The sequence below is a fragment of the Megalopta genalis genome, chromosome 5, assembly GCF_051020955.1.
Source record: "Megalopta genalis isolate 19385.01 chromosome 5, iyMegGena1_principal, whole genome shotgun sequence".
Lineage (NCBI taxonomy): Eukaryota > Metazoa > Arthropoda > Insecta > Hymenoptera > Halictidae > Megalopta > Megalopta genalis.
The window spans coordinates 764,246-908,424 of record NC_135017.1 but is presented as its reverse complement, the minus strand read 5'-3'; the positions used below and the strand labels follow the sequence as shown (position 1 = coordinate 908,424).

Genomic DNA, 144,179 nt, shown 5'->3' with positions numbered 1-144,179 from the left:
TTTAATCATAACTTTGTCTGTTATTATTCGATGCTGTCATAAAAATACAGTATTCCTTCCGAGAGTGAACAAAAGATGTGCTCCGGAAGTGAATGAATGTTATTGACACAGCTCCGTCTTGAATTCGCTTTTGCAACAATGTAACACGATCCAAGGAAGATATCGGCGAGGCAACTCTAATGTAAAGACAAAACTCTATTATTAATACACCAACGTATTTATGAGATCCTTTTAATGAAAATGAGATCAAACACGATATAATTTCGATTTAATTTATTTATTTAATGAATCAGAAAAATTTGGAACGCAAAGAAGAACAGCGTTCGGAATGAAAGCCGCGGAGAATCGAGACCGCTGATTGGTTAATTATTATAAGTTATGACAGCTCGAGCGGACAAATTAGTCTCAAAATAAGGAAAGTCGTAAATAAATCTTTAAAAATCAGCGGCGATTGATGTTTGAAATATTCGTCCTGCAATTTGATTCATTTAGTATTCATTCATGATAGTACGATGTTGAAAAGTTGGTTGCTATTTGGGCTAGTAAACCTGTATGTCAGTATCAAATGCTTTCTGAATGAGATGATGTTATTGATTATTCTATGTATTTATGCCTATATATTTCACGTTTGTTGCAAAATTCAAATTGATGGTCGGGCATAAGATTTTTTCCCACGATTTATTTCATTCTATTGAATAGTATTCTTTGCAAGATTTTTAACATAATTGAAATATTGAACTAAAGAGGTCGGTATGTACGTGGTAGGCGAGTGTTCTTTACCGGGTTTTTGTAACATTATTAACTGAGCAGATTTCTACATTTCTATTAGATTGGCAACTTATTACCTCTTCTTCTTAAAACCTTCTTCTAAAAAAAAGATTACGGTTAATTACGATTTATGATTGTCACACTTTTGGTGAAAAATAGTTCTAATATAATGTGATAATGTGTTCTGCACGTAACAAGTAGTTTGCGTGTGTGTGACCTTTGAAAGTCGAATGTATGTATTTTTTCTGGTCTTGCGTGTATGAAGTGTTTGAAGTTAATGAATTCGTGCCTTCCTATTGGCTGAAGTATGTTGATGGTTTGGTAAAGGCGCGAGGCTTAAGGCTTGAATAATCGTATCCCCTTTTTCCAAGTTATCCATTCTTGTTTACAAGCTGAGGGACAATTGGGGAAAATTGACTGTATCTCTATGAGATTTTCCTCGCACTCAAATGGTGGTAATGATAATTTTACTTCACGGCCGTCACGTGAAGAAGTAAATAAACAATGGTCCTATGTTGACGCACCCGCCGCCACAGTCTAAATTAGAGCTACATAAAGAAAGCAATTATTTAGAATCACGCTCCTGATAAGATATTTAAAAATCACCAAAATCGATGAAGTGTGTACTAATCTATACAATAATTACTAAAAACAATATAGATTATATAGAAAAATATATCAAAAACTTTCTTTCCTCAGAGTTTACTAATTGTAACGTGTTTTAATTGTTTTGCTTAGAACGGAGACTGAAAAGTCTGTATTTTCTATTTTAAACTTTAGTAATTTACTGTTTTGAAATATGTGATAAATGACGATGTTTTGAACCACTTCGAGATGTGAAAACTACGTGACACATCCTGTAGATTAAATTTACATATTACCAATTTAATTTTGGAGTCTTATGATGGAATATTATAATCATCGTTCTACTCTTGCATAATTTTAGAAATCATATTTTTTAACAAATTTATGAATAATGTACAGAATATTAAGTATATAGTGAAGTAGATAAACAACTAACTCTTTTATTTTAACTAATAGTAAATATATTTAATTATAAATAGGACAAATCTTTGGTTTAACTCTCAACCTGGCTCACGACTCTTTTTCCTGCTAGCTCAGTCTTCTAGTACCGCTCTCTCTCTCTCTCTCACACACACACACACACACACACACACACACACACACACACACACACACACACACACACACACACACAGAGAGAGAGAGAGAGAGAGAGAGAGAGAGAGAGAGAGAGGGGGGGGGGAGAGAGAGAGAGAGAGAGAGAGAGAGAGAGAGAGTCTCTCACTATCGCCAACCTTCTTTCCCCTCTAACACCATACTGCCAACCTATTCTATTATACCAAATAAAACCAATCGACACATATAGAAAATTTAATGGTCATCGCTGCTCATTTCATCATCTTCGTCAAAATATTTTTTAAATCGTACGTATCGTTACTGAATAATTTACAATGCTACTCCACAATTTTTGTTTCGTAACAAGGTACATACATATAGGGTGTTACGCCTAATTGAGGACAGTGAAATATTTCGAAATAGATCAAAGCTACGAAAACAATGTTTATACAAAAAGTGTTCAGTATAAAGAGATGTTTTAGGTAGTATCAATAATTTTTTTATGGACATAATGGTGAATATTTCAAGATCAAGTTGATTTTTTAAATAGGACCATATTACGATAGCTGGTTTCAATACGAATACAATGTTGTATTATTTCTTTCAGATAATCATAAATTAGAAACAATTAAATTAGCAACAACGGATGGCGGACGGTATTATGAAAGGTGTAAGGAAATACACAAAGGTTCGATTTCTGTTTCAATTCAATGCAATGAATTGACATTGTTGCTGTTACCCAATACAGATGCAACAAGGCGCAAATAATACACTGACGATGAGCATAAACAAAAGACGAACTTTTCTGCGTTTCCTTATGCCTTTTGTATTTCCAATAATCAGCCTAAATAGTATCTTTAGTAAATCAAGACGAAAATAAAAAGATTCTAAAGTGTTGGGTGTGTGAAAATGTTTACTCTACTGGAAAAAGTCGAAGTAAGTTTGACTAAGAGGTGATGATTTTAATTCATACCGACAAGTGAGGGACGAATTTCATAGGCGACATCCGAACAAACTAAAACCTGCAATTTCAGTAATACGTAAAATCGTAGATGTATTTCACCAAACCAGAACCCTTCTACGGTAACCAAGAAAGCGACTGAAACTAAGCCTGAGAACAACGATTTGGCTGGAGATGATATCAGAATAACACGTCAATCGAGATGTGGGCAACCGACATGACGCGACTTGTAATATCGTCCGCCATCCGCTATTGCAAATTTAATTAGTTCTAATTTATGATTACCTGAAAGAAATAATACAACATTGTATTCGTATTGAAACCAGCTATCGTAATATGACTAAAAAAATGTATTGTCCTATTTAAAAAAAATCAACTTGACCTTGAAATATCATTCACCATTATGTCAATAAAAAAGTTATTGATGCTACTTATAACATCTCTTTATACTGAACACTTTTTGTATAAATATTATTTTCGTAGCTTCGATCTATTCCGAGATATTTCACTGCTCTCAGTTAGGCGTACATCCTGTATGTCCATTGCAAATCTTGTATAGAGTAATACTGAAAAAGATTTGTATTTACTTTGTTTCTTCTACTTGTTTTCATTGAATTAATTGTTGAAAAGTTTTTGCATAAAAGTAGTATTATTGGGATTGTTTAAATCATTTCCTGTATCCATTTTTAAGTCGGAAATATCTATTCCGCAAGATCTCTAACTGCTCGTTTTAATAATAAAGAACATAAACTGTGACTGATACCCATGATTCCGAAGAAATTCTAAACCGGAAGAAGAAGATACATTTCATTACATTTTATTCTTTAATACAACCCAATTTGCAAACCTTTAATTTGCAATTGCACTTTATTCTTTAACAAAACCCAATCTTTTTTTGGTAAACCAATCGATCCCATTTATTATCATACGTATAAAAATACTAACCCAAATGTCAATACTTCACGATATATCTAACATTGTATGTCCGAATCGTATTTTATTGCAAAAAATATCTATATTATCAATATGAATTGGAGGAACTGATGCTATTTTTATTTACACTTGTAATCTCCTTCTCAGTTCTCATTGGTTACATTCCCCATAACATTTTCATGTACAGTCGATCACAAATATATTGGGACATTAGTATAACTTTGATTTGTACACCATATATTTAAATAAATATACATTAGTAGTGTATATAAATGTTAAAATACAACAAATTTTCAATTGAGTATGAAACGTCACCTCATAATTGAAAAAATATAAAAAATCATCGAGTTTTCACGCCACATAAGTATTCGGATGCCTTATAAAATAAGGTTCAAAAGATATACAAATAAATTTTAACAAATTTTTTATTACTGATTCTATACCCCCATTGTTTAACAATATGTTTCAAGAATTTTGACATTTTTTAAATTATTATTTATTCAAGATCGATGTCATTTTATATCTCTACTTTACACGATTTTATAATTTGTTTATAGTATGTATAGTCCTGTGTAAGACACGTGTAAATATAATTTGTTATCTTAATTTGTTAATGTACCTGAAGAAAGTAAAATTGGAATGCATTTTTAGTTGATTTTTCCCACATTACAAGTAAATGGGGCAAAAATGCATTCTAATTTTATAAATTTCTTTAAGAATGAAAATATATCATTCCATTTAGAAAACCTTCTATGACATTGAAATCTCAAGGGATACAACTTTGCACAAATGTTTTTGCCTACTATAATATTTGTCCCTCTGAACCAACCAATGTTTTCCTCTGACGCTTTTTGTTATCATAAAACATAAGCGATATTTTAGATGCTCGAGTTAGGTGAGACACCCTGTATTATAGACCTTTTTTTATTTAATATTTTCGAAGTTTCTGTCTCCAAGGTTTTACACGAGTAATTATAATCGTAATTATAGATATATCGTGTTTTTGGTGTTATCTTAATTAGAATAAACAAGACTGATATGATGGTAATACAAATTTTATTGACGAAAACGAAAAATAAGGAATTTTCACTTTGGAACTTAAAATATTTTTAAGATATTTGTAGAGAAATATCAGTAGTGACACGTAAAATACAAAAACCCACGAGACCGGTGGTGGTAATGATGGTTGGGGAGCATTACAAGTTGGCTGGGGAAGGGGATTGCTTAGCAATGCAACCAATAGGACCGACGCGACGCCGAGAGCGACGCGAAATTTCACAAATTCAAAGCGTTGTGCGCGCGTCGATCTCCCCTTCCGTTGATTGCGTTGCTAAGCAAACCCCTTCCCAAGCCAACTCGCAATGCTCCCCCACCTTTTTGTATACTACCCATCAACACTACTGGGCACATTGGTTTAAAATAGCGTTGATGGGGAATATGCATGTGGGCTGTCAAATAGATGATAATCCTATAGTGTTTCTTCCCAGTTACAAGTCGTTTGAGAAATAATCTATTGCAATCAATGCAATATTGTGAAAGCGATCAGTAACTACACTTTTCGATATTTTTAGCAAATCTGTGATCTTCCTTATGGTTTTATGTGGACCAAATACCTACCTACGTTTGGAAGTCATCAAATACGGAAGATCTACCAGTACGAACAGCACAAATTGTTTTATGGGTTTGGAAAGTATTTTTCATGTAAGATAATAAAATAATATCAAAAGTCGAAAATGTATTTTATCGTCTTCTATTTACCAATGGTTTCCCAGTATTGAAAACTCGTTTAACAATAAGATATTTCGATCGATTAGGGGTTAGGAAATTTCTCCGATACACAACTTTACAAACACAAATTTAGAACGCTGCGAATTTTCCAAACAGCCCAATATAGCAGATAATTTCGTTAAATATCACTTTACATAAAGATCTGCCATTTAATGATGATAGTATAATAAATAGATAAAGAAGGTATATTATCCGATTGATCTTTAATTAGGCGGCAGATATTGGTTGTCTTCGGTCAGAGTACTCTCCCTAAAGTCGTTGGAGATTACCAACTGATCGTGTCTCCCACTCGTTTTCGTCTGTTCTGAAATTGTTGACAGAGCCTGCTCGTACGTCTGACTAAACATTGTTTCTCTCATCCACTTGTCGTCCAACGGAGCAAAAATTCCAACCTGAAACGAGAAGTTTATGTCATTTCTATTAGATGATCATGTAAGTGTATGCTGAGGACATGTTTTTTGGGTCAACTGTCCAAATTTCGTCTCCTGTTCAATCTTTGTTGTCAATCTTTGTTGTAGATGGACACGTAGAGGACATGCGAAGGTCAACTCAGTTTTCTTAATTGGAATGATCTATTTTTCTGGAGGGTATCCTAAAATTATATTACTTCCGAGAAATGTGGGTCATTTGAAATAACTTTTTTCTTAGCGAAAATTCAATCCGCGGCTTTGTTTTGCGAGTTATTAACGAAAAACACTAAGCGGCGGGCTCAGGTGGCTCAAGACGACCGAGCCAACAAGCGGTTGAAGCCCAGTTCCGCTCCTTGGTTCGGCCACCTTGCGCCAGCAGAGCTCGTTTCTCATTGGTCAGTGTTTTTCGTTAATAACTCGTAAACGAAGTTGCGGTTTGCATTTGCGCTAAGGGAAAAGTTACTTCAAATGACCTCAGGAATCCTTCGTTTCCCGAAAGTAACATAATGTTCCATTTTAGACCACGAAGATATGACCTTCGTATGTCTTTTACTCATCTACTTAAAAGAAACTAACTACACTAAACGATGTCTCTTCCGAAATTCCTACGTACTCAGACATCAAAGTGATTTACAGTAATGCACAATTAAATTTACAGGATGTAACATACCATAAAGAAAATTTCATTTCCAGTAATTGTCTTATCTTTACTATTGAGGCATCAATGGGTGGCTATTTTATATATATATATTAGTAAGCAATCTATAGGGTGGGTCCCGTAATTCACATCTCAAATAACTTTTAAAAAATGGTTATTATAAAAAAATTCTTAAATACATGGTTTCAGAAGTGAGCAGAGGTTCTTGTATATAGATAGGTTTCCATGTTTTCAAAATCATGTAACTTAACGTTATTTGAGATATGTAAGTTATGTGATTCATCCTGCATAATAATACGCTTATTGGCAAACGTAGTCCGATTTACGTCATATTTGGATTCATTTTAATCAGTAGGATCTGAGCTTTTCATTGTTGCTACAACTATAAAAGTAAGACGAAAATGATTGAAAATAACATCTTCTTAATTGCATGTTTAATTTGACTGGCGATGGGAAAAGAGTGGGGCTAAGTCGAGTAAATTTAACCGTGCAGATTTTATGTAAAGGGTATAGCCGTTTAAGATGGTCGAAAATGCTCTTGTGCCGATTTACCGCTTCGTGTAAATTTTGAACCCTCTATCATGACCAGGTGCGTAGTTATAGGATAGTCTTGCTTTAACGGATTTCGATCGATTTTCACTGTTTAAATACTTGCAAATATTTTGATAAAAATGTAACATGTCACGGCTGTCGTATGCATTTTTGATCATTTTCTCAGGCATTTATGTTGATGACTCTAGTTGTAAAAAAATGAAATAAACAATTTTATTTCCCAAAAATGCAGATTTCTTATAAAAGTAGATTGGATTCACCAACCAAACATTTTGAGTGACAATATATTATCAAAGTATTGAGATGACAATTTTTTCAGATTTTTTAATTTGTTGCATCGTAAATAAAAAAAAATGTTTCTTGCTCGAAACAGCAACTTGTGCTGAAATTATTTTTTTTATTTTTCATTCTATGAATAATATAGATGTCAAAAGAGCAAAAGATTGGCTGAGCGGCTAGAGTGGCTCCTCGCGTATGTCAGCTTATTTTTAAAGATCTTACACGTTCCTTTAATTCTGTAATCGATTACACCCGTTAAGTCAGGCCTGAGGAACATCTTTCCCGCTATCGTTTCTACTCGGCAGTCGGTTGCCCTACCATTAGGCTATTCTCCGCTATACTATTGCATTAAGTACAGACTATGTGGCCCGTGGGCCATCAGTTCCCCGGGCCTGCTGTACGTAAAATGTTTACCTGATTCGATGATTGGCATCCTGTATCTTGACTATAAATTCCAGTTAGCTCGTAATACCCTTCCCCGTTTTGACAAGCAAGAGGTCCACCAACGTCGGCTTCGCAAACATTATTGATATCTTCTTTAGGAACGGTGCAGATGATTCCGTCTATAGCACTCTGGTATACATCTTCAGTTGCCAATTGCTCCTTGCACAAGTTCGTTGGAAGTATATTCATATCCACTGCATGCATAATTGCTCCAGTGTAATGCGCTAAATTCAAATAATTTTTACTGAATTAATAAACATGACTTTACAAAACGCTAACTATTGTAAAAGTAATAACTATCTGTTCTATGGTTAACTTGTCTCAAAAAATGTAACAACTATTCTCGATATTACAAATTTTCAACAAGTTTTAGCAAATTGTCATTCAATGTGTTGCCTTAAAACTGGGGATTTTTATTTATTTTTTTTTTTATAATTCGTTTAGGTAAACCACTTAATAATATCTACGACGTATTGTGTATAGAGTTTTGCGACCTAAATGCTTGAAGCACCTCAGGTGTTCCTGAGGAAAAATAATTTTTGATTTAATTGACAAAATTTCATTAAGGTATGGGAAAACAAAATCATCGCCCACAATGTTTAGACGTGCTTGGTAAGTCAGTGTATACTTTTCAATGGTATACTTTAATATATAATACTTTTCATCATAAAAATACAAAATTTGTTACCTTCCATTTTAATTATGAGTTGTTCATATCCAAACTTTATACAATTTATTTGCATTTAGACATATATGTACACACTCCTAATTATATATTAGGATAGATGTCCCAGTTTCTGCGCCTGTCCCAGTTTTGTATATAAATTTATACCTCCGTCTGAATCTTACATGCTGATAGGTAAATATAATACAAAAATATAGATCATCAATTTATATATAAAACGTTTCTTTTTCTATGCGTTTTTAACTCGCATGATCCAAGGAAAGAAAAGATTTTGTTATGCGAAGTTATTCTTTTCTGCATTTTCATATAATTTAATGTCGTAACAGGATTTTTTCAAACAGCTAGAGGCCCAAATTAGCGGATTAATTATAATTGGCTATTATCCGTTGAAAAAACAGTACGTAAAATCGAAAATGACGAATGTAATATTTAAAAAACCAGACATCTCGAAGCTTGACAGATACTGTAATTATTATGCTGTGGATTTTTATGCAAAGTAAAAGTTTTTAGTTCTCTGTCTTCGAACAGTATAAAAACTCGAAATCAATTCACTTCATATCAGTCTGCTTCAATCTATCTCTGAATCGTAGTCAGTCTTAGTCTGCTCTAATCGACTCCAGCTCACGCTAGTCTTCTAATCAACCGTCTACCGCAGTCTTATCGAGTATCGAGTATCGAGTTGAGTGTCTTTTAGAGTGCCCCAAATTCAATTTTCAAGGTTAAGATTCGCCAAAACAGCTATTTCTCTTTAATTAGACGAACAATTCCATCGCTTTAGCATCATCGGCCTTACAACCTGAGGGATTTTTAGAATCGCGGTGTTTTGATATCGAGTGCACACGCGAGTCGCCCACAGGTGTTGTAATTATTTGTAATTATTTTATTTTGTTCCAAACCAAATCTGAACCTAGCCCAGACATATCCCAGACTTAGCCCAGACCTAATTCAGATGTAACCTATATCTATTCCAGACCTAATAATCCTAACCCTAGTCTAAACGTAGCTTAATTAAATAATAATAATAATAATATAACAATAATATTTTATTTTTTCCTTATAACAATAATATAATAGTGTTTTCTTTATAGCAATAATATGATAGTGTGCTATTTGGGACTTGTGCAACAAAACTCTGAGACGTTATAGCTTGGTTAGATCCAGGTTAGGATTGGATTAGGTTTGGATTAGGTCTCGAACTTTAACTTTATTACGAATATCTCAAGAATTGAAAAAGATCAACCATTATATCTACAGTGTGTCCCAAAATTATATTACTTCCGGAAAATGAGGGGTTCCTGAGGTCGTTTGGAGTAACAATTTCCTTAGTGATAATGCAATCCGTGGTTTTGTTTATGAGTTATTAATGAAAAACACTGAGGAATGAGAGGCGAGCTCGGCTGGAACAAGGTAGCCGAACCAATCAACGAAACTAAGCTTTAACCGCTCATTGGCTTGGCCACCACGTGCCAGCCCAGAGCTCGCCCCTCATTGGTCAGTGTTTCAAATCCAATAACCGTGGATTGCGTTTTGAAAGAAAAAGTTATTTCAAATCGGGGATCCTTCACTTTTCGAAAGTAATACAATTTTGGAACACCCTGTATACATATATATAGGAATATATCGTTCAAAATGTTGACTTTGAGAGCATATTTCAAGGATATTGAAATTAGAGGTGACTCCCTTAAACTGAATATTTGTCAAAATATATAAAAAATACATCATGCTAGAAAAAGTTCATGAACAGAACACTGTTTTTGTCGAGTAGTGAAATGCTTAACCAACTATTATTTACCTTGAAGTATTGATTTTCCCCAACCGGTGGCAATGCACGACTTATTCGCTTGCAGTTGATTCGTTTGTGGCAAGCAAAGCGGATTCACGTGATGATCGAGGATAGCTGGGGTTTCAAGATGCAGAATTGCGAGGTCATGCTTTCCGTGTCCTCTCGTGTAACCGGGGTGCATACTGATGGATGATACGTTCAGGATTTCGAAAGGAAGCGGTTCCTCGTGCTGGAGTTCGTATCCCAGCTTCCATTCGCCCAATTTTATCGCTACATCGTTCGGTACCATACTGGACAAAAATACCATAAAAATATATTGTAAATATTTTAGCACTTATTATAACGTACTTCACAGTACGTTTTATTACCCAACCGAAGCAAAATTTTTGTAATAACAGTGTTATAAGTTAATACTGTCGGTATGCTTATACAATAGACTCCCTCCCGTGAGACTGCATCCCTAGCCGAATAAACGATTGGCCAATTAATCCGATTGATATACATACGTATATGGAAGTTTAAAATAAAATACGAAATATAAAGGATGGAACATTTAAATGGGAACACTTAAGTATTAAAATTATTATTAGTTGTATAAAAATATTCCGGAGGAAAAATTCATGAGAAATTCCGGATTTCTTCTCAATCAACGCAACGTATATGTGTACAGGGTGTCCCAAAAGTTAATCAAAATCGGGAAATGAGGGATTCCTGAGGTCATTTGAAGTAACTTTTTCCTTAGCACAAATGCAATCCGCAGCTTTGTTTACGAGTTATTAACGAAAAACAGTGACCAATGAGAGGCGAGCTCAGTCGGCACATAGTGGCCGAGCCAACGAGCGTTTGAGGCCCAGTTCCGCTCGTTGGTTACTGTTTTTCGTTAATAACTTGTAAACAAAACCGCAAATTGCATTTGCGCCAAGGACAAAGTTACTTCAAATGATCTCAGGAACCCCTCATTTACCGATTTTGGGTAACTTTTGGGAGCAGTGGCCGCTGGCTCACGCATGCACACTACCGCGACATGCACAGAATATTGAGTTTTATAACGTATCCAACGTCCATCAAAATCGAAGAGGAAGTAATCGTTCTATAATTTAACCTTTTTTTATACTCTTGAGGTAAAATTAAAAATTCAACCATTTAAAAAATGTACTGTTTCACTGATCTGACCTCAATTTTCGATACAACTGACGATGAATTGGCTGTATAGCGGTTGTTAATAATTTGATATCATGATCCATTATTGCTGTATGCGAAAAATTCTATCTCGAATACTCATAACAGTTATAAATAAGAGAAATCGTAATTCGATATCGTATTAAATTAGTTATCGATAACGAAAAAGATAGTTTTGATTTCATTTGACCTACTAAAATTTCGGCATTATAGCTGCAATTTATGTTTTAGCAGTGCGATTAGTAGAACTGTTAGTTCAAATTAATATCAATTAAAATCAAATTTGAATAAAAACTATACAGTTCATTCATGACGATAGACCTATAGCCTACACGCGACAAGAAGTCTCCTTTATGTTTACATTCCCCCTCTTACTAGTTGTAACAGTGGGGCAGCTAATAAGAGGGCGAATGTAAACACAAAGGTGCTTTCTTGTCGCGCTATACAATAAATACAATCTTTTTTCGTATTGCATAAGCTTTTGCTTCCGACGGTTTATTTAGGGAGATACAGAAAAGAAATATATTTTATATACATAACGAAAATAATGTGCTAATGTGGCAATTACAGAAACCCTATTTTGGACACCTGTATAAATCCGTGGTCTACACTGTGCCAAATCATATTAATTAATATAATTATATAATTGTATATTCACATCTAATTATACAATTGGTTATCATTTAATAAAACACAATTTCTTTTATCGATTACTTTTAGAGACAAATAAATTAAATTTTGCTGTGTCTAACTGTTCTGGCCGATTGAAACCACTTTATGTATTTATGACAAAATGGATGTGTGAGATAATCAAAAGCGTAGAAAGACTTAAAGGTACTATGTATTATGTTATTTGCAACTTGTGATTAATGTAGACAATTTTCATTTTACATAAAGATCCGCAGTCTATTGATGACTACTGTAAATTGGAATTGCCATTCAAATCGCTATTGGGAACCGAAAATAAAAATCTTTAAATTATATGACCTTTCTTTAAGAATTTCAAATACATTTCACGTTTAATAGCTCCAACTTCGATAATGAACAAGTTTTTGTTACAGAATCTGTCTAAATTTTTTTAATAATTCTCTATATATCTGATTCCTCGAAAAGGCATAATCTTTTTGCACAGTATCTTTGTTTCATGTTATTAAAGAGTTCATAGAAAACCCAAATCTTTTGATCGAAGCTGTTGTAAACAATTCTCTGAAGAAAACCAATTTACACTATGCTAAATATTCAGGATTCACTTTTGGATCGTAGAAACTGACGATATTTGATCTGTCATAACTTTGTGTACAAAAAATCATACAAAAGTCTAACTGGACTCATTTCGTAGAGTAAAGCCTCTACTGAACAGCCTTTTAATCTAATTTTTTTCGAAACTCCTTTTTCGTTGCAAAGCAGAGTGGAAAGCTACTTTTTTTCTTTTCTACAAATTCAAAAGAGTTTAACACATTTTTGAGAGATTTGTACCAAATATTTGGAAATTGACACATTTTTTCTCGTCTTTGTAGCACAATATTACACATATTATGTACAGTATTATTATGTAACAGTGCTGTGCATAATTACCGACTGAAAATAACTTTTACGTTGTTAATGACATTTAAACAAAAACTTAACAAAATATCGTATTTGTATATTTCTATTTGCTATTATTTCTAATATAGAAATATACAAATATAATGTCTTTTTAAGTTTTTTTTAAATATATAGGTTGGTACAGTTAAAAGAAACTATTTATAGTGTTTTTAGTCAAAAACAAAAAGAAAGCTTTTATTAATTGTAATATAGAAGTATACAAATATGGTGCTTTGTTAAGTTTTCGTTTAAATATTACGAACAAATGTGAAAGTTACTTTGAGTCTGTAATTATTCACATCACTGTATTATGTAAAATTTCTATAATGAAAATTACGCAAAATATCTCAATGGAAATGAAAGTTACTCGAATAAAAAAGGCTACATATCCGCCACCTGTTATTACACTATGAAAAAAAGTTAAAATACGTAAAACTTTATATCCAAAACATTTCGAACAGTGATCTTTAACCCCTTAATGCACAATTTAAAAAAAAAAATCGACCAAAAAAATCAATTTTTTTTATCTAAGAAAATACATATTTGGACCTTAATTTCAATAAATATGTAAAAAAAATGCAAAAATTACTAAAAATTCAATAAAAATAGTGGATAAATAATTATAGTGAATATTGAATCGCATTGCAGATCGAATTTTGTACCCATCGTACTGTTTTTCAATTACCAGTTACTATTTTGAAGGGGAAGGAGGAGACGAAAAAAAAACTGAAAAATATTTAATTTTACCTAAATTTGTAATAATATAATAATAATATTTATTAGCTGAAAAATATATAATAAACTAAAACTATTCAAATTTTTCTTTTGTATGGTAAATTTCAAAACAAGGTGCAGCACATAGCCCAACATTCCTTATTTCAACATTAGAAAACATACCTTTTATACATTAAAAATCCAATTTACTCTCTATAAAAATACACCATAAAACAAAAACGTTTTTATATGTTGACACTAATAATATTTGTAAAAAATAAAAAACAATTGTCTTTGAAGAAATTCATTTTGATAACGTCTACTTTACTTCACGACTTGCTCACGAATAATACACTAAATGTTCATAAGTGCCATCCTAAAAGTGCATATTTTATTCCTGAATAAGCAAAAAATAGAAAGAGATCGGAGATAACTGGAGAGTAATAAATAAATTAGTCATAACAAAACTCACAAAAGTGCCAACGCTAATTAGATACGCAATAATGGATATAGATAGATAGAAACAATTACCAGGTCAGAGATGCTTATAAGTGTCACCCTAAAAGGCCATATTTTATAATCCCAAATAAACAAACTTTACAGCTTACAATACAGAATTACACGATGAATATCAATAAATTGAATGTTTTCCTTGGTTTTTATTAAGTTATTTTTGCTGCCCGGATATATTCGAATCTGAACATTTTAGCGACATAAGTTGCGACGCCGACCGTATATATACGGGTCTGCACATTTTGGCCGGTTTTGCACGCCCGTGTTAATACGTTTCTGCGCGTTAAGGGGTTAATGGTTGAAATGCGATACGGTGCGCAGTATCGGCTTTATCATCCTCCGATAGCCCCCCTTCGGTGACACATATCAATTATTAATGTAACGCATTCCTTTCTTGCAACGAACGTGATCGAGCACTTGAATTGTGTGCACAGATGTTCAATGCACATTGTAGAACATCTTCCGTAGACAGTTCAACGATGAGTTTTTGCATATTGTTGCAAATTTAAAGGAAAACTTGATGATTCATAAATCGATCTCTATAGTGAGTTGTCCTGATATGGGATACACTGTTCTTTTTCGAAACAAGCTACTCGGATTCCGTGTTCCAAAAATACCAAAGAAAATTCGTATTGTATATACAGACAAAGATAACTTGATACGATACTTCACTAAATAAATCCTCGCACGAAGAACAGCATTCGACATCGTCGATTTATCTTTTCATCGGAAATAATCTTATCATTTGTTACACCGGGTGTCTCATTCGAACTAAACCACGTACTTTTCTATCGTATTTACTCCTTACTCGGAGAAATGTTTCACATCGAATCAATTCTGTTTCAAGAGAGACGTCTTATGAAGGACGTCAGTTTAGAATTTAGGTGAAAATGTTGCCAAGATCTCAAGGTGAAGAAGTTATATATTTTCGTTCAGCAATGTTTGCAGCCCTTTCCCATTTGTTGCCGTTTGAGTAATATATTTGTTAAACGGCCTTGAAGTTGTTCCGTATCTACTTTATCCAAAACGACAGCCTTGGACATCGATACAATCATTTATTCTATTCGAAAATTATAGTTTCACCTTGTAGAGTAAAAGTTGAATTTCCTTTGATTTTATTATTTTTACACGGTTCTAATAGGATTTTATGAAAGAAGCTTATCAGCTGTCGGATAATTGTGTGCAGTCCTTCCGAATACAATTTCAAGAACGTTTAACGCAAATCAGTTTTAAACGAACATTAGGTTAGTTTGAACACAAAGGTATCTTTGAGATGGTAATGCAAAGATTACGTTTAAAATCTTGCGGGTAAAATTACTTACACAGTAAATTCTCCCCAATTGTCCTTCAGCTTGTAAATAAAAATGGACAATTTGGGAAGAGGAGATACGATTATTCGAGTCTTGTGCCTCGTTTTAATAATTATTGACAATCGGTAACTATAAAAATGAGCCGCAAGGCTCGAATAATCGCATCTTCTCTTCCGAAATTGTCCATTTTTGTTTACAAGCTGAAGGAAAATTAGGGAGAATTTACTGTACAAGATTCATGACTATCTCGAAGCAGGGCGAATTCCATTTGAAACATTTTTGTCAGTGAGCGAATGCTTTGAGAATTCTTTGCGAGATTAAAATAAGACACCCTGTGTATGTTGTTTTTTACGATAATTTCTCCATGTACAGTCGGTTGAAAAAGTCACTGTGCAGCCTTCGAAAGGTAATAACGTTTTTAAAATTGGATCGAACGTTTTGAGTTTTTTAAAGATACAGTTTTTTTAAAGATTTCCGAAAAAGTTGGTCAAAATGTAATTTTCAAAGTATACAGCGTGATTCAGTAAAGCTGTTACAAAGGAATATCTCCGTTACCGTTAACGATAGCCAAAAATGCCAGAGGAACAGATTGCATGGTTTGAAGATTTTATTTTTCGGGATTCCAATGTCATTGATGTTTTTTTTTAAATGGTCTATGATAACATGACCTTCACGTGACTCTGAGTACGAATAAATTAAACTTAAAACATTTAGAAATGATCACGGATGCTGAAATAGCTACAACAGAGAGATCAACAATGAAAAATTTATCTGAATAAATGTTCAAAATTATTTCCATTGACTTCTGCATATTTTTTTAATTCTGCGTATTTTTAATTCAAGTCGCAGCTGACTTTGGCGCGACAATTTAAATCGCGAGGGGGCAATGCGATGCTTGACCGGCTTAAGGTCACGCGAAGGTCGTGTTACTATAGGTCATTGGATTCGTCTTGATTTTAGCTATCATGGTATAATGATATAAATATGTAATCTTATTTAAAATATCATCGATGACCTTGAAATCTCGAAAAATATGACCTTTAAAAAGAAATTATTACCACTGCAACATGTGTCTGTGTGAACCATACAATCTATTTATCTAGCATTTTTGAATATCGCCAAGAATAACGGAGATATAGGTTTGTAACAGCTTTAATGATTTACCCTGTATAGTAGCAAAAAGCTGCAACAGTATATGTGATGTATACAATTCAGAGCACTAACGTTTGAAATGTTCAAATATCGTGTTTGATTACTGACATACAGAACGTCAAAGTTGACGAATTTTCGTGCTTCGTAATAGCATAAAGATGGTAACATCTTTAATGTGTCAAGCTAAAATCTATCCTTAAAGAAGCCATTTGTATAACATGTTACCATTATAAACATATATTACATGCTTTGCTAATATGTGTCTCATACACATGACCTATAATTATCTTAATTCCCTGAAAGGAGTGATTGCTCAGGTAATTTGAAGTAACTTTTTCTTTAGAGCAAATGCAATCCGTGGCTTTGTTTACAAGTTATTAACGAAAAACGGTAACCAATGAGAGGCGAGCTCGGCTAGCGCGAGGTGGCCGAGCCAACGAGCGAACGAAAAGCACAGTCCCGCTCATTGGCTCAGACGCCTTGCGTCAACCGAGTTTGTCTCTCATTGTACAGTGTTTTTTGTTAATAACTCGTAAACAAAGCTGCGGATTACATTTGCGCTAAGAAAGAAGTTACTTCAAATGACCTCAGGAACTCCTCATTTCCCGGAAGTAATATAATTTTGAGACACCCTGTATAAAATTGTGTTCGTGAACCAGTTCCCCACAAATTAAACTTCAGTGCACGAGGTATCAGAAGTACTTAATACCAAACTTAGTCTGTATATCCCATGAGAAATAATACAAGAAACCGCAAAAGAAAATCGTGCACTTAGTAAATTGATTGAAGTTCAAACTGTACACAACTAATTTTTCAGAAATTTCATTATACAATTAAATATCTTATTAAAAATCGCAATTTTCGTTGTTGAACTGTGTTTCCCGTGTGTTTCATTAAGATCAGTCCATAAAACCTATATATATATATATATATATATATATATATATATATATATATATATTATCTTGTGAGTGTTTAACATGTTTTCCACCACACTAGCGCCCATAATAATTATATTAAATTAGGCGAACTTATTTAAGAACACAAGAATATGAAAGACGCGATGTATTAAGGTGGGATTCTTGTGTAGCGGGTCAAAAAATTGATTTCTTTTTTGCATAAATCAAGATAGTACAATATATCAAAAATGTGCTCTGTCAATTTTTTAGTCGTAAGTTTTTACTTTACGGCCCTGAAATAGCGGACTAAGTTTTGACATCGAATTTTAAACTATAAATATCTTGAAACCTTACTGAAAACTTTAAACGCGCTTTTCTCGATACCGTGTTTTTTAAATTGGCAGGCGAGATATCTCAAAAACTAATCGACTAATTGACTTGAAACGAAGTTTTATCATTTACGATACTTTTATCCTTTTAGGCACGACGCGCTACTATAGTGGCTTCCGTGGATATCATCTTTTAGAACGACACGCCACTATAGTGGTTTTCGCGGATGTCATCTTTCAGAACGACACGCCACTATAGTGGCTTTCGCGGATGTCATCTCTCTGGACGACGCGCCACTATAGTGGCTTGCTCTAGTAGCTCACTCGCTCATCGTTTGAATCAAATAATCGTCTTCACATCGATTTACAACAGTCTACAGGGTGTTCCAAAAATGTCTCGCCATCCAAAAATGGCGGGTTCCTCGGATCATTTGAAGCAACTTCTTTCTTTACAAAAATTTTCTCCGAGGCACCATTAACGATTTATTAACGAAAAACAGTGAGCAATAAGAATCGAGTACGGCTGACGCGAGGCGGCCCAGCCAACCAGCGCACGAAGCCCAGTTCTGCTCATTGGCTCGATCGCCTCGCGCCAGCTGAGCTCGCTTCTCATTGGTCACTGTTTTTCGTTAATAACTCGTTAACGGTGCCTCAGAGAACATTTTTGTAAAGGAAAAAGTTGCTTCAAATGGCCTGAGGAACCCGCCACTTTCAGATTGCGAGACATTTTTGGGACACCCTGTATATGCAGGCAGAATATACAGTATCAGACTCTGTACAGTACATATCAGACTCTGCCGTCCAGAGAAATAGCCTCGCGCAGAATTCAGCCGTACCTAAAAGGTTAAAGAACGCTTTTAAACTGAAATTGTATACCAGAAAAAAAGTAAAATTTGCTTATAAACGATAGAATTTGTTTAGTTTGTCAAATTTTTTATTTAAAATAGGTTCGATCCCAGCTAAAATTATTTAAGTTCAAGAAAATTTTTAATTTGTTGCTTTCTGGTGTCTGTCATAGATGCTACACCATGGCTACACCATTGAAGACGAGTATAAGACTGGATCACTATTTAACAAGTAAAAAATTCGACTAAAAAAATTGTTTCGCGCAGTTTAAAGGTTTCTCTTTACAGCCACCAAAATTATAGAACGATATAACTTTTAATTCTGTATAAATTATTTTTGTAATTTTTTTTATATTTTGATTCTAACAAAGAGTTAGTTGCAGAGATTATAAAGAAATTGAAATGAAATTCTGTGAAAACTATAATCGTATTGATTAGATATACGAACGTGTCCTTACGTGTCAATGCAGTTGGCCGCAGTTAGCACGTCGTGAGTGCTGACCAGTGCACCGGAACAAAGAATTTTCCTATCTTTCGACTGCAGTACCATGGCTTGCCACGGGATTTCGCCGAAAACTGTTCGAGAATCGCTCGTCTCTGGATTCTGTAATAAAAAATTAACGAAGCAATTGTAATATTTCAGATTATTACTATTATTCGATTTTCATACTTGATTTGATGGACAATTTTTGAAGTAAAAAGTTTTACCAAAATTGAAGGATCATGTGTAAAATACCCACGCAATTATCCACGACCGATTGTCCTCTGATTGTGCACATAATAGGCTTCATGGGTTCAACAAAGACAATACCGTTTCCTTTACTCTAACAATTAGACTGTTGATTTTATGCATTTGCAGCAAAATTGTGTAGTTGCAATTTAAAATAGCAGAAACATTAAAAGAATTTAAAAATGACAATGAGTTACTTTTTATTCATAAAAATTATTAAGGAAATAAAGAACTTCCTATTCAGTTTATATTCCTTGGAACCGAAGCAAACAATTTTAATTCTGCATAAACATCTGTAGTCCACTAATAATATACACAGGGTATAAGGGTGATTGGAAAATTACTTATCGAATCAAACAAATTTTCAGACGGAAGTTGTGTGATATCAAGTGGGACACGCCGTGTAATAATTAAATTTTGAATAATCCGCTTTTTTATCTACGTGTTAAGATCACCTTGAATTTTTATATCGTGATGTGTAATATTTGATCTTGTGGTTCAAGGAAGTATGTACCGAGTAATAAGTATATATTACTATAAATATATTACTATTACGATAATGTATCGTTGTAGCAGACCTCAAGACGAATTCAACAAACTATAACATCGTAACCTTTGAATAACCTTGAATATTCTTTCTTTTTACTTCTGTACAGTAGTGTATACTTTTTATTTTTCCTTAATGATTTCCTAGCATTCCTTCCATTATATTAAAAAATGTTTTGATATTTCTATTAGAAACGATGCTGCTTCCATGGAAATATTGTTCACTGTACATGGGTACGTGACGAGTTGGAAGAAAGTACATATGTACGTCCAAATATACAGGGTGAGTCATTTAACTCTTCCACTTTAATTTTTCTTCTAAAGTACATGTTGTAGAAAAAAGATGTTTCCAACGAAAGTTGTTTGATATAGAGAGGAGCATACACGGCAACAATTAGTTTTTTTCTATTTTCCTTTTTCCCCAAAATATGAGGTTAACTTGGCAAAATTTGAAACATTTACACATGCATCACTCGCATTGCTTAATCGGCTATACGCTTACATTAATCGTCATGGACAACATTTTGAACATTTTTTCTATTAAAAGTCAACCTTAATAATTTTGTATTCTGTATTTAATAGACTATTTAATAGACTGCTATGTTTTCGTATAAACATATCCCCATGAAACTACTTAAAATAAGAACAGTTAACAAATTTATTACCGCTTTATGACTTAAATAATTGTACAATGCCCGAATTGTTCCAAACAACACAGTAATTTCTTGATATCCTTAATTTCGTTGTAAATTGCGGATTAAAATTTCTACTAGACGTTTTGGAATTGTTTCATATAGCTTTTTAAATCTTTTTCGCCCGTAAATTTGTCCAATTTTCAATCATTCTTAACACTAGTTTTCTAAATTTCTGAGTTTGAGAATGTTTTTGTAGATAATTACTAAATTAAATATGTAATCTTTCTAAGAGAATATGAATGCAAGATTCAGCTTTATTTTCCAAATTTTTAAAAGTAAAAATCGTATAAAATTACGAAAATCCTTTTCGTAGAGTAGAGCATTGATTGCTGGCCGTTCCAGTTGAAAAGTGCTGGGATGGCTGAATTAACAAAATTTTCTAGATTCATATATTAAAAAGTATTATCTAAAATGTAGCTTCCGGGTTTTCGAAAATTTTAATAACTGTAGAAATGGTCGCCGTTTCAAGACATTAGCAAATACGCTGGACTGTGTGGTCAAGAATCCTACGGAGCAAAAATAACAGGTCGAATATCGCGCCGCGTGTTTCAATTGGCGTAACAAGGATACGGATGCGCGAAAAGAGTGAGACCGCAAGCACGGTAAAGTTCTGGTTTCGCTGGTTTCGTTCTGTCTCTCTCGATCATCTCCCGTTCTCATTCTAAATCAACTGCGTGAAGCTGGATGCGCATTAAAATGGTGGGGATAAACGCGCTCAGAATGAAGAGATAAAAATCGCTCGTTATGAGGACACTATTGTACATAGATTAAGATATATTAAATAAGTAATTTAGGCTCATTTTAAATTTGTGTTCCCTAGTAGATAAGTATTTTATGCTTATTACAGATTTGTTTACTATGAAATAAGTATTCTGAGTTTATTATTGAAGTAGATTATATGTAACTCGCGTTTCAAGTAGGTGTGGAGCCTATCGTAGAGCGGCGCTGCTGTTATGTGCCCTTCTAACCTAACGTGTTGATCGTAGCCACGTTGTGCCATGCTACGTATCGTTTTTGTGCGTTATTGTTTGTTCTGTAGCTTTGTTATAAACTGTATTCATGTGTTGTTGTATTTTCTATGTATATATTCATTTGTAGTTTCTTTGTATTATATTAAATATATTTACTATAACCTTACACTGCGCCATCAATTATAAAGCTACATTTGCCATTAAATGCATACATATTTTTAGTTGATTATAAGGATGTGTTTACCATTAAATATGTATTTTAATTTCATTCTTTTTGGAACATATAATAAATTCAGAAATTTCAGGAGAAATTAATATTGGATTTTGATTTTATTACAATAGTATAAGAAAACAAAGTTAAAGAACTTGATTTGTACAAGGGTGAATTGGATTGTGACAGGGTGAAGAATGGTAAATTTGATTTTTAAAAATGTGAATATAATTTGCAAAAGGATTAATTTGGAGTGAAAAAAGATGAATATGATCTACAAATGGATTAATTTTAGGTATAAAACGTATAATGGTTCTCTTACTGTCGTAAATTTACACATTTATATAATAAGTATGAAAACCTGTGATAACAATAGTTGCAACGGTATGATTAATAACATCCACCAAAATAATATTTCTGATACAGAATTTAATTTTTTAATAAACTTGAATTGGATTCATCACTGAAGAATACGGTAGTAAAAAATATGTCTTGTATGACCAGCAATGGTATCACAGTTCCTAGCTATTGTGGATGCTTACATTGTCCAAGCAGATTCCATGCAATATGTGACAAAAATGTACAAAGGAAACACAAAATAGTATAAGCATTAAAAGAATTTAAAAATGTTGTCAACTTATTTTCATCCATATAAAACTACTAAGAAAGCTTACAATCTTACTACATTTTGCTGCAAGTGTAAAAGGAAATATTTGAATTTGAAGTAATATTTGTGTAATTTGTTTCTTGAAACGACCTCAAGGAGAGTTTGATTTGCAGATGGAAGAATTTAATTTACAAAAAGGATAAAATTTTATTTGCAAAGAAGATGAATTATATCTTTCAGTGACATGAATTTAATTTATAAAAAGATGAATTTTATTTGCAAAAGGATGAATGTAATCTGCAAAAGAATAAATTAACATATAATATGAAATCTACAGCTTCGTTGAAGCAGTTTTGCTCATCAAATCCTTGAAAAATTTTTAAACATTCTTGTTGCCAGATCATCGAAACACTTTACTCTTTTCACTTTCAATTATTGGCGGCTGATTTGAATAAGTTGTTCAATTACCTTGTGTCTAATGCCGCATTTTTCTTTCGTTTCGACAACATTCGAACTGTCGACGATGTTTCCAGTTTCTGGAGGGGTCTCGGGTGGCGGAATTAGAAATTCCGAGGAAATGTCAGAGTGGTCCGGTTGTATCGATTGCTCCTCCACAGGTGTGGGTCTGTGCGTTTGGACAACGGGTCTCGGGGTTGTCTGAATCGACGGCACTTTTGTAATCGGGGGTCTCACTTTGGCAATGTTCAAAAACGTTGGGAAACCTTGCTCGTCGAAGCCGCCGGTATAATTTGCCGGAAGATTTCCTGCTGGCCACGGATCCACGTAATTTGGGTCCCGACAACACTTGCCGATTATTCCGCTCTCAGGATTTTTACATGGCTGTAAAATACACAGAAATTTAAATATCCGTTTGATGATATGACCGCGTCGACGACATTTTTAATGGAAATTTCGCATCGAGTCCTCGTTAAATTAAATGTCAAATGTTAATCATGCATTTTATATTCCAGTTAAAATCACGATAATTAAATTCTAAACTGAAACTGTAATTAAAGAAGATGCTTAATCTTTTTTTTGTCCCTTGTAGGAGATATGTTTCGATTATTAGGTTGATTTCGAAATAGTTTTCGTTCTTGTTTTTCGAATTTATACATAGTGACGAGCAAAAGTGTCCAGACACCATTTAAAACGGTATAACTTTTCTAAAATTGGTCTAAATAACTTAAATCTTTTTGTCAATGTTAGAAGAATTAGTTCACTGTACAATGACTAAAATACATTTTTTTTAAATTTTGCTATTATTTGGAATTATAAACATGTGAAATAAACTTTCGTCTTTTCATCTTTTTTATCTGAGTTTGAAAATTGCATTGAAATCGGCTGACACATAGTCAAACTATAGCCACTGAAAAATGTAGAAATTACCTGTTTTTGATGGAAATTTGTAAAAAATTGCGATTTTCGTAATCTTTAATTGCTTGTAGTTTCTGTCAAGATCAACCGATTTCGGTGAAATTTTCATAATTTATATAGTTACCGAGATCTACAAAATGCATTTTTTAAATTTTCCTTATAGGCTCAGATAAAAAAGTTGAAAACATGAGTTTCTTATTTAAATATATGACGTAGAATACTTTCGTGTATGAGTGTATAACTGAGAGACGTACAGTGCCTCACAAAAGTGTTCGTACACCTTTTAAAACGCAATAACTTTTTCAAAATTGAACTAAATGACTTGAATTTTTTTAGATGACAGGGAACTAGTCTACTAGACGATGACTAAAAGCTTTTTTTTAAATTCTGCTATTACTTGGAATGAAAAGAAAAAAATTAAAAACCCTCGTTTTTTTAACTTTTTTATTCATTTGCATTTGCAAAATACTGTCGAAGTCAGTATTGTGGACAATATTCGATATATATATGTACAATATTCAAAAACTAATAAAATGTAAAATATGCATCGCAATCAGATTTTAATACAAGACTTGAGAAAATATCTTATTTTCCCAGAATGTAGCTAGTAATAACATTTGTCCCAAAGGTGTTACTACCATGGCTTATGAGCGAATGTAATTCAAGGTCACTGAAGGACCTTGAAGGTCAACACAGAATAATTTACCTCGAGAGAGAGAGAGAGAGAGAGAGAGAGAGAGAGGGAGAGAGCTATCCTACACGACAGGGTGATCCACTGTACTTGTATTCCTCGCTGTTAAAATAAGCGTTCAAGTTCAAGCGTCTCGATTTCTTTTGGCACACAAACACGCTGGTTCTCCCATAGTTTGGTGACATTCACCGTGAATGGAAACCATATCGACTTTCTCCGCTTTCTTGTAACGCATTCTGGCTGTGCCGAACGTACTTTAATTGGCAGTATGCCGTAAACCAATAATTAGTCTGCGGGTGTTTACGCGAACAGGAATTTTGGACTTTTGCGTACAGTTATTCGTTAAAATATTCAGACATTGTTTAAAAAGGAATAACAGTTTTAAAATTCCACCAAATGACCTGAATTTTTTTCTTTTTTTTAGATATTGGAGGGACCAGTTTACTACAAAATATCGAAACGAATTTTTTGCAAAAGTTGCAATTGATTGTAACGGAAACAAAATAACTGTTTTATGCGAACCTATAAAGAAAATTTAAACTCCAGTTTTGTTACAGTCATGTTTTGATCAATTGTTGCGAGAAACTGCGATTTTCGCTGTTTTTAATTGCTTGTAGCTCACAGGATAGCCTGCATATGTGTAATTTGCCAAAATTTCTATTTTCTATTTACAAGATTTCTAGTTACAACATTTCTACAAAATGTATCATTAATGAACATAAGCGCAACCTAAAACATCATTATCTTTACAGATTCCAAAACTTCAACTTGTAGCTATTAAATAATACTGTCCGACATAAATTTTGTCTTTCAATAGCCATTGTTGATCCTTGTAGAGCTTCACTTCCCGAACAAGAATCTGGAAACCGAATTGTTATATCATTTCCGGTTTTCGAAAAACACGAGCTTTTGTAAAAACCCAGAATTTTCGACAAACATGAGGCATTCCATGAAAAGTAAAAACGTTAGAAAGTTCCGATCGTTCTTGACAGACAGAGGATAGTTTCACGAACGTAGTGGCATACAATTTATTAATTGTTTTCGGTCCTAAATAACTATAAATTAATGTCAAAGTTTAAAAAGGTGTCGACGTGCGTAGTTTCTCCGTAATACTTTTGTATTTTTATGAAAAGTTCTATGTCCAGTATGAAAACTCTACCTATGATCGGATTCTGTAGACATTTCTGAAGAAGAAACTGCCCGGTAGAAGTATCGAAACGATTTACATTTCGAGCAGGCTGAGAAAATATTCGCCGGCAACGCGTCCACGACATTTTGCCGCCATGTGCTCCGCTGTTCACTTCTCTCGATTCGTCAGGGTCGATGTGCTATGCGTAATCAACACCGATAGAGGGATTCAATGGGGCATCCACTTTGTGTAAGTTGTATTTGAGTTTTTTTTAGTACTTCAGTGTTCCGTCTTTTTTCATATATTCCTCTGGATACTAATCACCAAACTGTGAAGTACCTTATAATTGGTATCAATTAACGAAAATTCCATTGAAAATTATAATTATAGTTGAAGGTTTAGTATCAACAACAAAAAATCCAGGGTTGACCTTGAAGTAATGGCATACGTCAAATTAACTCGTAACCAGTGCAGTCAGGAAAAATTACTACGCGAGGCGACGCATGCGCAGAGAGTCCCGCACAGCGGCGTGGAGCGTCTACCGGCTGAATATTGTAATTCTGAACTACGATGGCAACGTAACAATGTTCAGCCGATAGACGTCCCACACCGCTGTGCGGGACTCTGCGCATGCGTCGCCTGCCCCCACTCCTTGCGTAATGATTTTTCGTAACTGCACTGTGGTGACGTACGTCAAATTGACTCGCGTATTAAGGCGACGCTCACGTCAATAGATTCTCACATCAGCCATGAGGTACTAGTGTTAATGCGTTTTGTTTTGTTAGTGACGTGAAAATCTATTGATACGAGCGTCGCCCTAATGCGCAACGGATTTACTACGATACGCGCCTGAGTTACTGTGAGCCGGCGAAAGCAATACGGGGAACGAGATGCAACGACGCGGTGGCCAGGGGGCGTAGTCCTCGCGGTATTAAGATGGAGGAAAGATTCTTGAATATGTCAGTATCGATATTTATAATATTTTGTGTTTCTAAATAGTGTCAAATGACCGTCAAAGTTTTAAAAAAATGCCGAAGTACGGCATTTTCTACGGAATATTTTTGCATATTTACGAGAAATTGTTTATCCGACTCGAAAATTGACCACGACATCTGATTCTGTAAACATTTCTGAAGAAGTAACTATAAAGAAAAAGTGTCGAAGCGGTTTTGAATTCGTACAACTCGAGGAAATATCTGCCGGCGAAGCATACACGGCGTTGTTGCCGCCGCAAGGTGTGCTGCTCGCTTCTCTCGACTCGGCAGTGCCGCAGCTGCGCGTGATCAGTGCCAATAGAGGCGTCCAATAGGACACCCATCCCATGTGTGTAACGTTTGAATTCTTTTCTAACATTTAACTGTTCTATCCTTAGTTGTTTTTATATTCCTGTGCACATTCCTGATGACAAATGTTGAATAAAAAAATTATTAAATAAAAAATTCTTTAAGAAAATTCTTTAAGATAGCTTATGTGTAACTTAAAAACTTTAAATATAAAATTTGACAGAGTTTCACAATATTCTTCGGTAATATTACTATTTTCTAAATTGTTTCAAATCTTGCAAAATTACAGTAATTATATTTATATTGAACTACGTAGGTATAACAGTACCAATTATCAATAATTCTTTAAAGCGATGAGCGAATCAGTCGGAATTTACTTAATTAAAAATTAAATTTCGAACCGTATCCAACGATACAATAATGGAGAGCATACTAAGATCACTTGGAATAACTTTTTCCTTAGCGAAAATGCAATCTATGGCTTCGTTTACAAGTTATTAACGAAAAACATTGTCCAGTGAGAAGCGAACTCGCCTAGCGCCAGGCGACCAAGTCAGTCATCGGAACTGGGCTTCGTCCACTCGTTGGCTCGGCAGCCTAGCTCTAGACGAGCTCGCCTCTCATTGGTCAGTGTTTTTCGTTAATAACTCGTAAACGAAGCAGCGGATTGCATTTTCGCTAAAGAAAAAGTTATTTTAAATGACCTTAGGAACCCCACATTTCCGAAAATTATGGAGATCAAGAAGATATATGTGTAACTGTCAAGTAAAATATTAAAATTTTCTCGTGCATCGAATATTGTAGAGGTAATATTAAATTCTACATATTTATTATTTTTTGTTTCAATGCTAAACTTAAAAAGTTTAGAAACAAAAACTTTCAATAACACGTTTTTTCGTTAAAATTAATTTAGAAATACTTGATAGATCGGTGATTAGTATTCACAGGAATATAAATAAAAACTGAAGCTAGAACAGTTAAATGTTAAAAAAGAAATCAAACGTTACTCACACAAAATGGGTGCCCCATTGGGCGTCTCTACCGGCGCTGATCACGCACAGCTGCAGCACTGCCGAGTCGAGGCAAGCGAGCAGCAAACCTTGCAGATATTTTCTCGAGTTATACGAATTTAAAAACGCTTCGACATTTTTTCTCCACAGTCACTTCTTTAGAAATGTCTATATAATCAGATATTGTGGTTAGTTTTCGTGTGAGATAAACAATTTCTCGTAAATATGCAAAAATATTCCGTAGAAAATATGTACTTCGGCATTTTTTTTAAATTATTAGAAGGCAGAAAAAAAATGTTGATTTGTTGAACAGTGTTATTATACTACAGATTATTGTGCTACAGATTATTATATATTTATTATAAAATAAAAATGGTTTGCATTAACTGCAAGATAAAGAAGCTACATAGATATTTCTTTCTTTCTTGAATTATTTTGTGAGTTAAAGATAATGTAATAGTATTATATATATATAATACACTGTTACATAATATATAATAATATATATTATTAAACTGCGAAATTTATGCATTTTTGACAAATATGAGTAGATCAAATACAAAATAGTCAAAACATATATATATAATTATAACTCGAGAAAAAGCATATATTATATATATATATATATATATATATATATAATATATATATATATGTTTTGACTATTTTGTATTTGATCTACTCTTATTTGTCAAAAATGCATAAAATTCGCAGTTTAATAATTATTTGAAATTGGCTGACTACTACGAGAAATGTAGAGATTTTGATATCATCCAATGCCTTAGATAAAAGAAATGCAAGAACGTAAGTTTTTTATTTATTTTTTGTTGTGTTTCCAAGTAACAGCAAGATTAAAAAGAAAGTATTTTGTCATTGTACAGTAAACTAGTTCCCCTGACATCTCCAAAAACTTGAAGTTATTTAGTCAAATTTTAAAAATGTTATACCGTCTAATACTTTTTTTACCTACTGTAGGTAGTAATATAGATTTTCTACTGTTTATTAATGTATTAATTTTCCATTATTTACTTACACTTAATGGTACCCGCTGCAGAAACTGTCTACTGGTCAAATGAACTGGTTCAGTGGCAACTGTACCATCCACGGTACAAAACTGTTCTTCGACGCACAGCAGAGCTGCCGCACAACCGAGTTGCACGTGCGTTGGTACACCAACGCGAACATCTGCAATGTCCGACATTATTTTTGTAAAAATGCGACACATATCAAATTTATGGTATTAAACCTGTCAAAATAAAAAATGCTGATATTTGTAAAAGGAAAAGGGAAGAAGAGAAAGGCATTATGGATGCGCAATGAACAGGAGATTGAAACGGTGAAGGAGTTTACATATTTGGGAGTAAAATTAAAAAGGACTGGGCATATGGACAGTGCAGGATATGACAGGCAACACATGCGCTGAAGTCCTGCATGAGTGACATGACCTATCTACCGCGTGAACATTATAAATCTAAATTGCCATCACGACGCAACGTAGAGCCCCTTTCTGATCGTAGTTCAAAATTGTAATGTTGCCACCCCATTTTTTGCGTAGCCTCTTTTCCTGAATTCGCTGCTCACATCGTACTCGCTGTTGCGCTGAAACACGCTGACCGTACTCGCTCTCTGATTGGCCCGTGTATTTCGTTAATATCTCATTAACGAGGCCACGGAGACCATTTTCGTTAAGGAATAAGTTACCTCAAATTACCTCAAATTTGGGTGTGACCGGACACTCTGTATTGGTTGAAACAAATCAACTCTTGTAAACTACAACAACCAGAATTTTTACCGTCGTGGTCAAAACTATACTACAGATTAACACTATTTTTATCAAAAGAGTGAAAGGACATCTTCCACAATTTTAATTCAAAATTATTTTAATCAAATAATTATTTTCTTATAATCACTAGATTGTAGATTTTATGAAAAAATAAATAGATTACAAGTATTAGAGAATATCACAATATGTTAATTTCGTTCTAATAAAATTGTTAAATAACGGAAAATGTTTCTAATTGGCTCGTGTGCTTTACAACAGTTGCAGAATATTTTCATTTTGCATAAAAATTCGCGCTCTATTAATCATGCTTCATCGATAGAAAAGATCGGTAAAAATAGTGTTAAGAGATCGGATCCAGAAAATAAACCATCTTACTTGCAGAAATCTGTTGAGTGGGAGGACCACCGAATGATTGTTGAGGTATCACAGGTCTTTGCTTCACGAATCCTGCGTTTTGACTAGTGCCGGCCGAATTTTGACCAGACGGTTCAATTTCTGAAGGTCCGACTTGAAATTTAGCGACAGCTTGGCAACAGACTTCGTCTTGAACTCTGCATGCTCGCCCCTGTTTAAAAAAAAATAGGAATTAAATATTAGTGACTGTCCTCTCGTATGTATTCTCCGCCTCAAAGGTTCTATACCGAGTGAACAAAATAACTTGATTTCTACCCAGTCAGCCAAGTCTGCTTCGACCAAATACATGTAAAACACTTGGTGGCGTATTTTGTGAAGGAAATGTGAATTTAGTGCTAAGGCTCTACTGAAAGGAGATTCTTCTCGGTATTTGGTACCAGAGGCTTGGCGTTACCAAATCAATGGCAAATCTTTGCGGAACCATTTGTAGCGAAACGTATCGTTTGAAGAGGGAACGTATCGCACTCACGTGGCACGTGGCGCTATAGGGTTTGGCCTGGATTTGGCATGGTGCCAAATTCGGTGTGAAATGCAGGAAGGGATGGCTTGGTATTTGACACAACAGCGTACGGTTAGATTGATGTCAAATTCAGGACAAATTGCTTACTGGGTAACTGACATTATTTTCCATGTTTTTGATAACGTACGAAAATAATGATAAACCTGACAAAGTCTATGATTAAAAATGGAAAATATTATGATAAATATTTTTCTCAGAAACACATTTTTCGGAATTTTCAAGTCAGTAATTTCTAAATTATTTTGTATTCAAAGTCGCGTAAAGATCACGATATTAATCTGGTTAAAAAGAATCCGATTAAATCCCATTTTAAAAAATACATCCATGACATTAAAATCACTGAAAATATTGTATGTGCTTGCTTTTACTGAATGTCTTGTGGGTGAGGATATAAATGTTTATATGGATGGATGAGAGAATGATAGAGAGAATCATAGAGGTTGGTAGCGTTGTCTGCGATATGTGAAGGTGAGAGAGGGGTATAACTAAAAGTGAAGCGTTGTATGACAGAGTTTTCCTGAGTGTAAGCACGTGTGTTTGAGCGAAGTGTGGAATTTGTATGGTATATTTATATTATGATAAATTAGTTTATTGCAAAAGAGTGTCCTTATATATCTTATGTCCATTTTCTGCATTCACAAGTATTTATTTTAGAACAATTTGCGATGATTATTTGCAAAAGAGTGCCTCTCCACGATTTTGATGGAATCTAAATATAATACACAGCTTGACATTTCGAATAACATTTGTCTACGTAAATAATGTCGTTCTGGATTAGTTTCCGATATTCACGTAGAACCTGAACCTAACCCAGACCTAACATATATTAATAACTAGCCTGCGCGGAACCTTAATATAGCAGCTCTTTAAGTTAACTGCAAGAAGCTAAAAATAAATAAAAACGAATCCATTTTTTCACAATTGTAATGGGTACAAAATAATGTAACAATATTCTTAAATTTTTCTAATATCTTCATAACATTGTAACATATCTCATTCATTCGTTTTTCTAATAAATGTCTAAAATGCGCAGTCCACTTATAACCTTCAAAGGCGTTTTAAAAACGTTCTCGAAAACTATTTTGCGAACGTTATATGTATGTATAGGTTGGGTAAGTGATTGGTTTTCATTATTTGCTTAGAAAGCTCGCGCATTATTATAAATAGATTGTATATTGATTGTCGTTACGTGTTTCTAGAAACAGTAAACAAACAGAAATTAATGTAACGCGACATTTTTTATAAAGGAAAAAGATACATGTTTCGAACAATACGACATATTTATCAAAATCGGACAATAGAGAACCCTTTTGTAAATAATTACCAAATTCTCTATTTATCGCAACATATGTCCCTTAGAATCAAACAACGTTTATCTTCGATCTGTCTTCGTGTTATCAATAACAAGTGAAATATTCAAATTAATGAAGTTATTTTGTTGTGTAGAAAATTGTTGTGCCCATCATTGGTATTGAGAAAGGCGAACAATCTAGGAGTATCACATTATTTTGTTTCATAATCTATTACGATTGTAACTTCCTCCATTTATTGCAACAATAATAAGAATAATAAAATGTAATAAATATAATATAATAATTATTTATAAAATATATAATATATATAAATATATATAATAATTTGTAATAAGTATAATAAAAAATTTCGCATGTACTATGAAAGAGCTTGATACGATTCAATTTTTGTGGAATTTGTGATACTAAAGATTATAAAAATCAGTAACATTATCCCTAATCTACAAGTATAATTACCAAAGTTTATTTATAATAGAGTAAACATTGTAGAAAAATCTATAAAATAAACATCAAGGGCAGAAATTGTGGTCAAAATTATATCATTGAATTTTGTGCATTTGTGATTCAAATGGATAAACGTTAAATCTTAAAATAGTATCAAAATTGAGATAATTAAAAATAAAAGGATGTTACGACTTGTATTCTGTTGAGTACTTTTATTTTGTATTATAGGTTTGTAGTGCAGTCACAGAGAAATGGTAACTATTTGTGTTACAATTACCATTTGCTATGTCTGTTAAAATGTTTGTGAGAACGTAATCACGTAATCATTCGTGACTTTTCAACGTTCTCAATTATTTTTAGCGAAGGTCGAAACACAAAATGAAACCAAAGATTGGAAAAATTCGCATGAAGAAGACTGCACACAGTCCGATTGATAAAATATTTAGAAAGCATCGTAGCGTGGGTACACACTTTCAAAATCGGTCGACGCGACCGAGAGGTTAGCACGGTACGAACAAAGGTTTGTGTAAATTCTACGAGGCAGGTCTGATTGTGCAAACAAGTTTTTTCCTATGCCACCTTTAAGACGATTGGAAGGTCTTCTTCGAGTAGCACTTCAAACCATTTACTTATCGCTTCATGATATCATAACTGACGTCAAACCGAGTTCAATGATCTTCGTGTGATTAATGATTAAACTATGATTCAATTGATTAATGATTAAACTATGGCATAACCGCGCGCGCGCGGGCGTTGATCGAAAGTGTTAATCAGAATCACTGTGTTGAAATTCACAAATCAAATTATTCCTCAAGCATCCTTCAGGTTTTATAGGTCGTGTACGTAACGGGATCTCATCGATTTCATTAAACTCAAGGAAAAAAGACAAATTGTGATAACCGGATCGAAATTTTATACGGACTTCGACGAGATAAAAAACTGAATACGTGAATACCGATGAGTTTATCAAGGTGATCTGTTTAGTAGCTTTCTTGTACTTTTGAATTAATAGTACTTATTAAACTTCAAATAGTACATGATTCCTAACCGCTGGAGAAACCAAAGAGAAAAAAATATGAATTAACACTAGATTTACTTTAATTGAGGCTTTTGCAAAAAAAATAGTTCCAAATCAATTTACACGAAAAACTTCATTGAAAACATTTTTTACATGTAAAATCTTTTAAAATACATTTTCCGCAAACATTTTTATTATATTTAGCACAAAGGCTCGTAACCGATTTCTATTTCTAACCCTGACATATAACCAAGCTAACTAATAAATTGACAAGATCGAACATGAATGTTTACGCATACGATGTTTTTAGAATACTGATAAGAGCTTCCTACATGTAAGCCAAAAATTTCATGCGTTTAAAGCAATTAACTGTTAAACCATTTTATTTGTCAAATTGACTCATAACCGTAAAAATAGGTTATACCACATTCGACAATGCGAAATGAAGGGGTCGGCGGAGGGGAGGAATTTATATTTACCTATATTTCATTATGTAACTAAAAACTAACATATGTATTTAAAAAATAATATTTAAGTTTTATATGCAGAGTGTTCTACGTAACTATCGCCACGAATTTTCAAGCACTTCCGACAGTCTAACGGAAAATGTTCCGAACAAAAGTGAATCAGTTTTTGGTCAGCTATAGATTGCTATATAAAAAACTTAGGAAAAAATGTTTTATTCCAAAAAATCAAGGCCGTATTCATCAAATTGCATGATATATTTTTTACTTCATATTATTGTAGCTCGTTGTCAAAACGAATTCGGATGCCCTTGATGTAAAAAAAAGTGAAATCAATGAAGTGATGCTGCTTTAGATGTTCCACACTTCGAACTGGTACAATGTAAACTAAAACAATTTTCATCGAAAATATATCACTTCATTGTTTTCATTTTCTTTTTATGTTGAGATCATCCGAAGGTCATGGTATAACAGGTTGTTAAATTCGACTTAACACGAACTACAATAATATGAAGTGAGTAAAAAATATATCATGTAATTTAGAAAAATGAAGGTGACCTTGACTTTTTAGAATGAAACATTTTTTCAAAAATTTGTTAAATTGAGATCTGTAGCTGATTTAAAACTGATTAACTTTTGCTGGGAATATCTTTTTGTCACACTGTTGGAAGTGCTCAAAAAATCGTGGCGACTGTTACATGGAATATCATTTGTATATGTATGTATATAGCAATAAAATTTTAAACAAGTTAAATTTTCTCAGTCCGTAAATCTAGTATTACATAAGTTCAGAAAAGGAGATAAGTAAGATTAGTGTCCAAACAACATATTACATATAGTACAGTAATATAGCGTAGTATGACGTAATATAATACAGTACATATAATATAATAGGATATAATACACTTAATACATGTAATAATAAATAATAGGCTTTAAAGAGAGAATTAAAGAAACGAACGTTAAATGAAATAGATATGCATAAGAGAATTGTAAACCAAATCCAAAGGTTGCGATATTGAAATAAAGGTATTAATCATAATACTAATGTACTACAAGATTCCTAACAAGGAATCTGCCAAGTCTGCTTCGATTTCACATTTAGGCTGTTTCATGACTATAGTAAACAGATTAAATAAGAACATTCTAAACTATAGTATACTAGTTTACTAATGTAAACTGTAGTAAACATTGTGAACAAAGGAACTGTAACATTACTGTAATGTTAATAGTATTTTTTCTAAAGGGTTCGGACGACACATTTTTTAATATTCACGACAAAAATAAGTCTGTAAATTACAAAAGGGTTAAAGACATGAACAGAATTCATGAATTTCAAATAAATTTTGTAATAAATCTTATTGATTATATTGTTTGTCATATCTCGTTTAAAAGCGTATTTATTACTTAAGGGTATTTAATCTATCTAATTGAAAGTAATCCTTGAATGTTTAATCAAATTAAGTTTGGACCGAGTTTATAACATTTCGAAGTTGCCGTTTACTTGGATCCTGTCTTTTGCAATTGATACATTCGTAACAAAAATGAAAGGACAAGGGACAGTACTGTATGTATTAATCACAAAATGATTGCATTTATTCGAACAAATATCCGAATCTTATTTTTTATACTGTTATCGAACACCATTTTTAAACCATTGTAAGTTACCTGATTTTATGAATACATAATATGTTATTCTTTTTTAATCAATTAAAAATTGATATAAATATATTTTTTGAATTTATATCCAGTTGTATTTCAATTGAATGTTTGTCAAAATGTCTAATTTTTACTTGGAGCAAATGTACTTTCCACCGAATCCATTAGTCAAAATGTCGAATTTCAATTTCAAAATAAGTGGATCCTTTCTTCGCACCTTTCACAAAATCAGAAGAGGATGATCACGGGCGCATGGCGCAATAGTTTGAAATCATGGGAAGATTATAATGAGTCGCTCGATAAGTCATCATCATTATCCTCCTCCTCGCTTCGAAAGCGGGCCTCCAAATAAGAGATCCAGAATCACGAATCCCTTACCCCTCTAAACAAGATTCGGCCGACTACGTAATTCGTTCTGACTTCATAATATGACCTTGACTATTGCGTCAGATATCGTTAAATACATCTTCTTTTGATTGGAAAAAATGTCGACTACGAATGTGTAGTATTTCGTGAAAAAAGCCATGTTCTTCTTGCGTGATCGACTTGCGTGATGAAAAAAATATCGCTTTTTTATTTACTCCGAGAGAACGCTCTTTCTACTATATTACGATTTCGTAAGAAGCTACAGCGATTCGTAACGGTAGCTGTCTAGTCATTACTAAACTGTGAATTTTATGGATTAGTGATGAAATTTGGTAGTTGTCATTTAAATTAGTTTAAAAATCGAAGGAATTTAGAAATCTATTATTTTTAATCCATTAAAACGATTAAAGGAAGAATGGACTTCCTAATCAGTCTCTATTTCCTGTAATCGATGCAGACAATTCCTATTTTGCGAGGAAATCAACGAAATGTTTCGTTGCATCCAACTAAAGCTGAACAATTTGTTTAGGGTTTTGTATTTTACTTCCTATACAGGGTGAGTCTTGTAAATGACAACATCAAATAACTCAAGTATTTGTACGAATACATACATATAAATTTTTCTTATACATTACATCAACAGCAAGAAATAATAGGTAATTATGTAACAGGTTAAAATTCACTTTTAAATAATTTGATCAGATTGAAGTTAATCTCAATAGTATTTCTATTAATTTTTACAATGAGTGGGTCGATTGCAGAAAATAAGTGCTGTTTTTCGAACGTTATAACTTTTTTAAAACTAAACTAAGTGAGTTGAGTTTCTTTTTTTAATGTTAGAGGGTCTATTTTACTGTACAGTTACTAAAATACAGTTTTTTAAATTTTGCTATTACTTGAAATGACAAAAAAATAACAAACTCACTTTTCTTCAATGTTTTATCCGATTTTGTAATGAAAATTTAAAAAATGCATTTGGTAGTCCTCAGTCTATTTTCTTGTAAGCACAATTTCAATAGTGCTTACAGCTATAATACAATAGTGTGACAGCTATAATACTGTCACATATTATAATGCTACTCGACTACACTTCGAACACTCATTGTAAATTGATTGAAATAAAATAGCTTTCGATATTAACACTTGTTGTTCAACCCTATATTGTTCAAATCAAGATCATTTGAAGGTCATAGTATAGTAGGTCATTCATTTTTTCATCATAACACTGCAAAGTCAAAAATACAGGGTGTCATTTAAAAAAGTCAAGATAACCTTTACTTTTAGTCGAAAAACAATAGTTTTTCAAATTTGTTGTATTTCAATATATAGCCAACTAAATACTGATTAACTTTTATTCGAAACATTTTTCTGTCAGACTGTCGAAAGTGCTTGAAAAATCGTAGCGACACGTTACATGCCACACCCTGTATAACATGCTGGAGCTTTCGTTGAAATCGGTTGATGTTGTTCGGAACTGTTACTGTGCGTCAACTGATTTCAATGAAATTTTCAGCATGTATATGTTACCGAGATCTAAAAAATATATTTTTTAACGTATTTTTAACGTTTTTTTACATTTTTTTATTCCAAGTAACAGCAAAATTTAAAAAAGATCTCTCAATGATTGTATAGTGAACTAACCCCTCCAAAATTTACAAAAACATTCCAGTCATTTAGACCAGTTTTAAAAAAAGTGATAACGATTTTAAAAGGTGTAATTAAATTCTATTGTAAGAAATGTATCGGTAGATTGTACCGAAAAACAAATATTTTCTAGCGAATTATGTTTAATGAAAATTTCTTGTAGATATAATTTCTAAACGCTCAGTCCAAAAATATAAAAAATAAACTGTATTTTCCAAATTGTAATATTGTAGGAGCGACACAATTAATCAGTTAAATACAATTAATAAATATAATTGAAGTACCACAATTAACATATGTGATATTAAATACAATTATATCCTTTTGCTGTAAATTAATTTCATACTTATTGTACAGTTGCTAATACCAAGTAGAAATATAATTAACACATTTATCGTCCACTTAGCGACCATAAATACTGGATAAAATGAAAATTTAAAAATTATTTAATACAACGAAGATCGAAAAGTTAAGAATTATGATATTAATCATTCTATCGAATGATTATACTCAATCCATCAGCGTAAAAATTAACTTTTACGTTTGATTGCAACATGTCACATGGTTTTACTTTCGAGACATTTTCGCTTGAACTTCTGATCTTTAATACTCAGTATCAGTAGCGTTTTAAATTCCATTATTTTATCGAGCCTACCGAATTTATTGGCATAATTTTCTTCTAATAAATATGTAAATAGTACAGAATGTCTTAAAAAGATTGCGTAACGTTCAACCAGTTGAATCCTGAGGTCTTTTGAAATCATTTTGCCCTAGCGAATATGTTCTGTGCGGTGTCGTTAACGAATTATTAACAAAAAACACAGACCAATCAGATAGCAAGCTCAACGCAGCATTGGCTGCGCTGGAACGCACCAGCCGTTCCCGCTTTCTGATTGGTCCGTCTTTTTCGTTAATAACTCGTTAACAAAGCCGCGGATTGCATTTGCGCTAAGGAAAATGTTGTTTCGAATCGCCTCAGGAATCACCCCTTTCTGAGTGTAACGTATCTCGTGAAAACACCTCGTAGTCTACAGTTCACTTAACGCATAAACTTAAATAAGAAATAAGAAAAGATTGAGAAATTTTACCTTATTCGCTAGAAGGTTATTGTTGGCAACGTGAACGTAGCCATTAAGGCAGTCAGCTTTCTTGACGCAGATCCTGTTTTGCCCAAAACAGCTAATGGTAAAATCTGCCGTTTGCTCCAAGAATGACGACGATTTTGAGTTATCGACATCAAAGTAATCCGTATTAGCCGTTTGTTGAACAAACTGTTGCTCGGGAACTTCGAATGCTGTTTAGGTGAGAGACATATATACAATCAGTGATTAAATTCAAATTTTGCAACAATGTTATTAGGTTGTTGCATATGAGATGTCTGATCTTCATCAATAACTTCGTTGGTAACTCTACCAGTAACTTCATCGATAATTTTAAACAAATATGATTTTCTTCTCGATAAAGATTATACTATACAATTTTTAGCATTTTTTATTTTTGATAACGTCACTTCGATAACGCCTTACTAAGAAATTTTAACATTTTTTTCCTCTGCATAATAATAATCTACATAGATTTTTATGCGCTAAACGCGAATTCGAAATTCATTTTTTCCATCACCTTCAGTTTTTTTTAATTTGTATAAAAAAGTATAATTATCAATTCATATAATTATTTCTTCCCTCAGCGTATTAATATGAGCACGACTTTTGACAAAGTAAGAGAATAGATATAGCGAGCGCAAGCAATAAAGAAAATTAAATTTTCAATAATTTTCGACTTGTCTCTCTCTCTCTTTATAATTGTAGCATCAATAGATAGCTGAGATTATACTGGTTATAATGAGTTCACACACGACGTAAATCGGATTAATTAATAAGTAATCTACAGGGTGAGTCGCGTAACAGGCACACCATAAATAACTTTTAAATTATGCTTCTTATGAAAAATGATTAAATACTTAGTTTCAAAGGTGAATAGGTTGTATGTAGATAGGTTTCCAAGTTCTCAATATCAACTAATTCAACGTTATTTGAGGTGTGCAAGTTACGTGACTCATCCTTTATAATAACAAGCTTTCCGATAAAGGTGTAATCCGATTTGCATCATGTTTGATAAAAGAATGTTGGAGATGATGGAGAAGATGTTAGAGGAGAGTGGGGTTGAGTCGTGTAAATTTAACCGTACGTATTTCAATCACTGTTGAAATTATATTATATTAAATAATGTAACTATATTTATTATATTAAATTATGTTGTACTATGTATATTATATTGTATCTCAAATTCGTGTTTTCATCCATATTCTACTAATATTATTTTTTTTATCAAAATGCACGGCTATACAGTAACCTGCTGCTCGCGATAATTTGTACCAGCGTTCTTTTTTCGTAAATAGTAAACATTAAAAAAGGACGGAAGGGGAGGAAGTTATACTGTATTTTATCGGCAATATGGTAGTGTATTTCAATTTTTTTAATATTTGTCGAAAAACAAAGGCGATTTATATATAATGTAATTAATATTTATATATTTATGTAATATTCTGTGGTCTTCACGCAAATAACTTTTTTTGCGGAGAAAACGAAAAACACTGACTAATGAGAGGCGAGATCAGCTGACGCAAGGCGGCCGAGCCAATGAGAGGTTGGAGCTCGGTACATCTCAATGGCTCGGCTGCCTTGTGCCAGTTGATCTCACCTCTCATTGGTCAATGTTTTTCTTTAATAACTCGTAATCAAAGCCATGAATTGCATTTGCGCTAAGGAAAAAGATACTTTAAATGATCTATAATCCGAACTTAATCTAGTCATTGAATAAAGTGCGCTTGTACTCAGAATAAAGTGTACTTGTAATCCAACAATAAATTTAATTTTCTGCGATTATCTCGGAAATTAAAGCCGAGATGCGGTAACATGTGTAGGGAGAAGTTGTTCTGAATGATGACCTGAACAACAACATATTTCAAAAGGAGGCGTGTAAACTTCTAAATAATTGCCTTAACGATTAGCTGTAACAACGTTAGATTCACTAATGTGTTTCAGAATGTGTTTATAAAACGTAGAATGGTAGTATACAGACCTATCTGTTGCTCATAGTCTCCTGGCGATGGAAACGCATTCGTTGAAAGAACTGTGACAGCTAATATTAGAAGGTTGACCAGCATTTTCTTCATACTTCCCGTGGGAACATCTGTAACAAGTAAGAAATTTTTTCTGAAATGAATGTTATTTAGTGCGGCCAAAGAAAATATCGAAACAACGGATTTTGTGCATTAATGATTTATAAGTTTGTGTCATTGGTCATGAGACGCGGCAACGTCTCACGCCAAGTAATTGAGTGAAGCACAACGCTAACTCCGTATCTTTTCTTTGACCAAAACGGCCAAAAATTTTAATAACGATTTATTCGTTTAAACCATTCTGTAATTAATTTTAACGATCGCACAATTGTCTAGTGTCACCATGCGTGGACAAAAAGTCCTCAAACATGTCAACTAGGATAAAAATTGTTGAGATATTGAGATATCAATTTCACGTATAATTATTATATATAATTTTCCATTTTCAGCTTTCGATACTACACACACTGTACACTTTTGTGACTCACATTTTTGCCGATAGGTGGCTTCGACACTTTATTCTGATTAAATTTTGAACGATAAATTTTGAACTAAAAGGTAGAAAATATAATAAAAGCTAATACAATCTAGGTTGAAGAATTTTGTAATAACATGCCTTAACACGGGAGAAATTGTTACACGATAAAAAATGAATTAAGAATCAAGAGACGCGGTAGCATTTCGCGCCATGTAGTTGTTTCATTTTTAATATCATTACATGTTATATTTAACTCTCTATACTATTGTATACATAACGTGTGTTATTGTTGATCGTGTCAACATAACGTTCAAATCTTGAAATTTCAAATTGTTTTAAAATCCCTTTAAGTGCTCTGTAGACCGCTTCTATTTCTAACTACTCTGTGTTAAATTATTATGTTTTTCTTACTAAGAGATGAGGCGACATCTTTTATCAAGATACACAAGAAAAGGTTAAAAAATATAATAAAAGCTTTGGACTCCTTATCCGAACATTTATTTTTACAATAGTCTGGTAGTCATACATTCTATTTTATAATCATTGTATTATTTAGATACATTATCACCTAGAAGAGAACTTGAATGAAATTTTTCAGTAATAGAATGTTTCGGTATCAGGATATTACAAAAATAAATCTTCGGATAAGAGAATCCTACTGTATATAGATTGACGTAGATTGACTGTATCCTATTGTATGTGATTATATTATATTGGCTGGCGCGAGGCAGCCCAGCCAACGAACGCGCACGAAGTCCAGTTCCGCTGATTGGTTCAGCCGTCTCACGTCAGTTTATCTCGCCTCTCATTGGTCACTGTTTTTCGTTAATAACTCGTAAACAAAGCTGCGAATTGCATTTGTGCTAAGGAAAAAGTTACTTCAAATGACCTCAGGAATCCTTCATTTCCCGATTTTGATTAACTTTTGGGACACCCTGTACACATATACGTTGCGTTAACTGAGAAGAAAAATCCGCAATTTCTCATGAAGTTTTCCTCCGGAATATTTTTATACAACTATTAATAATTTTAATACTTAGGTGTTCCCATTTAAATGTTCCATCCTTTATATTTCGTATTTTATTTTAAACTTCCATATACGTATGTATATCAATCGGATTAATTGGCCAATCGTTTATTCGGCTAGGGATGCAGTCTCACGGGAGGGAGTCTATTGTATAAGCATACCGACAGTATTAACTTATAACACTGTTACTACAAAAGTTTTACTTCGGTTGGGTATTCACGGTTGTGAAGTACGTTATAATAAGTGCTAAAATATTTACAATATATTTTTATGGTATTTTTGTCCACTATAGTACCGAACGATGGTATTCTAATCAGTTTTATGTTATTTTGTTCTTTTATCAAGATATGAAGGTCAATTTCAATTATTTAAATGTAATAGTTAATATTTCTTCCCGAATTCGGATAAAGCGTTGAATTCTACATTAAAAAGTATTATACCAAATAGGTACACTAAAATACATGGTAACTGATATATTAGCAAAATAAATTTTCTTTCAACTGATGTTCGAACTGTTTCCCGTAAAAATCAATACAATTACGTAATCTTATTATTAGAGAGCGAGAAACATTTTCAAGAGTTTCTGCTGTCATTGCAGAGCATGCACGACTAATACGTTGTTGCTTATATTGTTACCTATGTTGCATTAAATGCAGCATAGTGTTTAACGATAAACTGTGTTTACCGATCGGCTACTCGTAAACAAAATCGTCTGACTACGTTATGTTAACAGCGACGTTGATACAGCGTAAATGCTGTATCCACTAAATAATTTACTTTTGCTAATATCTCAGTAACTATGTATTTTAGACTCCATCTAGTGTAATACTAATAATTGAAAGTCACCTTCACATTTTGATAAAAAAGCAAAAAGACATAGAACTGATTAGAATACTATGTGTCACCCTAGAAGCCATGCAGCTTCTATCTCAAACATTTCTTCGTAAATATTTTATGGGTTACTTCATTTCGTCATATTACGACACTCGCCCTGTACACAGGATGACCCATTTAAATCTATCCAGTCAAATACATATCTTCGAAACCGTTGATGATAGTAAAAAATGTTTCAAAAATGTTTCTTTCGTAAAAAAGATCTTTCGTAAAAAAATTTTTCGTAAAAAATCTTTGCATTCAGATTGAAAGTCGTATTTTTGCACTATGCATTACTATAATTCAAATATCTTCTAAACCAATGATTTTTCGCGATAAATGCCTTAGTATTTTTATCAAGAGAACGGCGAAGTGAATCGACTGGTATGAAAAAAAAATATGATTCCATTTAAAAGATTAAAGTTGAAAAATCTTTTTAATATCAGATTACGCGCCCTTGAAAACCATTTAAATTTCGTTTGAAACATTTTTTAGTATAATCGTCGGTATCGAAGATATTTGACTCGATCGATTTGAATGGGTTTCACTGTATATAGTATATCAGAATACTAGCATTTTGTAAAATGACAACAAGAATTTCAAGTAACTACATACATATATAGATTTCCATTTAAGAATTCATTGATCCAGTCTCAACTACGAAATTAATCTCAAAATTACTATTCAATTGAGCACTCACTGTACGCGGGAATTCAATATTTAGTCGCAAAAATTCGCCTACGATAGCATTATTGCGGCGGACGGAACAAGCACGTAAAGCATGTTCCCGAATGTTCGAGTATTGCGGCCTCCTTAACGAGGAGAAAAGGAACGAATATCCCAGAAATACGTTTCGGATCGTAAAAATGTTGATTTTCTCCGCGCGGAATGTGCAATAACATTAAGCTGAATATCTTGCACGGGGGAAACTCATCTCTGGAACAGGAATAAGATGTTCCATCGGCGAGCAATCATTTATTTCCATGGAAGCGAAAACGTTCGCTTCCCCGTGGCTGTTCGATCTACAGTTATCCAACAACAACAGTAGAGAAAGTCAAAAATGTGATTCTCATTTTGCTCGGTGACAGGATTTTATTGGAAGATTAGCGGCGCACTTAAGTGCTTACGAAACATCAAATACTACTGACGGCTCTGTTCTTCTTTTTATACTCTTATTACGTAAATCCGCCTCCTCGCAGTTCCGGATTCTCGAAATTATTTAAATATTTCGCACGCCTTCTTTCGATTCGTTCGCCGCAGAATTTAGCACTCGCTATTGACAATTTCCGCTTTACAGGTTTAAGCTGGTGCTCCACCTTCTCGCGACCTATTTATTTCTGAAACTGGTTCGTTCTTCGAGTTCTTTTGGAATTTTCAACACGCCTTTCTATTTTGTTGTATAATAGATCTGAAATGAATTTATATTATGAATTTAACTTAATAATTGAGAGATCGTTCACCTTAACCATTGGAGTGTGGAATGTACAGGCAACTTATCAGTAGACTCCGGATTTTAATGCGGAAACTAGAAACTAAATAGTAAGTTCATTCCTTCCTTCAACACTTTAACCACTTAGCTGCGTCGATCTATTTTTAAGATCAAATAGTTTGTCTCGGCAAGTTGTTCTATTATTTTTAAATGTGCGAAATTTGTGAGCATCTTAAAATGTAAAATTGCCATTTACTTATGACGCGTATACACGTCGTCCACAGCTGAGAAGTTAATAAATAAAAGATAAAACATTGATATTTTTAAATTCTTTTAATCTTTCTTCTATTTTAAATTACAACCGCCCAATTCCGGCGTAAATGCACAAAATCTTATCAGATTTCTCAGTTCCGTGCAACATATTGATGTTAATAACAAGGTCTTCGTGTCATTTTCGAATCATTTGGAATTTCATAAAATGTTCATTCAATTTGTTTGTTCAACGAGAAAATTTGAAATTTTCAATTAAGGCTATTTGCACAATTATTTCATCGAAGAGAATAGTAACATGATTGAGCATAGTTAAATTTAAATCAAATTCATTTGATGTAACGAATTATTTCACGAATGAGTTCTTCCAAATACATACTTTGTCACAATGTCACAGTATACCTGAGTAACTTTAATATTCGAATATTATAAAATTTGTACTTTGTGACAGAAAAAAACATCGTCAGATAGAATATGAAGACACTGTATCTAATTAACAATAGTATACATTTTATTCACATAACTGACGATATTTATTAAATGGTAAATTTTAGATGGGAACAATGTCTGATTTTAGCGTTACTTTAATATTCGGACACTTCAAGATACATATACAGGATGTGGCACGTTACTGCCGCCACAATTTTTCAAGCACTTCGATAGTCTGACATTAAAATATTTTCAATGAAAGTTAATCAGTAGGCTATATATTATAATACAACAAATTTCAAAAACTACTGTCTTTCGACTACAAGTCAAGGTCACCTTGACTTTTTTAAACGACACCCTGTATTTTTCATTTCGCAGAGATACTGCTGATGAAAAAATAAATACAATGACCTACTATACTATGACCTTCAGTTAACCTTGACTTCAGCAATTTACTGTAAATTGATTGAAATTAAATAGCTTTCAATATCAATGCTTTTGTTGTTCAACTTTAAATAGCTGAAGTCAAGGTCATCTGAAGGTCATAATATAATAGGTCATTAAATTCATTTTTTTATCAGCAATAACATTACGTAAGCAAAAATAAAGTGTGCTATTTAAAAAAGTCAACGTGACTTTGATTTTTAGTCGAACAACAATGTTTTTGAAATTTCTTGTATTTTAATATGTAGCCGACTAAATACTGACTAACTTTCATTGGAAACATTTTTTTGTCACACTGTCTAAAGTTCCTGAAAAATCGTGGTGACAGTTTCGTGCCACATCCTGTAGATGAATATTTTGTTACCTTTCCTAATTAAGAAGTGATTTAATATTTCATAGAGTAACCTGCTTAGCTAATACCTTTTTCCACCCGTTGTAGCATATTGCAGATTATCTTTTTTAAATTTTCTGTATTAATATTAACCCTCCTTTTTTTAAATGTTGTTTCAACATTTCTTTCGACGTTATTGGAATTTTTCTAATTCGTCTCATAAGTTCTCAATAGGATTGAGATCCAATGACGCTGAAGTGACATTAAGGCTAATTTTTCGTTTATCTATGTATTTCTAGCTGAAATTTATGTAAAAATTAACTTTTTCTTGCGTTTCATATTGTTTAGTTCTTTAGTTATACAACTAAATATTTTTAGAACGTTGAAGGCTTAAATTTGATATGAAATCAATGGAAAATAAAAATAATGCAAATGTCCCAATTACCGATGCTTCAAACAGTTACTTGTACCAGTTATCGTAACGTGACCGAAATACCGATAAGACCTAAATATGCAATGAAGGGAAAAAATCCTTCATGGTATATTAAAGTAAAGTATATAAATGTCAAAATACAAAAAACATCGATTTAGTGTAAAAACTTATTTAGATCAGTATTAATGAGTAAATAGGTCAAAAATGCATTCTAATTTTACAAAATAATTCGTATGCATTAACAAATAACAGATAACAAGATATATTTACATGTGTCTTGTACATGACTGTCCAACCACATAATGTTGATTCGGTCATACAAGTTGTAACAAAAAAAATACATACTATGAACAAATCACGACAGAAACGACATCGATTATAAATAAATAATAAGTTTTAAAATGTCAAACTTCTTAAAACATATTATTAAACAATAGAGGTATAAAACTAGTAATACAAATTTGAAACAAAATTTTTATAACTTTTTAACTTGATTTTATGAGGCGTTCGAATACTTATGTGACGTGAAAATTCGATGTTTTTTAATATTTTTTAAATTATGTAGACAACGTTTTCTACTAAATCGAAAGTTTTAGTATTTCGACATTTATTATACTCTACTTTAATATACCGTAAAGGATTTTTTCACTTCTGATAGAAGTCGTATTTTGTTAATAAAGACTTGTACATATTTATGTTCATTAACTATGCCCAAAAGCTAACATCTTCAATGTATACTTATTTAAATATATGTCGTAGAAATGTGTTTGCATACTTTCATGTATGAGTATAATACTTGAGTGTATGTACATAAAAGAAAATATCATTTGAATTTTTTATCTCTGTTTACCCGGACGATTAACATCACATCATGGAAGATATTATCCTGAAAGAGATATACAAAGATGAAATTTTTGATCTGTGTGGCCACGTGAATAGCGACGATCATGTTGAATCAATAACAGGATAATTAAAGAAAAACGTAATTCTTATCGTAGATGGAACTTATATTTTTCAACACAATAATGCTACACTAAAAAAAACTAAATCTGCGCAGCAATTTTTTATTAAATATTCGAAAAAATTTTAGAATGACCCACTGTATCACTTGATCTAAATACCAAAGAGTACAACTAACAATAAGACTTTCGACCAAAATTACATATATATCGTTCTCAAAAAATGTGGAGCGTTTCTAAATCGAATATGATGTACATTTTATAATTTTAATGAAACAAGACACACACACACAAGTGATAAAATTTTATTTTATTCAGAAACTGTACATTTCCATACAAGTTCCATGGGAATAAAATTCTTTTTGAATCTTCATTAAAAACAATCTCTATGCAATAAATAAGATAAAACAGCTAGATTTATTTAACAACATTTTTTATTAAATTAAATTGATTTAAAATTAAAGAAACGATATGACAATCAAAACGTAAGTGTTATAGTTTTATTAGAGATATTGACATTTATTATTGAGATATTTATCAACATTTCAATGTCGAGCATAACGGAATAAGACAGTCAAATGTCACTTAATTATTGACTTTCGTTTAGATCTTTCCGTAGGTCACTGATTGAAAACCGTCTCAGGCAATTTTCAAGTTCCTACCCTCACTACAAGGATAGTTACAGGGTGAAATCGAATTAACAGATTATACGCTATTTCTTCCGTTCTACTTAACGAAAAATTATGAAAACATTCATGAATCTTCATTCTTGAATTTTTCAGAATATTTGTTACAAAATCGATTTCTAAAAAAGTCCGGAAACTTTAAAATGCTAATATCGAAATGAAACGGTCGATAGACCACATTCACATTTTTACCCTAATAATGCCTTGTTATGGTTAATAATGTGTATTTTTCTCAGATTTTTCGGCCGCCAGAAATTCGAAAAATTATAATTAATAATAATAAAATAAAATTAATATTAATGCTGTAATGAAAGATTCGTCGTAAGGATTATTATTAATTTTTTTTAGATTTTCTTGAGGTATTAAACATCCCAACATTCAGAGAAGCAATGTAAAAACTTAAAAATTCGATCAAAAATGAGTAGATGGCAAACATTTCTAACTTAATTTGTACTTTCGACAATACAAAATGCTATAAAACTTAATACTAATCATAAAACATTGCCCCTAAATTGAATGAAAAATTACAATTTATACTAAATCAGCAGATGTTCGAATACTTTTAGAGGGGGGTGTACGTGTGAACATCATCCAATGATACGGTTGCCATTCGCACATTTGCAGCAATACCTTTTAACACTACATTTACGGAATCCGTCACAATGACGGGTCACTAATTTTTTAATTTACGATTATTCGTATCGTAAAGATACATTTATGAGTTATTTATTCAATTCATACGTTACTTAAGTGTTACAATAACACTTGTTAAAAATCAGACTAAATGTCTTATTGTTACTTTTATAAACTAATATAAAACAGCTGTTTTTTGTACTCCGTAAATCCAGTGTTAACAACGAAATAACCAGAATTAGTCCAGCCGCGGATTGCATTTTCGCTAAGCAAAAAGTTACTTCAAATGTACTCAGGAACCTCTCATTTCCCGGAAGTAACATAATTTTGGGACATCCTGTATACATATATTTTTCATGCTAGATATACATTTTCATTAATGATACTCAAAAATACTAGAGGAACAGATTGTATGGTTCGAAGAAATACATACTGCAGTGGTAATAGTCTTTTCTTAAAGGTCACATTTTTTGGGATTTCAAGATCATTGATATTTTTTAAATGGGATCACATATTTCTATCATTACGTCATGGTAGCTAAGATCGAAAAAAATGTAATGACGAGTAATAACATTACCTTCGCATGACTTTGAGTACGAATAAATTAAACTTAAAACATTTAGAAATGAACATGAATGTTGAAATAATTGCAACAGGGAGATCAACAATGAAAAATTTATTCGAATAAATGTTCAAAATTATTCCCATTGACTTCTGCACATTTTTTAATTTGGTTTTTTTATTCAAGTCGCAGCCGATTTCAACGCGACAATTCGAATCGCGACGATCAGTGCCGATGCTCGATCGGTTTAGGTCACGCAAAGGTCATATTACTATAAGTCATTGGATTCGCCTTGATCTAAGCTATAATGATATAATGATAGAAATATGTAACCTCACTTGAAAAACCATCGATGACCTTGAAATGTCGAAAACTATGACTTAAAAAAAAAAATTATTTCCACTGCAACATGTGTTTCTCTAGCACTTTTGAGTATCGTTAACGATTACGGAAATACACACATATTGTTTCATAACAGCTTTAACGAATCACTCTGTATAGCTCAAATTCTACAATCGACACCGGTATTGTCAAAGACTTAAAATAACTCATAAAATATTTGTTATATGAAAAAGATGTTTCATATAGAAATTGCATAACTTTTAAGGGGACTGTAATGTACGGAGAATTCCCCCGACGTATGTTTTGTACTCCTTCCTGGGAGAGGCATCTTTTAACTTTTTATTATGGCCTCAGATAAAAAAGTTAAAAAAACCAGAGTCTTTTTATTTTTTTGTCATTCCAAGTAATAACAAAATTTAAAAAAAAATCATTTTGGTCATCGTCTAGTAGACTAGTTCCTCTATCATGTAAAAAAGTTATTACGTTTTAAAAGGTGTACGAACACTTTTATGGACCGCTGTACTTACAATGGAAGGAGCTACAAAACGGTAAAAAGACCTAAAAACAATTTAAAACATTCAAAATTCACTTTTTTTTAGTCATACAAAATGGAAACGCTAATTTTTAAGGAGGTATTCTAGTGTGAACTTTTAAAAAAAATCACTCTTTTTGCATATTCAAAGGATATAGTTTCAAAAATACATCTCTGGAGCCTTATATGCGAACTCCTACAATTAACGAGGTTATGGTTGTTTGAAGGACGCGACGATTTTATATCATTATCGATATAGTAAACTTTAAAGGCATGATATCATAAAATGATATCAATGACGAATTCACTAAAAATTTTAAGTACGCATTTATTACACGTCTGACCATACAGCTGCTACTGGAATCAGCCAAAAATTTCTATTTTTTTCTATTTCTTAAGCCTCCGAAGTTTAACAAAACATGCAAAAATCGATAATCGAATTTCAAAGTGTCACCACTTTTTTAATTACCGACTTTTTCTTTTGTCCTAGTACTTGCTGTAGCCAAATTCATACTAATTAAGGAACTTTCACGTTTTTTTATTTGAGTCGTTGAAACACGTACAAATAAACCTTACCAATTTGACTGCAAACGGTATAATAGTTTCTTTACAAAAAGTTCCCTAACTAAGTTAAAAAACACACGCACTTTATATTACAAGAATACCCTCTTAATAAGAAATGAAGAAGCTGATAATGCGGTACAGGCTCTGACAACCCTTCAAAATAATTTTGGAGTGAGAATGCGACTGCTCGTACTGTTCATAGAGTTTTAAAACAAAAATTTTACTCAACACGTGTAAACGTGAAGAAACTACTTGTTACCGCAAGGGGTGTATGGAGTGATGAAAGTAAAATTAACAGGTTTGATTCGAATTGACGTCAGTGGATATGGAAAATGCCAGCATCTGAGCTAACCGACATCCATGTTTTTTTACATGGACGCCGACAATGTTATGGTTTGGGGTTGTATCAAAGACAACGATTAAAAAGATTTTCAAAATTGAAGGAAGAATGAATGCTATAGACTGTATTCTCATTTTGTAAAGATCGCTTTTAACCACTTTAAATATTTTTGATGCTTCAACTCAAAAGATGGTTTTCTAGCAAGACAGGAATACTAACCACAAAGCAAAAGAAACAATGAAATGGATCATCAATCATGGTTTATAGCTGTTAGATTGACCTCCTCGGTCGCCGATATTAATATTATTATGTATGGTTTCATGCGAAACAACAACTGGCTAAATATCCACACGCACCTAATTTTGTTCATGAATTTTTTGAGCAGGTTCAACGTGTATGAATGATACAATAAATTCTCCCCAATTGTCCTTCAGCTTGTCAACTAAAATAGGCAATTTGGGAAGAGGCGATATGATTATTCGAGCCTCGAATAATATTATATTACTTGAGCCTCGTTTTTATAGTTGCTGACAATCGGCAAGTATAAAAACCAGCCGCGAGACTCGAATAATAATCATATCTCCAGTTCCTAAATTGTCCATTTTTTATTAGAAGCTGAGGGACAATTGGAGAGAATTTACTGTAGCGTTCCCAAACGATTGTCAGCCAATAATCCAAACATTGATTTAAGAATATTGGACCAAAGAGTAAGTTAAAGGATAGTTATGCCTTGATCATTTCTATTGATAGTTGTATTTTGTTTTTATTGTTATTTTTAAAGTATAAGCAATTTAGTATAGATTTTAGTTATGTAACGAAGTTGTATAAGTCGGGGGTCATCCAAAGCCAAAAGGCGAGGATTAAGTGAATAAATAAATAATGATAGAGAAAGCCAAACATGGCTACACAAAGTACTAAAATCGTCATCTTTTATTCAGTTTCGAAAGTATTGAAAACCAGTGTTCAAATATTTAAAGAAAACGATATATAATGTTGAAGAAAAAGTTTTATTTTTATTTCTTTTTGTAATTTCGAAAGCTCAATAATATCATTTTAATTTTCACTAAAATTCATTTCTTCTAGAAAGCGTTTATTTCATTTTCATTGGTTTTTACTTCATAATACTATTCATTGCAATAGTTTTGAGGATCACTGTATGAACCCGTGTGATTTTTTCGTATTTCCTAAGCTCAAATTACTACTTCGGAGAAGGCATTTTGAGTCGAGCGAAGCCATAAAAGAGAATTCGCAGAAGTTGAAGGGAATACCTTGTTCAGCGTTTGAAAAATCTTTTGAAGACTGGGAGAGGCGTTAGTGTACACCACTCTCTAAAATTATTAGGACACTTAAATTAGATAAATATGAAAATCCGATACGAAATTGTACATATTTCAAAGTCAATTATACTAAACTGTAACAAGTCAAAATAACATCAAATTTATAAAAGAAAATTAAATTTTCTAATTATTCCCTAAATGTTTTCTAATTACATTTGGACTTATTTTTGGCACACCTGTTTTATTAGTCTTTCTATTATTTCTGATACACTTTGGTTCCGTGCATTTTGTAACGTTTCACGTATTAAGAAAACATATTATGTACTCTGGATTCACTTTACATGTACTGTCGACAGTATGATACCATATTGTAGACTTATAGACATTACCTAAACTGAATGGAATATTACAATTTATACAAAATAAGCAAGTGTGCTAATACCTTTGGAGGATAGTGTATGTGCATTGCCACGAACAGAATCAATTTTGAAATTTACAAATTTCTGGTACTTTTCTTATACATACAGGGTGCCCCAAAAATGTCTCGAAATCCGGAAATGGAGGATTCCTGAGCTCATTTGAAGCAACTTTTTCTTTAGTGCAAATACAATCCGCCGCTTTGTTTACGAGTTATTTACGAAAAACAGTGACCAATGAGAGGCGAGATCAGCTGGCGCGGAACGGCCGAGCCAATCAGCGGAACTGGGCTCCGTGCGTCCGTTGTTAATAACTCGTAAACAAAACCACGGATCGCATTTGTGCTAGGAAAACGTTACTTCATACGATCTCAAGAACCCTTAATTTCCGGATTGCGAGACATTTTTGGGATACCCTTATATATATTGATAAAGTTTATTTGGCTATAAAAACTGAGAACCCTTTAAAATTCCCGCATCCAAAATATTTTTCATTTATTCTGTGCTAAGATACGACGTTCTAAATACAAAATTATAAAATTCAAAATAAAGTTAAATGTTTCACACACCAATTATAGAACATTAGAAAATAGGTTTTAATGACGATTTTTTTATATAGGGTGTTCATCAATGTGTGAGAGCCGTTTAAAATAACAGATAAACGGTTGACGTAACGAAAGAAGAGTCAAATGTATTTTTTATGTTTCTTTACGTAGAACGCGTTAACGCGAGAAAGAAATTTGTTTACTTTTTTCGAAGGTCATTCAAAGGTTATTTTAATTCTCTTAAGTGGAATGCTGTATTTTTGCTTCGCTACAATGAAAGAGCGTATAAATCTAATTCAAAACGCTATTTACAAGTGACTCTTGAAATGACCTTTTAAGTTGTAAAAAGAAAATTTTTTGTACAGCAGATGAGAATAATCTTTTCTGACCTTTTATTTATTTTGTGCACAGAATATGTTCAAAATTAAATTATCTTCTTACAGCAACGGCAATCATTTCCGCTAATATTTAGCAGCTGAAAAAAGGAATTTTCCTCATCTGTTGCGTTAAAACTTTATTTTTTACGATTTGAAAGGTCACTTCAAAGTCACTTGTAAATAGTATTTGAATTTGTTTTTTTTATGATCCTTCATTCTAGCGAAATAAAAATACAGCATTCCATTTAAAAGAATTAAAACAACCTACGAATTACCTTGAAAAATTTAGTAAAAAATTTTGTTCTTGCTTTAACGCACTCTATACACGAAGAAACATAAAAGATACATTCGACTCTTTTTTTTCATAACGTCAACCATTTATCTGTTATTTATTACTAACGTCACTTATTCCTGGGCACTCTGTGTATATTAGCCGGTGCACTCGAAGTATTAGGATCTAGTTTTAATTATTTTTTAATCAATGTAAAAACAGCATCGACTTTATAACAATTCAAACTTCGAGTAGAGTTTTAAAAAAAAGTGTAAAAAGTTCTAAGCTTGTTTTACACGAAAGCTTGAACAATTGATAAGTGGAGGATGTCAAGTTTAGGTGCAATCTTCTCGTGTAGAATAATTTTAACAAAATAAGTGCCACGCCTGGGTAAACAGTCAACCGGTAAGTGCGCTCGTCACTGTTACGCTCGTGTCCAATTTCAAAACAAACCACGATTTTTCAGACGTTTCCGCTGACCTGGCAACAAAATCTTTCCAACAAAAGTTGGACGGTATTCACTTTCCTACAAGTTAGAATATAAAAATCTGTAGAAAGAGTTCTTTTCCAACAATTTTCGACAAAAAATTTTTTACGCGTTAATACATTTCTTTGATTTGCGATAATATTCTCGGTGGTTTCGTCTCGCGACGAATTCAACGACTAGAGTAATAGATATCCCAGTATCTGGTATAGAAAAATAAAAGTTTTATATATAAATTCATAATCTATGTTTTCAATTATGTTTACCAATCAACATGCAAGATTTAGGGAGGGGTATCAATTTATATATAAAACTTTCTTTTTTTCTATACGGGAACCAGGACATCTACCCCATAATTTTAAACCTTGAAACAACTGGTCGCAGAAAAAAATTGCCGGACCACTGTGCGCATCGTATGTATTGAAATGGAAGATCAGGCGAATATGCGAGGCAGTTCGAACGGAAGAAAGCGTCGAAGACGTAAGGCATAAGGAAAAGGCTCGGGGCCCGGCTTGGCGCGAGGTGGTGGAAAGCAATAACCGTAATTTATGGAAAAAGGAAGACCGATCATCCGGAAATACCCGATCCCGACCGGATCGTCTCGATCGAAAGAGAAAGGAATCCGCGCGACGGGCATATCTCGTACGCGTGATTTTAACTTTTCTAATGTCCTACATTCCTAGAACGATATTTTCGGGCTCGCGTCATTCTTCTGACGGCCTCAAGTATGTTTCACAGCCAGCCTCTTCGAGAACCTTTTCACCATTCCCGCGACTCGTCGTTCCTGTCTCTCGATCCGCGTCTACCTGGCTCAACGGCCGGCGTCCGGCCTTTCCTGCTCCTCCTTCCACTGTTATTAGCGATTTACTATTTATAGGGACACTTTCGAGGAACCGCGTCGCGCAGCTTTCGTAAACTTCTGTCGAGATCTTAATTTCGTTATTCGATCGATTTCTAACAAAACATCCGACCCGATCGCCTCTAGCCCGCCCGTCCGATCTCGTTCGTTTCGTGACCCGCATTCTTCGCCGGAAATTTAGATCGGCGCCAGTGATTAACACTCGGAACGGCGGACGTTCTTGACGAAAATATTGACCGAGCACGCTTAGGATCATTTATCATTTTATTTGGCAACTTTTCTCGACGGATCTTACAACTACACTACTACTACTACTACTACTAAGCTACTTCTCCTAGCCGCGTCGGTTTTTTTATAGACCGAAATGAAACCCGCGAAAGGATCCAAATGGACCCGAGCGACGTCCGAGTATTAAATATCGCTGTTCGACTCATTATTAGGGGTTTTCCGGTCGATTTTTAATATTTTTATGCATTTTACAGAGTCGAATATTTAGTTTCGATACGTGGCCAAAAATCAGTTTATAAAATCTTAGGTAAAATATAAAGTTTTTACTTTCTGGAATAGAAACGTTTCATATTTGATGTTCGATGTTTGACGTTCGATATTCGATATTTATTAAATATTTATTAATCTTATTCGATTCGTTTATAAAGCGTCATGCTTTATAAAAATTAAAAGGAGAAACTCTTAACTAGTTTCTGAATTTCACTCATTAACGACTTAACACATATGTCGCAGGATCGTGCCAATTTTTTTTTTCTTTACAGAGGTCTTTTAGGTAAGCGTGTACTGCACCTTCCGTTCAATACCATGTTCTTTGTTTTTGTAATTAAGTAGACTGCGGATCTTTACTCATTTATGATATGCGCAGATTTTCAAAATGCAAGAAAACGTATAAATTAACAATGTTTAATAGCATTTTTTTTATTTTTACAATGAGTAATTTTTTTAATTGACGAATGAAATTTTTCTTTGATCCTAGTTTTTGTAAAATTTTAAGAAAATGATCCGCAGTCTAGTAATTTTTTCGTGATGTTAAAAAATTATCAACAATTAAAAGTCCGTTATATTTTTAAAAATCCATATTGAATTTCAAATTACTACCAAGAGTGACTCCCAATGAAATCATTGAAGTTATTGAGATCACTATGGCTTTCTGCATTTGACACGAAAAGCTGTCAATCCCTGCCTATACAAACCCGTAACGAATAGAGACACGGTTGATGGCATAGAAATAGACCCATTCGATGAAGAATATATGAAGAAAAAATATAAGAATATATATTCTATATATTAGAAGTTAAACTCTGTGCTTCCGCTGAATTTGATGCTAAATTGTATGTTTCGTCTGCATTGAAGCCAAATCATATGTTCCGAATTAATACGAATGAATATATATATTCTAGGTCTATATTCTAGCTCTCATGGATCTGAGCTCCTCCGTCGAATTTTTGATTTCCTGAATTTTTGGTACCTCGACTGCGAAAGCTATGTTATATATATATATAAAGATTTTTTAATTCGAAAACACGACAAGATTGCTGTCTGAATAGTAATAAGATATAATAGTAATAATATATATATAATAATATATATATATATATATATATATATATATTATATATTATTACAAATGTTTCTTGCATTGAACGATTCTGCGGACTCCACGAAATACAACAATATATTACTTCGTAACATTTAAACATGTTACAACAATCTTTCAAATCTTCAATTTATTATTAAAAAGGAGACGGATTGGTCTATTTTACTTTGTCAATCTTTGAAAGGAGAAAATATATTTTCCTTTAAACGTATTTAATCGTTTGCAATGTTATAGAAAAATGTTTCGCTGTGTATTAACAATTTGATGCGTTTTAATATATCTATTGTGACGGCTTCCTGTATGTTTCTTTTGTGTATCTATAATTTTTATTTCATTATATTTACTTATCAAAAAAAGTATCACCATTTTTCAGAATCTGAAGACATTTTAACTCTGACCTATAGCATTTCCATTTTATATACAGGGTGACTCATTTGAATCGATCCAGTAAAATATCTCCGAAACCGTCGACGATAGTAAAAAATGTTTCGAATGAAATTTCAATGGTTTTTAGGGGCACGTAATCTGATATTAATGAGATTTTTCTAGGTGAACGTGTCGAGGACATATGAAAGTTAACTTTAATTTTTTAAATGGAATCATATACTTTTTATTATAGTAGTCCATTCAGTTCGTCATACTGTTCATAAAAATATAAAGGCATTTATTCCGAAAAATCATTGGTTTAGAAGAAGTTGAAAAATCTTATTAATATCAGATTACGCGCTCTCGAAAACCATTCAAATTTCGTTTGAAACATTTTTTAGCATTATCGATGGTTTCGAAAATATTTGACTCGATCGATTTACATGGGTTACCTTGTGTACAGTGATGTGAATAATTATAGGTTCAAAGTAACTTTTACATTTTTTGTGATATGTAAGCAAAAATTTAACGAAACACAATATTTGTATATTTCTATATTACAATTAATTGATAATGGAAATATACAAATACAGCTTTTTTGGTTTTTATTTAAATATCAGTAAAAACGTAGAAATTACTTTGAGTCTATAATTATGCACACTATCGTAACTTAGTGTACTTTATACATATAAAATTGAATTTTGTGGCTCGTGCAACAGTTACGTTTTCAACAGTTTTTTTTAAATATAATCAAATTTGATATTATTAAAATTATTTTGGAACGTGATATAACAATTTTTAATGCCACCTTAAAGTCGTCACTCGAGTAAGGGTCAATATTCACCAAATGCTGCAAACTTTTACTTCGTAAAAGTTCATCTATTTCGTATTCTTCACTTCCTTGTAATGTATAGTTAATTGAAAGTTTTAATCCTCACTTTGAATTCTCACACAGTTTTAATCCTCAATTTTTTTGGTTCGCAATGTCATCCCCACTTCTCTGTTTTTCTTAAAATTTTTATTTTAAACGTGCATTTTATACTTGCACGTACTTCGACGCCTACCATTTCGAAATCACATTTCCAACTTTCTGATTCTGTGCGGCTAATTTATTTGTCTCCAAGTAAACAAATTTAGAACATTACTGATTCTTCAGAATTCACTAATTCTTCGGTAAAAAAAATTAAACGATATTTCTACACTTTAGAGAATTTTACTTATGCTCTAGAAAAACTACTCGATTTTTACAGATCAAATAATTTGACGAATTACAAGTCAATTATATACAAATTATAAAATGTACCCTATTTATGTCAATCATTTATTCTTACGATTACTATTTATATAACTAGAAATAGTTTACAAATGTTTACAGATGAAATAAATAGTTCCAATGTTTACGGATGAATTAATTTCAGTTAATATTTATTTATTTGATCAAGATTCTTCGTTAGTCAATTTTTAATGATTTATTTAATTGATAGTAGAGGTTCATTAACTCCTGCGTTTCATTGAAGATTTTGACCAGGCACATATAAAACGAAGATTATTAAGCTGATGAACGGTTTATCCTATATACTTATATATTATGTGTCGTTTTTTGCATATATATACTCATAAGATAGAGCTTGTATCTAGAGCCACTTCGACGATTGCTTAAATAATAATTTCAGTGGGAAATGTTTCAGATAAATGTTAAATGGTTTCGAGGCATGTCTGATTTGACGTGGATATCTTTTTCACATGTAAATACAGCGATGAGATACGAAGATTAAACTTTACCTTTTAATTTAAAAATATTTTAATATGTTTAAATATTTATTTATTTAATTAATTAACTATAATTTAAACATTTTTTAATACGCCCAATGTTGTTTCCTTGTTTATCCCAACTTACTCACAAAAGTAGGCTATATTACTCGTCAAAGTACCTTTAAATTATTTATAGCAAATCATAATTATTATTATTTTTAATTGAATTAATACAATAAATTACTAATTAAGAAGTAATAAACTCTAAATAACAGAGCAGCACAAGTTCATAATTTTGTGAGCTACAGTCACGTTATAATTTCAATTTTAAATGTTGTGTAAATACAATAAGTTTTACCTTAAAAAATAGAATTTGTTATAAATTGTAACATTTAAGAATTTATCGTAGAAGTGCAATGTATTATGTTTATTGTTATAATAGGCAATGTCAAAATACATAAAAAATTCACAGTTTAAGAAATTTAACTTGACAAATTGTAATCCCATTTTTAATAAAATATTTTATTCCATTTGAAATTAAATTGATTTTACAAATACAATTCTAATTGCGATTTTTTTAATCTAATGACATTAGTTAACTTCATTATGACAGTATAAAAACTGTTAAAAACACTAATAATCGAGTAGTTTAACGAATGATATGAACAAAAAATTTAAGAACATTTTGTGATGTTATTTGACTTATTTTGTTATTTTAGGTTGCATCTATATTTTTCTTTCGATGATTACCAATTACACAGTAACTGCGAAACTATAAATCATATCGATTATAAATGCAATTTAAACATAATATTTAAATATAATATATATATTTATATATAATATTAATTTATATAATAATTTATATAATATATAAATATATATAAATATATATATATATATATATATATATATATATATATATATATATAAATATATATAAATATAATATATTTATATAATATAATAATTTATATAATATTAATATTAAACATAATATTTAAACATAAACAGTTCATTTGACATATTTCGAAAATTTTGCATTTTCAAGGAAAACCTTAAATTGTATTTTTAAATACACGCTTCGTTAATAAATAAGCAATGATGGAAAAAATAGTACAAATGATCTAATATTAATAAATAAATAATTAAATCTGAGAAAAGAATTTTATTTTTTACAAGAAAAAGTACTACTGACATTCGTTAACTATTCATTGAAATTATAAAAGTTTAATTTTGTATTGTTCTATCTTCCAAGTGTTTACTTATATCGCGCGAGCTCTCTATTTGTATAAAATATTGTTATATTTGTTTTGTAAAAAGATACATCTAAAGTTTCAATAAATCTGTTAAATTTTATTCTTCACGACTAATTTTGTTACTTTCTCAAATTTGTGAAATGCCTATTGTGTAATAAAATTGCATTATGAATATCTTATATTTTATTTTATCCGCATGTCAATGTTCTTGTTTCATTACATTTTCAACTTATATTTATTATTTTATTATATGGCTTCGTGTTTGTTTAAGTCTTCATTTAAGTATCATTATTTTTTATACTACACTTTCACGAAAATGTTATAATATTATATATTTTCAGAATAATGAATTCTAATTTACATAAAATTACTGTAAATTGAAAAATATCAAACATCATACATAAAAAATATAATAATTAACTGATATAGTAAAATGTAAGAGATTTATTTAATTTAAGACACTGTAAGAAAAAGAGAAAGTTGTTAAAAATCAGGATATACGACACCTTCATTAAATCATAGCCAATCCATTCGATAAATAAATTCAACACTGGACAAAAAGTATCGTAAGAAAAACTTGCCCGGCAAAAAATGACAGCTCATTTCCGCAAGAAATTCTGAGTAAAAGTATACGCGAATACTGTAATATATTTCTTAACAATATTGAATTTTAATTGCGACAAAGATTAATCTACATGAAAATGATAATTGCAAAGAGGAAAGTATCACATAAAACACACTTTCTTTTCTTCTGTATATCAAACAAAATAAAAGATTTTCACTATAGGATTTTCCATACATGTGCAATTATGTATAGGAATTACATTAATAAATGCCTTACTAAATCATAAAATTTACTTGTACGTTTAACAAAGCTTGCTTCTTGAACAAACGATTATACAAGAATCTGTTGAAAATATCATTTTTTAACGCTAAAATTAAGAAAAATACGAATATATATTTTCGAACAAAAAACGATTAAAGTAAAAAAACAGTCAACGTACGGTAATTTTTAATGTTAAAGATAGGTTTGCAAATGAATATTTGTGTCACTATATTTTTAATTGCACGAGATTCGATTAGATCACTTGGAATTTTATAAAAAAAAATAAGTAGATTGACAATATTAAAGCGATTCGCAACGCTTTCACAAGCAGTCGACTTGCCACATAATTTTGAATGAGAAACTGTTGTGAAAAAATTAGCCTAGCGATAAGAAAGTGTGAATTCCTTGTGCATAAACTTATGAATAAAAATTACACGGGAAAACTTACATAATAAAATATTGGATTTCACTCGAAAACAATGTTGGACGCTGGAGAATATCCACGTGAAACGTACTCATTTTTATTTAGTATTCGAAGTTAAACGATAAACTTTCACAGAAATTTCCGTAAAAAAATGTTCAAAATTCTTCCATCGATAAATATCATAATTAGTAATATAACATAACAGAGTCATGTGTTTAAGAAAGCTTGAACAAAGATATTTTCGAATGTAAAAAACCTGGATGTTATTGTTAGTAATTTTATAGAGGAATAAATATACGTGACTTTATAAAGTGAATGGTTAACGGTAAATAATGTTTAAACAATAAACTTACGTGATCGAAGGACTCGTATGTGAGACGATTAAGATTCGCTAAGAGTGGAATTTACTCTTCCACGTGCTACCTGAAAGAAAGTCAATAAAACTGACGCTGCTTTAGTATTCGTTCTTCTCTTATACCGATTCACCGATTTTGGTTCTATCCCTACCAGTTCGATCGCAATTGCAATCTCTGGATCATCTTCTCCACGAACTTCGTCATTATTGTGAAAACAACCTCGTCCTTATGCGTTCACCAAAATAATTATATTCCACGGAATGCACGTTATTTAGTGCTTACCGTTTATTTGGTTTAAATTATTTATTTATACACATCTATTGAATATAAGATTACTGACATTTATCAAGGGTCAATCAATGATTCGAAATACAACTGTATCAACAAATGTACAGAATTATAAATAATAAATGAAACATGAAGTTACAAATTAATTTTTTGCGAACTATAAAATGTACACTGTTTACGACATTTATTTACTTTTAAAATTACTATTTGTATAACTATTGGTATTTATCAACTGTCAATGATTCGAAATATAATTGTTAATTAACCTTTCGATAATCAATTACTGCTGATTATTGATCGATATGTTGATAATATTCATATCACATATAAAATAGTGATATTCCATATTCCTTGTTTCATTGTAGGATATTTTCAATATAAAGTTATAATTTTCATACTATTCCTTTCATAAAAACAAACAATGATTTGAAATATTATCTCTCTCCTTAGAAGATTTTTACTTTAAATTCTGAACTGTAACTCTAAACTGTAAACTATAAAATTTTCATTTCACTTTTATGATTTCTTATTAAATTAAAACATCACATTTCTCTATTCAATTGATAACAACTTTATCATATCCTATAATAAAAATAAAACTTTTATGATTATATGTTTTTAATGTTAGTATAATAATTGTCTTGATTACTATAGAAAAATACTGAGAATTCCAGATACTTTGACATGACTCAAAAAGCAAATTTTAAGATATATTTCTATTTATTCTGTCAAACTACAGCTCTTACTAGATATATGTAATAAATAATTATTAATGTGATTAATGATTAAACAATTTTAATCTGTCTTAGCATAAGCAAAAAATATATTTAAAGACTGAACAGTTGAGGGTAATAATTCTTGAATAACACATTACGATAATAAATTAAAACTTAAATAAATAAATTACATAAAAGATAAACAATATTGCGACCATATACAATCAATTGTCCGAAAATATTCCTTGATACTTTAAACATGTACTTGTGGCAATTTTCCTCACAGTTTTCATTATATTTATAAGAGAGAATGTTCTTATTAATAAAAACAGGAAATGGCTGGTACAAGAATAAAATTATTACAAATATTTTAAAAAATTGTATAAGTGTAAATGAATTTTTTCAATTTGTTTATTACTTTAGACACTTGTACAAAATCATAATATATTATATTATATTATAACGTTATAATATTAGATTTATAAAATGTAATAAAACATATTAATTGTTCCCAAAATTTGTTTAAACAAAATAGTCGGATTTTTTTCAAGATCTCTTATTTAGTTAAATAAATGGATTTAAAAATTACATACCATCAAATATTGTATTTAATTGAAATTTTACACGATTGCTCGGGAATGAATTTTTTTCTTACAAACGATGTCTAGATCTGCTGTGCGAGTCATAAGAAAATGTTTATTGGATGATGTATGCTTTTGTGTATGCGTATGTGGGAGTGAAAGAAGTGGGAAAAGTGAAAAAAGGAATCGACGTATATGTCCACATGTAAGGTGAATCACGTGCGTAATCTATTACACAAGTTTCTCAAACGACATGAAATATTGAAAAATTATTTATTAGCACTTCCGTTTTAAGGTCATTTCAAAATAATTCTGACATTTCGATCTTGAGTTAAATATATATGTATACATAAATGCAAGGAATAAATACGTTTTCCAAGTGATATGAAATATTTATTGAACAATTATTTCTTAGTGCTTCCATATTAAGATTTTTCCATATTACAACATCCACTTTAATATCACAGTTATTTTAAATTTTAATTCTCATAGTAATGCTAGAAATCTCAGAAATACCATTATTTTACTAAAAATTAACTGTTCCATGTAAAAAAGTCAATTCACCACCTATTAATGTTCTTTATAAACCAGTGAAATTAGATTATGTACTTATAATTAGTCATAATGATGGTAATGAGACGTTGCTATAGACTCGATGTATACATATTGATATCAGAAATACACTATTATCAGAAATAAAATTTCTACATAACAATTATTTGCTAACTCAGACTCTTATCTAATAAAAACGGATGTGATATTTAATTATATTATGACTCAGTTACATAGCGATTCAGTTACAATTGAATTACATAATTCCAATTTTCCAGTCATTCTCAATTCCTATTTATAATAATCGCGAGTTTAACTGAATTATGAAATATGGGAATAATACTATATTTATCATTAATAATAATTTCGTATCTTCTAATTCGTAATTCTGACACGATTACATTTACATTCTTTAATTGTATTTCACATACAATTATGAATAGAATTGTAATTAAATTATATGAGAGATTTGAATTACGAATTACGATGTAATGAAATACGATTTCATTCATTTATACAGTAGTCCAGTAGTAATTCTGCAAAATTGTATAGTTTGAGTAAATGTGCCGAATTTATCATTCTGTGCGCAACACATGAGTTCTGGGTTTCCTGTTGATCATTGTTAGTCATCTCTGGGCGCAATTCTAGAATCCCACAGTTATTATTGATCTTTGCCTCCTGATGGTCTTTTTAGAAGGTGTAGAACTCCGAGAGCCACTGAGAAGGCCATAGTGGTCATTAACAGACCCTGAAAGGCCTTGATGTTTCTTGGAGGTCGTTGTGAGGCTTCTGTGATCTTCAGAAGCTAATTTATTTAAGATAAGCGCTTCGATCGAAGCTACCATTAACATCAATCATTGAGGGCAATATCTAACATTTATTATTTCACGCTGAATTTTATCAAAGATATGAATAACTATCACAATACTAACGTAACGAAACAGAACGTGTAACACGGTTTACAAACATTTTCAGATAAAAATCTAATAGTATGATAGATTGGTACAGCGAGGGTAAACAATGAAAAATAAAAATAAGCTCCATTTATTGGTACATACACACTTCCAGCTCACTGACAACTAATAGTAGAAAGATAGTAGCAGATAAAATACTGTGAAAGCGGCTTATATACAAAAAAGATGCAGAGTAAAAAAAGGAGACGAGTTTACAAAGGTAATGTCGAAAAACTGCGAAAGACATGTATATAATACAGAAAATTCTTTTTTATTATTTCTTTTTGTTTCGCGATGAGAAAAATCCCTAAACATAAAATTCTCTCTAGATTTGTATCATTTCTTTCAAGAGATCATTCTCGGTCAAGTCAATGCTTTGAATCTCTTGCCCTCCTCTATTTCGGACCGATGTTGTTTAATGGAGATATACATCAGAAACTGAAAATGGATCTGCCCTATGTATTCTTTTTTCACGACTTCCCACCAAAACCACCCATTAAGTTACCAAGTCCTCCTGCTCCACCTTGTTGAAGCTGTTTCATAATATTTTGCAAGCCTGGCACGCCACCTAAAAAATACCATTTGATTGATTAGAAAAAACAAATGAATTCATTTTTTCCTAATACTAAACTTAAATTTTTAATAATTTAGAGTAATTTTAATATGTTATAATTCCAATTAAACTACTCTAAATTCGTAGCAATACATTGTCTCATCTAAATTTGCTACAATTACAAGTAACTTCTGTTATTATGGAAAAATCGTAGTGTACAGAGTGATTTTCTCACCATGTCATATATTCATATAAACTTGTTCGTTGAAGCTTGTAAAAGTGAAAAGACGAATTTATAACTTCGTAAATTAATCTTGTCAACAAATTTTTGGCCAAACGCAATAGTACAAAGCTAACTAAACAGATTACAAGATTTGATGTATAAATCATTGTGCTATAAATATAAAACTCAACATTAAATTAATCTCATATGGAGTAAATACAAAAAAAAAACAGAAAATGTTCAAGACTTTCGTTCATCATCCAGTAGGAATAAGTATTCGATATTACAAATTTGCATCGAGATAAACAATAATTTCCTTAATATTCATATTATTAGTTAATATCTTCTAACGTTTTGTGAAACATCCTATGAAATTTTGATTATTTCATGAGAATCATTTAAGTTATTGGAATTTTTAATACTTATTAATCTTTTTCATGTTATCTAAAATTTTCTAAAGGGCTTAGTCTACACTGTTTCTTAACCATTTTGTGTATTTAATTGCATTGTTTTCCAAACAATTTTGCACTGTTTTGTTGCAGTAGAAACTTGTATTATTACATTGAAAAAAATTATTCAAAAAATATATTTAGTATCAGAAAATTTTCTATGATATAAAAATATACTTCAGAATTAACATTTTTACATTTACAATGCATCTCCTAATTCCTTGGGCTATCATGCAATTTCTTCTTGATATTGAGCAAAGATGACTAGATTGTAATGACTCAAGTCAACTTGTTTTTGTCTCAAGGTTTCCTTTATGTAACTAACTGAACTATGACCACAATTCCAAATGCAGTTTCTAAGTATGATATATTTTTTCAACAAGCTCTTCATCTCTAACTGAAAACTGGCAGATTTCACAAGTATCTGTTGACTTAATTATTTTGATCGACAAACTTCCAGCAAAAACCATTACAGTAAATATACAGTAGTTTAGAAAGTACTTGATGATAGTAAGATAACATTATAAGAACATTCAATTTGTAAATGACTTACCCATTTGATGCAAGACTCGTGGATCCATCATTTTTGCCATTTGATGATTTAATTTTGCCATTTGTGTGGAATTTACATTCTTGGTCATATCTCCTGCTTTAAATAACCCTTTAATACCACCCATTTTCTTTACAACAGCTGCGAATTTCGTGTACTGTGTAATTAAATCTTTGACTTCTTTTTCCGTGACTCCAGAGCCTTGGGCCACTCTGACTATCCTGCCTGGCTGTTTGCTAAATAATTTGGCACCATCTCTACTGTCTAATTCTACAAATATTGGTTAATGTTAACAGGCCCTAGAAGCATTCTATATTCTAGTTCATTGGATGTTCATGTATTTACTAATCAGCCTTTTTTAAATAAACGATAAGAATGTGGAAAAAGTAATGAAATTTGTATCCTTGTACTATTATATGAAAAATAAAGACGTGCTAGATATTTTTAAATGAAATGCAACATAAATTTTTGTTAATATTTAGAATTTCTTTTTTTCAGATAGAGTTTTTCTATAACTATGTTTCTCATTTTTTACAAATTATTCTAAATATTCTTCATAATACTTTATTTTCTGTATCTTTTATTTTGATCGTACTCATAATAACTACATATACATCATATTTACCATTTCTTCTCTCAAATAACAATATATTACATTATAATATCATTAAACATTTTACAAAATAAAAGCAGAAATCATTCGGCGAATATACAATTAATAGAAATAAACACTTTGACAGTAACGATGCAAAACCGTTCACATTAAACATGAAATGTATTCTATTAATACAAAATATTTTCATTATTCAAAAAATACTAAAAACTCAACAAATTAATATATACCATTATATCGTTTACAAAAAACAATGCCATTTTTACATTTTTTTCCATCTTTACAGTTTAAGAGAAAAATGCTGACTAGTTAATGTATGAACTTCCCGTGTAAAATTGAACGAACATAATAAATAAAATTATAACAATTTTTAAATATAGTAACCATTATCTTAACTGCAAAAAAAACATACCTGAATCATTCATACTATCCATAATGGTCATTAAACGTTTTAACCTAGCCATGGACTCTTGTTCTGAACCTTTTGACATAAAATCTTGACTTAAGCCAGGAATCATCCCCTATTTAAAAATTATTTTGGTTTGAAGCCATTTAAATCGATAGTAATGCATTCATAAATGTAATTGTGCAAGATCACAAGCTAATAAAATTATTCTATTGCATGAACAAATAATTCATGCATATTTCTGTAATTCGTTTTTTGATGCTGTATGATCACTGTGCAATAGATGTGTATACATATATACATTTTTTATTTTTACTTTTATATAAGATTACTTTAAAAAAAGAAATCAAGATTTTGTGTGTGACATTAAATTCTTATTGCACATTATAATCATTCGTGCAAAATCACATGCAAAAATTAAATTCTATAAACTTAATGAACTTAATTTAATATTAAATATGAAAAAGAATGTGAGATAATTATTAATATTAATGTGAAACTAAAAACATACATAAATTTACTATGGGAACGATACTAACCATTAGTTGAGAAAATGGACCCATTTTCATGATATTTTGAAACTGTTCGTACATATCCCTCAATGTAAACTGACCATGCTTGATTTTTTCAAGTAATTCTTCATTATCATCAAGATTTAATTCATTTACTTTGTCTATGAGGCCTTCTATGTCACCCATGCCTAGCAGTTTACTGATGAAAGGTTTCGTTTTAAAAGGTTCTAAATCATCTATGTGTTCTCCTGTACCTACAAAAATCACTGGACTTTGTGTCGCAGCAACCCTAGAAAAACGTACAATAATATGTGAAATTTTATGAAATCAAAATTTACTTAGAAGTTCTATAATGTGAAGTACTTCCATAAAAATACTATACTCAAACAAATTTAAAAATGAGTGAAACTTACGCTGAGAGAGCCCCTCCACCTTTTGCATGACCATCAAGTTTTGTAATGATTAGAGAACCAACATTTACACGTTCTTTAAAAGCTTTCGCTTGAGCTTCGCAAGCCTGCCCTATTGTCGCATCCATTACAAAGATGATATTGTCTGGTTGCTGAAAACAATTTTGCTTTCACTTCTCATAGAAAAAAAATATACAAACAATAATTAAGACACAAATTATTGAAAATGATTTAATTTAATAATAATTTAATAATAATATGATTTAATATTATATACACTCTAAAGAATAAATCTAAGTTAATACTTCAGGTATTATCTCATTCCAATCCGATACAAGAAAAGTCTGAGTGATTGTTGAAAATAATGATGATTACTTGAATAATTAGGGGAATTTAAATCAAAATGAAATATAGTGTTTAAATTAATCTTGGAATAAATATATAAATATATATATATATATATATCCCATTCACTTTCAACATCTTTTACTTTGTCTGCCAAATTATTCAGGGGCAAGTAAAATTGAGGGAAGCTTCACCATAGACTTGCGACACATAACTGGACATATATTTACTAAAGTACTTACAATAGCATTAGCAACTTGAAGCATTTCCTCAAACAATGACTCTTCCTGCTTGTGTCTGCCACTCGTATCAACAATAATGATTTCGTAACCCTCTTTTTTAAATGTTTCCACACCATCCTGTGCTATTGCTACTGGATCTACTTCTGTGTAACTAAGAAAATAATACTTACATTTGTAAAGGTAATAACTGTATTTTTTATTTGTCTCACTATTTAATATAGTGAGAAAAATTGAAAAAAAAACTACCGAATAAATATTGTACATGCAAACACAATAAATTGTAATTTTACAAACCTCCCGTAAAATGGAATTCTAGCTTTTGTTGCATTCTGTTTTATTTGATCATAAGCACCAGCACGGAACGTGTCAGCACAAACTAAGCATGCTTTCCAATTTTTCTTTAAATAATGATATGCGAGTTTTGTGCAAGTAGTAGTTTTACCTGAACCTTGCAAACCAACAAACATGATAACATTTGGTCTTCCTTTTACAGGCTGATAAGCTTTTACACCTGGATCAATCAACTGTAAAAAATCACATTTGGTATATTATAAAAACTTTAAAATTAATAAAAATTTCTATTAATTGTAAGTATTTGAAATCTTTATACCAATTTAAATACCCCGAAAGTATCATATATTAATAACAACGCAAGAAAAAGTTGCTTTGAATTTTACTTTTAATGAATTTACATTTTTAAATGTATTTTGTGTTTAAACCCAGGAATTCCTTAACAAAATAAAGAATAATTCTAAATGGTTTTGAAAAATAAGAAAATAAGGACAATACTCAATGTACAAGTCATAAGAAAGTTGCAAGTTACAATAAAGTTCATAAAAATTTTGATTTTGGTAAAATCAATGTTAACAATTTTTGATATTTACTTATTCTTTTGGAATAGAAAAGTATAACAATATACTTCCTAATAAATAATAACATGTTGTTGTTACCTTTACAAGTTCTTTAAACACAGCACTTTGTATCATTCTCCTCTTATTAAGACCACCTGCCATGTCATCAAAATCAATAACGAAGCGCACATTTTCCCTTAATTTCTTTACAAGTTTTATATTAACATCTGCCTCCAACAATGCAGCACATATCTCTTTTAACATAGAATTAAGGACCTATAAGTAAAATAATAAATATTATCAACACATTAATGGACACACTCACTGACTATACCTATCTGGTAATATCTGTTCTTTCTGATAGTGATGATTGAACTTATATTTTTTTGCAGAAGGACTTAAGTCGATCATACACATTATGGTTTACCTGCACAGATTATCTATGAGGTGCACAGGTATATCTGCATAGAATAAGTGTTCATAAGTGTAAGGATAAACTGCAGAGCTTCCAACAATTTGTTAATCCATAACATCGGCACAAGATGATGCTTCATATTAATTTCTCTATTTATGTATGTTGCTTCTGAGATTATATCAATCTTTTTAACTACAGTATCCTTAACAGCATCAGGCTCTAATTTCTTCAATTTCTTTACTAATTTTGCATAAGCAGCCTCACTCTTTGAACGATCATAATAATCCTTGCTCTTTGTTTGCTAGTGACAAGGTTCTGATTTATATACCTCAATTAGATCTTTAATAATTTGGTTATGCTTACAATTTGATGACATTTTTAACTGAAAATTGAAACCTGTGCACGCAAGCTTCACACACACATACTACAGTTTGAACTCTGACATAGATAAAAAGAATCAATTTTCGATTTATTCTTGGTATACTGTACAGGTGAACCTTTCAGATATGCAACAATGTGTATAACTGCCTTTACAAAAACTGTTTTTCATGTATGAACAAATAATTGTAATAATAATTAAAATTAAATTCTTCAAAAATTTTGTGCGATGTATTTTCAACCTTCTTTGTTATCCTATGTATCTAATAATATATTAACATATTATATGTAGACTATTTTTTATCATATCAGAAAAAGATTTTAAAAAATTGCTCTAATTAATAATATAGTATGAATTTTGATTTGCCACGTTTTAGTTCTTTGCCTTGAAACTTTAATAGTATCTTATTATTGAACAATATTGTTTAAAAATTTTAACATAATTATCAGTGAGAGTAATGTTACTCATTGTGATTTATTGATAGTTAATCAGTTTTATTAAACTAATTCAATATCCTTTCGTATAAATATAAAATACATAAACATTTAAATAAAAATTTAGAAAAACTATTTATTATCTGTTAGTCAAGTGTATGTGATTATAATTGATGTTTCAATTATAGAAACCATATAAAATAATGTCTGATTGATTGAATCATTTAAAACATATGTTAACTAATTAGAATGCTTCTATTATTAAACACCATAATTATGTGTATACTTTGTAAACAATTCATGAATTATTATTTTGTTTAAATATTAATTCAACATTTTTCTTACAATAGGAAAACATAAAATATCATTTAATATTTATATTTACATATATATAAAAATTTTATTACTAACAAAAATCTATGTTTCTTGTAACTATATTATTTATCTTCGAAAATAAAGATGTTGTTGAACAAATAAATTACAAAATTATAAAATAACAGTGTTTTCCATATTGCTTAAATGTTTTTATTATTATCTGTATGTCAAAATTAAAGTTTAGGTTATGTTCAGAAATAAATACTTACCTCTTCATTGATAACAGTTGCATTGCTTAAAGATCGCAAAGCAGATGTAATTTTGCGACCTAAATCTGCGAGAACCATTTTGCAGTCACTATTTAACTCTTACACAGTTAAAATGGAAAGATTTATGTACACAGTCGTTATCCAAATTTTGCCAGCACACTGTAATGAGACATTCGGATTTTAGAGCAGAATAAAGCTAAACCTTGTATTTGTTTATTTAAAAAATAGGATTTGAAATTTTAAAACTGTTTAAAAACTGTTTTTACAAAAAATTCTTGTTAAATACTAGTTCCAGTTTAACGCACGATATAACCCTTTAAACGTAGACAAAAAATACAGGTTATGTTACGTCAGGTTAGACCATTGATAACAGGTATCAAATAAAGTGTATGCATTTGTAACATATGGTGACGATTTGAAGATGTCACTAATACAATATGTATTTGTGTATGTCACTGTCACAACAAATCGTCTTTATTTTAAAAGTAGGACACATATTGTAAATTTATATTTATTTAAGTTGCATATTGTTAAGTTTACCTATTAAATGTTTTTTTATTTCTTTAATACATTTTTAATTAAATGTATACCAAAAACGATTGTTCCTCATGTCCATACATATTGGCATTGATCATTTTTAATTTAATTCTGTATACAGAGTGTCCCATTTGAAATAGCGCACTCAATTATTTCCTCAATTATAGCTGTTTGTTTGGAAAAATGTGTCAAATGAAATTTATCCTGTTTCGTGGGGGACATCCTATAATGTTCACAAATTTTTGCTGGGTGGACAAGCTTTCGAAATTTCAAGGTGACCTCGGTCTTTCTTAACGGAACTGTATTTCTTTATGTAAACGGATAGTGCACTTCAAGGTCAATTCATTGACCTAAATATTGTTGTTGAAGGATGATAGAACTTTTGGAGCGTTTAACAAAGATTTAAACAGCATTAAATAATCTTGAACGATCTTCAAAGACCAAAATGTTATAGGACAATTGAATTTAAATAAAAATCCGTTTGCATTCAAAAAAGTACAGCTCCTCTCGAAACAGGGTAAGTTTCATTTGATGCATTTTTTTAAACAAATTATTTGAAAATAATTGATTGCGTTACTTCATTCTTATTTTGTAAATACACACTCAAAATATGTATACATATACTATGTACTTTATAAAATTGTTTTCTTGTTGACACAAATTTGTTAGTAAGCTCTTTTAATTACATGTAATTGAAGTTTATGTATTTAAAAGATATGTACTTAAGCTATTTGTCTTGAATTTGACATGAATCTAATCATATGATGTTACGTCAAATAGCGAGCCATCCGCACACCGGATTTGACATTAACCCCTTGTCCATGCCAAATATGGGCCAAATCCAGGCCAAATCGTACAGCCACATGTGGCATATGAATTGCTACCGACCTGCCCTCTTCAAACGAAACGTTTCGCTATAAGAGTGCGCCAAGTTTGTCATTGATTTGGCAACGCAAAGCGCTGTTCCCAAATACGAAGCCATCCATTTCCACCATGCGAACCAAAAGCGATGTTATTGTACCAAATTGACATAAATTTGCTCACAAAGTACACTACCAAGCGTTTTACATGTATTTGGTTGAAGCAAACTTGGATGATAATGTATATGTATTTAATCACCATTGTAGTTTTTAATTTGATTTGTTTACATGTAATTGCTAATTTTTTTAATTTGAATTTAATAATGGAATACATTGAATTCAAGAGATATTATTATATAAACAATATACATATAAATTATATAATATTGTACTAAATCTGACAATAATATCAAAGAGGAAATATAATTATATTTTTTAAGAATATTTTTCTAAAGTATTCAATTTAATTATTGGATATATATTTTTTTATATTTCATCATAAAAAAATTACTGTTTCTAAATTTCTTTAACTTCCTTAAAAGTTTTTAAATGTTTCAAAGTTATATAAATTATCTTATTATAATAGTTTAATCATGGTTGCTGGCAATAGATTTACGATTAGTTATATAATTTAAAAACATATCATAATATTAAACATTCAACATTGTAGATGCTCTTAACGTATAATACAACATAGTAATGTGTTAATATCAACAGTACTGTTTGAAATTTGAAATTCCCGCAAATACAATAGCTATGTTACAATAGCTATGCATGATGTGTGTAAATAATGTTTTGTGTGCATGGCACAGTATTCTAGCCTAGCAATGCGTAGGATGTTCGTAGCGTTCGTTGAAAGGAAGTGGCAAATGTATTTAGTTTTGTGAACTGTTTTGAAACCGTTGCTTGTTAAAAGTTTTGTTTGATGTGTTACTTATATATAAAAACTAATGAAAATAATGTTGTACTTACGGGTATTAGTTTTGTTTCCATAGTTTAGAAAATTTCATAAAGAATTCGTTATCATTTTAATTGAACATCATGTGAAAAAATTTGTGGGAAATATGTTCTGCGAATCTTCTAAAGATCGACAGGAAAACGAAATCGAAGTTTTGAAGGTAAGTCTAGAATTACGTTTAAATTTTCGTCTACGCGTATAAGTTCAAACTGTAAAATGTTATGTTTCCTATTTATTTTATATATAACAAATAAATATACTATATGATTTATACATATATCAAATTTTCTATATACTTTAATAAGTTTAAAAAGTATTTTATTTAAATGTTTTATCTCTCATTTAAAATATGGTTTATATACATTCATTTATATTGCAAAAGAAAAGTTTATAAATGTCAATGTATAGTCATCAACCAAAATACTTCAAAAGAAAAGTCAAATTGTTCTGTTGCAACCCCATTTCACTGAAAAGAAATATGAAATGATTCTTTTCCTCATCTATTTATTTAATGATTAGCATTTTCTCTTTTATTCTTTGTGACATTTAATAATGTCAATTGAATAACCAATATCGTATGTAAAAGTTCCATTTGAGCAAGTAAAACTTTAGGTTTTGGCTAAGAAATATTTTCAACTGGATTTTCTGATTATAGATCTCACTTCTTAAAATATGCCAGATGTATTCGATAGGGTGTAAGTTAAGGCTTAGCATTAGCGATAGCAATAATTTTACCTTATATTTTTGTATCCTGTTTTTCTATAATTTGTTATATAAATTAAAATATTATGTTAATGCAAAATAATATTTTCTCCTTTAGTTAATATAATAAATACAAATAAATTAATAATTATATAATATTTTTTTATTTTGTTATATTTAATTATGTAATATTTATATAGATAGAAATAATTTATTTTCAATCTTCTGGCCATAAAAAGGAACTCTGTTAACATTCACTCATACATATTGCTTTCATATCTATTAATTTCTTTGCTTATCTATCTCCTTATTCTCTTTTTTCTCTCCAGTTTTCTCAGGATTTCTATCACTTTCTTTGATCCCTTCTCACTCAATATTTCCTCTATATTAATACCCCTTTCTAGTTCCTATGCTCTGTTATCATATGTTTTAAGTTTCTAAACAAATAAATGCATAGTTCACATTTCTGATCTTCCTCTTTCTTCCAATATTTATTTTACCTTTCTATTGTTCTCCCTCTTGCTTGCACTAGTAATCGTTGATTTATGGCCTTTCCTTCTCTCCTCAGGTATTCTGGTAACTGTATTTTGTTAAAAGCTTATACATTTGATTGAATCTTGAGTTTATTATCCTATTATATTATAGTTGTTGTTGCACTTCTCTGTTCCTTTCTTTAGTTTTTCTATTACTTCTCCACTTTCTTTCCTCATTTTTGTGCTTTTCAATTTCCACCTCATGTTTATCTGCCCCTTCAAACATTCTTTTGTTAATATTCTCCTTCTCCCCTTCCTCAACCTTTCTTCAAATTTCTGAGCTCTTACTGTAGTTGTTCTAATTTGCATGCTTAACCCAAATATTCACTTCAGATATCTGATTTGCATAGAACTTTTAAAAATTACAGGAAGTGATACTAAAAGAGTAAAAACATTCTTTGCGAAATGTTGGGCCTTAAACTCGAATCACAGAAAATCCTTCTGGCAAACATTGTTTTCCTGTAAAATGAAGCTATTTGCAAAACTGGTTTTTGGAACTTTCACCTTTTAAATTATTTAACCAGCTGTACATAAAGCAAAGAAACAAAGTTATCAAAATTTTTGCAACTGTATGGATAAGATTACTCAGAATTACTACCATGTAAATAATTGTCTTACAAATTTGAATCAATCAGTGGTTTTTATAATATTTTTAATTAATCTTGTAAATTCTTATATGAATAAATAGTTATACGGTGTTAATATTAAAACTACTCATTTCAGATTTTACTCTTTATATATAGAAATTCTGATATTAAAATTCTTTGAATTAAAAGTTAGAATCATAAATATTGTAAAACTTGCACAATTATTTTCAATACACTATGGCATCTATCAACTTGTCTTTGTACTCGATATTAGTTATGGATATAATAATATAAACAAAAAACATCATAGATCTTATAATTTGTCAAAAATAGTTTCTCAAGAAAATATGGATAGAGTGTATAAAGTGGTACAATGTGTTAAAAATCTAATTATAGTTTAAAAGAAAAGTTCAATTACATGTAGTTTGAAAAATGCAAAATTTATAATCATATTCCGAATAATAAATGATAATAATAATAGTACACAATCATCAATTCAGAAAATTATACAGTTATATTTAGGAAATCTTAAATTGCTAGTAAGCTCTTATATGTAGGAGCAGCAATTATACATACATATAAAGTATATGCAGTAATGAGACCTACTCTTACACGCTTTTCTTACTACCTAAGTACATCCCTATTATTTTACTGCGCATCCAATTCGAAGTGGATTCTGTCTCAGCAGTGAATTATCAGCCAATCAGAGCAAAGAAAATCTTTATATTAAACCTCGTTAACGGATCAAGCTGTGGCCTGGAGATGTGCAGGAATAGGACCTATTACTGTATTAGGTTGGCCAGTACAAGTCCGTGCGGGTTTTGCCGACAGGTGGCTGTAAAAGCGTTGTGAAATGTAAGTAACTTCAGTTCAATCCTGAAGATCGTTCGTCCATTTGACAGAGTACATTTGAAATTTACTTTTTCAAAAAATTGTGTGCAAGTTGTGTGCAAGTGTTTTTTATTATGTGCGAATTTAAAAATCGAAACTAGCATTTTCGATATATTTTATTGTTTTATTTTAAAAAAGAAAAAATAGCGACACGAGAGCTTAAAAAGATTTGTGATGTGTACGGTGAAGATGTTTGATCAGAACTCGTGTACCAAAAGTGGTTTGCCAAATTTCGTTTTAATGATTTCAACATTAAAGATACACCATGCTCTGCAAGACCAGTAGAGATCGATAGCGACAAAATAAAGGCGTTAGTCGATGCAAATCGTCACTGCACGACACGAAAACTTGAAGAAATTCTAAACATATTCAGCAAATTAAGCGTGAAAATTTGTTTAAAGCTGTTTGAATATGTAAGTAAACGTGAGTAAAATCGAAAGCAGGGCTTCATCAAAGGGAGGTTATGTTATCGAAACGATTAATTCAAGTGTGTACTAACAACTAAATGAGTTAAGTAGTGCTACTCATAAAAAACGATCAAAAAATTAGTGAATCGCGAAGAAGTTATATTTCTTCACCATGACGCGCGCGTTTAGTGTTTGTATGTATAACATATCATTGGAAACTACCAAACCTTGTACTATCAGATTTCACTTGTTTCGCTCTCTTCAAGAGGAAAAGGTTTGATTTCAATGCCGATATAAGATGGTACTGTAGATCAGTCTTTTGCCGCAAAAGGCTAGGATTGTTTTAAACACAGAAATATGAAGTTATATGAAATTATTGTTGAATAAAGTTATTGTTTAATATCAAACAGTTTTGTGTTATTTACTTAAAAAACCGCGCAGACTTATTGGCCACTTTAATATTAGGTCTTATATTTTTAGAATAATGCTTATATTTTTTGATTAAGAGAGTATGCAGCCATGCAAGCCTAATAAAATTGAGTAACAACATTTTGTTCGGCATATAAAGATACTGTAAGAAGAAAGATTTTTATAGTTTTTTATAGAAAACATTAAGCAATACTTTGGTTTTATTTTCATATCTGTTTTATTGCCTCAAGATCACAAAATTTAAATTTATACGTTATTATTGAAAAATTTTTGCTCATTTGAAATCTTGCATGGTGGCATAAGTACCAAACATGATTGAACCATGAAGAGTAACAATAATTTATACAAAAATACAATATCCTTTTCATAGTAGCATGTGATTTTTCAATAATTAAAAAAAATGGTGACTTTATAAAGAAAAAACTTCTGTTTTCGCAGAAGAAACCGCTCTTAAAAAAAAAAATGATAAATATAGAGTTTAAGGAAATCTAATAATAAGAAGTACTACAATTCAAAAACAAAAAGATAGGTCTCTACTGGAGTGAGAGTGTGAGAGCGAGAGTTGGAAGTAGGAGAGTGTGAACGATCCTATTCCCTACTCGCTCTTACTATTTCCCAATCTCGCTCTTTCACTCTCACTCATCTCGCGAAGTGCTCCAGAAGCCTGTTATCGTCAAACAAATCGACCGAGGGGTAAGGAGAGGCGTTTGTCCGCTTCACCTAATCACGTCTCCTGTCTCCTGTCCACCGCATAACTCAGCCAATAATAATTCAGAAACCGAAAACTGGAAGGGATTAGATGAAGCGGCCGGTCGATTACCCTCGCCTCTCGCATCAATTCGTTTTTGGCTATAGGCCTATCTTTTGGTTTCAGAAGAGTAACTTACATAGGCGACACAGATGTTTTTCAAACGTCTGTTAATCACTAAACAAATCGCAAATTAACGGGGACTGCAATCTCATTGGACCGTGATTAATAATCGGAATCAATAAACATACCACCGTTTCAAAATTTTCATTGCACCGTTTGATCAGTATATTATTTTCGAGATTGCTGCAAAATCATGATATACATACACTCGCGAGCAATAGCCCACTTTAAATAAGAATTATTCAACTTCTCTTTATTGAATGAAGTAAATTAAATCTTTCTTTAAGTACATTTCTGCAAGTGATCTTTAGGAAAATATTCTGATAATGTAAATTGCAATTCTTGCATTAAATGTAAATATTGTATATAATCAAATGAACAGAATGGTCGCAGAGTCGTTAAAAAGTAGATGATGGAAACAAATTGTACGATCGTGGTTAATATTTAACACGTTGAATGCCACGGGGGTCACCGGTGACCGGCACTTAACTTGGCGGTGACGCCATGGGGGTCACCGGTGACTGGCGCGCCCAAATTGATAGAAATATATATAATTTCAAACAAATGTCAACATCTAAAATTTGGTATTATTACCATCGTCAATTCAAACAATTCAAACCTGTCGCAATTAACATGTCAAACATGGTTATACACTGTAACTTATCTATTGCAAATAATATTTCAACATTATATGTATCACATAAAAGAAAATTCATCGTGGCGCCACGGATAATTTCTGTAAAACCGGCGTGGCATTCAACGTGTTAATACTTCGTAGCACCTCCTTTACATTTAATTACCGCAATCATTTTTCTCGACAATGATATATATATAATTTTTTAATGTTCTTTTTTCGCGCTTTTGTATCCATCTATCCAAATCGCTTTTTTAGATCATTGACATTTTTGAATTATTTCCAATTTTGGTACATCGTACCGGCGAGGACGCCGCAACAATTTTCTATGATTTTATTTGGGATAAACCTCTGAAAGAGGCCTGCGGCCGATTAAGATAAAATTTAATCCGCAATATACAATTATAGCTTCGAGAATTTAGCAGTTTCCAAGATATTAATGAAAAACTTTTACTGGTGCGAGGGACTACAATGCGTAGGAACGTTAATTCACTACTTCCTATATTGTGTTTATAAAAAACCACGTTACTAATGGCTATGGTGATAGGAGAGTGTTGCGAGTTGACTTGGGAAGGGGTTTGTTTAGCAACGTAACAAACGGGAGGGGTACCGACACTAGCGAAGCGACGATGAATATGACGTGACCAGAAGAAAGTGACGCCAAGCCAAGTGTGGTGAATTATTTCGAACAAATTGAACTTTTCGACTTATTAAGCTTTTGTTGTAAAAACCTGCAGAATGAGTGGAGAAGCAGGTAAGACAAATGTTTAATAGTTTTGCATAAATATAATTTAAAAAGTTGTTTTTTTAGGAAGTAGAAGTAGATTTTTTATTAAATTATATCATTTCAAATATGTATATTAAATTGATCTGTTGAAGTAGAAATTAAATTAGAATAAATTATATATACATTATGTATTAATAGGCAGCAGTCCCAGATTCCATACTGTTTTTCTTCCTGTTTTCAAGAAAAAGATGTATGAATCAGAGTACAAGTTTCAAGAGAAGTGGCTTCTGGAACCAATGTATTCATTGTGGCTGGAGAAAGGAGAGGATGCCTCGCATGCAAAGTGTAATGCATGCGACAAGATGTTTGTGGCACATAAAGGTGTGCTTGATGTGTTAAATATGCAACGCTTTGGAGGAGTAGCCATATTACCTACTATGGAGATTCAAGTGAAGAAGGTGGAAATTAGATATGTATTAGACATTGTAGAGCATGACAGGAGTTTTTACTCGTTCCAACATTTTGTTGAAATGTTAAAAGCTGCACTACCGAGTTGTGAAATCATTAAACATATGCAATTTAACACTAAACGTACCAAGCGGGGTCAAATGACCCCTTCCAAAATTTGCTTTTAAATTGTACATTCATTGTTATTCTTTTCGTTCATTTGACTTTTTGTAAATTCTTATGTCATCGGATTGTTCAATTTCTCGCTTTTCGTTTTTTTCGTAGCTAATTTTTTCTAACGAAAAATTTTTTACCTACCTTACGTACCATGAGGGGTCATTTGACCCCATACGAAGTTTAGTATTTTTCAGCAATTTTCTAACTGAAACCTTAGTTTTAAATTCAGATACCCTTCTCAAATGACTTTCATTTATCGGATCCTGACATGCGTGTCGTAAGTAAGTAAACAGTAAACAGAACATACTCTTATCAGGGATTCACAAAACTCCCTCCAATGAGTTTTCTGTAGCCAAACGAAATAGAAGTGCAGTCGTATATTGAGAGTCGCAGAGTAAACATCACTTTTAGTTATATCTTGACAATTTCTGTTACATTCAATTGGACTTACGTTTCACTGCAACCCCCAATATGTCCGCACGGTCAGTGAGAGAGTTGGAAAGAATTCGACAAATAAGTGAAGTGAATTCGGGTGAAGAAGTTTCAATACCAGAAGATGATCAAACTGAAAGTCGAAGTGATTCTGCAGACAATGAGGAAACACAGGATGATGATGTGACTGCCGATGAAACTGGATATTTTATGAATCTCCATAGAGGACAGAGGCGCCGAAGATTTTTATCGGATTCTGAAAGTGATAGTGAACAGAATTTTGAAGACACTGTCACTGCTATTGATGGAACTGTTTGGCAGCGAATCCGAGAAGGACCGGCAATCGGAAGACCATCGCTTACTTTCAGAGAAGTATCAGGACCAACGGCATATGCCAAAAGAAATATTATGTCTGGTAAAGTCTCATCTGCATTTTCGGTGATAATAGATCACACAATTATTGAAAACATAAAGAAATATACAGAAGCAGAAGCTTTACGAGTTTTGGAGACTGCATGGGATCTGCCTATACAAAAATTATATGCATTCATTGGAGTATTATATGCACGTGGAGTCCGAATCAATAAATCGCGTGTCGTCTCCTCACGACTTCCGGCGCTTTAATTTTGTGCCGTGCGTAACAATAACAATAAAAATGTGTGTTTAATTTTATACAAAATGATGTTGCAAACTGTTTCCTTTAATAAATAAAGAATTTTTTACGAAAAATCAACGTTTATGCCATAAGGGGTCAAATGACCCCCTATGGTAAGATTAGGTATAAAACAATGCCGGTACGTTTAGTGTTAAGAGGCAAGTAATTTCTGCAATAGTAAGGAATGTAATTAACAAATATATTGTTTTGGAAACCATAAGTATATTCAGGAGTAAATTTTTCTTGTTATTAATGGATGAGAGTATAGATGTTGCAAACATGAAGCATGTATGTATTTTGGCAAGATACGTACACGAAGGTGATATCAAGATGTTTTTATTAGACTTAGTTAGAGTAAAGGCTGCAAATGCAGAGAGCTTATTCCTATGTTTGATGTATACACTGAAAAAATATAATCTGCCCATTAATAATTTAATAGGCTTTTGTGCTAACAATACAAATGTTATGATGGACAAACATAATTCTGTGGCATCTCGCTTATTAGAAGTTAATGTAGAAATTAGCATATTTCCGTGTATACGTCATTCTTTTCATTTAATTGCAAGACATGCATACGAAGTATTATTTAAAGAATTTGATAATTTTTTACATGCAGTATACACATATTTTGCACACAGCTCAAAGAAGCAGATAGCTTTAGAAACCAAACAAAAAGAAATGAAAATACAGCAACAAAAAATTTTGAAACCATCTCCAACAAGATGGCTAAGTTTACATGGTTGTATTGAACGAATTTTAATGCAGTGGGCTGCTCTATGTGCTGTATTTAAGGATGCAACAGAAAGTCATGAATCTGCAATAGCAGCTCGGCTAAACAAAAATTTCAATTGCCCATATATGAAAGCATATCTAGAATTTCTCATACTTCCTCTGGGATTAATTACAAATTTTATTGCAACGTTTCAAAAAAACGATTTTGCCATTCACAATATGCTGTCTGTATGTTTGACATTAGTAAGACATTTGGCTGGATTTTTTATTAAACGTGATTATGTTAGAATGGAAAACATATATGAATTAAATATTGATGATCAAGATAATTTGCTTACAATAGAAGAAACTTATATTGGTGAAGATGCCATATGTACAATGAATGAAATAAGAAATAGGAATACAATGGAAGATGCCAATAAAATTAAAGAATTTTATGAAACGGCACAAAGATTTTATAAAATTACGTTTAAAGAACTAGTCAGATGTATTCCATTTAATGAAACTTTCTTACATTCACTCAATTTTTTGAAACCAGAAATTGCGTTAACAATTCAGCACAAGCCAGATTCAATTTGTGAAGTTATAAATTTCCAAGCAAGTTTAATAGGAATGAAGTTTTAACCGAATGGTGTTTATTACCCACCCATTTTAGTAATGATGAGATACAGTTACTAACGCTTATGAACGAAAAAGAGTTTTGGTCCAAAATTAAAGATATCAAAGATCCCAGCGGCATGAAATGTATGTTTGGCAATATTGCTCGATTGGCAGAAATATGTCTCGCATTGACATACTTAAATGCAGATGTTGAAAGAACTTTTTCTATGCTTACAAACATGAAAACTAAACATAGGAATAAGCTCCAGTCGGAAACCGTTGCATCTTTAATAAGGATTAAGTTAGATATGAAAAACAAGAACAAGACTTGTGAAACATATGAAATCTCCGATGAGATGTTAAAATTATTCAACAATGATATGTATAACAAAGTTGTCATACCTGAAGATTTTTCTTCAGTCGTGTCGCCAGAGTCAGATGAAAGTGACTCCTTAATTGATGACGAATAATTTTCGGCAGAAGTTCATTACATATGCATATGTGTAAATATTTTTATAATTTGTGTATATTTCTATATATTTGTATAATTTGTATATACTTCCATATACATATAGTCAACCCTTCTAACACGGTTAATTCGTTCTGGTTAATCGAAACCGTGTTAAAAGAAATCTAAAAGCGTGAGGGTTCCGTTCGTTCCGTTCGTTTTGGTGCCGTGTGTCGTAGTGGTGAGTGCCGTGAGTGGTTCTCTCTTTTTTTCAAGCTGAACATCTTGCTTATGTTAATAAAAATTGTGATGCGCGATGAGAACATTTCTTCTACCAATATGAGCTGTGCCAGAAAAAAATCATATTATTAGAATACCGTATTGTAAAAGAATGTTATAGGAGAGTTGATTGTATTTGTATAATTTGTATATATTTGTACATATTTTACATAGAAGTGTCCAAAAAATTAAAACATTATTTTTTGTAAATCAATATTCCATGTATTTTACTTTGTATTGACCTTCACATTTCACTTTTACAATTCTAATATGTTAAGATAAACTGTGCAAGGATAGGATCATACAAGTCAAAATTGCCCTTAGAGGTTTTTCAATGACTATTATATCCTTAGAGCACATATGTATATACAGGGTGAGTTACAAATTAGTCCCCACGATTTTTCAGCCCCTTCTGATGGTCTGAAAAAAAATGTTTTCTAACAAAGCTAATTAGTATTTAACCGACAAGAAATTGCAATTGTTTAAATTTAAAAACAAATTGATTTTCGATAACAAAACATGATAACCGTTATATCTTTAATAGGTAATTTTAACTTCATAGCATTGTAGGCGATGTTGAGACGAATTCAACGTCCTGTTTTCATTTAAAAATATAACGGCAACCTTGTTCTTTTAAATCGAAATTCAAGTTGTTTTTAAATTTAAACAATTGCAGTTTCTCGTCGGTTAAATACTAATTAATAGGAAACATTTTTTTGCTAGATCATCGAAAGGGGCTGAAAAATCGTGTGGATTAATTTGTGACTCATCTTGTATACCTGGAGGCAGCATCTGCTACTGCTGAACATGTAGACAATTTTTAGAAAGTTGAGATTCTAATTGTTTTATTATATTAATATGGGAAAGATTTTTTAAATAAGGTATACAGAATAGTAAAACGTTATTTGTTATATTTTACTGATAAAAATATTTATTACTGATTGAAATTCTTATACTCTAATAAAATAGTGAGTACATTATCCGGGAAAATAATTAGATGAAATAATAAACACGTTATTTCTGAAGTATATAATTTTTTATTGATTATAATTTATTAGAAGTCGTGTAAATCTTCTCCTTACGTTTCTTACTAATGGATCCAGGCTTGGACTTTAAATGAGAGGGAACAAACACCAGCTAATCCGGGTAATTAGATTGCGCGCTTTTCCGCCTATTTTCTCCTTTCAGTGACTTCTTAAAATGTTGAAAAAAATGTGGCCAGTTTTGTACATCAGTTAGTAAGGCGTCCGACTTCGGACCGTGCTATAGTGGGTTTGAATCCTGAAGGAGATGAAAGTTTTTTTTTCATAAATCATTCTTTAATTTTTTAATTTCTTATTATATGATTTATTCAAATGATTTTAAAATACATATTTTCATGTTGTAGAAATATTTAAATCAAAATACGTACAATCGATCTTGATCGGCTAGGCTCTTTGTTGAACATAATTTTGAATGTACAAATATTTCAATCTATAAAACTATATTATGTTATAGCAAACTGGAGAAATGTAAATAAATATATAATTTTAATATTAGGGTCAATTAATGTTTGTGGGTTTAAAAAAGCTTTAAGTTGTCCCTTTTAAAGTTAAAGCTTTAAGTTGCCCCTTTCCTTTACAAGAAAACCTTTTCTTTATTTGTTTTGCTCTTTCTAAGTGAAAGTAAAACATTTCTGATAAAATTGCTGCAGACAATTCTGGAATAAGATATTATTTTTGGATTTTATAATTCTCTCTTGTAATATTGCCTCTCAGATATGTCTCCTCTAACGGTAAATGAAATGATTCGTTTTCAACATCAGTATTAATCATTTTAATTTCTAATATAGAATCCTGATCGGCTATTTTGTTTATTCGGTTAATTTCTTCTGAAATTAATTCGAAACACTCTGATTGTATTTCCTTATTTAAGTTAGTGAAATAATGTAATACAAAATTAAAAACTTTGAAAATAAAGTTTTAGTGCAGGTAATTGTTCTGAAAGTCTTTGTTTGTGCAGGATACAACAAATTATGTGGATCTACATTTGTAAAACTCTGGAACATTTTATAGTCTCCAATTCTTTTCAGACTATTTTGAATATATGTAGTTATAAATATCAAGAGCAAAATCCTCAACATCTCTACGCAACTTTCTGCATGCATATGATGCACGCAAGTTAAAAGAATGATAGATGCATTTTAATTTAAACAAATAAGGAATATCTTGAGAAACTAGTGAGCACAATAAGTATTTTTCTCCAAACATTACATTTGTTCCATCCGAAGCAAAAGTTATGATATTCTCTGTACAAGCAATATTTTTTAGTTTAAAATATTCTATCATTGCCTTATATAAAAATATTGCACATCCATCAATGATTGGAAACAGACATAGAAAATTGTCCTTCACGTAGAAATCAACGGATGTTCTGACAATGCAAGCTACATATTTTGTTTTTAATTTATCCGTACTTTCATTTATTATCAATGAAAATGTATCGTTTTGTAATAAGTTAATTAACCCGTTTTCTTGTGCACGTCCTATAACATTAGTTATTAGTTAATTTTAACGCATTTGTAATTTCCGAATTTTAACAATCTTGTATTCAATACAACAGGCGTGCTATGCAACTAGGAAGATCACGTTTCATAATGAAACTGGACATTTTTAGTTCTGCAGAGAGATATTGCATTCTTTTTCAAATCTTTTCCTTTCTCTTTGACTGACTTTTCCTTTCTCTTCGTAATGACTGATATGCAAGAAATAAAAAATAATATATTATAATTAGAAAACAATAATTTGTATCACAAAATTATTTGTGATAGAAAGAAAAGTACATACACATACATATGTTTACACACATTATGATACTGTGCTCACTTTATTTAACAAAATGATATTATAACTAAAAGTAAAGAAAGGAAGAAAAAAAAAGAAAAAAGTGAACATAATGGATTCTGTACATATTTACACTGAAAGGTGGTAGAATAGATTCTTCAGAAACTGACCTGTGGTATTCATAATATTATGTTTATTATTCTCTACATGCTTATTTAAATCTTTTTTACTGCCACCAGAACATTTCAAGTCGCAGTTACATGCAGTGCAGTGAAAGAAATTTGTACTCCCTTTGATACTTTTTCTCATACAACCTTCATATTTGCATTCATTTTCTCACGTGGTTGAATATACTGACCAACAAGAATTTTGATCTGTATTATGTAATCCTCACAGTACCGGCGCGGCGGACAGTGATGCGAGCAATGGAAATAAAATAAAAAAATCAATATTTTTTTATAATATAATTGTAATCTAAAGTCTTTATTTATACGTAAACAATTTAAAAAAAGGAAACAAAAAAGTAACTCTCAACACCCAGCAAACATGTTAGTATGGACAACGATCCACTTGCCTTTGCTTCCTCATATCGCGTTTCTAACATTGAGTTATTCAAAGTACACAGCAATAAATATGAATATGAATGGATTATTCAATTGAAAGTATTAAATATTTGTTATTTTGATTTTGAAATAGTTTAATTACTTATCGTAGATTCGGTTTTATTGTCTCGAAGTTACACACCCATTGAGGAATTATTATATATGTTAAAACGTGTCTTGGGATTCCAACGAAAAACTATGCAGTGGCCTGCATTTGTAATTGTAAACGTGGTTTTTAGAAGCGCGCCCGAGAATGAATCGGGACATTCTTGAGGAATTAGTTCGTTCGTCACCCAATGACAAAAAGATGGATGTGTTTTGTTTAATTTACAACACATTTCATTTAAACGATTGCACAGAAGAAGTTTACAAAGTTTAGAAAAGTTTTGCAGCCTTCTATATGCGGATAATAACAATATCTTATGAACAATATGCTATTGATGTATGATTTTTGCAAGTATTTTCATACATCATTTTTTTTATTATTTATTAACCTGTTACATTGAAGAATATTTGTTATTTGTTTATGTATTATGTTCAAATATATGTCAGTTATGTATGTAGTATCATGTTAGTATATGTGTTATCTGTTTATTATGTCAATATATGTATTACATATTTGTATATAATGTATTTATATTACATAACGGATTTTTATGTATCGTGTCTACATTGTGTACTTAACCTACAGAAACGCTAGTAATTCTTAATAAAAAATGTTTCGAATAAAAATTAGTCAGTACACAGTTTCTAAAAAATTACAATACGAAATGTTGATAAAAGATTTTTTTAGTCAACAAAAAAGCAAAATCATTGCAGTTTTTTAAACGTAAGAGTATATTATGTACAAAAATTATTAACGTCAGGTCGAAAATTAGTTAGTATAGAAGTTATGATTATTGTCTTGAACGCTCATAAAATCATATCATTATTATTACTATTATTATTATTACTATAACATTAAAGTGTTTTGTTGCGTATCATCCTTGGAATTGCCTAGTATCGTGGTAATAACAAATGATGTTGAAAAAATTTATTTGTAAATAATTTATATTCAAATTGCCATACATATGTACAACTTACTTATCTGATTCTCCTTGCTTAAGAAATATGATTTTAATGCCTCCACGAGGTATTTTATGTAAGGTGGTACAGCTGCAGTTTGAAATGTTATTCTTTCGATGAGAACATATAATTCGTTGTTTACAATTTCGTTTCTGTTAAAAATCATTTCTTGCGGTTTTTCTTGATGTTCTTCTTCCTCCTCACAATCTAATAAAAATTGTGTAATATGTGCCGGGATGCATTGTTCTCCTGTGATAGCACTTATCATGTCTGGCTAATTATATTCCAGATCTGTTAAGTTTGCCCGAATGGAGGAACCAACAGAATTAATAAGTTTATTCTCTGCATTTTTAATATTACTTTCTGTAATTTCCAACCAGGAATTCGATAAAATTTCGATACAGTTTTTCAATGTATAATTGGCATAAAATTCATTGGACAAGAAGTGTCGAGTCGACTCTTGTCTACGCAGGAAAATGTGACTTCGGTTCCAGCCCTTGTCCTTCGTTGCCACATCTGCAACCTATCCATCCAGTTTCGAGACCTCGTATCTAAACTGTGTCTTTCTTCCTCGACATCCGACCATCTTTACTCTAAAACCTCTTGAATTTTCAGAGTTGATGGAAAAAGTACAGTAAAACAGTACCTTCACATTCCCCGTCAAACGCGTTGGCTCATTCGACCGAATCTCCATCATGGCATGGAATTGTAATTGAATCGTCGCAAGCTCTCCGGAATGGCGGCCGAATCGAAGCTCGAATAGAGTATATTCCACTGATATTTTCTTTTGAACGACATACAGTGGGTCACAAAATTATTCGCTCAGTCAATAATGCGGTAAACATTAATGAAATAATCAGACAACGAAGGACTTTTTCAAATTTGTTTTAATGGATATACATTATTTACAGCTTAATGTAACAGAATCGTAAAGAAAAATGAAAAGTTTTGATCTATGCAAAAACAACGAAACATCACAAATCTTTACAGTTTTCATAGTAATTACTGTTTTAAATATTATCTTAATGAAATTAATATTTAGCGGGATATTCCTTCCGTTTTATAACTTGTGCAAGCCTTCTTGGCATTGATCTCACTATTTTTTGTAAATTGCAAAAAATGCGTAATCAACTAGTGATACAAAGAACATAAGCAAGACTGCCGACAAAAGAAAAGAAAATCTCCCTCTAAACAGTTACAATCTAGAATATATATATAACACGTTTCAGTACGCCGATGGACGGCACATTTGTAAAATATTCAAATGCAATTCGATGACAACATTTATTTAATCAAAGTGAAAAAAAGTTAGTAGATCCAACAATTTTTTTCGTAGTTTAATTTTATACTGCAACCGATTTCAAGAACAACCGAACCCGGTTATATGCTACTATAATTTACCTATCTAATAACCTGCTCTTGTAACGTTCCTGTAGTAACCGGGTTACGGATTAGGTCATGTTACCCGCTTTTAACGAGTTAACTCTGGACAATTGGGGGGCTGTTTACCCGCAGGTTACTGTGGGAGTTTCTACAACCTACCTTGGTTAGGAACATAAGCTTCGGTTAGGATCCCTGGTCTATACAGGGTACTCGAAAATTATTTTAATTCCGTGAAATAGGCGATTCCTGAGGTCATTTGAAGTAACTATTTTCTTAACGCAAATGCTATTCGCAGCTTTGTTTACGAGTTATTAACGAAAATACTGACCAATGTGCGGCGATATTAGCTGGCGCGAGGCGGCCGGGTAGCAAGCGGAACTGGAGTTCGATTGTAGGGCGCAGTCACTAGGAGGACGGCTACGCTTATGCTTTGTAATGCTCCTGAAACATGAACAAGTCAGCATGCCTGAAACTTTCCGTATTTTTTTTACTACGTTTAAGAGATAATTTTAAGAAAAACGCTGTTGATCCTTATTTTAGAATATCTGAAAAATATTTAGTAATCTTTTGGACCCGAAGTAATAAGTAGTTTAATCATTACAGTCGTTTTAATTTGTCGATGTTTGTCACGCCCCATGTCTACCATATACCGCAAAGCTATTTTAATTCTGAACTACAGAACTATAATGTTCACCCGGTAGATGCGTCACGCTGCTGTGCAGGACTCCCAGTGCATGCGTCACCTATCCCACTCCTTGCGTAGTGACTTTTCGTGACTGCACTGCTCACTCGAAGCTGCGCAAACACTCTGCAAATATCCGTCCCATTTATTCAGTATTTTACGACAATTCACTCTTGATCATTCTGCCTTTCATACTCGGAAAACCCGTACAATATCGTAATACGATTTTCTTAATTATTCTTGTACGACGCGTGCAACGACAACGCGTTTACTCCGAAGATGCCACAAGTGTTGACTTGTTCATGATTCAGGCGCGTCATAAGTTCCGCTAGCTGCTTTGCCCGAACGCTTCGCCTCTCATTGGTTAGTGTTTTTCGTGTCTAACTCGTAAACAAAGCCGCGGATTGCATTTTCGCTAAGGAAAAAGTTACTTCAAATGACCTCAATAACCCCTCATTTCCCGCTTGTACAATAATTTTGGGACACCCTGTATGATGTTTGCTCATCTGCTTACGATTTTGAAATTAGTTGTTTTTTTAACAAAATATAAAGCACGCGAACGAAAATATTTGAACACTCTCGTTATTTATAAATATGTGAAAAAAAATTTCTCAAACAAAAGTTGTACCATTCGACGAAGTAAATATATTAACAAAAGACAACATTTTTCTTTTTAACGCTATATTTATGGAACACAAAAAACAGCTGTTTTATATTAGTTTATAAAAGTAACAATAAGACACTTATTCTGACTTTTAACGAGTGTTATTGTAACATTTGCCGTAAGTAACATATACATTGAATAAATAGCTCATAAATGTATCTTTACGATATGAATAATCGTAAATGAAAAAATTAGTGACCCGTCATTTTGACGAGTTCCGTAAATCTAGTGTTAAAGTCAATTTTGAAGATTGTTTTTTTTTTACTTTGACCTCGTATTTCACTCGGTATAGTTATAGACAATGTCAGCGATGTATAAACAAGTGTATTTACGATGTACTATAACTGAGAGAGATAAATTTCAAATGTAATAAAATTACAAGCTTGATATTTGGCATGGATTCTCTTGTTGTTCGATCGATACAAATTCTGCATAGATTACTTTCTCAGCAAAATTATGTAGTTAAATATAACGTTATTAAAAAAATTAAAATAAGTAAATAATAATAAATAAATAAATTCAATTAAAAAATTGAAGATTAAAAGATTTGATCTAATTACACGTTTAGGAATATTAAAATGCTAGTTTGTTCTATATCTTGACATTTAAAAGTACCTATGTTTTAGTTATTTAATTACGTAATAAGCGTATTTTAATTAGCATGTAAGTAGTTGTTACAATTTTCAAACTTTAAGTGGGATTTAAAAAAAATTATAGAATATGTTAAACGACAGATTTGTTTTATATGAAAGCCTACAATATTGCAGAAAAGATGCTACAAATTTTAGTTGCGACTATCTGCGACGTTTAATTTTATATGGATTTTAACAAACTGCCCCGCGACGTAAATAATCTACTGGATTTTTTTTTTTTAGTAAATTTCGATTATAGAAACTATTTAATTTTGGCTAAAAATTACCGCGTTCGAGACCATTGTGTAATCGTAAGGGTTGTCCGAAAGAAATTCAAAGTTTTTCTTTCATCGAGCCTAACTGAGGTCTACCTTAGTACACATCGTGTGCGGCTGAACTTGACTTCAGGTCTCAGATAATAAAATTGATGATACCCAGAATCTCGGTAGTCGTTTCTTCCAGCCTATGCGACGTAGACGTAGTCAGTATTCTCCCGAGGGTCAACATTTAGTATAATTTTTGTTTTTATTCGTTGTTAAGCATTGTTATTGTCATCATTATTGTTTCAATTATTCCAGCCTAGTATACGTTAAGTGTAGCTTATTAACATTCGCATAGTACCGCCACGAAAACGATCCCATACTATGAACATTATTTTTGCGACTTTCGAACTGTGGACATTATTTTTGTAACTTTTTGAGCTATGGACATTATATCGGTAGCTTTTGAACAGTGCACATTATTTTTGTGTCTTTTGACCTGTGAACATTATTTTTGTGACTTTTGATGTGTGGACATTATTTCTGCGGCTTTTCAACTGCGAACATTAAATTAGGATTATTTAAGTGGTACTTTGTGTTACAGATTCATTAATGTCAATTTCGTGTACACGATGGTGTTAATTTTCAATAATCTTCAAATAATAGTGATAATTTAATCGACATGGCGACCAAACTCGTTACATTGACTATACAACAGCGACTGGACGTGCTAAAGGATTTGGAGACGCTACCAATGTCAACAGTTGCTGCAAAATATCACGTGTGCTACACGACAATTCGACGAATAAAAGACAACGCTTCGGAAATTCGAAAGTTCGAGGACAAAGATGGTCTGCAGAAAAACCGCCGGCGTCTAAGGTGCCCGTTATATTCAGAAATAGACCAACGTTTGTACAGTTGGTTTGTAGAAAAGAAAACGCTTGGGGACCGTGTATCCGATGCCCTGCTTCTGAAAAAGGCATCCGAATTGAAAGAGACCGTGCCATCCTGCTCCGACTTCAAAGTAAGTTACGGGTGGCTCTCAAAATTTAAAAACAGAAATGGTATTCGGTTGGTAAGAGTTCGTCACAAGAAAGCCGGTACCGATGAAACTGCAGCCAAAACTTTCATCGATTATTTTCGTACTTTCATCGAGGAAAATGAGATGAACTTGGAGACAGTTTATAACATGGACGAGACTGGCTTGCTATGGAAAGCGTTACCGACAAAAACCTCAAACGGCAGGAATGAAAAAGTGACTGTACACAAACAAAGGAAAGATAGGATTACGGTAAGCTTGTGCGCCAATGCGGCCGGTACACACAAATTAACGCCTTTAATTATCAACAAACACAAAAATCCAAGGGCACTGAAGAACGCTATGGAAAATTTGCCGGTGATTTTCAGGTCACAAAAGAACCCTTGGATGGATCAAGATTTGTTCGTAGATTGGTATGTGAATCATTTTAAACCCAGCGTACGACAGTTTCAATTGGAGAAAGGCATTTCCGGGAAAACAATTTTATTGCTGGAACATCGTTCGGGGCATAAAATGCCGCCAAATTATCTGGAAAATGATAATTTTGAAATTCGATATTTCCCGCCGAACACAGCGTCCATAGTTCAGCCCATGGATCAAGGAATTTTCGAAAAAACCAAAAGATGTTTCAGGCATCGATTGATGCGGCTTATATTGCACCATCGAGATAGCGTTCAGTCGTTTTGCTCGAATTATTCTATTAAAGATTGTTTAGAGTTATTGGTCGAAGCTTGGAACGCCGTCACCTGTAATAATATCAGGACCGCGTGGAGTATAATAATTACCTCGATTTTCATACCGGCGATTAAGGAAGAACAAGTGGAGCAGTTGGAAATACAAGAAATGCAGGACATGATGAGCACCATTTCCGAGGAAAATATACAGGTTGAGGACATTGAGAAATTTTTACAGTATTGTCATAAAGCTGAGAGAAGGCAGTTTACGGAGGTGCAAGCCGAGGAAAGACAAAACGAAGACGATCAGAACATGGATGTGGACATGAACGAGGAGGTGTACGAAAACGAGGACGAAGAGATGGACACGAACAGGGGCGAACAGATAGACGAATACTGGGAAGAGAAAGTGAACGTAAACAAGATCGAAGAGATGTACGAAAATAGGGATAAAGAGATGGAGCAGAACAGGGTCGATCAGATAGATAAATACTGGGAAGAAAGAGTTGATGTAAGCAGGATCGGAGAGGTGAACGAAACCAGGGGGAAGGAGATGGGACAGAACGGAGACGATCGGATAGACGAATACTGGGAAGAAAAAGTGAATGCGAACAGGAATGAAGACATGGGAGAATATTGGGAAGAAAAAGTGAACATAAACAGGAATGAAAATGTGTACAAAAACAGAGATAAAGAGGTGGAACGAGACACGGACGTTACAGGAAAGACGGCCGAATGTAACGAGCAAAATTACCGCCAAAGGCTTCGAGACCATGGTGTCGAATTAAATATTGAAGAAAGGATAAGATTGAATTCTGCTTTTAAAGAATTGGAAGCTTTTGCCCCACGAATGCCATCATCCACTCGACTACATCTTCAGGCATTGAAAATATCGATTTTAGGGAGCGAGCAGTAAAAAGAAAACGCAGATTTCTACATATGTAACATAGTTAATTATAGGTAAATATTAACTATAAATTTTATTATAATTAATAATATTCGCAGGAATCATAACTGTTATAATCAATATGCGAGAAGTCATTACATAATGATTATTGTTTTTTATCCAAGTGATTTTAGTTGCACACGATAGTTACAAATGATTGAGAGAATCGTTTAATTACCCGTAATCATTATCGATGAGTAAAATTTGTTTGGAACAGTCGTAATAGAAAAGTGAATAGATTGAACGCAAAACAGTAAATGTGTACAGGGTAAAATTGAACGCTGCTGTTAGATAATTTTCAACCTCCGAAAAATATTAAAGAATGAAATTAACTTCTATGTAACTCTTGTTTGTTGCAATCGAGACAGAGAATTTTTATTTTACGTAGAGATTCGCAGTCTAGACGGAAGGGTTATCGTTGAAGGAACCTCTGTTCAGTTTGCTTGTAGAAATTATCGATAAGGAAAATTCTATTTCGATCATTCAGAATAGTTACAGATGAGAGAAATTGCACATCGATCTCATATTATACATATTAAATTATCGCTGACGAAAAGAATAGTTTTCATCCCAGTGGTGATATAACTGTCAATAATGCTTTAGCTTTGCAATTAGTACAACTGTTAGTTGTATTAAGTTGATATCAAATTCGAATAAAAATTATTCAATTCATCGATAACGATATACCGTATAATAAAAATTTTTATTTATTATTGTATTATTGTATTTTGATTCTGTCGATTTATTTAAGTAGATACATAAAAGAAATACACCGTATAAATAAAATTTTATTTATTATTTTACGAAGCTTCTGATTCTGTTGATTTATTTAAGTAAATACACAAAAAAGAAATATATTTTATATTTAACAAAAGTAATTATTTATCTGTTCACGTTGCAGTTACATAACAAAAGACACGATATAAATCCATGGCTTACACTGTACCAATTCACAATATAATAAAATACAATTTCTTTTATTGATAATTTATCCGTAACTGTTACACTGTCCGACACGATTTTCCTATAGCCGTTATAAAATTCTTGTAGAGTCTCAATCCCCGAACAAGAATCCGAAAATCGAATTGCTCCATCACTCTTAGTTTTCGAAAAAACAAGCTTTTGTAAAAATCCAGAATTTCCGACAAAACTGAAGTACTACGTGAAAAGTAAAAACGTTAGAAAGTTTTAAAAGATAGAGGAGAGTTTTCTGAACATAGTGGCATATAATTTATTAATTGTTTTTGGTCCTAAATAACTATAAATTAATGTCAAAGTTTAAATTTTTGTATTTTTACGAAAAATTCTTTGTCTAGCACGAAAACTCTACCTATCGAAAATTCTGGGATTCTTGTTCGGGGTTTGAAACTCTACAAGAACTTCATAGTGTCTATAGGAAATCAGAAAAAAATTTGATTTTGTCAAACAGTGTTATGGGAAATAAAGTTCACTATCTTGAACATTTCGTGATTATTAGCTTCAATTTAATTAATGAACACGTTTTCGTTACTGATTTTTTCTACCAAAATTTGTCGAATAATTCTTATCTTAATCCATATATTATATAAAAAATGTGTGCAGTGTATGATTTTATTTTCTTCTACTCCAGTTCACATGTATGAAGATAGAAATTCGCGTCTCTACAATGAATATAAAATTTGAAATTTTGATCGCTTCTTACACGAGTAATTAAGATTCTAATTATATCATGTTCGATGTCATTTGAATTATAGAAACGAATACGATGGTACAAAAATTTGTTTCGTAAAAAAATAAGAAAATTTAATTTTTTTATTTGAAGGTCTGAAACGCACCAGAATTTCTACTTTTCTGAACGCTTCGATTCTCCGCCTCCCTTTCTTTGGCGTTCGTTATCCTCTTTCGCGTCTGAAACTTAAATCGCAGAAGAGGAGATCGAAGAGGCGGATTCGATGGTGATGGTATCATAACAAAAAGGATAAAAAATTAGGAAGTCGCCATCTTTTGTTTCGTTCGCATTAGTGTGTGTCACATCGATATTCAATACGTTGTTGATTCAGTTGTCGAAAATGACAAAAAATTCTTAAAAAAATGTTTGACTTTTTTATAACTAAAAATACTTCTGTATTAAAAAAAAATATATGCTTTACCTATTTGCATTATCATCTTTAATATTAATAATTGCTCCGTGTGTGATGAATCTTTGAACAAGGTATGCACAGACCAACACCGCAGTCTTTACGCAGTCTTTATTTCGACGTATCGCAATGATCAGTTTGGGAATGGCAATTGTATTTCCTAAAAGTCGACTATTATCGTCGTCAATATTATTGTCGATACTGCTAACGCTCCGCATATCATTATCCGAATCACTATTTGATTTTATCTTTCGATTTTTGACTAGCCATTTTTAGTATACATACGTATGTACGTATAAATGAGCAATATTCAAATAATGACGAAATCTTTTTCCACTTCTTTAACGTATAATGTAATAACTGCCTCCGCTTGACTTTGAAGCTACAGTGACTCTCGAAAATATTCGATCACTGCAGTTAACTAACTTCACGGTTTAATATTTCGACTGTTCATACAGTAGTCGGTTTAGGAATTATTAATAGCAATAATACATTTATTAGTGGTGATAAGCGTACATAATTTATTTAAAAAGATTGACATATATTGCACAATAAGCATTATTAACAAAAAATGTAACATTGTGACTAAAAACTATTCGGACACGTATCACATTTCTCTAATAGGAATTAATAACAAGTTTACATTTTTCCAGGACAATGACCACAAGCACAAGTCACGTATTGTGCAAGAATTTTTATTATGCCCCAAAATTCTTCATCCACTGCCACAGTCACAGACCTTAATCTAATGATCTTTATTCAAGTGTACCTCATTTTTACGTGTATACGTGTACTTAGTGTTCACGTGCTTTGATCCGTGTTATTTTTAACACCTGTGTACACGTGTATCAAAATCCGTGTATTTCAATATATGTGTACATTTCGATATACGTGTATACGCGTATTTCGGCACACGTCTACATGCTATTACATGTATTAATGTAACATACATGTTACATGCTATTAATATATCCATATTTTATTTTATGTGATTATTTTATGTAAGATAAAGTTTAAAAACTTTTATGTCGAAAGCAGAACATACAGGTGGTCACGTGTATTCAAATACATATACGAATTTTGTTAACAATTACACGCATCTATACATGTGTATATAAAATATATGTCCAAAACTGTGATCTCTACCTTAATTTGTGGAATGAATTAGAAAAATTTAAATAACCAAATTACATGAATAACCGAATTGTAGCAAAAATTTGTAATTCAGTAGTCGAATATAACGGTAGAATATGTTATAACAATGACAAATAATATGTCAATTATATTGAGACACGTTCATAAACAAAGGATTTATGCCACGAAGTATTAAACAAATTTTGTAATACTAAATTATAGTAACTAAATAGCCGAGCCAGCGAGCGAACGGTGTCCAGTTCTGCTCATTGGCTCGTCCGCCTTGCGCCAGTTGATCTCGCCTCTCATTAGTCAGTGCTTTTCGTTAATAACTCGTAAACAAAGCTGCGGATTGCATTTTCGCTAAGAAAAAAGTTTCTTCAAATGGCTTCAGGAACCCCTCATTTCCAAATTTTGAGTAACTTTTCGGACACCCTGCATATGTTCCATCTATTTCATCAGTAGGAAACGTAACCAAGAGGTGAGAATCATGTTATTCGAAAATGTTTGAGGAAAGAATCGAGAATTTAGTGTCCCGATTGTATTGTTGCTTTGTGTATGCCTCACTACTTCAAGAAATAAATAATGGACAAGTAAAAAGCGTTTTTTGAAATTACTTTAAACCTGACAATATAATTTTTCATTGCGAAGAAAGCAGTCCCCATTGCGAAATGAATTGAACGGAAGTTAATTCCCTGTTAAACAGATGAACAGTTACAGTAGAGAGATCTTCCGGACAGTTACGGGAGATCGCTGTACAAGATACTGAATGATGTGTAGGAAGAAGGGAAGCTTAAAGCTTTAAAAAGAGCCTAGAGTTCGTACTTATGGCTCGTTTGTACGAAATTGTAGCACTTTAAATATTAATGATTTATTGAGAAATGGAAATTTAGTGTACAGAGACTTTCTGGAACCACCATATGTGTAGGATACAAAATCTTCGTACGCGCTATTGGTTTAAGAAACACGAAAAATTTTGACGTGTCTCACTCATTGTGTCACGGAGTCTGTATTGTAATGGAAAGCAGTTGTATCTATGACAAATTGAAACATTTTTTAATTTGAAGGTGGGAACAGAAAATGGTAGGACTACCGTTGCCTCCCAAGCTTTCAGTACATAACCAACAGATTGGCAATATCTCAAAAACTATTCATTTCCGCCAAAGATCACAACCGCATTTTGTGTTCAGCATGTTAAGATGAAAAAAATTAATATGTTAATATGTCGGAAGCTGAAGGTGATAGTTTTTGATGAAACTAACATCGCGAAAAGTATGACCTTGAGAAAACTTTCTGTCATAACATTTACCCCTTCAAACCAAACAATGTTTCCCTTTCACATCTTTTCATATTGTCAAAAACAAGTAAAATATTCGCGAAGTGAAGTTATTTTGTTCATCCAGTTCATGACATTACAATTCGGTTATTATTATTAGTTGTCTTTGTTTCGTTTTACAAGTATCAAGTACTTTGATGAGTTTTAATAGCTTACGTATGTATAATAAAGTAAAATATAAGTTGTAGGTAATATATAGGGTGTCTCACTAACACTGTAACCAGCTGATATCTTGTTTATGTTTATTGATACGCAAAGATGAAGCGTTCTGAATAATGAGGATGTTCCTGACAAAATTGTGTGAGAAGATATTCGGTTTAGATGTTTTACTTCGTTAATAAAACCGTCGTACCAATACAATATTTTTCAAAACAGTGTTGAGTGAAGTTTATTGTTAGTAAAGTTGAGGAATTGTCAACAACTATAAAAATGAGCTGCAAGGCTCGAATAAAAATATCTCCTCTTTCCAAATTGTTCATTTCTGTGCACAATCTGAGCGTCAATTAGGGAGAATTTAGTGTATAATGTTATATTTTAAACACATTGAAAAGCTTATACGTTGTGAAAAAGAATTGTAAAACATTGTTAATAACGATATATATACAATATACAGGGTTTCCCAAAAATGTCTCGCAATCCGGAAATAGGGAGTTCCTGAGGTTATTTGAAGTAACTTTTTTCTTAGAGAAAATGCAATCCACGGTTTTGTTTATGGGTTATTAACGAAAAACTCTGACCAATGAGAGACGAGTTTGGCTGGCACACAGAGGCCCTGCCAATGAGCTCACGAAGCCCAGTTCCACTCAGTGGCTTGTCCGCCTCGCACCAGTTGATCTCGCCTCTCATTGGTCAGTGTTTTTTGTTAATAACTCGTTAACAAAACCGCGGTTTGCATTTTGGCTAAGGAAAAGGTTACTTCAAATGACCTCAGAAATTTCCCATTTTCGGATTGCGAGACATTTTGGGAACACCCTGTATATACAGGGTGTCCCAGATTTTAATGTTCATACTTTGTCAGTATATTCTATGGTACAAAGTAAGAAAAAAATGTTATGTTAACGTAGGTCATATAGAGCTTTATTAAGAAGTTATAACAAAAATTCAGAATAGGAATAATAATTGCATTAGAACACACGGCATGTGCTGATCTATTCAAGCGAATGCTTCACTATTCTAATGCAATCACTATTCCTATTCTAAATTTTTGTTATAACTTCTTAATAAAGCTCTATATGACCTATGTTTACGTAACATTCTTTTCTTACTTTGTGCCATAGAATACACTAACAAAGTTTGAACATTAAAACCAGGGACACCCTGTATATATATAATAAAAAAATATATATATATTTTTTTAATGTACATTTTAATGTTGATATATAAGAAGTCTAATTATTATTTTCAATTTATTATTTAAAAGATTTTCAGTATCTTTCAACTTTGTTGTTTTTTAAATGCCCTTATTCCGTTTAATATTTCGTGCTTTCTGTTCAATTATTATGATACGAGATTGGTAATTTATCCACATCCTAGTTTATAGATTTTAAAAATGCAATAGAAGGAAGAGAACTTTTCAAATAACAATAGAGGAATTTTATATATTATGATATATAAAAAAGATTGTCCGCAAAGTGTCACATTTTTAAAAATTTCAAATTAATCTGTATTCTTTGCATATTTGTGAATTGCACATATTGTCATAACATAATAATTAATGTCGAAACCAATTCGACAACGTATAATACTGTGACGTTCATATGATCGTGGGTACAGAAAATTGGAAAATAGTAAATAGATGCGAATAGTGGAAGAATTACCATATAAAGATTATTAAAGGAAAATTTATCATAATAAGTGTTTAAAATTACGGTCGTCAACTTTTAAACATTTGTTAGTGCAGTTAATAAATATTTAGTCATTTGTAATAATGTACGTGATATGCTATGACATAAGTTATATCAAATACGAATCATTCTACACATAATCAGGTAATGATCGTGAAATAATGTTTTCTGTTGCATAGAGTATTTTCGGAGACGAACTTCGTGATCTACGACGTGGAAAAAATAAGCGAAAATGGCAACCGTTGGACATTATTGTGACCCTAACGCCCCAAAGAGGCATGTCTGGTCCAGCTGAAGTTCACGCGCAAATCGACTTACATGTAACATGTAGCGACATCTATCCTGACGAGTAAGTAATTTACTGCACATTTTCTCTTAATTTTATTTTTTTGTAGTGTATAATAAGAATTCTGAATATTCTCTTCAACATAGAGAAGACCTTCCTGAAATTGAAAAATACAACGAAGAATAACTCTGAATGAAACACCGAAATAAAGCAACAATGAACTAAACATGTCAAGAAAAAGCTTTCTTTAAAAGACAGTAAGAAGTTTCGTCCATATCGTACACCTTTGAGTAAATCAAATTCGTATAAACTTAATACATTACACACACGGTTATAACTAATATTATTCATTCATAATATTCATACTATTCATAATTTATATACAAGGTGATTCACTAAGGCTGTTACAAAGCAAAATATCCGTTATCATAAACGATACTCAAAAATGTTAGAGGAACAGATTGTATGGTTCGAAGAAACACATATTGCGGTGGAAATAATTTCTTTTTAAATATCATATTTTTCGAAATTTCAAGATCATCGATGTTTTTTTAAGTGGGATTACATATTTATATCATTGTATCGTGACATCTAAGATTAAGACGAATCTAATATCCTATAGAAATATGTCTTTCATTTAAGCCGGTCGAATATCATATTGCTCGTCGCAATTTGAATTGTCGCGCCGAAATCGGCTGCGACTTGAATACAAAATTTGAATTAAAAAATGTGTGTCAGTGAAAATAATTTTGAACAACTATTCCAATCAATTTTTCATTGTTGATCTTTCTATTATAGTTATTTTTAGTCTAATTTTTTAAGTTTAATTTTTCAAGGTTACGAGGTCATGTTATTACAGGTCATTTTATTTGTTTCGATCACGAAAAATATGACCTTTAAGAAAAGAAAAACTACACAATCTGTTTCCCCAGCATTTTGGAGTATCATTAATGATAAAAAGATATTATTTTGTAACAGTTTTAGTAGATCACCCTGTGTACATACAGTAAATTATCCCTAATTGACCCTCAGCTTGGAAACAAAAATAGACAATTTGGGAAAAGGATGTACGATTATTTGAGCCTTAAGTCCCGTTTTTATAGTTGTTGACAACCGGCAACTGTAAAAAGGATCCGCGAGGCAGCAATAACTCTAGGAAGTCAATAATATAGGGTGCCATTTAATCGAAAAACAGTTTTCGAAAGGGCCTAGCCGATGAAGAGGATCAAACTTGCCCTTAAAGGTTTTCTAATGACCGTTCGATAACTGACCAAGTAAAACTGTGCAAAATTTCAATCCTGTAACTTGTTAGTGAGGATAGTTACAGGGTAAATTAGATTGCGCGTTTTTTCGCCCATTTCCCACCTTCGATAGCTTTTTAAAATTTTTTAAAAATATGGCTTATTTTAAACATCAATACGCATATTATAGAATTTTTTCAGATCTTTTGGTTGCAATTTGTGGTTATAGAAAATGGAGAACCAAAAAGAAATCGGAAAATTGAAGATTTCTCGATAAGAAAAATACTGGCCTTCTTTTATGTTAATTCCCTGATAAAGTACTATCACAAGCAGTGCGCTCAATTTTTCTCAGATTTTTCGTCAATCTGTGGAATTGTCAAAAAAATGAAAACCGACTTTGGGTTTACTGCAAGTATAGATTAAATAATTTTAAACATTATTATATTGAAGCAAGCAATTTTTTAACCTAGAAAATGCGATTTAAGAGAGAAAAAAATTGTGGTGTACACATTACGATATACATACAGTAATTTCTCCCATAGATGCTTTTAGTCGGAATCGAAACAGGCGAGTATGAGAATACTACGTCGTTCTAAGGCATGATACATCGAGCCTCGTGGGCCGCCTTTATAATTGCCGACACCTCGTGAGAGAGAGAGGGGAAAATAGAATGAAACTCTCGTTCGAATGAAACTACATGAAAAGGCAACGGTCAGCACCGGCGGCCAGCATCGGCGACAGCCGGTGTACGTTACTATGAATACATTGTAATACTAGAATAAAAACGATGAGTTAACTTATTTATTTATAATTTTTTATACAGAAAAGTTTTTTAATATATCAGTCAGATTTTTCCAATTAAAATAATACCAAACACGACATGCTTTAGATCGTGCTTATTCATTATTCGTAGCAAGTGACTTATTTTATTTGCGAGAAAAAGCATTAGAAAACCCGATTCTCAACATATGAAATATTAAAGGTAACGCTAAAGAAGGTATGTATGTCGTACGAAAACAAATATTAGTGAACTTATGCTATTCGAGCTTACGTTCGACGACAATAAGAAGGAGACCATGGCTGAGTTAGATGACGGCAGGAGGAAGCCATGGCTCGGTTCGACTACAGTCTGAGAACGAGTCTACGCGCTGAGGGTGTGAAGAAACAGTTTCCTGTACTTTGTCCATCAAATTAAAAAAAGTTATGTCATTGTATTATGAGTTGCCTTCCGGGAATTCGAGTCAAAGTAGCCGCGGCCCGTTCCGCAGCACACGTGTTCACCAACTCCGATATCGATAAATTACAGGACCGTAGCAATATTACGGCGTTAGTGATGACACACTGAAATTACGTCAATACGAGAGACATTACTGTAGTTGGGACAGCATATGATGCGTATTGCAACGATAACACCGAGAATCGAGCATACAGTACCGGACAAAATTGAGTGGACACACTTTAAAACGTAGTATCATTTTTAAAACTTGAACTAGTTGACTAGAATTTTTTTTTAATGATAATGGAATTAGTCTACTAGGCAGTGACTATAACGTTTTCTTTTTAAATTCTCTTATTACTTGAAATGGTAAAAAGAATAAAAAACTAATATTATTTTTATAATAATGTGCGTACCAGTTCGTGTTACTTTCAATAATTTTATTAGCGAACGAATTTACGTAACAAATTTATTGCTTTGCAAACACGATTTTATTGCTAAAATGCAAAGTATATTTTTACATTCTACTAAATTGTCTATAAGTGATAACGAATTCGTAATGTTAACACATTTTTCAAAAAACTATAACTGTATTGTTCAGGACGACGTATATAGTTATTATTGGATCACTGATGAAGTTATTGAAAGTCAACTGAATTGGTACTTACAAGACTGATCAATATTAATTGTTTACTCCTTCCGTATCGAAATAATTGTTCTATTTGCATAAAATATTTGTATCGTAATGATTGTCCCATTTTAAAGTATAATGTTTTACACTTGCTGTATCACCAATTTCAAGACGTGAGCATAATTTACTATTATGATACAGCTATACGAGTATAATAAGTATTTATTTAACTTTTATTTTATCTATTTGAACGGCGCATGTTATTTTATTGCAAATTTATAAATCAGACAAACATTTCGATACGAAGGGAGTATAAACTACAAAAATAAAAATTTCGTCCAGGATGACGTTTCACTGTTTACCTAAAATATTTCAGTTAATATTAATGTGAAAAGTATATTTATATTTATTTTTGATAAAAATCAATATAATCTTACAAAAATTATATCACGTTTGGTCTTATTTTAGTCAGAAAAAACTCACAATTGCATTAGCAAAAGTCCCATTAAGAAAAAATAAAAAGGTTACACATTATCTATCCTTCATTTGCTGTCCTTTTCTACGTTCAGTAAAGTGCAAAGGCGAAGGCCGAATCTCAGTCTAAGACACTTCAGTCCCGAGGTTCATTCAGTGTTTCATCGATCCTATCTGGTACGATGCTCGTACGACTAATGTGAACACTGTTAGTCTAGTACGCTGCAAGCACGTCCTGAGCCTGGCATGTGAGTGTGTTTCGACCCTACACCTCTGACAACCAGACTTCCACGAATCAATATCGTCCTGTCAGCAACTATCCTTGATTCGTGACGAACCTAACTTTTGCAAATAATATATGTATACAGGGTGTCCCATAATTATGTTAACAGTCAGAAAGTGGTGATTCCTGAGGTCATTTGAAGTAACTTTTTCCTTAGCGGAAATGCAATCCGCGGCTTCGTTTACGAGTTATTAACGAAAAACACTTTATTTATATATTAATTATTTTAATATTATATTATATTAATAATTAATTATTTCATATATATTACCTGTACTTAAGGATTTTTTGTAAGTATGTAATCCCTATCTACGATTAATCTCCTCGCTCTCACGTGACTATACATATCATACATCCATCTCATATTTTTCTTTTTATAAATTGCAGAGCGCCGCATATAGAATTGCAAAATAGCAAAGGCCTGTCTCATCAACAAGTTGATACACTGAACACAGAATTAATGAACCTGACAAAACAACTGCAAGGAGAAGTAATGATCTTTGAGCTATGCCAACATGTTCAAAAATATCTGCACGAGAACCAAAAACCAAGCTACCGTAGTTTCTACGAAGAAATGGTTTCACGGCGGCAGGAAAAAATTGAACTTGAAATGGTGGAAAAACAACTGAAGGAAGATAAAGCGAGACAGGTAAGTAACGCAATTTATTATTAGGTTTAGAAATAAGCTTTACGCGAGCCAATGTTCTCAGAACACTTATCAGCCACTTTTCTACTAGTTTAATCAATATATTAATTGTTGTGGCCCCGCGGATGGCCGATTCCAACAACAAAATTTAACGTATTTACGTAATTAACGTATTAGTCCTTTCAACAAGACGAGTCAGCAAGTGCAAATATGCTCAGCGACGGGCTGATTCACAATCAATGTACTCACGAAAAGTCTCTAGGCTAGGAGTGGGGTGGCGACGCATGCTCATGTGGCATCTACCGGGTGAATATTATAATTCTAAACTACGATGGCGACGCGATGCAAAGCTTTTATCTGATCATAGTTCAGAATTACATATAATGTTTACCCTCAAGATGCCCCGTACAGCTGTGCAGGACTCCAACGCATGGCGTTGCTTACCCCCACTCCTTGCCTAGTGACTTGTCTCGAGTAGACACAATATAACCGTCCCCTTGCATATTAAGCTCCCCTACCTGGCCACAGTGGACCAGTTTCATAAAATAGATGGAACTAATCCATAAATTTTAACGTCATGATATAAGTCAAAATTAAGACCATTCGTAAGCGTACATTTCCTTGGGATCAGAGTTGTGCAAAATTCATTACGAATAAAAAAAAATTTGGCTGTACTTTCTAGAGGAGACCTAGCGCCGATCAAGATAGCATTTCAAGGGTGTATAGAAATGGGAGGGGGGGGGGGTCCAAAATATAAAATATTAACTTCGGGCATTTAGTAACGTTCAAGATATTCACAAAAAATTTTTAACGCTATACATTGAAAGCAGCGTATACAGACATTACTAACACATTGAATCTATCCAAACGTTACTAATACATCAAATCCAAGTCAATAAAGTAGGAGTGACACTGGTTTCAACATCTATAGGGTACCCAAACACTTGGTTTAGGTTAGGTCTGGTTTAATTTATTTTTCGAGTGAGCGAATAACTTTCACGATTCTCATGTTCAATGGGTTTTATGTTACATTTTCAAATTTGTTAGTAATTGCACTTGATCTTGGTTAGATTATTTTTCTAGCGAGCGAACCGAACAAGCAATTATACACATTTTCACATTCAACAGTTTTTGCATTACATTTTCAAATTTGCTGTTATTTTTCGAGCGAGTAAGGCGATCGATCCGCTTTAACGATTCTCACGTTCGACAATATTTACGAAATTCTTCAAATCAAAATCTCTGTTTTGAATAAAGGAAATACGTTACGCAGGATTCACTAATATCTTAAAAACTACTAAATGCCCGAAGCTAATATTTTATATCTACCACCCCTCCCTCCCCCCTCTCCAAATACCATCTCGATCAGCGACAATTCTTTTTCGGAAGTTTACCCTATTTGTATTCGTTATTCGTGAATGATTAATAACTAAAGTTACTCACAAAATTGAGCGTACACTTAAGTTGGCAAGGATGATTAGCGAAGAAATGAACAAAAACGAACATTTTCTAAAGTAAAAACACAATATATGTTTTATTTAGATATTTCAACAGTTAATTCTTTGAAAACTTTTTTTAAAAAATTAATTATTTATCTATATTTTACACTAAACGTAAAAATGCTCTTATTTCGTCGTCACAAAATTCAGCGTACAGTTAATTAAGTATTTCAGAAATTGAGTTTTGTGAAACTTGTTATGTATTTTTTCGATTTTGAATTTGTTCAGCTATCTTTAGGTCACGTTATTGCGTTGCTATGTTACGCTCAATCGTCATTTGTCACTGTTTATTAGTAAAAGTTAGCACCATGTCTTCCAAAAGATCAGAAACCGATATTTTTCTTTACGAAAAATTGTAGTCAATTTGTACTGTCAAAACAAATCGTTAAGACAAAATTGGTCAAATAATAAGAAGGACTCTTTCTACAATGCGGGACATTATTAATAATTATAAATGCAGTGGAACCCTTTGTAATAAAGTAGGATGGGAGAAAAAAAATAATGCGTGAAGACTATGAGCGGTACATAATGAGACAAATTAAAATTGATCCCAAAACACCATTGTTCCAAAATTAATAATATTCCATCTCTATGGAAACTATCCGCAGAGTCCTACGTGATAAAGGGTATCATGGTAGAATAGTGAGGAAGAAACCTTAAATTTCTTTTTTCTCCCTTCCAAGTCTTTTTTATAGTTCCTATAATTTACTTTGGTAAGTGTTTTGTTGCTTTATGAATATTGCCGTTGTTACGCTGTAAAAATGATTCGAACAAGAGTGGCGAGTTGACTCTTGTCCTCACAGGAAAACGTGACTTCGGTTCCAACTCTTGTCCTTTGTCGCTACATCTGCAACCCATCCGTTGCGCTATCGACGCTGAGTTTCGAGGACCTCGTATCCTAAACACGTTCTTCTTCGACACGTTCTTCAGAGGTCGTTCTTCTTCGATGTTCGACTTCTTAAAATTTCGGGGTTGATGGGAAAAGTACAGGAAACTGTTCCTTCACAGGAAGGAACAGACTTCACTAGTCTAGCGCGTGTAGGCTAGTCGAATGGAGCCATGGCCTCTTCCTGCCGTCATCTAATTCAGCTATGGATTCTTTTGCTACCATCATCTAACTCAGCCATTGTCTTCTTCTTACCGTCGTTGAACGTAGGCTCGTATAGCATAACTTCACTGATATTTTCTTTCGAACGGTATACATATTTTCTCCTCCGTTTTTTTCGTTTCTTTTGTATACGGTACTCCAGACCCTGTGGGGTCTCTTTTTCCATTTAACCTGGATATTCTGTGAGGCATGAAATATTTGTTATTAACGTGAGGTGGAATTTTCGTTTGGCATGAGCGCAGTTACAGGAAGAAACCTATATTCTTGTAAGGGGGTACAAAGAGTTACAAGTGACTTGTGGTACAAGGTTTACTTGTGAGTTTGGTTATTATTTTTAGAGAGATGTTATATGATTTCCTGTTTGTGATTAGAGGGTTATTGTGGTTGTGGTTATACATATACATTTTTTACTGAATCCTCTATACATACATTTATGGACGGTTTTGCTTTTGGTTAATCTGTGAAGTTTTTGGATTGTGGCGTCGTAATCTTTGTTTAGGATAATTCTGAGGAACTTGTTCTGTGCGATTTGTGCTTTGTTTGCGTGGCCCAAATTTGGTGCCCGTATAAGATAATTGGTCTGACGCAGATTTTATATATACATTGATTTTTATGTTTGTGTTCAGTTTATTTTTGGGGACCATGAGTGGGCTGGCTAACTTGACTCTATAGTTTATTGCTGGAGTCCAACAATTAGAATTGGTGTGTTACATAGGATAACGTGTTTGGTGGCAACGTCCTTTTTGCGAATGAAGGAGATGGCTTCTGTTTTTTGGGGGATTGATTTTAATTTTCCATTTGTGGTAGAATTCCTTGAGAGACTCTAGATGTTGTTAGAGATACTGGGTGGCTTTGTCAAGCTTCCAGGAAGAGGATATTCCACCTAATTTTGCCATTCTTAATTATTGTCATATTTATAACGTTACAAAGAAATTGTTCGACAGAAAGTTATGGTACATATTTAGGTGGGAAAGTAGGCATATATTTTGTAGCAGTGATATAGTAAATAAGAGAAAAAAGAACAAACATCCAATATCTTTTGAAGTTATTCAATGGAACTTCAATGGTTTTTTTAGCCGTCACTTTAGACCTACAGATAATTTGGCATTGAAAAAGATGTCATTGTAATCAACGAATAATGACTTAGAAATCGATTATTTTTATTTGCACAAGACAAATAACATTTTATTCGCGAACGAACTATTCGTGAATAAACTATTTACGAATAACTTATTCACGAATAAGGTAATAGTAATTTACACACAAAGGAATTATTCGCGAATAAAATTATTTAATTATTTATTCATTCTAATAATCATCTAGACAAAAAGTAATTGGAATAATGTCTAACTCTGCTTTCGATACACTGAATATAGTGCGTACTTTGATAGCGTTATATCTGACCTCATCTGTTTTATAAAAATAAGGTAGTCCATTGTCTCTTCAGGTAATACGTACATATATACATATCAGTCAGTATTTTTTACGTCTCAAATGTACAATATTTTTTTGTCAGATAGTAATGAATTCTTATAGTACAGGCATTTATCTGCAATTTCTCAAAAACTATTTGATTTTCATTTCCTGCTGCAGTCGTAATTTGCTATTACATTGTCGTGTGTAAAGATATCCGGTTCTATCAATTATATCATACTATATCGAGAAAGTTGTAATTTTTTCGTATATGTTAGTAGGTATAATATCATGTTTAGTATCCTGTTCAGTAAACACTGATGCAGCAGTTTGCTGCATCGTGCTGCATTCGTGAGACAGCGAGAGATTACGATTGAATTACGCAGCGAGACACACGTGGCAGAAAGTGGCGGGGTGCCTCGCTGCGTAATCCAGTACGTATTTCTGGCCTTTTATTAGCATTTAACATTAATTATCTCAAAAACTATAAGCCGCCTATCTCCAAAATCGGGTATCATTGGATTCAGCTTTACAAGTTTTATCACTGTATCACATCTCATCAAAAAGTGAGTGTCAATCCTGGAGACCACTCCTTGTTAGTTTTGCTAAAACTACCTTCGGGCATAACATAATTTTTTATTAATCTAGACATAACCTTTCATTTATACATATAAGTGTATACAATAACACAGTATACATATGTATGAAACTTACAATCTGATAATACTAATAATACTACTAATACTAATAGTAAACTACTAATAGTAAACTAATAATAAACTACTGATACCAATAATACTAATTAGAACCATTTTTGTTTGAAAAAAGTCCAAAATTTCGTTGTTTACAATTAATTCTACCTATTTTATGAAACTGGCTTTACAAGGAAGGATCTTCGACAAAGGACCACTATAACTTTGCTCTAAGCTCCGTTTTCAACAGTTGCTAGCTAGCACAGTTAATAATAATATTATTATTATCTACGAAATACGAATTTGAAAAAGATATAAATAAAAATAATATTATTATTATTATTATTATTATTATATTATTATTATCTACGAAATACGAATTTGAAAAAGACTTCTTCAATTTAAAATGCAAGATTATCGAGTACAGTTGATAGCTCAAAGATAATTCATTCGGCTTCAACCAAGTAACATACTTAATCCAAATATTCCAATATTGATAAAAGTGGAGAGTTTTCGGACAAATATTTCACATATTATTTCATCAGTCAACGTGCATGTTAAAGGGGTAAAAGAAGCCATCGAAGAAGGGTGTAAAAAACGTGTAAAAAATGCATCGACAGTTTTATATCTGTTTGCAAATATTATTATTAAATGATAATACATTTTTACGAAAACTTGCATGTGTGATCTATGAACCAAGACAGTAGATGTGTAATTTTTGAATATTTTGTGTTTTACCATATAACAATAATTATTAGATGTCCCAATTTCCTTGTCTGTCCCAATTTTTGTGTCCCTGGAATAAAAACGTATAGAAAAAAGAAAGTATTATATATAAATTGATGATTTTTTTTTTTATTACGTTTAACATGTTGAACGTTTTCTGTCCACGTGGCACAGGATGTACCGTTGTCCCAGTCGACGACTTTTCGAATCGTTAAAGAGAAGGAAGTTCCCTTTTCCTTCAAACCAAAGGGGAAATAATATCCAAAAAAGTAACTCAGGAACTGAGTTCTGAGACTGAATTTCGTCCGAAAATTCCTTCTTTCCCACGTTGCGGGTCCGCTACAAGCTTAATAAATGAAATCATTAATATAATAATTATATAATAATTATATATATTAAATTTTCTGAGATATCATGGCGATCTTGAGTTCTTTAATAATCGCCTTACACTTTCTTATATTACACTGTAGCCACTGCTAAAGCAAATTTAATATGATTACCTTCAACTGACCTTCTTATTGTAAAACTTGTACAGAGTATCTTCTAATATTTCTGTACAAAGTAATAGGAACACTAAACAGACTAAATTCAACGTTATTATATTATTATAGGTCAACACAACAAATTAGGTTTGAAACATTTTTTTTAATGACAACGAGCTTTTTTATGTAATAGTTTTCACTGACTCACTCTGTATGTACATTTATTTAAAGTATCTGTGCCTGGTTTATCAAATTTTGTGATTAATAAAAGAATGAAATTGCAGGTATTGCAGGATCAAATTCAAAAGAGACAAGAGGTTTTAAAAGCTGAGATTCGTAACCGAAAAGAGTCGATTCGCTTGAATAATGATCGTTCAGACAATCCGTCGCAATCGATATCGTCGTCTCCGCAAGAGAGGACACGTGTTTATTCTCGAAGAAGATGCGCTAGTAGTTCCGAAAGTACTGATGGCTTTTTATGCGAGCATACAGGCACAAAATCGTTGCACTTCGATCACAATAAAGGTGTTTATTTCTTACGTTACATCCAAGTAATACGTACATCAGTTTTTCTCTGTCAGTATTCATCCAATTTCGTTTTGCACATTAATTAGACTCATTGCAGGTAATTCATAATCTCATAGTTGGAACAAATACATTATAAAATCTGACAGTGTCTGAAACAGAAAATAAGTGAATCGATACCAGGAGAGCATAAATTTCATTTGAAACATTTGGATCTTTAGCAGAAGTCTACTGCCGCATTTTGAAAGCGATACCAAACTTGTTTGTATAAGAAATAGTCATTAAGTAAGTTATCAACCTCCTATAAGTTTTAGTTGAAAAGAGAAAAGTAAACTTGGAATAATTTAGATGTATTTTGTAAGTTTGCATTCAATTGCATCAGTCAATGGTATGTTACAGTGTTGTAAACACGGGACGTTGTTTAAGAAATATGTTCAAATTCGAAATTTGTTTTATTTTACAATTTTTTGAGGATTAGGCATTATTCTTGGTGAAGAATTTTTGGTAGCGCTGTGGATCATGAAAGAGAGGAGAAAAAGAAAGGCAGTCATTTAGCTGGTAATCATTTTAGAATGAGTCATGAAGTGAAAAAAAGCAACTTGAAAGTATTGACAGGAAATCGATCATAAAGTCTTTGCTGATACAAATTCCATAAATTCTTTATTTTCTAACAAAACAAACTATTTATTTACACTGATTTTCAAATGTGGAGATCGACTCTTTTCTGTCACTTCGTGTAACAGTAATTCGTAATATTATTTCTTACTATTTACCATGTTTATATTTTGTGGATTGGGGAGGGGAGGGATAATTTACTTATTGACTCAACCTTGTGGTATGATTGACAAAGTCAGCCTAATGAACAGAAGATATATCGCATATGACACATTCGATCTATCATAAGCAATACAGGCCATTCCTGTTTTGAATAATTGAGTTTTTACAAATGATAATGATTTTTGGTATTGCTTCAGAAAATTTTAGCGTTAAACGGATAAATTATTTTTAGACTATGTGTTTATATAATATTTGTTTGTAATTATTAGAAGTATCCATAAGTAATTCCATTATCTTTTAAATTAAATAAACTTTGTAGATGTAATATAATATTGCACAATTCAATTTTTAATTGAATTTATTGACATTTAATGTGTCTATTGTGAAATTAATCTGTACTAAATATTAAATAAAGTAAGATTTGTATAAGTATAAAAAAATGACAGGTATATCTGATAGTTATAAAATTGCTGACAGAACTTTTATCATCAAAATAATTACGTAAACTTAAACTGACATTTAGAAAGTATTGTACTCCTCACAGATGAACGGGATGTATATAGAGGAAAATGCATGGGCCACAGTACCAAAGGATCTGTTGTCTATGCTGGTGTGGATATGACAACCGGTGAACTGTTCGCAATTAGCGAATGGACATTTAAAGGGAACCACGATATCGACGAAAATAATGTACAACATATTACTAAACAAATAGGAAGTCTCGAGCAAGAGATGAATCACTTAAATAAATTGCACCATCCGAATCTTGTACATTATATAAGTATGAAGTACTTGCTAAATGGAGATGAAACAGTTGTTTACATTCTTCAAGAATTTGTGGTAAGTGTATAGCTAGTAAAATTTACAGATAAGCAAAAACTATTCACAGATAAACATTAGTAACAAAGTAAAAACTAGATCAATAAATATACAGGATGATTCAATTAAATGGGTCACCTAAATTACTTGTAAAGTATTTGGTTAAAATAACCGTTGTACGTTATCAAGGAGTGCACACTACATACAACTTTTTGCATACAAATTTTTTGCTATTTTACTTATTTATCAACCTTATAAACATTTTTCAGTGTTTTTTTTTTAGGTAACATGTAATAGGTCAAATTTAATTCTGGAAATAGATTTGAAATCTGTGTAAAAAAGAACTAATAATTATTGAGATAGTCATTAAATATGTATATTACTAATTACAGAAAATTTACTAAATTATCCTATGTAAAGTATGACAATTAATGTAGCAGGAAGCATAACAAAAGCAGCGTAGTATTTTATTTATATTATGGATGCATACAATTATAAGGATTGTAAAGTCTTTCTAATATTTAGTATTCAAAGAGAAAGTGTGATTTTGTTACACTATTTGTACAAATCTTTTCACGAAAAGTACAAATAAGGATTTCGAACGTTAATAGTTGATTATTAGATAGGTACCAGCTGTTCTTTTTTCCTGTTGGAGAACATTCCTGTGGACATCGATCTTCTTCGTTATCTGGCTTCTGGGATTTTATTTGCTTTGAAGTACCTTCACGATAATAATGTTGTCCACAAAGACTTACGTGACACAAGCATCTACATTGATCGTACAGGAATAGTTAAACTATCGGACTATTCGCTCAACAAACGTTTGTCTGATGTTTATCAAACATGTGCAGTTGTCAAACCTGAACAAGATTTTCCCAGTATCCAAGGAAGAGGTGGAAAGAAAGCTGATATTTATCGTTTCGGCGCACTTATGTTCTCTTTGTTAAACGGAATGATCGTTTCTGGAGATAAAATTAACCCAGCAATGATCAGTCAGGTATATACACAATTACTATAATTACAATTTTTATTGCCATACTAATTTTGAAAGATTCATCATTTGTATTGTTTATTATGTTTACTTTGCTTTAATATTGTGATATCATACCCTTAATTTCTTCTTACCGTTAATAGTTTTCAATCAAACTGTATAACATTTACTGTTTTATCATGTATTCGTACAGAAAATGATAAATAAAACTTATATTTAAAACTATTATAATTATATTTAAAACTAAATAGTTTTCGCCTGAATACAAACAAGATAGATAATTATAATGATAGACGTTAAATTTGATCAACAAAAATAGTTATTGCTCGGTCTGGTCGTATTAACATCCATTGGAAGATTTGATTTATGGAAAAAAGTCGACAGAAACTGGACAGAAGATTATTTGTAAATTATCAAAAAAATATTTTCGATGTAAAAGTAGCTGCAAATGATAATAGAAATAGAAAAGTAATAATTAACTTTTAAAAAAATCCGAGTCATTGAATTATTTACAATATTTTTACTAATAAGATCTTAACTAGCAGACATATCGAATAAAACATATTTTTATTACGCAAGCTGTTTCTATCATTTTGTTTAACCTTTGGTAATTTTGTATATTGATATTATCTGAATTTTTGTAGCCTGATCTTCAAGATTTCTTACAAAAGTGTCTCATCAACGATGAGCGGAAGCGTTGGTCCGCTGAACAACTGCTGCAACATACGTTCATAAAAGCTCCTCTAGCTCGAGCATTGTCACCACCAAAGATACCACGCAGAGAGGAACAGGAGAATCAAGAGCCTGATGAGACTGATGCAGACATTAGGCAGTATGTACCACCTTTGGGTGGTCACTCAAGAATTACAAATGAATTTGAGGGGCTCGAATGGCTTGGTAAAGGTGCCTTTGGTGATGTACTTAAAGTGAAAAACAAATTGGATGGTGGGATTTATGCTATCAAAAGAATCGAGCTTAACCCCAAGAACAAGCAGCTGAACAGAAAGATAACCAGGGAAGTGAAATTACTGTCGCGCATGAATCATGAAAATGTGGTGCGCTATTACAATTCTTGGATAGAGAGTGCTACTATAACTGATGAAACAGAGAAAGTATACGAAACGCCATTAGGAAAGAAGAACAAAGACTTGCTCAACGTAAGTATGCTCATTACTAGATTTGATATTCTTATTATTATATATCAATATATAGATTGAATAGAATGTATAAAACAGAAAAAGATGAATTAAACACTTGTGGTTAATAATATGAAAGGAAAATTACATTATTTATGAAACAACCTGTTGTTTAGAGTAACTTTATTGTGTAAAAAGTATCGCAATGTTTTTATGTCTAGTATTTGAAGAAACCTAATTCGCTTTGTAAAATTGAAAAGTGATTTGAAAAAAATACTAATATAGTATACTACTATAACTTGAAATTAATTGTTTAGCATTTGGGCACAGACGATATCGAAAAATTGGCACCGCCGTTGCAAGATGTCGAATGGAATGTTTCATACAAATCTCGTACAAACACCACACTACCGCCGGATAGTGATGAAGACAACAGCGATGCATCTAGTGATAGCGACAGTGATGAAGATTGTGCGTTTTTGTAAGAAATCAATCATTTTTGAAGCGATAAATTGTAGAGAAATTCAAAATAGGTATCGAACGGAAAATATTTTCTGCGAAAAAAAGAATTTTTCCAAAAATACGTTAGTAATTTGAGATGGAGTATGGCTAGACTATCCCATCCAACAAATTTTAATCTTAAATAAATCTTTTCAAACGATTGATAAACGAATTGAAGTACTTGTATTAATTATGAATAACATTTTTATGGCTCCTTGTATAATACAAATCAATTTAATTTTGTTAAAATGTTGCTATCTAAAAAAAGATATTAAAATGTATCATAAATCTATAAATGACTGAAATCATTACTTACGCAGTAATCAAAGTATTAGACTGTAGAATATGAAGTGTCCAATTTTTTGCAATAATATTGTAAACAAAATAAGCAGCATTATAATCTGTACAATTTTTTCAATTAGTTAGTTTAAATAGATATGATTAATAATAAGCCTAATAATACAAATTCTGTAAAAAGTAACAAAAAATACACAGTATGAGGTAAAAAGTCATGCGGCCAATGATTGGAGATGGTTTGATGGTGAATGTTTGGTGTGCTTCATTAACATTTCTAACATTTCATAGAATATTAAACTGCTATAAAATTAGAAAAATTTCCTATATTTATTCACTTATGAATTGTGGTAATTTTTAATTTCACAATTTAAAAAAAAACTATTTTACAACGTAAATAAAAAAATGGGATATTTTATAGAAATTAAATCATATAATTCTTTTTCATATGTTATTTCTCAACCATTTTGTCCAATAACTCAAATGGAATTTTATAAAAACTTTTATAAATGTAGTAATTCTGTGAAGGTATGAAGTTACTTAACAATAAGAATTGAACATTTCATATGCTACAACCTACAATGGTTTGACAAGGTTTAATATGTAAACAGTAATCATAAATTATTTTCCAGAATGCGGAATTTGTTAAGAATAGACTCTTCCGACAGTATAGAATTTGAAAGGGATTCAAATTTCCAAGAATCTGCTTCGAGTAGAGAAGAGAATGAAAATGGAGATGCAAGTAAATCAGAAGAAACAACAAGAGAAATACAGTTTATGTACATTCAAATGGAGTTCTGTGAAAAGAGCACTCTTCGGACGGCCATCGATGGAGGTCTTTATGAGGACCGAGAAAGAGTATGGAGATTATTCCGAGAAATTGTTGAGGGCTTAGCGCACATTCACCAACAGGGCATGATACACAGGGATCTAAAACCAGTGAATATATTCTTGGACAGCAACGACCACGTTAAAATCGGAGATTTCGGTCTCGCTACTACAAATATTTTTTCAACGTTCGTACAGACCATGGAGATAGATAAAGAATCACAAACTATGGAAAAAGGTAAATATCAAATGAATAATAAAAATTCGTTGAATTTCCATTACTCATGCAAAATTATCAAGAAACTGAATATAAAATCTTACTCTAACGAATGTTAATTTCTTTTTTATGTTTCAATGAAGAATAGAGGTTCCAATATTGTAGATTTCAATATAGTTCCGAAAGTCGTTTTTCTTCATTATCCTTGGTTTTTAAGAAATTGATTTTTGTAGTTCTTCCTCGTTCGACGCTTTGATTATCAATTTTTCGAAAGAAAAGAATTTAGTAATTATATAATTCCTAACTAACATATGAAAAATATACTCATTTTTTTGAGACATTAATAATCATTTTCTAAAAATTTATGTTGGTAGTAGCTACTGCATTTGAAGTAGAGTTACAGTCAGGTGACACAAAACATCAAAAACATTTCTTAATCTGTTATATTGAAACATAAAATTGATATTAGATAGTGTTATTTTTATTTTTTTAGACTTTAAAAAATGACATATTGGCAAACGAAAAATAATTTTATTTAAAATAATGTTCAAAGAATTCATGATAAAGACTGTTCTATTTTTTCCTAATTTAGAGATGGTGTTCTCCTGTATGATTTTGTAGGATTCAGTTTTGGCACAGAAGACGTAGGCTCTTTAACAGGACAAGTGGGCACAGCATTGTACGTAGCGCCGGAACTAACGACGAAAGCAGTGAAAGCCATTTACAATCAAAAAGTCGACATTTATAGTCTGGGAATAATATTATTCGAAATGTGTTACAAGCCACTGAAAACAGGAATGGAACGAATTACAATTTTACTCAACCTACGATCAAAAGAAATTATACTACCTCCAGAAATGCAGCAATCAGAAATGGCAAGACAAACTCATATCTTACGGTAAATAAAAAAGAAACTTTATTTAAGCATTGTATATTTTAATATTTTTTCTCCGACAAAATCATCTTTGAATTTTTCTATTATTATAGGTAGTATGATTGAAATAACAATTATAGCTCAGTATATTTCCTAATTATTTTTCAGTATAAATTAAAATGTGTATAATTGTTTTTAATTCTGATTATCTTTCAACAGTGTATCACACACACACACACACACACGCGCGCGCGCGCACACGCACACATTGAAATCGTTCTATTGATTAGCTAAAAAAATGGTGTTTTTCTGGAGCTATTTTTTGAGCTATTCTTTGAACTTGAGGTAGCTTCGTGTAGCGTATCCAATTACAAATTATAATTGATTGATGGATTTTACTATGCATCACATAAAATACATATTATAAATATTCCAACCCCATCAAATTTCAATAATCCGGTCTCTTTTTTGAAAATAAATTAATATTACTTCTTATTTCTAAGTAGTGAGTCTACATTCGAAGATATTAAACAAGTATTTTTGTTAGCAACCATCGTTTATATTGCCATCATTAAATATCCTAAATTGTTTAAAAAATACGTTAATAATTGAGTTGTATCTAACGATTTCGAATAACATTCTATATTTTTCATTATTAGTGGCTTAAAGATTTCCGAAATATTTATGTTTAAATTATAAATATAAATGTATTTGTGTATATATTATAGTGTTTAGTTTACGCATATAAATAAGTCTTTTTGATAAACTTGAAATATCATAACATTAATAACGCGCGAAATACTTGGTAATTTTCAATTTTTATAGAAACCGAGACTAGTACTATTCATATGTTTTGAAATAATATTTATTTACATAATCTTCCATTATTAATAATTTTAAAATTGCATTAGCTCTTTCATATATTACTGCAAATCACTCCCTGGTCAGTTGTTAAATTTATTACAATTAACTCGTAATTGCAGGTGGTTATTGAACCATGATCCTAGTCAACGACCTACATCTCAAGAACTTCTCTCTTCGGAATACCTACCTCCCCCACGTCTCGAAGAAACCGAATTACAAGAAATGATTCGGCGCACATTATCCAACAATCAGAGCAAAGCTTATAAATATTTAATTTCTTGTTGCTTTACCCAAGAAATCACACCAGCCGACGATATTACATACGATATGAATTTACCTAGTAGAGGCTACATAAACTTCCTGTCTTGGAAAAAATACCAAGAAGGAGTGAAATGCAAAGTAATTGAAATTTTTCAGAGGCACGGCGGTGTTCATTTAGACACACCGCTTTTGATGCCAAAGTCGCGTCAGTTTTATAGTTTTACAGATTCCGGTGTTAGATTAATGACTCGTAGTGGAAACATTGTTTGTATACCTCACGATTTACGTGCACCTTTCGCAAGATACGTGGTATGGAATAATGTGCTGCATATAAGAAGATACGCTATCGAAAAAGTTTTTAGAGAGAAGAAGGTATTTACAAATTTTCGTTTACATTGTAAACAACTACCTCTTCTGTCAACCACTTCTTAATAAAACTGGCATTTAATTGTCAATAACATAGGCTTACAATTTTAAATAATAAAGTAGCAGCAGTCCTCAAAATTCCCCTGAAAACTACATACTAATTGATAAATGTTTAAATTTCATAGGTTCTGGGCTTTCATCCTCGAGAACTTTATGAATGTGCATTTGATATAATAAGTCCAACTGCCAATAATTTCTTAATGGAAGCTGAATTGATACACATTGTCTGGGAAGTCATCAATGAACTACCTCAATTACAAGAACGAAATTTCACTATCCGCCTGAACCATACTTCATTATTGAAAGCTGTATTAATATACTGTGGAATCGATCCAGAAAAATATCATGACATTTATTCAATTTTACGGGACGCACGCGATGGAAAGTTTTCAAGGTTTCAAATCCAAACACATCTAATAAGTCTTTGTCTGACTGATCAAGCAATGGAAACGTTATTTAATTTACTTGAGACTGAGAGTTCTATCGCTAAGATTCATAGTGTGTTGAAAACTATAACAAAAAGGAAAGGAGATGCTGCTGCATTAGCTAAGGAGGGTTTAAAAGAAATTGAGACTGTAATGGAAAATATTGAATCGTTAGGCATTAAGGTAAGACATTACATTATAATAGAATTAGGCATGTTTCAAATAATAAATTTGAAAAATAGATATTTCGGTAATATATTACTTGTTTTTACTAGATTATTTTATTATGTAACTACCAAATAAAATATCTTTGATATACTTTTTATTTTCTATTTTAATACACTTCTATTGAAATAACTTTTCTAATACTTCGTAGTGAAAGTTTTTCTTAAGTACATGACCATACTAACATGATCTGCACCTGAGATGAAGTTGTTTTCATTTGCTAGAATAATAGATTTCCACAGTGTAGATGTCTTCTGGCAATATTTTTTCAAGTTTAATTTCAAATATTTGTTGTGAAGAATAGAAGTAGAAGAAAATAAAAATAACAGGTAATCTCGTTAGAATTGTTTAATCTTGGATTAATTGTTATTTCACTTAAGTGACTTAATATGTACGACTAGAAAATTATTTAAAAATAATTTATTTGAATTTCGCCTAAAATAAAGCTACTTCTATGCTATTTCTAAAATAAAAATAGGAAATTAGTTGAAATAATTCATTATTTCCTAAATAAGTTTTCTAAATATTCCATACGTTAAAAAGTCCCAAAAGCGTGAAAATGTAAAAAATCTGTAACGCGTACATAGCATTACATAATATCAGAGAACTTGATTTTTTAATCATTCTTTTAATGCTAATCCCTATTTTCCTTAAGATCTAATAAAAAAAATTTTGCATAGTGATACCAATATACAAGATTTAAAGAAAATCTTATTGCATATTGCAATATTGTTTCATTGTAAAATAAATTTAAAAGAACAAAAAGTATTCTGTTTTTTCTTATTTTCGTTGCGTTATTTACTATATAATCATTAATAAGTGTAATGAATATTATATTTTTCAGTGGACAGTAGTAGTAGTTCCTCTCCTAGTACATAATATAAATCAACACAGTGGTACAATCTATCAAATAACGTGCGAAGTTAAACGCCGTAGAAAAAAATGTGGAGAAGTAATAGCAGCAGGTGGACGTTACGACAAAATGTTGTCGTCTTTCCGAAAACTCCGAATGGCCTGCAAAGAAGCTAAACAATACGGTGCTGGAATCAGCATCTCATTGGATAAACTTGTATCAGCCGTTTTGGAGACATCAGAATCTTCTGACAGTAAATATGGAATCGATGTTGCAATTTCTTGCCTGGGCAATCCTCATCGAGAGAAAGAGATGATAGATCTTTTGAAAGAGTTTTGGAGTTTTGGATTAAAAGTTACAATTTTGGATTTGGCTTCCGTTGAGGAAATTCTTGAATATTGTAGAGAACATTCTATTAATCAAGTTGTTATTCTAAAAGCCAGTGAAAGAGGAGGCGTGAGAGTCCACAGTTGGGAACGGGATAGATATCAAGAAAAAAAAATAGCCAATAAAGAAGTTGGGGAATTTCTTCAAAGACTGGATACATCGATACCTATTTTAAATAGATCTGAAAGTAAAGCATCAACAAATGAGAATTATTTAAGTAACAACAATCCAAGTAATATCAATATCAATTTTATTTTGTCTGAAAAGGACAAACTTTCTGGTAGTTCTAGAAGAAGTTTGAAGAATTCGATATTTGCACAGATGTCCACGTACTTTCAAAGAATCGCGCATAAAGTACCAATTGAAATTTTTGCAATGTACTTAGAAATGAGTGTGATTAGGACAATTATAAGTTTTTTAGAAATCGATGAGGAAGATCAGGATTTTTTGAAAAGCATACAAGTCATTATCGATAAGTGAGTACATAATATTCAACTGTAGTATTAATCACAATGATAGCACAATATATAAATTTTAATCAACAACAAAGGAAAATACAATAATATTATAGTTCACTAAATATAATAAATTTAAAAACTAGCTAAAGTAGTTAAGTAACTAGAAATTAGCTAAAGTAAAAGTAAACCTTTTTATCGGTAAAAGTACAAATATTAAAAGAATTCAGTATAATGAAATGATACATTGCATAAAGAAGGATTTAGACGAAATTTCCGAAAATCGGTCACACCCAATTGGCTATTCTGAACTTTAATAGAAATTAAAAAAAATTTACTAATAGATATTAAAATTACATTATTGGTAAACGTGAGTAAATTCTTTTTTTCTTTACAATATATGGTACCATACATTTTTTATGATGTAATGGATTATATTTTTGTTTGTTATTTATTAAAATTTCACAAATCTATACATTGTACTATCTGTTTGTTGGAGATTATATGTGATCTTCAATGCATCTGTGTACATTAAATTTGTGATTTTTTTCAGACATGCAAGACATAAAAAGTATATAAAGGAGATATGCGAGGAATTACGGGAAACGAGGAAAGAAAAATTACGACCTGTGTTAATACTATATAGCCTGATGGATAGTCAATATATGACTCTTTTATAGTTTATTACTTTTTAAACATCCAAAATTATACATGAATAAGACATATGAAAGAAATAATTTGTCACATAATTAAGTGATTCATAATAAAACAATTTGATTTTTATATTAAATAATCTATTCTAAAAAAAGTTCCTTTAAGTTATAAAATAAATGTACAAGCATAAAATACCTAGTGCTTCGATAATAAACAAAATCAAAAGTATCAAAATCATCTACTTTCCTAATTTTTGTATATTTCAGCATCTGTTAGATAAGCTAACATACATTTAATTTTTAAGATCTTACATTTTCTAAATTCCGACAATTGCTGTTGATAATGTCCAACGTCTAAGTGGTTTCTTGTCCCTGCTTCATACCCTACGAATATCTTGTTGCTTCCCTAGACTCGTGACTTTCCCTTAAAGTTCATATACAACAGCGAAGAATATTTGTATTTTACCAACCAATGTTAAATGCTACCATTTCCAATACATTTTATTTACTATACAATTTTTAAAATTTTACATTTTCTTGCGCTAGCATTCATAGTGATGCAACAGGTCTAGTTGGATTTTGTGCAATTTATCATAACATTTTCTGGAAACAGATACAATATACATTGAGAATCATGCGAAATTACACTGGAGAATAAGATTGCGTGTTCTATGCGATGACATATGGTAGAACTTCCATTGTATAAATTAATTGGGGGACAAAAGCTTTCTCATAACAGAATAATAAGCAGTTAGCACTCAATTTCATTTAACATTTGAGACAAAGAGTAATAAAATGAGATAACTTTGTAGATAACTCCAAACATAGAATACAAAATCAAAAAGGCTATAATATTAAGTAAATTCAATGCGGACGATAATTACATTTCAAAATTTTGCTGATTTCTACAAAAACTATCTTTAAGTTTGAATTTACATCAACGAAACTATTAAAGATAAAAGTTGTAATTTTTGTCTAATAATTTTGAAGGATCAAGAGACACGATAGCGTCTCACGCCAAGTAGTTGAATGGTGCACGACGCTTCTACTCCATACGTACATACAGATGTATGCATATCTTTTCTTTGAACAAAACAGCCAAAAACTTTAATGGCGATTTATTCTTTTAAACCATACTGAAATCAATTTTAATTGCTCAATTGTTAAGTATCACCGTGCACGTATAATGAGTCCTCAGACATGTCAATTGGAATAGAAATTGTATTAGTTTAACGTGCAGGGTGCAGGTACATATAAAATAATTCATCGTCCAGTGGCGCATTCCGGCGCAGGCGCAGTAGCGAATGTCAGATGAAGTGGTGGACCAGTGCAGGTACGTCGACTACGTACGACGACGCATGCGCTGGGCCCCTACAGAGTAAACATTATATGTATCGTAAGGCAGAATGGTTTACTGTTGTGAGGAATGACTGTAAAACTATCTGTGGCCTGTGTCGCGTCACCATAATAGTTCAGAATTACAGAAATTGCAATATGTTCAATTTCAGTCCTCCTCCAGCCTTCCCCTTGTTATAAGAGGACCTTCCCGCTTACGGCTCCAACCTATTCTAACCTATTCTCTTCCATAACATCCTGCAATACTATGTTACGTTTCCACAAAAACATGTATATATTGTATTAAAATCCATTTTATTCCTAATAAGTAACGTTTTATGCGATTAATTTGATTGAATTGTTATGATACGCGGCGATAACTTCAATCTTGCAATCATGTCGCTTTGTCATTCGCCGCTCATCACATGTATGTCATATGATCATCTCTTCATAGTGGGGGGGGGGGGCACCAAATTAGAACTGATTAAAATCAAGATGGCATCTAACGTAGTCGCTACAGCGACAGTTCGTGCTGTCAAAAGCAGAAGAATTCTTCCCACCAGAGCGGCGCTTACTTTAGTGAGTGGATAATAAGCATCTGGTAATTTAGGTTGTTGTATGCACACATTAATGTATTTAATTTTTGTCAATATTAATACCAAAGTTGCTAAAATCGGTGGATTCTAGAAGATGAGGTTAACAGAACTATTACTTTCATTTGTACTGCTACAAAGTATTTTAAACGTTGTATATATTGTATTGACGTTTTAAACATGACACAGTTACTTAAAATAACTATTAAGAATTTTAAGGATGATCACCATTTTTGTATTTGTTTATTTTTAACTTATTCGTATATGTATTTGAAGTAAACTATTCATATAATGATTTACTGTACGATAACTTTTAAAATATTGTTTGATATAATGACTTAAACTATGATTGTAAAAGGTATAGGATTGTGTTACGTGATCGTTCTTCTATCATAGTGTTGTTCCATTGTAAAATCTCTTGTATTATAGGTTAGATATGATATATTATATCTAGAACATGCAATGTGATGAAATTGTAATGTAACATTAAAATGGATCTATTCTAGGCATCTATGATGTTATATCATGTTGTAGGTCTTTTATATTATCCTACAAAGTCCATATATGTATAATCCTGATAACATTAATTTTATCATTATTTCATTATCTTCAGAATTACATATGTATTGTAATTCTTTTTGTTACAGACATCAAATGCTGTGAAAAAGATTAAGGAGCTATTAAAAAATAAGGAGGATTATGTGAGTAAATCAGATATCTTTACATTTACATATTTTTATTTCTTATAGTTCTATAAAAACATTTCACAATAAACTGTTGATCATAACAGAAAATAGTACATACAAGGTTGATTTAAATAAAAATAAATTACAATTTAAAACAGAAACAACAGAATCAATACAATCTGTGGTAAAATTTCCTTTTAAGAGATCCAGCTACATTGACCTTGATATTAACATATTTTATCAAGGTCATGATCCTACATAACATTTAAGAAGTTCTAACTAATGATCATTGTTTATAAAAAAGATAATAAATAAATTTTATGAATGGAATTAATTTTTTGACATTATGGACATTTAAGAAAAAATATTTCGATGAAATACTTTAATGTTACATGAAAAAGGTATCCAGAATTTTAGATTTGAGAAATAAATTATATGTTATAGTATATGAGAGTAATGTTGTTCAATCTTCCTTTGCTCATTACATTTTTAGAAACAAAGATTATTAACTGTAGTAGGTAGTATCTATCTAGTTAGTTATCAACTAACTATCAGCTGCAGAGATATGAATTTAATAACATATGTCAAAGTCAAGATCATTAGAGCTATGTCCTTTAAACAGGAGTTGTATTCAATTTATAGAAACAATTTTTTAAACATATGTATTCAATAATTACACAGTTTATATAAAAACGATATTTTATTTTTCAGATAGGTTTAAAAGTTGGAGTAAAACAACGAGGATGTAACGGCCTTAGTTACACTCTTGATTATGCTAAAGAAAAGTCAAAACTCGATGAAGAAGTTGTTCAAGATGGTGTTAGAATTATAATTGACAAGAAGGCACAACTATCTTTACTAGGTACAGAAATGGACTATGTAGAATCCAAATTAAGTTCCGAATTCATTTTTAACAACCCAAATATTAAAGGAACATGTGGGTGCGGAGAAAGTTTCTCTGTTTAATTAGTCAAAATATTTGTAAAAATTGTAGTAAAAATAGATAAACATGAATTAATTGTAATTTAAACAATATATATAATTATTTTGATTGTAAACTTCGTAAAAAATCTTATATCAAAGCTATTTTCATTTCATTCGAACATTACAAAACGATAGAAAAAATATGTAATATATAATTGAGTTTGGCTATGCATGATAGTATATATTTATTTTGTAAGTAAATATATTGTACATAATTATAGGCATGTGATAAATATGGATAAATACAGATAATTTAATATAATTGAACACCTATTTTCTTTGTACTTACACTTTTTACTTTTTGATTTTGGTAGTTCTGAGCAATGATTCTTAATTTTATGCATGTGGCAATCCATAAACTTCATATATAATATATATTTTGTATACATTATTTGTTAATACTTTATGTATTTTACATGCTTTTACTTTATATATTTTCCTGTGTAATTTTAACTTGATTTTGAAATATTGGAGCTCTGTTGCAGGAAATTGCTACATTTTCAAAATAATTTTTGTGCTATTAAATTCTACTACATACTGTTATATTTAAATTATCATCAATAAATGTGTTGCATAAGTCAATGGGATGAATGATACACACACGAAATGTAATAAATCATATAAAATTAAAATACGTACTGTAAGTCAAAACAGATGTCTTGGTTTTGGAGTTAAAATGGCTTTGATTACGAGGCCTAGCATAAACAGATGGATAAAAGCAGCAGAGTTACATTATCTTAATCATTATATAAACATTTGATAAATAAAACCAACATCCATTCATTTTCTCGCGTTAACATTTAGGGCAATTTCTACAAACACATACGTTCAAAACATATCTCAATGCGCATTGAGCATCATTCACAAATATGCTAGACGATGTGGTCGAGAATCCTATGAGGCAACAGATCTTATTTATACAGTTAGACCATATATATACATTCAAGTACCTATTGTTACAGCTTGAAATAATTTTGCCAGTTCTAAGATAAACCATTTATTTTCTATGTCACATCCGGAAATGATATATGTATTTGTATAAACCATGTTTGTAATATATAAGCACTACCTATGCAGTTTTAAAGGAACAATATATCAATATTTCAATACCAAAAGGTAATAAAAATACCAATAGACGAATGCTTAGAGAAAAATTATTATTATTATTATACGGGCTGCGTGAGAGCTCATTTTTATTGTACAAAAGAAAATACAAGATGTTTGAAGGCAATTCACAGCACACTCGCTAATTAAAAACTGTTAAACAGTACGCTGCACTGACTTCAGTATAGTAATCAGGCGTTTGTTTGTAAATACGATTCACGTCACATGGCCAGTTGGTTTTGATATGAGTGCGTATATTTAACTATAGAGTGCGATACTACGGTACTCTCCAAGATGGTGAATAATCAAGCACCTCTCCAGGCTGCAGCTTGATTCGTTACCGAAGCTGTATACAGAAATTTTCTTTGCTCTGATTGACTAACGATTCATTGTTGAAACAGGATCCACTGCGGATTGGATGTGCAGTAAAATGGTGGGGATGTGCGTGCCAGCTTAGGGAGTAAGAAAAGTGTGCAAGAGTAGGTCTCATTACTGTATATTTATATATATGCGCAGAGCTTTCAGATACTTCACCGCTGTACGACTTTCTTCCAGAAGAATGGATCTTTGAATTGGGGAATTACCCATCACAAATAGGATTGGGTGATGCCAATGGATTTCCATTGGCAATCCATTGGAATTGTCCAATCCCATTTGTGAGGTCACCTTTCCACTACTCGGAGCAGATTCCGAGCAAAATACCTGACACCATTGGATACACTAGACACCAATGAACACACTGGCCTTGAGTGGAAATTTCAAGAACTAGACGCCTGAGAGTTCTGGGTGTTCATGGTGTAAATTGACAAGAAGAGCAAAACATATCTCAATTAAGGCTGGTGGTTCGTGTTATCAAAACAATATTTGTCAACATATCTTCTTGGTCTTTTAATGAAAAAAGAAATTCTATGTTATAAATATTATATTTTTACATTGTATCACATCCTTAATAGATAGAATGTCAATGCCTGAAACCTATCAAGCAGAATTAATAACTCTAGCAGAATTAGCAGGAGTTTCAGCAGTTCCAGGAGTTTATCGGTAATTACTTATAAGTATAATGACATTCAATAATCTTATTTATATAATTTTTTGCATTTCGTCTTCTTTAAGATTTCGCTATTATAAACCGAATGCTGTGAATTATTTTTAGAGTGATAATGGAACTTCTGGCATTACACATATCCCCAGAGGATATATATTTGCTTCTAAAACAAATATATCTTCAATCAAGTCAAGAATCTACAGAGAATTCTGAAGAAATAGCTAATGTATTAAAATCTAATTAAAAATGTATTTTTTACAATTTATATTAATCTATATTAAATTATCTTTCCACAAATGTAGTTTATTCATTACAGTTTTTATAGAATTTTTTGCATCCTGCTTTTCATGATCACCTTTGCCATATGACCATTAACCCCTTGCCATACTTGAACGAGTCAGACTCGTTTTGGACATTTCTAGTAATATCCTGTTATTTTGTTCTTTTAAGCTAGAATAAAATTGTGTCCTCATAAGATCAATATTTATGTAAGCACGCAATAAATATAAATTTTATTTTACTTCTATGAAATTATTACAATCGAGAAGGTGCTTATCATTGTAACTATGAAGAAAATGGTATGGCAAAGGATTAACATGTTTCTGTAATATAGTTTCATGAATAGATCAAAACACAAGATTAGTATATTGTTTTATTATAATTCACACCTATAAGGTTAACGATAACTTCTGACTTACATTTTTTTGATATATGTATTATATACATATACATTTACACTTAGTCTCATACTAACATTCCTATACATTCTAGGCCCCCGTGGCAAACTATAAGGACTTATACCTATCTTGCACCGTTTCTTTGATCTGTTCCTCATTTCTTTGTTTGTTGCTAGTTGTCTATTACACTGTGTTCTCCTTTTCCTTTTCTTTTCTTTGCTCGCTCCATTTCCCCTCTTTCTCTTTTCCTTCACTTCCTGTTCCCCTTTTTTTTCTTGTCCTTTCTATTACCTTCATCTCTTTCAATTCCTCCTCAGTTTTGCTCGGGAATTTTTCCATTTCCTTACACCTGTACAGCATATGACTTATTGTCTCCTCTTCTTTGTAGATCCTGCATACTTCGTCCTCCCATTTCCCCCAATGTTTTCTTCCCTTGAACTCATTGCCACATCTGTACCTGCCAATAAGACTCTCTCTCTCTCTCTCTCTCTCTCTCTTCTGTTCATTCTCTATTAGATATTTTGGTTTCTGCATTGGTAATATATTCCTGTAATTCTCATTATATTTGTATGGACTCTTTAATATTCTGCTTTTTCTTTCATTTCTCTATCTCTTCTATTCTTTTCCCTATCTTACCCACTACCCCTACTATGCTCCCTCTTTCTTGCTCTCTTAATCTTTCTATATCATACTTCATTCTTGTAGTCTCTTTCCTTACAATGTAGTTAGGCGAGATCCTACCTTGTTCCAAAATCCACTTCGTGTATCTTCTTTTTATTATGTTATTTTCTTTCTCCTATCTCCCAAGTTTTTATTCTTCTTTTACTGCCCATTCCTTACATTTGTTATGGTACAATTCCACTTCTCTTATTGTCCAATCTCCTTTCCAGATGCTTCTTCCTTACTTCTTCCTCTGTCTTTGTCTTCCTCTTGTTGAGCTGTTTCACTTGTCCTCACTTAGAAAGTCTGATTCCATGGTCCATTCCTTTGGTTTGATTTCTTTCGTTTTTTTTCTCTTACCTCCACCACTTTCTCCAGTAACTTTACGTTTTCTATCATGTAGTTTATTTACCGACATGCCATTTTCTCCTATATGTATATGTCCATTCTCGTTCCTTCTCGAAGTATTCATTTATTATAACCCAACCTCTCTCTTTTATTCCTTCAACTAATTCTCCTCTTTTACTTTTCTGTCTGTCGATCTCTCACTCATTTCCTCTGTTTTCATCTCTATACATGGTTATCCTTTTCCCCCACCCTAGCATTGAAATCCCCTCCTAATATTAAATATCCTCCCCTCTTCCGAGACGCTGCGGCAGTAGTCAGGAGGCGGAGCCCAATGTTGCGTTTCGAAGCCGTACGAGCACTGATGTAGACTGTCGACAATCGCTGTCCCGTGTGTGATAGTCAGCATTATGTGGCCATATGTAAACTTGGTCTCTCTCGACGCACGCAATCCAAAATTGCTCTACGCGACATCAATTTCCTAGCAACACTGGTTACCAGCAATGTGGCCATTTGCCTGAAACGCAGGTACGTGCCTCGCGTCTGGACGTTCCTCGAAATCATCTACAAACCTCCTACTCCTACTGAAAAGCGAACATCAAAACGGCGGAAATGCGTCGCGTAGCAAATAGCTGATCTAAGTCGCATCTATGTTGCACGCAAATGGCTACACTGGTTGCCAGTAATGTTGCTAGGTCAAGTGCGATGTCAGTGCTTTTCGTGGTGGAGGGGATAACGAAGTGTTGAAAACTATGCTACGTCACTCCAGAGCTCTCAGATGCCTGACTGCTTCCTTACGACTTTCTTCCAGGAAAGTAGAAGTGGCAGAATTACCGATCACAAATTGGATTTGATTGGCAATCCATTAGAATAGTCTAATACCATTTGTGAAGTCTCATCTCCGCTACTTGGAGCAGATTCTGAGTAGAATTCCTGATACCAATGGACACACTGGCCTTAAATGCAAATTCCAAAAACGGTTAGGCGCCTGAGAGCTTTGCATCACTCTGATGTACCGCAAACACAGAGGGTGGCCTCACGAGAGAACTCAGAAACTACCTACAATAAGTAGGTATTCATTATATAGGTTATAGGTAGAGGGTGGCCTCACGAGAGAACTCAGAAACTACCTACAATAAGTAGGTATTCATTATATAGGTTATAGGTTATTATAGGTTCATCAGTTAGTTTTGCGCCACAACCGGGCAGTCCCATATTACCCTGCACTCGGAGTAAAGTTACCCCGACGTTAAGACAAGTACAGGGTGTGCGTAATGTATTCCCTTAGCACTGGAAAAAAGTATTGTAGGTTATGTACGTATTTTCCCATTCACCTTTGCGAGGCCACGCTAAGCGCTTGCGCCAGTTTGTAGCACTTCGTTAACCGCTCCCACCCAAAAAGTACAAAAATCGCATTAGACCTGGCAACACTGCAGACCACCCCTGGCCATAATCAGTATGTATTTGTGGAGAAATAAGTTGTGCACGAAGGGGGGGGGGGCAAGCGATGCTTGCGCGGGAGTTCCGCATAGCAACGTGGCGCGTCTACTGGGTGAACATTATACAGGGTGTCCCAAAATTATGGTATTTCCGAGAAATGAGGAATTCTTGAGGTGATTTGAAGCAAGTTTTTCCTTTACAAAAATTTTCTCCAAGGCATCGTTAACGAATAATTCATGGAAAACACTGACCAATGAGGGGCGACTTCGCTCGACGCTAGGCGACCGAGCCAATGAGCGGAACCAAGCTCGATGCGCTTGTTGGCTCGGCCGCCGCGCGCCAACCAAGCTCGCCTCTCATTAGTCACTGTTTTTCGTTATTAACTTGTAAACGAAGCCGCGGATCGCATTTTCGCTAAGGAAAATGTTACTTCAAATGATCTCAGGAACCCCTCAGTTCCCGGAAATACAATAATTTTAGGACACCCCCTATATAATTCTGAACTACGATCGCGGCGCAACGTAGGACCTTTGTCTGATCCTAGTTCGGAATTATAAAGTTCACCCGATAGATGTACCTTGCTGCTATGCGGGACTCTCGGCATATGCGTCTCCTACTCCTTCAATAGCTTATATGAAAATAAAAACTGGAATCGTAAAAATCGAATAATTAGAAGATAAAAATAATAATATTCTGAAGAATTAGTTTAAAATTAATGTCTATAGTCATTAAACTCTCATCAATTTATTTCTTAATATTTATATTTATGGTTGTCATTTTCAAACACTCAAAATGCCTCTAATGTGTACATGGTGTGTCAAACAAATTGATATACATAGTGTTACAGTTACAGTTTTAAATTTGTGATAGCTTTTATGTAAATTAACTGCTTATAACAATTGCGTAATACAAACATTTAAAGTTCACAATGTTACGTATGGAGACCTTTTTATACGTTTCACGAAATCTTTTTTCGTGCGTTTTCACGTGGATTTTCCCCCAGGGTAACTGACGCTCTTTCTTTCCGAATCACTGCGCCTAGTGACACAATAATTCCGAGAAATTAGATTTCGTTCCTGATCGGGTAGTAACCACTCAAAAGACTCAGAGTAAAGATCGTATATTCATTCGAATCTCTCTCCTGGCTATATCGAATTGACAGTAGGTATTCAAGCCGGTTAGGTCTTACAAACCCTCGCATTTCTCAGTACGTCAAAACCGAGAGACCGGAACTTAGACTCCGTGACACGATTATACTTTTACAGTTGTAAAAGTTTTCTTCTTGTAATATACCGTTACACGATAAATTCTCCTTAATTTTCCTTCAGCTTGTAAACAAAAATGGAGAATTTGAGAAGAAGAGATACGATTACACCGAGCCTTACACCTCGTTTTTATAATTGTTGACAATCGGCAACTATAAAAATGAGCCGCGAGACTCGAATAATCGTATCTCCTCTTTCCAAATTGTCCATTTTTGTTCACAAGCTGAAGGAAAATTGGAGAGAATTTACTGTATTTGTATCGGTACTTAGATTTCGATTCTTTCAACTCACATCCTCTTTCTGATTCCAGTCGCTGATATCAAATCCACCACGGTGCACTTTTTCCGTGCAAGGTGCACCGACTTAATAAGTTACGAGACTAACTAACAATCCTTATATCATACAACCCCTTCTAGGTCTCAGCGGTGAAATAAACATTGGCTCATTCACAAATAACCTTCCTGTGGATTCCGATGGTGAAACAAAAGTCGGCTCGTCCACAACTAACAAATAATTAATATAAATACTAACTTACATTTCTCAACAACAAAAAGGAATCCTCGATCATGCATGACTGCCTTAGCTCTCGACTCATAACAACACCAAACATCTGCCAAATGTCAAATTTATTTAAATTTGTGGAACTATTACAATAAATAAGTAAATAAATAAATGTAAACTAGATTTTTCTTTTCAGCAACTATAGACTGCCAAAATAGTTTATCGTTATTAACATCCATATAACGTTAAGATTTTTTTTTATGTGTATATATGTGTGCGTTCAGTGTGTAAATTGATAGAATTTTATCGATTTATAGATGACAATGACTCCCATTAATATTCGGACATCTTTTAAAACGCAATACATAACTCTTTTGAAACTGCACAAAACAACTTGATTTTTTCTTTAGATGATAGAGAAACTAGTCTACTAGGCAATGACTAAAATACTTATTTTCAATTTTACTTGGAGTGGCAAAACGGAAGAAAAAACTCTCGCCTCTTAACTCTTTCTCGGTAACTTATATGTATGTTAAAAATATCGTCGAAATCAGCTAACACAGAGTTAACATACAAGCGTTGAAAGATTTAAAAAACTATAGATTTTTGACAGTTATTGGTCGAAACAGTCAAAAATAGAGTTTAATTGTTTAACGCTCATATCAAGATCAACCGGTTTCGATGAAATTTTCAGCATGCATATAAGTTACTGAAATCTACAAAACGCATTTTCAAAATTTTCGTTATAGGCTCAGATAAAAAAGTTAAAAATAAGAGTTTTTTTATTATCTTTTGTCATATTTCAAGCAATAGTAAAATTGAAAAAAAGCAATTATTCATTGTCTAGTAGTTCCACTATCATCTAAAAAATTCAGGTCATTTAATTCAGTTTTAAAAAAGTTATCCTGTTCTAAAAGTGTCAGGATATTAAGAGGAGTCACTCGCCGCGTACCACGTCCAGGTTCTTTCGGATCCAGAGGTCGAGGCCTGACTTGACCGTTTCACACGTGATGCCGTCCGTCGTTTGTTTACAAAAAAGAAATATGGTAAGATAATGATAATAATAATAGTAATAATAATAATAATGACATTAATAACAAATTTTTAGTTTAAAATACTTGTATATATAAGCACACAATCATGGGACTTCGTGTGAACGCCCAACCGCCGGTACTGAGAGATTTTTAAATACAGCATTTATATGTTATATATGTTCGTAATTGATAAAGATGAATTTTTAAATATGCGGGTAAGTTGAAAAAAGTGTACTTGTTATAAAAGACGTCATAAAAACCAAGCACGCAGGTAAACTTTCGAACAGCTAGTTAGGCTAAAGCTGAGCCGAAAACAAAAATTCGAGGGAAGACCGGCTTTCCAAGCATTCGTTTTCTACAAGTTAAATTCTCCCTCCAACGCCTCATCTTCTTTTTAAAACTCGGTACGCACGCGCACCATGTCTATATCTTGTTTGACGAACCGATGACAAACTTGCAAAACGCGAGCCTGAACGTTAGCAATCTGCGTACTCGTCTCTGGTATTGGAAATATTACATTTAAGAAAACAGTAAAATACTTTTTAAATGTAATTTGTTGTGATGTGATAACATTGAAAATGGATCCTATTTGGAAAAATACTATGGAAGCTCTAAAGAACTTTACAGATGTGCTAGCGTGCAACAAGTGGTAATGTATCATTCGAAACATTGCTGTTTATTTTGTATACATTTGAAAGTTACAACTATTAAATAATTGTTAATAAGTTATAACTTATTAAATTTGAATATCTATTACGCATTTTTGTATTTTACAATCATTGTGTATATTTATTGAAAATATTTTTTTAGTCATTGTGAACCATTAGATGCTGTAACATTTACCAATTGTGGTCATTTCTTCTGCAAAAAGTGTGTTAAAAATCATACAGTATGTGTAAAGTGTGGCACACCCGTCCAGCCAGTTGAAATTCATAGTGATCATTTGATTAAAAATCTTACATCTTACTGCAATGGTATCGTACAAATGATTGGAGAAAGGTATATAAAATCAAAAATATACATTTACATGTCAAATTAAGACTTTTAAATAGTTGTATTTGTCAAATATATTTAATAACAGTGTATTTATATAAAAATATACACCTTGCAATGTATTTTTCGTAGATGTCAGATATTTGTGAATATGTATTGCTCTTGTATTTTGCTTAAAGAGAACTAAATCAATTATATGTATCATTTTTAAATTTTCATACTTGAGTAGTTTAATTTACTTTATTTTTTAGATGTAGAACTACATTGATGGTATCATTTACACATTTTGGTTGCTAACACTAGAGTTAATGTAATTTGACATTATGTTGGATTGTAACACATATATGTTCCATTTTATTTATTTAGTGGCAGAACGTTTGTTTTCTCATTCTATATCAAAATTTCATCATTTCAATTGCCAGTTTAATATCAGAAAATCAAGAAAATGCCTGGAATTCAATAAATAACAGGAATCTTTCAACTAGAAGACAGATAGAGAAAGTTTATCATCCAATGTGGTCCATTTGTAAATTAGTCCTGAATATACAACAAAATAATTTTAAAAATATTAAAGAAGCAGGACAAATATATGTTACTACCAACTGGATAATTATGTATGCAATTACTTGTTTAATCAAATACTGACTGTAGAAACAAGTTGGAGCATAAAAGATTAAAATATCAACTGCTGCAAAATTAATCTGACAAATATTGTTGTGATTTACTGCTTTACAATTTTATTAGAAATGTTCAGCAATCAACCACCGATGATGCACTTTGTGTCTCTCAAGTACTTTCCACATCATCACAAAGAATTCCTGGAAGTTCTAATCAAAAACACATTCCACAAAAAAATATAAATAAGAAAAATGGCAAAGGAGAGACAAAATTACATGTTGCTTGTACAAAGGTACTTTATTTGTTTTTTATGTATTTTTAAAGGATTAAAAGAAATAAATTAAAATAAATTCGATAATGGATTAGAAATTACAAAATTACAAAATATTTATAAATGTTAAGAAATCTTTGAATGTTTTTTAGAATAATGTCGAATATGTAAAACTTTTGTTACTTGCTGGTGCAGATCCAAATACGAAAGATAATGCTGGTTGGACTCCTTTAGTGAGTTATTGAATTATATTTTAGTACATAAATCTTTAAAACTAACTATTTGTTTTAATTATACATATTTGTAGCAAGAAGTCGTTAATTCAGGTTACACTAGTTTGTGTGAGATGCTTTTAGATGTTGGTGCACAGCCCAATATACCAGGAATAGAAAATAGAACAGCATTACATGATGCTGTGATAAACGAAAGACTAGTCGAAACAAAATTACTTCTGCAACATTTTGCTAAAACAGATGTATACGATAAACATGGAAAGAAACCTATGTATGTATCATGTAAAAGCATTTTGAATTTGTTAACTGGGTAAGAGGAGACCTGCACGTTAATCACTGAAAATTATCACATTTTTTTAAATTTATTTTAAACGCTGTATTAAAACAATCTTTTTAAAATTATATGGATAACTCAACAAATTGTTTTTTGTTAAAGAGTGTCAGTGTGGCTTATGTTCAGTCTGGTATTAAGAAAATTACCCTGTGCCATACAATGTAGCACTTGTATTTATTAGAAACTCGAAATTTAAAAATTGATCTTTAATTCACCTTACAGCATATACCTATTTTTAAATTAAGAAATCAAAAAATTATATCAATTCGATGAGAAAAAATATATTTTTAAGAAAAAACACTGTTGGGTGTAAAATTAGGCACTTGATATATTACCACTTAAGCGTACAAAGAGTAACGACTGATTGTTTTCTTAATTCAACTAATATTTCTTTTACTTTATTGTGTCACTGAATCCACATTGCTGTAAACTATATTGGATATATGTTGATTATGACCAAATTTTTGTTATCAAAATATTATTTGTATTATGTCACATCCTTCGTAAATGTTAGGCAATGAAAAATATTGTCAACAGCAAAATGAAGTTATTAAAAATATTGCAAATGTACTAATCCTATTTTAGTTGTTCAGTATAAATGAGTTATTCTCTGACTTTATTCTTTAGAGATTATTGTGAGCCATTTAAGGATAAAATATCATATGAAATATGGACTCTTCTAAAAGAAGAAAGTGGAATGAATGACACATCCATAAATTTAAACTCTACTTTGGATCGATCATATGCTGTTCCACATACACTTAGTACATTCGTCATGTTTGCATCAGATTTGAAAAAAGAAAATAAAAGAAAACTGTTTGAAGTGGCTGCAAAACATAAAATTAGAGTTGTTTCCAGAAATCAGTATGTTATAGACTACAAACATGTTTTATGATATAGCTTAATCATTTTTACTAAACACATTATCATGAAATCATATTTTAGAGCATCTGTAACTCACGTCATAGTAGAAGCAAATAATCAAAATATAGTAAAAGCGTCGTACGATGTAATGATGGCGATTCTACGTGGAAACTGGTTACTGAATAGTGAATGTAAGACAGCGAAATAAGACTAATTTTTACGTGTAATAATAATTTATATATGATTAATTTTTGTATTTGTTTTATGTATAAGGGTTTCAAATAGCAATGGATGTAGAAGATATATTAACAATGGAATTAGATTTGTTTGAAATTAACGGTGCACCGACTCCAGGAACTCCAAGGAAAGCTAGGGAAAATGCACAAAATCAAGTAAAATTATTTACAAAAATTGCATGCTTAGATTTGAGTAATATAATTTTACACATTGTTATTTGTGCTTTCAGAATCCCGGTCTTTTTGATCATTGTTGTTTCTATTTTGCTTTACAACAAAACAATACTTATTACGTAAATGACATGGAATTAAGAAAAAACGCTTTAGAGAAACTCGTAAAATGTGGGGGTGGAACAATTCTGACAAGGCAACCAGATCCAGAATACCTGGAAAAAGAAGAAGGAATTATTCCATTTCACATTGCTTATAATCCTTCTCATTCTTTATATAAATGTACTCATTATGTAATATATGCACCAGGTCGAGACGAACCACGTGTGAAATACAATATGTCCCATCTAAAATCATTACCACTTGTATGGCTAACAGAATGCATAGACAAATTTACGTTAGTGGACCCTTTGTGTCTGGGTATATTGTAGACAATTATGAACTTTCTACTTTATCCTTAACCAAAGTTCTGTTATCTTTTGTAGTTATACAGATACGTATTTTTTATACTAATAGTGTTTCTGTTATTATGTAATAGTAAATATATATATATATATATATATATATACATACTATACATTTCAAATTAGACCTGGCTATTTTAAAAACTTTATAATTACAAAATTTACACTTCAAAATTACTCGTGTCATAAGGTGGTATTAAGGCAATACATACTTTATGTAATACTATATAAAAATAGGTTATTTATATAGCTCCATTTTTTTAATTTAGTGAAGTTATTATTATAGACATTAAACATGTCAATGTATTTTAATGTTAGCTACACGATACAATAAAAAAAATGCACTTATATGCACATCAACATCGGTGACTTTGAATACTCCGAAAAATAGCCTTGACAAAAAACTATATTTTGTATTGTATTTGTCTCTTATTGATTCCAGACAAATTCTATATACACTATTTGTTGTAATATCACTATTGGAGCAGTTACGAATTTAGGTGGCCCATTTTAAGTGAAACACCCTATATAATTTTCATAAGGCATAGACTATTGCATATTTTGTGCATATAAAACATATTTGTTTTAAAAAATTGGATTCATTTGATATTAATGACGATGGGTAGGTATCATTCGCATAAATCAAAGTATAGTCAACAAAATAGATTATCTGAAATGCTTACAAGTTGAAGTTCATGAGAGCCATAATGCGTTCATCACATTAGGTAGAAAACACATTAACATTTAGTATGCGGTGTGTTTCAGTAAAAGTGTTACAGAGCAATATCTTCGTTATTGTTAATGAAATTAACACCCAAAAATGTCAAAGGAACAAAGTGTATGGTTTAAAGCGATACGTGTTGTGACAGAAATAACTTTGATGTTTTTTTTAAATGGAATTACATGAGTTGAGTAACTTGAGTAACTATAACAGAGATTAACAGCGGGCAGTGCTATGTTCGATAGACACAAGATCACATGAAGGTCATGTTGTTTCAGGTCATTGAATTTCTTTTGATGATATAATGATGATATAATAATAGAAACATGTAATCTTATTAAAAAAAATGTCGACGACTTTAAAATCTCGAAAAATATGACCTCTAAAAGAAAATTATTTCTACTACGACATGTATCCTTTCAAACTATATGATTTGATCCTCTGGCATTTTTGAGTTCATCAACGATAATGCAGATATTGCTCTGTAACACTTTCATTGAAACACTCTGTATGTATATAACTTATGTTAGCTCACAGTTACAATTTCGATAATTTAATTTGTATTCTAAACACAAACGAAGAAACTAATGTGTATGTACTAATAAAATGCTAATGATACCATTGTGTAGTGTAATAAAATGCCCAAAACAATGTTCATATAGAGCTGCTCAATCAGCCAATTCTGCTTTGACCAAATACATGTAAAGCAGTTGGTAGTGTACTTTGCGAGGAAATTTATTTGAATTTGGAGCCAGCATGTAGAGCACCAGACACTCGGCGTTGTCAAATCAACAGCAAATCTTCGCCGAACGTTGTAATGGAAGGTATCGTTTGAAGGGGGCAGGTTGGTCGCACTCATATGACAAATGTAGCAGCGTTATAAGATTTAGCCTGTATTTGGCATGGACAAGGCATTGATGCCAAATCCGTGCGATACGCGGAAACAGATGGATCTGTATTTGGTACAAATGCGTACTGTCAAATTCATAACAGATTCAGGACAAATTGCTTACTGGATGTATTCAAAATAGAGACAGATCTATTTTTGAAGTTGATACAAATCTGGAAATTCCTTACTGCACAGTATTAATTGACATACAGGATGGTGTCTAAATATTTTTATCAGTATATGTTTTTATAGTATAATATATATTTTTATAGTATAATATTTTATCACACAGTTATAATAATAGGAAATATATTTTGCATACGACTTGAATAATGTCAGAGTTGTCGAATAGTGACAAACTATTTTTTTTTTATATAAGTATAAATCTTTTGCCTTGAATTTTGTAATGGATATTAAGATTGATACAGTGACGTTTAATGACACAACTCATTTTGATCATGTACGTAGTCCAGTGATACCTTGCCAAAACATTGGTCGATAATTATTTTTTAATTTTAGAGGGTGTACTTTCGAAAACCAGTTACACCTGATTTGGCTGAAATTGTGTAAAAAGCTTCACATTACATAAAAACAATCTTTGCCAGAAGGATTTTCCACGATTCGAAGTTCAAGGCAAAAAATTTCGCGGCAAAATATTTTTAGGTAAAAAAATTGTTTGCGAAAAGAATTTTTAGTGACTTCCAGTTGAAATAGAAAATTTTTTGAAAAATGGTTTACCACTGTAATGTCATTTTTTGCGTTACTAATAGAACCCTTACGTATGAATTAATTTGTGAATTAATTCATAATTGGTGAAGCAATTGTTCATTATACAAGATAAAATTCGAACGTGACTCGTTATATATTTTTATATTTTCAAATAAGTTTATTAAAAATGTAATATGTATGTAAGATTAACTTTATTAAATAAGCTCGTAAGTGCTTTTTTCATTCTTTTATAATTGTGTGAGGGCTGAGTTAGATCATCAAACATTGTTTTTATCTAAAAACAACCAGTTTTCAGAATTTTAGCGACATCGAAGCATGGAATTTTTCAAAATTACAGGATATGACACTAAACATTGTTTTGCAAAATTTTAGGCTACAAACTTCGAGTCACGGAAAATCCTTCAATCCTTCATTGTTTTCACGTAACATGAAGATATTTGTAAATCGGGTGTTTCGCCATTTTGAATTATGAATTTCTAATTTTGAGTTTTATGTTTTGAATTCTGCATTTTCTATTTTGAAATTTCATTCATGACCATAATTATTCTCGTTATCAAAACTTTACCTATTAATAGGATTTTCAATAACTACATGTAATTTGCCCATAAAATCCTTCTTTTAAATAGTGATAAGAAAGAAATCTGATCATGTAATTGAGAGTGATTTGTCGACTCATAGATAAAATTACTATCATTGTTGAAAAATTGTTTAATGAGTCTTCAAAAAATTCAGAAGCATTTATTTTAAAAATAGTGAGTGAATGGAAGAATCATGATGAAGCTTTTAATTCCAGCCATTTACATGAATTATCTACTGGTGGTAATGAAACTATCAGTAGTGTCGTGTCGACATTGACAAAATAATTTGCAGTATTAACTAGTGTTTTCAAACTTGAAGAACCGAAAGAAATTTCTGTTGTGACAATGAACATTTTTAAATAACAATTATATCAAATTTCGTTGTTATGTAGAATCTAATACCTATACATAAAAGAACATGTTTATAAACATATAAACATGGAAATATAATTGTTCCTGCATTCAAATGATTAAAGTTTTACAAATTATGTCCTGAGTTTCCCTATCCATATTTTGCCACTACACTATAACTACACGCATAGTACGCATTAATTATATTACTCGTTGCTTATCGTTCCAAAAACGAAATTTCAATTAACGTATAAACGTTATTGCTTCGAATAATCAATTTTTCAATTTATTATTTTCCTAGTTATGTGCTTAGTCTCGAGTTCCCCTAAATGATTGTACAAAGAACGAAACGTCAATCGAAATACGTTGATTAACAAATAATAATTAGCATTAGTTGAAATATTCATTTAGAAATTGTTATTCATCTACTTAAAACGTTCCAAGTACATATGCAACAATCTTACACAATGATTCACCAGGGTTTTTGCTCTATCTTGTGAAATAGAAAATATTTTGATTTTGTACTATGATTATGAGGGATCAACCGTTGCGTAAAGAACGATAAATTCCAAAGGGAAATATCGTACGGTATCTTGTACATTTACGGGTAAAGTACCGCTAGTCGTGCACATATACATCTATACGTGTACGGCGAGAAAGAGGGAACGAAAGAAAAAAAGACTAGTAGGGATCGAGAGAGAGGTAAAGAGGAAGAACAGTGCGAAGATGGGAGAATATAGAGAAAAAACGATATTCTATCGTAGGCGACATAATCATGAAAAAGTATCTAACAACGATCAACATGATTCTATCGAAAAATAATCGAAACTTATGAAAATAGAGCAAGAAATTGTACAGTTACCTATTCGCACGTCTTTATCAAAAAATAGCGAAAATTTTCTTCTAACAGTATTATTAATAGAGGTAGATTTTGTAAGGTCCATGCAATTGTTATCTTATTCACAGCATCTTGAAAAGTAAATTTAACACGTTTTTAATCGTGATGATATTGTATAATGATTAATATTGATAACATTAGTATGTGTGGAAATTCTATTCTGTATATATATATATATTCGTTTTAATAATACACTGCATAAAATTTTACAACTAGGTCAGACAAGGTAACAATTATTTAGTTTATCTTACAATTATTATTTCATATATGAAATAATACCTTTTCTGGCTGACTAAAACATAAATTTAATATGTTTTATATTATAGAAATAATGTAAAATAGTAAATGCTAGAAGAAATTAATAAGCTTAATTAATTGTTTACGCGTATTTTTACTGTAAACAAATAAAATGACGTTGCCATTTCAAACATTCTTTGATTACTTTTTATGACGTATATTTAGAATTAAAAAATAATTAAACAAACAGTTCTCCCTGTCTGATAAACTATTCGAAACAATTCTAATTGGGATATATCGGTAGTTTCGAATATTTACTGGTTCAAGATAAGATACTTCGGCAGAAATCATATCAGCATAAATGAAACGGAACTAGGAGTATTGAACATTCAATTGCGAAAATAGGTAGTTACGTTATTCAATACAGTAACGGTAGTTGAATACATAGAGCTTCGTATGTTTGTTCACATAGCTACCGAATAAA

General features: G+C 31.8%; 6 protein-coding genes and 7 long non-coding RNA genes across 22 annotated transcripts; 7 read left to right on the top strand and 6 right to left on the bottom strand.

The window, feature by feature from the left end:
* The first annotated feature begins 2,156 nt into the window (after positions 1 to 2,156).
* LOC117223089 (uncharacterized) lies at positions 2,157 to 5,540 on the top strand. The gene is made up of 2 exons (XR_004490836.2): positions 2,157 to 2,216; positions 5,374 to 5,540. It is a non-coding gene; the product is annotated as an uncharacterized LOC117223089 (long non-coding RNA).
* On the top strand, positions 2,226 to 3,299 carry LOC143259413 (uncharacterized). The gene is made up of 2 exons (XR_013033259.1): positions 2,226 to 2,422; positions 2,516 to 3,299. It is a non-coding gene; the product is annotated as an uncharacterized LOC143259413 (long non-coding RNA).
* On the bottom strand, positions 5,537 to 62,161 carry scaf (inactive serine protease scarface). Its single transcript, XM_033475220.2, has 10 exons — positions 62,067 to 62,161; positions 40,880 to 40,990; positions 38,887 to 39,092; positions 30,332 to 30,521; positions 29,207 to 29,358; positions 23,155 to 23,526; positions 19,385 to 19,530; positions 10,411 to 10,691; positions 7,904 to 8,157; positions 5,537 to 5,982 (listed from the first exon to the last, which is right to left on the bottom strand). The coding sequence occupies exons 2-10, from the start codon at positions 40,971 to 40,973 to the stop codon at positions 5,794 to 5,796; spliced, it is 1,884 nt and encodes a 627-aa protein (XP_033331111.2). The 5' UTR covers positions 40,974 to 40,990; positions 62,067 to 62,161; the 3' UTR covers positions 5,537 to 5,793.
* A 3,073-nt stretch (positions 62,162 to 65,234) lies between these two features.
* On the bottom strand, positions 65,235 to 72,533 carry Srp54k (signal recognition particle 54k). 2 transcript variants are annotated; one of them, XM_033475217.2, is made up of 10 exons: positions 72,392 to 72,533; positions 72,126 to 72,284; positions 70,413 to 70,589; positions 69,757 to 69,986; positions 69,463 to 69,613; positions 68,879 to 69,027; positions 68,493 to 68,754; positions 67,960 to 68,068; positions 66,938 to 67,204; positions 65,235 to 65,727 (listed from the first exon to the last, which is right to left on the bottom strand). In XM_033475217.2, the coding sequence occupies exons 2-10, from the start codon at positions 72,201 to 72,203 to the stop codon at positions 65,630 to 65,632; spliced, it is 1,521 nt and encodes a 506-aa protein (XP_033331108.1). In that variant the 5' UTR covers positions 72,204 to 72,284; positions 72,392 to 72,533; the 3' UTR covers positions 65,235 to 65,629. The 2 variants fall into 2 exon arrangements, with proteins under 2 accessions (XP_033331108.1, XP_033331109.1); XM_033475218.2 differs by having other exon boundaries at positions 72,431 to 72,497.
* Positions 72,534 to 74,330: 1,797 nt separating this feature from the next.
* Positions 74,331 to 123,677, top strand: Gcn2 (eukaryotic translation initiation factor 2 alpha kinase Gcn2). Of its 7 annotated transcripts, XM_076522239.1 has the most exons (15): positions 77,169 to 77,616; positions 101,411 to 101,551; positions 101,627 to 103,504; positions 105,750 to 106,011; positions 112,213 to 112,453; positions 113,775 to 114,070; positions 114,672 to 115,046; positions 115,685 to 116,197; positions 116,494 to 116,657; positions 117,604 to 118,037; positions 118,638 to 118,914; positions 119,874 to 120,387; positions 120,567 to 121,049; positions 121,936 to 122,807; positions 123,340 to 123,677. In XM_076522239.1, exons 3-15 carry the CDS (start codon positions 103,446 to 103,448, stop codon positions 123,464 to 123,466), a joined length of 4,617 nt encoding a protein of 1,538 aa, XP_076378354.1. In that variant the 5' UTR covers positions 77,169 to 77,616; positions 101,411 to 101,551; positions 101,627 to 103,445; the 3' UTR covers positions 123,467 to 123,677. The 7 variants fall into 7 exon arrangements, with proteins under 7 accessions (XP_033331119.1, XP_076378353.1, XP_076378354.1 ...); XM_033475228.2 differs by lacking the exons at positions 77,169 to 77,616; positions 101,627 to 103,504 and adding an exon at positions 74,331 to 74,640 and having other exon boundaries at positions 101,411 to 101,580; XM_076522238.1 differs by lacking the exons at positions 77,169 to 77,616; positions 101,627 to 103,504 and adding an exon at positions 77,068 to 77,157 and having other exon boundaries at positions 101,411 to 101,580.
* Positions 75,324 to 76,995, bottom strand: LOC117223101 (uncharacterized). Of its 3 annotated transcripts, XR_004490838.2 has the most exons (4): positions 76,879 to 76,990; positions 76,004 to 76,174; positions 75,683 to 75,931; positions 75,324 to 75,619 (listed from the first exon to the last, which is right to left on the bottom strand). It is a non-coding gene; the product is annotated as an uncharacterized LOC117223101 (long non-coding RNA). The 3 variants fall into 3 exon arrangements; XR_013033493.1 differs by having other exon boundaries at positions 75,683 to 76,174; positions 76,879 to 76,995; XR_013033494.1 differs by lacking the exon at positions 76,879 to 76,990 and adding an exon at positions 76,721 to 76,856 and having other exon boundaries at positions 75,683 to 76,174.
* Positions 104,988 to 106,257, bottom strand: LOC143259522 (uncharacterized). The gene is made up of 2 exons (XR_013033495.1): positions 105,919 to 106,257; positions 104,988 to 105,840 (listed from the first exon to the last, which is right to left on the bottom strand). It is a non-coding gene; the product is annotated as an uncharacterized LOC143259522 (long non-coding RNA).
* Positions 123,678 to 123,914: 237 nt separating the features above from the next.
* Positions 123,915 to 124,680, bottom strand: LOC117223102 (uncharacterized). Its single transcript, XR_004490839.2, has 2 exons — positions 124,324 to 124,680; positions 123,915 to 124,042 (listed from the first exon to the last, which is right to left on the bottom strand). It is a non-coding gene; the product is annotated as an uncharacterized LOC117223102 (long non-coding RNA).
* Positions 124,681 to 124,840: 160 nt separating this feature from the next.
* On the top strand, positions 124,841 to 127,299 carry MagR (Iron-sulfur cluster assembly 1 homolog MagR). Its single transcript, XM_076522243.1, has 3 exons — positions 124,841 to 125,353; positions 126,015 to 126,068; positions 126,765 to 127,299. The coding sequence occupies exons 1-3, from the start codon at positions 125,138 to 125,140 to the stop codon at positions 127,017 to 127,019; spliced, it is 525 nt and encodes a 174-aa protein (XP_076378358.1). The 5' UTR covers positions 124,841 to 125,137; the 3' UTR covers positions 127,020 to 127,299.
* Positions 125,391 to 125,888, top strand: LOC143259526 (uncharacterized). Its single transcript, XR_013033499.1, has 2 exons — positions 125,391 to 125,725; positions 125,797 to 125,888. It is a non-coding gene; the product is annotated as an uncharacterized LOC143259526 (long non-coding RNA).
* A 1,575-nt stretch (positions 127,300 to 128,874) lies between the features above and the next one.
* On the top strand, positions 128,875 to 129,483 carry LOC143259521 (uncharacterized). Its single transcript, XM_076522244.1, has 2 exons — positions 128,875 to 129,182; positions 129,295 to 129,483. The coding sequence occupies exons 1-2, from the start codon at positions 129,100 to 129,102 to the stop codon at positions 129,428 to 129,430; spliced, it is 219 nt and encodes a 72-aa protein (XP_076378359.1). The 5' UTR covers positions 128,875 to 129,099; the 3' UTR covers positions 129,431 to 129,483.
* Positions 129,484 to 129,824: 341 nt separating this feature from the next.
* On the bottom strand, positions 129,825 to 132,228 carry LOC143259525 (uncharacterized). The gene is made up of 2 exons (XR_013033498.1): positions 132,003 to 132,228; positions 129,825 to 131,927 (listed from the first exon to the last, which is right to left on the bottom strand). It is a non-coding gene; the product is annotated as an uncharacterized LOC143259525 (long non-coding RNA).
* A 2,147-nt stretch (positions 132,229 to 134,375) lies between these two features.
* On the top strand, positions 134,376 to 140,634 carry LOC117223095 (BRCA1-associated RING domain protein 1). Its single transcript, XM_076522241.1, has 10 exons — positions 134,376 to 135,120; positions 135,183 to 135,757; positions 135,919 to 136,107; positions 136,846 to 137,011; positions 137,143 to 137,223; positions 137,298 to 137,494; positions 138,185 to 138,421; positions 138,503 to 138,612; positions 138,695 to 138,813; positions 138,888 to 140,634. The coding sequence occupies exons 2-10, from the start codon at positions 135,687 to 135,689 to the stop codon at positions 139,257 to 139,259; spliced, it is 1,542 nt and encodes a 513-aa protein (XP_076378356.1). The 5' UTR covers positions 134,376 to 135,120; positions 135,183 to 135,686; the 3' UTR covers positions 139,260 to 140,634.
* Positions 140,635 to 144,179: the final 3,545 nt, after the last annotated feature.

Bases quoted from the DNA above. Each gene is read 5' to 3' on its own strand.
- MagR (XM_076522243.1), top strand. From the start codon at position 125,138: ATGATACGCGGCGATAACTTCAATCTTGCAATCATGTCGCTTTGTCAT. The intron at 125,354-126,014 runs GTGAGTGGATAA...TTTTTGTTACAG, and splicing joins CCAGAGCGGCGCTTACTTTA to ACATCAAATGCTGTGAAAAA. The intron at 126,069-126,764 runs GTGAGTAAATCA...TTTATTTTTCAG, and splicing joins TAAAAAATAAGGAGGATTAT to ATAGGTTTAAAAGTTGGAGT.
- LOC143259521 (XM_076522244.1), top strand. From the start codon at position 129,100: ATGTCAATGCCTGAAACCTATCAAGCAGAATTAATAACTCTAGCAGAA. The intron at 129,183-129,294 runs GTAATTACTTAT...AATTATTTTTAG, and splicing joins GCAGTTCCAGGAGTTTATCG to AGTGATAATGGAACTTCTGG.
- Srp54k (XM_033475217.2), bottom strand. From the start codon at position 72,203: ATGGTTCTCGCAGATTTAGGTCGCAAAATTACATCTGCTTTGCGATCT. The intron at 68,755-68,878 runs GTAAGTTTCACT...ACGTTTTTCTAG, and splicing joins GGTGGAGGGGCTCTCTCAGC to GGTTGCTGCGACACAAAGTC. The intron at 67,205-67,959 runs GTATGTTTTTTT...CAATATTTGTAG, and splicing joins GGATAGTATGAATGATTCAG to AATTAGACAGTAGAGATGGT.
- scaf (XM_033475220.2), bottom strand. From the start codon at position 40,973: ATGAAGAAAATGCTGGTCAACCTTCTAATATTAGCTGTCACAGTTCTT. The intron at 30,522-38,886 runs GTAAAATTTCTC...TTTTTTAAACAG, and splicing joins ATAACCTTCTAGCGAATAAG to GGGCGAGCATGCAGAGTTCA. The intron at 8,158-10,410 runs GTAAATAATAGT...ATTTGAATTTAG, and splicing joins GGGAAAATCAATACTTCAAG to CGCATTACACTGGAGCAATT.
- LOC117223095 (XM_076522241.1), top strand. From the start codon at position 135,687: ATGGATCCTATTTGGAAAAATACTATGGAAGCTCTAAAGAACTTTACA. The intron at 136,108-136,845 runs GTATATAAAATC...CAATTTTATTAG, and splicing joins GTACAAATGATTGGAGAAAG to AAATGTTCAGCAATCAACCA. The intron at 138,422-138,502 runs GTATGTTATAGA...ATCATATTTTAG, and splicing joins AGAGTTGTTTCCAGAAATCA to AGCATCTGTAACTCACGTCA.
- Gcn2 (XM_033475228.2), top strand. From the start codon at position 74,587: ATGTTCTGCGAATCTTCTAAAGATCGACAGGAAAACGAAATCGAAGTT. The intron at 101,581-105,749 runs GTAAGTAATTTA...TATAAATTGCAG, and splicing joins AGCGACATCTATCCTGACGA to AGCGCCGCATATAGAATTGC. The intron at 120,388-120,566 runs GTATTTACAAAT...TAAATTTCATAG, and splicing joins AAGTTTTTAGAGAGAAGAAG to GTTCTGGGCTTTCATCCTCG.